Source organism: Pseudophryne corroboree, chromosome 4 (assembly GCF_028390025.1).
Source record: "Pseudophryne corroboree isolate aPseCor3 chromosome 4, aPseCor3.hap2, whole genome shotgun sequence".
NCBI classification, from domain to species: domain Eukaryota; kingdom Metazoa; phylum Chordata; class Amphibia; order Anura; family Myobatrachidae; genus Pseudophryne; species Pseudophryne corroboree.
Genome location: NC_086447.1, coordinates 817,386,686 through 817,530,864, shown reverse-complemented (window position 1 = coordinate 817,530,864; position 144,179 = coordinate 817,386,686). Strand labels below are relative to the sequence as shown.

At 47.1% G+C, this 144,179-nt stretch overlaps 1 protein-coding gene and 1 long non-coding RNA gene across 5 annotated transcripts; one reads left to right on the top strand and one right to left on the bottom strand.

Annotated features, from left to right (window-relative positions):
• Positions 1-23,035: 23,035 nt before the first annotated feature.
• On the top strand, positions 23,036-77,200 carry B3GNT2 (UDP-GlcNAc:betaGal beta-1,3-N-acetylglucosaminyltransferase 2). Of its 4 annotated transcripts, none has more exons than XM_063918478.1 (2): positions 23,036-23,509; positions 72,656-77,200. In XM_063918478.1, exon 2 carries the CDS (start codon positions 72,665-72,667, stop codon positions 73,856-73,858), a length of 1,194 nt encoding a protein of 397 aa, XP_063774548.1. In that variant the 5' UTR covers positions 23,036-23,509; positions 72,656-72,664; the 3' UTR covers positions 73,859-77,200. The 4 variants fall into 4 exon arrangements, with proteins under 4 accessions (XP_063774548.1, XP_063774549.1, XP_063774550.1 ...); XM_063918479.1 differs by lacking the exon at positions 23,036-23,509 and adding an exon at positions 24,624-24,664; XM_063918480.1 differs by lacking the exon at positions 23,036-23,509 and adding an exon at positions 30,259-30,373.
• Positions 77,201-77,997: 797 nt separating this feature from the next.
• Positions 77,998-118,394, bottom strand: LOC134910442 (uncharacterized). Its single transcript, XR_010176199.1, has 3 exons — positions 118,309-118,394; positions 117,332-118,000; positions 77,998-79,233 (listed from the first exon to the last, which is right to left on the bottom strand). It is a non-coding gene; the product is annotated as an uncharacterized LOC134910442 (long non-coding RNA).
• Positions 118,395-144,179: the final 25,785 nt, after the last annotated feature.

Below are 144,179 nucleotides of genomic sequence, written 5' to 3'. Positions count from 1 at the left end.
TTTACGCTTACTGGAAACTTTATCATCTGCTTTTTTATCGTCTGATGATTTCTGTTCCATTTGGTCAGAATAAGGTGCTGCAATGGTCTGGAATGGAATTGCGCATATTCCACCATGTCGAAGGTTGTCACCATCAGACCCAACAGTCGCATAATTGCATGGACTGACATTGTCTGGGCGTGCAACACTTCCTGAGCCATGACCTGCACCTTAACTATCTTTTTCTCTGGTAGGAGAACTTTCTGTAGGTCTGAATCCAATCTGGCCCCCAAATGAACCATCCGCTGTGACGGATTCATGGACGACTTTTCCAAAGTTATGAGCCTCCCATGTCTCTGTAAACAAACTATCGTCTGTTGAAGATGGCTCAACAGTAAATCTTGCGACTGTGCTAAGATTAACAGGTCATCTAGGTATGGGAATATTCTTATCCCCTGTTTGCGCAGACAAGCTGCCATAACCACCATGATCTTGGTAAACACCCTGGGTGCTGTAGCCAGCCCGAAGGGCAGAGCTTGGAACTGAAAATGTTCCTGGAGGATAGCAAACCTGAGGTAACACTGATGCGACAGTGCTATAGGCACATGTAGGTAAGCATCCCGTACATCCAGAGATACCATGTAATCTCCCGGTTCCATAGCCAACATTATGGAGCGTAACGTCTCCATGTGGAACTTTGGGATCCAAATGTATTTGTACAACATTTTCAGATTGAGAATTGGTCGATACGACCCATTTGGTTTCTGAATTAGAAATAGATTGGAGTAAAACCCCTGTCCCCTTTGTGATGGAGGTACTGGGACAATCACACCTGACTGCAGTAATTTTTGGACTGCTTCTTGCAGGGCATTGGCCTTCAACTCTATACGAGACGGGCCGGTGCAAAAAAATCTTTGAGGAGGCTGCCTCCTGAATGGGAACCCATACCCCTGAGATACTACCTTCTGCATCCAAGCATCTGTTGTTGACTGTTGCCATATGTGTGCAAAATGAAGGAGTCGGCCCCCAACCCTGGAATCCTCCAGGTGGAGGCCCGTCTCTTCAGGCTGACGGTTTCTGTTCAGGCTTGGAAGCTGGCTTTTTGCTAGCCCACTGCTTCCTACCCCTGGATTTAAACTGGGGTTGCTTAGGCTCCTCTTTAGCTTTCGTTTTACTTTGCCAACGAAATGAGCGAAATTTGAAACCCTTGGACTTAGGGTTATAAGTAGCCGGAAATCTGACCTTTTTCGATTCAGCCTCTGATTCTAGGATATCCGGTAAAGGTTTTCCAAATAATATATTACTGACAAAAGGCAATGCTTCCAATTCTTTCTTGGATTCCGCATCTGCCTTCCAGGTCCGTAGCCAAACTGCTCTGCGAGCGACTACTGTCAAAGCTGAAGCTTTAGAAGCAACTGTACCTACATCAATTGCTGCTTCTTCCAAATACTGGGCAGATTGTCTTGAACGGCAAAAACGATCCTTTTGCTCCCTAGTAGGAGAAGGGATGTCATTCTCTAGTTCCTCTATCCGTTCGCCCATTGCCTTTGCTACCCAGGCCGAAGCCATAGCAGGTCTTACCACTGCTCCTACTAGAGAAAATATATTTTTCAAAAGGCTTTCTACCCTTCTGTCTGTGACATCATTTAGTGAGGTAGATGACAGTGGTAAAGCAGATTTATGCACGAGTCGCAGAACATGTGCATCTACTTTAGGAGGAACTTCTCTTTTCGAACAATCCACAGCTGGAAATGGATAATAAGAATCCCATCTTTTAGGAATCTTATACTTTTTACTGGGCGCTGCCCAAGACTCATCCATCATTTCCGTCAGCTCATCTGACGCTGGGAATTCGGCTTTCACTGATTTTGTTCGCTTAAATACAGGTGCTTTAGCTTTTAACACTGTCTTGGCTGGCTCTTCCAACGAGAGAACAGCCTTCACAGCATTAATAAGTTCAGCTACATCTTCTGAACTAAAACTCTGCGACTGATCATCATACGGAGTATTCGAATCTATTGTATCATCATCCGATGTATCCTCTTGTGTAGTCTGCCACACCGACGTATCTGTCTTAGTCTTACCTGTCCCTTGGTTGCTTGTAGAGGCTACTGGAACCAAACCATAGGAAGGGAGCTGCATGTATGGGTTCATAGTATAACCTAACCCTTGGGGTGGTGCTACCAGAGTTAACCTGTCCGCTATTGAAGATAGAGTCTTTGCGAACATATTCTATGGTGGCTCTATTGGTGGTTGAACCAACTCCTGTTTTTTACTTTGCTGAAAAGCGAAACAGTTTGCACACAAACCCTCATAAGTGACCAATTGATTCATATCAATTACCCCGGACTTACAAGATAAGCATGTTAGGGCTGTAGGAGTGCTTGATAAATTCTCCTCATCACTTTTGCCGCTCACAGACATGGTAATAATCTGTTATTGACTACACAATTTGTGACTGAAAATCACCCTATATGTCAATATAGAGAGGTGAGATCAATCTGACCACAGTGCACCTGATTTGAGGGTCAGAACAGGACTGACATTACACAGAAAAGTCAGCACACATACTAGCAGTCAGTCACATGTTAAAGCATTAGACATTGCCATATGAGAATACAACCTCCATAACAACTTATACATAAGTAGGAAAATTGTACTTCTGTTTTTTAACTGGTTCTTTTTTCCAACGTAACATGCAGAAAACACAGTAATATACAGGTCTCAAATGCAATAGGTACTAAAAATTAACTATTCATGCTAAGAAGTAGAGAGAATTTTTAGTACTGTATACCCTGCCTCCGGAGAGCGGGATACAGGGAGACTCACCACACTTCCATATCCTAGCAAATATGCTGGTAAGACGCTGAGTGGATTCAGGCGCTACCGATGTACACTACTGCACTTGATAACTGATAACGGACACAGTCGCTCACTGGCGGACACGGACGCTGAGCGGCTTCCACGTGTATGCAGACGCTAAGGCCTGCGACTCGGTCTGGGCGGGATTTATAGTGTACACAACCGCAGCGTCTAAGCTGCGACCGAGTACCCTTGTGGTAGCGTCTGAGCCGGAAGTGAGGTCATTCAGTTCATGAAACGAGAGACGCGCGTAAACTGGCCATGAACTCGGAGGAGGGGCAGCCAGGAGAGTGTCTGAATCCCCCTGTTGACTTAAACTTCCAGGATCGCGGCCTCTACCTAGTCCTGGCGCCTATGATCCCCGAAGCGTAGTGCTGTCGCACTCGAGATGTTCGGCACATCAACACACTGTTTGTAGTCTCCACCAAATCAGTGTAGCTGTGTCCTGACCCCTCTAGTAAGAGGAAGTCCATAGACTCACCGTCTCCCCATGCTCCGGCCACAGCCTGGTTATGTCTGCTGGACCTGCTAGAACATCCGACACAGACGCCCGTCGAGACAACACTAATACCCGAAGGTAAGCGTTGTTGCGACCCGGTGGGGAGTTGTTAGAGCAACTCTTTCTAGTATGCGTTTAAGACGCTGTTAAGAGAAGTCGCTCAAAAACATATAGTAAGTCTATAAAAATAAAATAATAAAAGCTTGAGGCTGCTCTCTTCAGCAGCCCTGTGACCATGCGGCTTCCTGCCGCACCAAACAAAAAACTGGTTTGACTGAGTCAGTGGGCGGGACTATATGGTGAAGGCCCCAAAGCATCCTGGGAGGCCAGAAAGCTTGTGACCGTGTTGGTGCCATTTTCGCTGTCACTCGACATTATCCCAATGTTATCCTGTGGATAATCCTGTGGACCCAGCCAGAGAAAAAGGGGATCTATCTTTTACCGGGTTATCTAACTGGCTAATGCGCAGTGGCGTAACTACTGCCCCTGCAGCCCCCGCGGTGGCTTGGAGGCGCAGGGCTGCAGGGAGTGCCGCCACTGATTTAGCGCAGATTGACATGCGGACGAGCCGTCCGCATGTCAATCTGCTGTCTCCCTCCTTCCCTCTGCTGATGATGTTGCTGCTTCTTGAGGGGAGGAGAGCACGCAGCGTGCGCCTCTCCTGCCCCTCTGTGTCTACTTTCAATTCGGCGCTGGCCCGTGAGCCAATCAGAGCTCGCGGTCCGGCAGCCAAGGCTCCTGATTGGCTGCCGGACAGCGAGCTTTGATTGGCTCACGGATCGGCGCCTAATTGAAAGTAGACACCCGCACCGCCGGAGACTGAGCTGAGGGGCAGGAGAGGCGCACGCTGCACTCTCCTCCCCTAACACTAAACACAGGGCAGCAGCAGCGCGGTAAGGAGGGGGGGGGACACAGGACATATGTAACTGGCACTGGGGGCATATCTGAATCTGGCACTGGGGGTATATCTGGCATTGGGGGGCATTTCTGTATCTGGCATTGGGGGCATTTATGTATCTGGCACTGGGGGCATATTTAGCACTGGGGGCATCTCTGTATCTGGCATTGGGGGGCATTTATGTATCTAGCACTGGGGGCATATCTGAATCTGGCACTGGGGGCATATCTGGCATTGGGGGGCATTTCTGTATCTGGCACTGGGATCATCTCTGTATCTGACACTGGGAGCATATCTGGCACTGGGGGCATATCTGGTACTGTGGGGGCATTTTTATATCTGGTACTGTGGGGGCATTTTTGTATCGGGCGTCTGGCACTGGGGGCATAACTGGCACTGGGGGGACAGGTGTATCTGGCACTGGGGTCATTTCTGTATATGGCACTGGGGGCATCTCTGTATCTGGCACTGGGGGCATATCACTGTGGGGCAATGTGTACCTGGCACTGTGGGGGAATATCTGGCACTGGGGGCATATGTGGCACTGGGAGCACAGCCCTAGCAACAAGCATTACCCCCTGGTTACAAGCACATCACCCAGCTCATGAAACCCCTGGCAACGCGTATGACACCCTGAGCATGACAACCCCTGGCACTGCATGGAACCTGGCAACGAGCAGGTAATTTAAAAGTAATTAGAAGCCTTACTGTAGGTCTTAATGTGTAATGGGCATTGAGGTGTGTGGCATAGTGTATCACGGACATTGCGGTGTGTGGTATAATGTGTCACAGGCATTACGGTGAGTGGTATACTATATCATGGACATTGTGGTATAATGTCTCGGGCATTGCAGTGTGTGGCATAATTTATAATGGGCATTGCGGTGTGTGGCATAATATGTCACAGGCATTACGGTGTGTGGTATAATGTGTCAGGGGCATTACGGTGTGTGGTATAATGTGTCAGGGGCATTACGGTATGTGGCATATTGTGTAATGGGCATTATGGTGTGTGGCATATTGTGTAAGGGCCATTGCAGTGTGTGGCATAATGTGTAAGGGGCATTACTATAAGGAGGAAAAATGACAAATAATGTTAGGGACATGAATCAGGATTATTTTTTTTCCCCTGTGGTGGCCAATGTCTCGGCGTGCAGGTTGCAAAACTGGGGTATAAGGAAGACTTTACCTGCATTGTCACGCCCCTTTCAGTGAAGCCTCACCCATTTTAGTGAGGCCACACACCCTTTTCCGGCGCATGCATTTTCACTTTTATAGTGCCGTTTATGGGGGGGGGGGGGGGGGGGGGGGCGCCAGAGAATTTTTTGGCTTGGGGGAGAAAAATTCCTAGTTACGCCACTGCTAATGCGGGAGGGAAGTGGTTAAATGACAACCTTGTTTATGCATTCCGACACGCCAAACAAGATAGTACATCAGAATGGTGTGATGTTATTTGAAATCATGTATACATTTTGTTTGTAAATACGGAAGCATGGTGAACGTTATCAATTTAAAATTATTATGGCCCTCATTCCGAGTTGTTCGCTCGCTGCTATTTTTAGCAGAATTGCTAATAGGCTAAAATCCAGCGGCTAAAATCCAGCAGTTCTGCGCATGCGTATGCACCGCAGGGCGCACGCGCTACGTATTTTTACACAAACTATGCTCTGCTGATCGTAGTGTGATTGACAGGAAGTGGGTGTTTCTGGGCGGAAACTGGCCGTTTTTAGGGAGTGTGCTAAAAAACGCCGGCGTGCCAGGTAAAAACGCAGGAGTGGCTGGAGAAACGGGGGAGTGGCTGGCCGGACGCTGGGCGTGTTTGTGACGTCAAACCAGGAACTAAACGGACTGAGGTGATCGCAATCTAAGAGTAGGTCTGGAGCTACTCAGAAACTGCAAGGAAATACTTAATAGCAGAATTGCTAATCTTTCGTTAGCAATTCTGCTATGCTAAGATACACTCCCAGAGGGCGGCGGCTTTGCGTTTGCATTTCTTCAGCGAGCGAACAACTCGGAATGAGGGCCTATGGGGGTGATTCCAAGTTGTTCGCTCGCTAGCTGCTTTTAGCAGCATTGCACACGCTAAGCCGCCACCCTCTGGGAGTGTATCTTAGCTTAGCAGAATTTCTTAGCAGTTTCTGAGTAGCTCCAGACTTACTCAGCCATTGCGACCAGCTCAGTCCTTTTCGTTCCTGGTTTGACGTCACACACACGCCCAGCGTTTGCCCAACCACTCCCCCGCTTCTCCAGCCACTCCTGCGTTTTGCAACTCGAACGCCTGCGTTTTTCCGCACACTCCCATAAAACGGCCAGTTTCCGCCCAGAAACACCCACTTCCTGTCAATCACACTCCGATCAGCACAGCGATGAAAAAGCTGCGTTATGCCGTGAGTAAAATACCTAACTTTTGTGTAAAATAACTAAGCGCATGCGCTCTGCGAACCTTGCGCAGTAAGCGACTAATCGCAATATAGTGAAAATCGGCAACGAGCGAACAACTCGGAATGACCCCCTTTATTCGGATATGTAGGACTCATGGAAATTAGTATGTTTAGAAATGTGGTAGTTAAAGTGTAACAATATTATTGACTATCTAGCCGGGTGGTGTTTTTGTTAAAAACTTGGTTGTGTATGTATAAGATGGTATGGAGCCTTCTCAGTTAAAACTAACAGCAAATGGTCCAGCTGTATATCATTTACTCATTAGACAGGAGTAACTTTAATTTATAATCGATTTGAGTTTAAAACACCAAGTTTTGAAAAAAACACTACAACGGCATGTTTCATTTGGTTTAAGTATACATTTTTAATGGAAGTATACATTTTTAATGAATTATGTTTTTTTAAATGAAAGTTAATTATTATGCTACAGTCGGTTGTGAAGTGATGAATTTTAGTCAGTACACCTGATCTAAGGTGAGTGATTGGTTCATCTGGAAAGGGGGTTGGACTGTGACAAGTTTAAATATTGTGTAATTGGAACAAACTGCACAAACTGAAAAAGGAGCAGGAAGGCTCCAAAACGCGTCTTTGTGTGCCGTTCACCCGCCAGCCGATCAGACGTCCATCGGGGAGCCAGGAAAGGAAGAAGAGATTGGGGCTACTACCGCTGCAGGGGTTTTCCCGATACTTACCTTCCTGATAGAACCTGTTTTTTTGTGAGACTCTGAACATATATGCTGACGTTTTTTATGTCGTTTCTCATGTTCCCTGTAATACTATTGGAGGTATCAGGGTTTTTTTAATAAAATATTTTTTTTATGCAACTTCGTATTCAAAAGGATGTCTTTTACCTAAAAGGAGGAGAAAGAAACCTTTGTGTGCACACGAGAGAGGAACAGAATGTAAGTTCACTCTTGATGTTTGAAACTGATGTTTAAAAGAAACCATTACGTGAATGCGGGACTGTACTGATATGTAAGTTCATCTCCATAGCCTGCTGTGTGATATTGCTAAGAATCTATCTGGGAGCGCAAAAGGCTGGTCACCACTTTTTGACTCTATATTATCAGGAATATGCAGAACGTCTCTGATAGCTTCTATGAGAGCCTCTATTCCCTGTGACAGCGTAGTCTCCCCCACCCAGGGCCGGCTCCAGGCCTACTAGCACCCTGTGCGAGAAAATGTAAAAGCGCCCCCCAACCCCTATGCGCGCGGCGAAGGCGCGCGCGCTTCGGGAAAAGTGGGCGTGGCCTCCTGGGAAAGTGGGTGTGGCCTCGTAACTTCATATTATTAAACTATAAATAAATATATTTTTTCACACCCCCTCTATGCACACAATTAGCAGCCTTATGCAGAACAGCCACAGTAGTGTTCCTTACACACAATGTCTCCAGTGTAGTGCCAGCTACACATGACATGCCCCGCAGCAGTGCCAGCAACACATGACATGCCCCGCAGCAGTGCCAGCTACACATGATATGCCCCGCAGCAGTGCCAGCTACACATGACATGCCCCGCAGCAGTGCCAGCTACACATGACATGCCCCTCAACAGTGCCAGCTACACACAATAGACCCCCAGCAGTGCCAGCTACACATGATAGTGTTCACGTTTTAGGGCAGGGTGCTGATCACAAGGAGGGCACATTTTTAAGTAAGGAGGGCAAAATGATGTACATACTGTAATGCTTGGTGCTCCTCCACCCACATGCTGAAGCAGGGACAGTGCGCGCCGAAGGCGCGCAGCAAAAATTTAGGGCCGTTGCTTCGTGGGGAAGGTGCATGACCACAGAGTAGTGGCAATTCGCATTACACCACATAGTAGTGCAGCTAATACACATTGCACCAGGTAGAACCTCCTATACACTTTGCGCCAGGCAGAGCACGTTAGACACTTTGCGCCAGGCAGAGCACGATAGACACTTTGCGCCAGGCAGAGCACGATAGACACTTTGCGCCAGGCAGCGCACGATAGACACTTTGCGCCAGGCAGCGCACGATAGACACATTGCCTAGCCACAGACGCCTAGTAGATACACTACATGATATGCCCCCCAGCAGTGCCAGCTACACGTGACATGCCCCCCAGCAATGCCAGCTACACGTGACATACCCCCCAGCAGTGCCAGCTACACGTGACATGCCCCCCAGCAGTGCCAGATACATAAATGGCCACACAGTGCAGATATGCCCCCAGTGCCAGATACATAAATGCCCCCACAATGCCAGATACATAAATGACCACACAATGCCAGATACATAAGTGCCCCCACAGTGCCAGATGCATCAATGACCCCACAGTGCCAGATACATAAGTGCCAGATACATAAATGCCCCCAGTGCCACAAAACATAAATGCCCCCACAGTGCCAGATAAATAAATGCCCGCCGTGCCACAAAACATAAAAGCCCCCACAGTGCAGATATGCCCCCACAGTGCCAGATACATAAATGCCCCCAGTGCCAGAAACATAAATGCCCCCACAGTGCAGATATGCCCCCACAGTGCCAGAAAAATAATGCCCCCACAGTGCAGATATGCCCCCACAGTGCCAGAAAAATAATGCCCCCACAGTGCAGATATGCCCCCACAGTGCCAGAAAAATAATGCCCCCACAGTGCAGATATGTCCCCACAGTGCCAGAAAAATAATGCCCCCACAGTGCCAGAAAAATAATGCCCCCACAGTGCAGATATGCCCCCACAGTGCCAGAAAAATAATGCCCCCACAGTGCCAGAAACATAATGCCCCCACAGTGCAGATATGCCCCCACAGTGCCAGAAAAATAATGCCCCCACAGTGCAGATATGCCCCCACAGTGCCAGAAAAATAATGCCCCCACAGTGCAGATATGCCTCCACAGTGCCAGAAAAACAATGCCCCCACAGTGCCAGAAAAATAATGCCCCCACAGTGCAGATATGCCCCCACAGTGCCAGAAAAATAATGCCCCCACAGTGCCAGAAAAATAATGCCCCCACAGTGCAGATATGCCCCCACAGTGCCAGAAAAATAATGCCCCCACAGTGCCAGAAAAATAAACGGCCCCACACAGTGCCAGACAGATTTTAACTTACCTGTCTGTCACTGACACTGCGGTGCTGCTGGGAGCCGGGAATACTGCTGTGGGCGGGCCGCGGACGGAGGAACAAAACTGTGTGCGCGCTATGCATGCTGCGCGGCGCCGGCGTCCAACGTCAGACGCCGGCGCCGCACAGCGCGCTGCATAGCGCGCACACAAGCGGCCGGGAGTCGGAGTCGGACACACAGAGGCTGGCTCCAGGCAGGAAAATGGCGGCCGCAGCGTGCGGCGCCCTGTAAGAGTGGCGCCCCGCGCGGCCGCTCTAGTCGAACATGCCTGGAGCCGGCCCTGCCCCCACCTCTGCATCCACCTCCCCCTCCTCCATGTCTGACCCATCATCATCAGAGTCAGACTGCAGGATATGGGCCAAAGGACGTTTTTGCGGACAAATGGCAGGGGACTGAGATGCTGGATTGGGTACTGAGTCTCTGTTCATAAAGTCAGTCATCGATTGTCTTAAGAATTGCATCTATTTCACATTGCGGGACAATTTAGAAGAGATATTGGAAATCATTCCCCTAATGGAATTCAGCAAATCTGGCTCTGCCCCGCTAGCCTGGGAGGGTACACTGCACTGAGTACACTGCAGTGAACCCCCTAGAGAAGAGGAACACTGTGCCTTACATGAAATACACTCTTTGGGGTATATTTACTAAAATTCGTATTTTCCCGTCTGAGGTCAAAGTTCAATCTCGAATGACATCGAAAGTGTAAAGTTGCAACTTTTTGAATTTATTACGACTAATTTACTAAACTGTCGTATTCTGCATTTTCGGATTTACCGATGTCAATGTCATTCGTTTTTTTTGGCAGTGTTTTACGTGAGTGACTTGTAAAACACTGCCGACTTTAATACAATGAATCTCGGCCGGATCTGAGAGATCCGTGCTGGGCTTCATTGTGCACCTTTTAAAAAAATAAAATCAGTGTTAAAATCCCCCAAAAAATTGCGTGGGGTCCCCCCTCCTAAGCCAAACCAGCCTCGGGCTCTTTGAGCCGGTCCTGGTTGAAAATATATGGGGAAAAAAATGTCAGGGGTTCCCCCATATTTAAGCAACCAGCACCGGGCTCTGCGCCTGGTCCTGGTTCCAAAAATACGGGGGACAAAAAGCGTAGGGGTCCCCCGTATTTCTGAAACCAGCACCGGGCTCCACTAGCCAGATACATAATGCCACAGCCGGGGGACACTTTTATCTAGGTCCCTGCGGCCCTGGCATTGCATAACCAACTAGTCACCCCTGGCCGGGGTACCCTGGAGGAGTGGGGACCCCTTCAATCAAGGGGTCCCCCCCCTCCAGCCACCCAAGGGCCAGGGGTGAAGCCCGAGGCTGTCCCCCCCATCCAAGGGCTGCGGATGGTAGGCTGATAGCCTTTTTGACAAAAAATTAATATTGTTTTTAGTAGCAGTACTACAAGTCCCAGCAAGCCTCCCCCGCAAGCTGGTACTTGGAGAACCACAAGTACCAGCATGCGGTGGAAAACCGGGCCCGCTGGTACCTGTAGTACTACTACTAAAAAAATACCCCAATAAAAACATAAGACACACACCTTGAATGTAAAACTTTAATACATACATCCACACCTCCATATACACATACTTACCTATGTTCACACGAGGGTCGGTCCTCTTCTCCATGTAGAATCCATGGTGTACCTATTGAAAAAATTATACTCACAAAATCCAGTGAAGATGGCTCCTCTTTTAATCCATTTGTAATCCAGGTACTTTGCAAAATAACAAAACGGACACCCGACCTCGCACTGAAAGGGGCCCCATGTTTTCACATGGGACCCCTTTCCCCAAATGCCAGGAACCCCCTCTGACTTATGTCTAAGACGGTTCCATCAGCCAATCAGGGAGCGCCACGTTGTGGCACCCTCCTGATTGGCTGTGTGCTCCTGTAGTGTATGACAGGCAGCACACGGCAGTGTTACAATGTAGCGCCTATGCGCTCCATTGTAACCAATGGTGGGAACTTTGTGGTCAGCGGTTGACCGAAAGTAACCTCACCGCTGACCACAAAGTTCCCACCATTGGTTATAATGGAGCGCATAGGCGCTACATTGTAACATTGCCGTGTGCTGCCTGTCATACACTACAGGAGCACACAGCCAATCAGGAGGGTGCCACAACGTGGCGCTCCCTGATTGGCTGATGGAACCGTCTTAGACATAAGTCAGAGGGGGTTCCTGGCATTCGGGGAAAGGGGTCCCATGTGAAAACATGGGGCCCCTTTCAGTGCGAGGTCGGGTGTCCGTTTTGTTATTTTGCAAAGTACCTGGATTACAAATGGATTAAAAGAGGAGCCATCTACACTGGATTTTGTGAGTATAATTTTTTCAACAGGTACACCATGGATTCTACATGGAGAAGAGGACCGACCCTCGTGTGAACATAGGTAAGTATGTGTATATGGAGGTGTGGATGTATGTATTAAAGTTTTACTTTCAAGGTGTGTGTCTTATGTTTCTCTGACGTCCTAGTGGATGCTGGGGACTCCGTCAGGACCATGGGGAATAGCGGCTCCGCAGGAGACAGGGCACAAAATTTTAAAAGTTTGACCACTAGGTGGTGTGTACTGGCTCCTCCCCCTATGACCCTCCTCCAAGCCTCAGTTAGGTTTTTGTGCCCGTCCGAGCAGGGTGCAATCTAGGTGGCTCTCATAAAGAGCTGCTTAGAGTAAAAGTTTTGATAGTTTTATTATTTTCAGTGAGTCCTGCTGGCAACAGGCTCACTGCAACGAGGGACCTAGGGGAGAAGAAGTGAACTCACCTGCGTGCAGGATGGATTTGCTTCTTAGGCTACTGGACACTAGCTCCAGAGGGACGATCACAGGTACAGCCTGGATGGGTCACCGGAGCCGCGCCGCCGACCCCCTTGCAGATGCCGAAGTAAGAAGAGGTCCAGAAACCGGCGGCTGAAGGCTTTTCAGTCTTCATGAGGTAGCGCACAGCACTGCAGCTGTGCGCCATTGCGCTCAGGCATACTTCACACCGGCGGTCACTGAGGGTGCAGGGCGCTGGGGGGGGCGCCCTGGGCAGCAATGTTAATACCTTTCTGGCTAAAAAGAATACATCACATATAGTCCATGAGGCTATATGGATGTATTTTACCCCTGCCAGGTCTCAGAAAAACCGGGAGAAGAGCCCGCCGGAATAGGGGGCGGGGCCTATCTCCTCAGCACACAGCGCCATTTTCCTACACAGCTCCGCTGCTAGGAAGGCTCCCAGGCTCTCCCCTGCACTGCACTACAGAAACAGGGTAAAAAACAGAGAGGGGGGGGCATTTTTTGGCGATATTATATATATTTAAGCAGCTATAAGGAAACAACACTTATATAAGGTTGTTCCTATATAATTATAGCGCTTTGGTGTGTGCTGGCAAACTCTCCCTCTGTCTCCCCAAAGGGCTAGTGGGGTCCTGTCTTCTATCAGAGCATTCCCTGTGTGTCTGCTGTGTGTCGGTACGTGTGTGTCGACATGTATGAGGACGATGTTGGTGTGGAGGCGGAGCAATTGCCGGTAATGGTGATGTCACCCCCTAGGTAATCGACACCGGAATGGATGGCTTTGTTTATGGAATTACGTGATAATGTCAGCACGCTGCAAAAGTCGGTTGACGACATGAGACGACCGGCAAACCAGTTAGTACCTGTACAGGCGTCTCAAACACCATCAGGGGCTGTAAAACGCCCTTTGCCTCAGTCGGTCGACACAGACCCAGACACGGACACCGAATCTAGTGTCGACGGTGAAGAAACGAACGTATTTTCCAGTAGGGCCACACGTTATATGATCACGGCAATGAAGGAGGCTTTGCATATCTCTGATACTGCAAGTACCACAAAAAGGGGTATTATGTGGGGTCTGAAAAAACTACCTGTAGTTTTTCCTGAATCAGAGGAATTGAATGACGTGTGTGATGAAGTGATAAAAAACTGCTAATTTCAAAGAAGTTATTGGCGTTATACCCTTTCCCGCCAGAGGTTAGGGCGCGCTGGGAAACACCCCCTAGGGTGGACAAGGCGCTCACACGTTTATCCAAACAAGTGGCGTTACCGTCTCCTGATACGGCCGCCCTCGAGGATCCAGCTGATAGGAGGCTGGAAAATACTCTAAAAAGTATATACACACATACTGGTGTTATACTGCGACCAGCAATCGCCTCAGCCTGGATGTGCAGTGCTGGGGTGGCTTGATCGGATTGCCTGACTGAAAATATTGATACCCTGGATAGGGACAGTATTTTATTGACTATAGAACAATTAAAGGATGCATTCCTTTATATGCGAGATGCACAGAGGGATATCTGCACTCTGGCATCAAGAGTAAGTGCGATGTCCATATCTGCCAGAAGAAGTCTATGGACACGACAGTGGTCAGGCGATGCGGATTCCAAACGGCATATGGAAGTATTGCCGTATAAAGGGGAGGAATTATTTGGGGTCGGTCTATCGGATTTGGTAGCCACGGCAACAGCCGGGAAGTCCACCTTTTTACCTCAAGTCCCCTCCCAGCAGAAAAAGACGCAGTCTTTTCAGCCGCAGTCCTTTCGTTCCTATAAGAACAAGCGAGCAAAAGGACATTCATATTTGCCCCGAGGCAAAGGAAAGGGTAAGAGACTGCAGCAAGCAGCCCCTTCCCAGGAGCAGAAGTCCTCCCCGGCTTCTGCAAAGGCCTCAGCATGACGCTGGGACCTTACAAGCGGACTCAGGGGCGGTGGGGGGTCGCCTCAAGAATTTCAGCGCACAGTGGGCTCACTCGCAGGTGGACCCCTGGATCCTGCAGGTAGTATCTCAGGGTTACAGGTTGGAATTCGAGAAGTCTCCCCCTCGCCGGTTCCTAAAATCTGCTTTGCCAACGTCTCCCTCAGACAGGGCGACGGTATTGGAAGCCATTCACAAGCTGTATTCTCAGCAGGTGATAATCAAGGTACCCCTTCTACAACAGGGAAAGGGGTATTACTCCACGCTATTTGTGGTACCGAAGCCGGACGGCTCGGTAAGACCTATTCTAAATCTGAAATCTCTGAACCTGTACATACAAAAATTCAAGTTCAAGATGGAGTCACTCAGAGCAGTGATAGCGAATCTGGAAGAAGGGGATTTTATGGTGTCCTTGGACATCAAGGATGCTTACCTTCATGTCCCAATTTGCCCTTCACACCAAGGGTACCTCAGGTTCGTGGTACAAAACTGTCATTATCAGTTTCAGACGCTGCCGTTTGGATTGTCCACGGCACCCAGGGTCTTTACCAAGGTAATGGCCGAAATGATGATCCTTCTTCGAAGAGAAGGCGTATTAATTATCCCTTACTTGGACGATCTCCTGATAAGGGCAAGATCCAGAGAACAGCTGGAGGTCGGAGTAGCACTAACTCAAGTAGTGCTCCAACAGCACGGGTGGATTCTGAATTTTCCAAAATCCCAACTGATCCCGACGACACGTCTGCTGTTCCTAGGGATGATTCTGGACACTGTTCAGAAAAAGGTATTTCTTCCGGAGGAGAAAGCCAGGGAGTTATCCGAACTCGTCAGGAACCTCCTAAAACCAGGGACAGTGTCTGTGCATCAATGCACAAGAGTCCTGGGAAAAATGGTGGCTTCTTACGAAGCGATTCCATTCGGCAGATTCCATGCACGAATTTTTCAGTGGGATCTGCTAGACAAATGGTCCGGATCGCATCTGCAGATGCATCAGCGGATAAAATTGTCGACAAGGACAAGGGTCTCTCTGCTATGGTGGTTGCAGAGTGCTCATCTGTTAGAGGGCCGCAGATTCGGCATGCAGAACTGGGTCCTAGTGACCACGGATGCCAGCCTGAGAGGCTGGGGAGCGGTCACACAAGGAAGAAACTTCCAGGGCGTGTGGTCAAGCCTGGAAACGTCTCTTCACATAAATATACTGGAACTAAGAGCAATCTACAATGCTCTAAGCCTGGCAAAACCTCTGCTTCAGGGTCAGCCGGTGTTGATCCAGTCGGACAACATCACGGCAGTCGCCCACGTAAACAGACAGGGCGGCACAAGAAGCAGGAGGGCAATGGCAGAAGCTGCAAGGATTCTTCGCTGGGCGGAAAATCATGTGATAGCACTGTCAGCAGTGTTCATCCCGGGAGTGGACAACTGGGAAGCAGACTTCCTCAGCAGACACGATCTTCACCCGGGAGAGTGGGGACTTCATCCAGAAGTCTTCCACATGATTGTAGTCCATTGGGAAAGACCAATGGTGGACATGATGGCGTCCCGCCTCAACAAAAAACTGGACAGGTATTGCGCCAGGTCAAGAGACCCTCAGGCAATAGCTGTGGACGCTCTGGTAACACCATGGGTGTACCAGTCAGTGTATGTGTTCCCTCCTCTGCCTCTCATACCCAAGGTACTGAGAATTATACGGCAAAGGGGAGTAAGAACGATACTAGTGGCTCCGGACTGGCCAAGAAGGACTTGGTACCCGGAACTTCAGGAGATGCTCACGGAAGATCCGTGGCCTCTACCTCTAAGAAGGGATCTGCTTCAGCAGGGACCGTGTCTATTCCAAGACTTACCGCGGCTGCGTTTGACGGCATGGCGGTTGAACGCCGGATCCTAAGGGAAAAAGGCATTCCGGAAGAGGTCATCCCTACCCTGGTCAAAGCCAGGAAGGAGGTGACTGCACAACATTATCACCGCATTTGGAGAAAATATGTTGCATGGTGTGAGGCCAGGAAGGCCCCGACAGAGGAATTTCAACTGGGTCGATTCCTATATTTTCTGCAAACAGGATTATCTATGGGCCTCAAATTAGGGTCCATTAAGGTTCAAATTTCGTCCCTGTCGATTTTCTTCCAGAAAGAATTGGCTTCAGTTCCTGAAGTCCAGACTTTTGTAAAAGGAGTACTACATATACAGCCCCCGGTTGTGCCCCCAGTGGCACCGTGGGATCTCAATGTAGTTTTGGATTTTCTCAAATCGGTAGATTTGAAATATCTTACATGGAAAGTAACCATGCTACTGGCCCTGGCTTCAGCCAGGAGAGTGTCGGAATTGGCGGCTTTATCGTATAAAAGCCCATATCTGATTTTCCATTCGGACAGGGCAGAATTGAGGACGCGTCCTCATTTTCTGCCTAAGGTGGTATCAGCGTTTCACCTGAACCAGCCTATTGTGGTGCCTGCGGCTACTAGCGATTTGGAGGATTCCAAGTTGCTGGACGTTGTCAGAGCATTGAAAATATATATTTCAAGGACGGCTGGAGTCAGAAAATCTGACTCGCTGTTTATACTGTATGCACCCAACAAGCTGGGTGCTCCTGCTTCTAAGCAGACGATTGCTCGTTGGATTTGTAGCACAATTCAACTGGCACATTCTGTGGCAGGCCTGCCACAGCCTAAATCTGTCAATGCCCACTCCACAAGGAAGGTGGGCTCATCTTGGGCGGCTGCCCGAGGGGTCTCGGCATTACAACTCTGCCGAGCAGCTACGTGGTCAGGGGAGAACACGTTTGTAAAATTCTACAAATTTGATACCCTGGCTAAGGAGGACCTGGAGTTCTCTCATTCGGTGCTGCAGCGTCATCCGCACTCTCCCGCCCGTTTGGGAGCTTTGGTATAATCCCCATGGTCCTGACGGAGTCCCCAGCATCCACTAGGACGTCAGAGAAAATAAGAATTTACTCACCGGTAATTCTATTTCTCGTAGTCCGTAGTGGATGCTGGGCGCCCATCCCAAGTGCGGATTGTCTGCAATACTTGTACAGGTTGAGTATCCCATATCCAAATATTCCGAAATACGGAATATTCCGAAATACGGACTTTTTTGAGTGAGAGTGAGATAGTGAAACCTTTGTTTTTTGATGACTCTATGTACACAATCTTTGTTTAATACACAAAGTTATTAAAAATATTGTATTAAATGACCTTTAGACTGTGTGTATAAGGTGCATATGAAACATAAATGAATTGTGTGAATGTACACACACTTTGTTTAATGCACAAAGTTATAAAAAATATTGTCTAAAATTACCTTCAGGCTGTGTGTATAAGGTGTATATGTAACATACATGCATTCTGTGCTTATATTTAGGTCACATCACCATGATATCTCATTATGGTATGCAATTATTCCAAAATACGGAAAAATCCGATATCCAAAATACCTCTGGTCCCAAGCATTTTGGATAAGGGAGACTCAACCTGTACATAGTTATTGTTACAAAAAAATCGGGTTGTTTATTGTTGTGAGCCATCTTTTCAGAGGCTCCTACGTTATCATACTGTTAACTGGGTTCAGATCACAAGTTGTACGGTGTGATTGGTGTGGCTGGTATGAGTCTTACCCGGGATTCAAAATCCTTCCTTATTGTGTACGCTCGTCCGGGCACAGTATCCTAACTGAGGCTTGGAGGAGGGTCATAGGGGGAGGAGCCAGTACACACCACCTAGTGGTCAAACTTTTAAAATTTTGTGCCCTGTCTCCTGCGGAGCCGCTATTCCCCATGGTCCTGACGGAGTCCCCAGCATCCACTACGGACTACGAGAAATAGAATTACCGGTGAGTAAATTCTTATTTTTTATTGGGGTATTTTTTTAGTAGTAGTACTACAGGTACCAGCGGGCCCGGTTTTCCACCGCATGCTGGTACTTGTGGTTCTCCAAGTACCAGCTTGCGGGGAGGCTTGCTGGGACTTGTAGTACTGCTACTAAAAACAATATTCATTTTTTGTCAAAAAGGCTATCAGCCTCCCATCCGCAGCCCTTGGATGGGGGGGACAGCCTCGGGCTTCACCCCTGGCCCTTGGGTGGCTGGAGGGGGGGGACCCCTTGATTGAAGGGGTCCCCACTCCTCCAGGGTACCCCGGCCAGGGGTGACTAGTTGGTTATGTAATGCCAGGGCCGCAGGGACCTAGATAAAAGTGTCCCCCGGCTGTGGCATTATGTATCTGGCTAGTGGAGCCCGGTGCTGGTTTCAGAAATACGGGGGACCCCTACGCTTTTTGTCCCCCGTATTTTTGGAACCAGGACCAGGCGCAGAGCCCGGTGCTGGTTGCTTAAATATGGGGGAACCCCTATCATTTTTTCCCACATATTTTTTCAACCAGGGCCGGCTCAAAGAGCCCGAGGCTGGTTTGGTTTAGGAGGGGGGACCCCACGCATTTTTTTTTTTTTAAATAACACTTTCCCACCCCTTCCCACTGAAAAACATGCACGGATCTCATGGATCCGTGCATGCCTATCCAAACACGGGGAAAAAAAGCAGGTCTGTTTTTTTTTTTAGCACTTTTTCACGAATTGTATTTCAGCACGGCAGTGTTTGGCTATTGTCAGCAGTGTTTGTGATTTGCACTTTTTAGTAAATGAACGATTTCTACCAAATTGCAGGCGTATTTGACCGATGGTGTATTGATTCGTAATTTTTTCCTAGGACTTCCAAAATATTACGAATGCCCTCATCACTGCCGAGATTTTTGCTTAGTAAATTCCCGAGATGACACTTTGAAGAAAAAACGTCATCTCGGTCAAAATCGGGACCTTAGTAAATATACCCCTTTTGGAGCCAGCGCACAGCACCCTTACTGCTTATGCCAAGCTTAGCCGGGTCGCAGACTAAGTACCCAGATTGGGGATTTAGGGGGTCATTCCGAGTTGTTCTCCCGCTAGCACTTTTAGCAGCCATGCAAATGCATAGTCGCCGCCCACGGGAGAGTGTATTTTCGCTTTGCAGGAGTGCGAACGCCTGTGCAGCAGTGCGCCTGCAAACACATTTTGTGTAAAAACAAGACCAGCCCTGTAGTTACTTATCCTGCGCGATGTTTGCTGCGACGAGTGACACGGTAATGACGTCAGATACCCGCCCAGAAAATGCCCGGCCACGCCTTCGTTTTTCCAAACACTCCCAGAAAACGGTCAGTTGACACCCAAAAACGCCCTCTTCCTGTCAATCTCCTTGCGATCGGCTGTGCGACTGAAAGCGTCGCTAGAACCTGTGCAAAAGCACGATGCTCTTTGTACCCGTACACCGCGCGTGCGCATTGCGGTGCATGCTCAGTATTGCCATTTTTTTTAACTGATCGCTGAGCTGCAAAAAACGGCAGCTAGCGATCAACTCGGAATGACCCCCTTAGTACACTAGTAAGCGCTCCCCCCTGCTATGACCCCCTGGTACCGCTGAGGTAATCTGGAGTCTCTCTGGAGGAGCTGCGCGTCCGTCAGTCAGCGTCTGTGTCCACTGCAGAGGGAAAAGGATGCTGGTGATTTGCTGGATCCGCTCATAGTGAAGCCCCACCCCTTCAATGGCGCACGATCTTCCCGCACTTTTTTATACTGGCTGAGGAAATTTTAGTGCTTAAAATGGAGTCAGCCCCCCTTTTAAGTTTGTAATGCCAGTCTGGGTACTGTGTACACACTAGGGAGGCCAATCCCGGGATCGGGATCGGCGGGATCCCAGAATTTAGGCCCAAAAACGTCCGGGATACAATCCCGGGATTGGAAGCTCCAATCCCGGGGATTGAGGGATCAGCGTTGAGCGTTCTCAGGACGCTCAGACGCTGGCCGGCTCCCTCCTCTCGGCTCCCCCTGTGCAGCGTGACCTGTGCCTGTGAGGTCACGCTGCGCTGTCAGCAGCCGCAGAGCAGGAAGGTACGGTGGTATTCACCGGCCGCCTCCTCCCGGCTCCCCCTACACTTACCCGCCGCCTCCTCCCGGCTCCCCCTACACTTACCCGCCGCCTCCTCCCGGCTTCCCTGCACTCAACCACCGGCTCCCCTGCACTCCCCCGCCGCCTCCTCCTCACTTTTTTTAATGTCTGCGGGCCAGGTGGGAAGGGGCGGGGAGGGGCGTGGGGGATGGCCGGAAACAATTGAAAGCCAATCCCGGGTATCCCGGGATTGACCATTTTTCAATCCCGATACCCGGGATTGAAAAAATGGCTTGGTATTGGCCTCCCTAGTACACACTTAGAGTACTTAGACTCAATTCGCTCCCTCAGAAGTGGTGCGTCTGCACTGTGTACTAAGTCTGCAGACCCAGCCGCCCCACATAGACGCCGTGCATCTCCATACCCTCATGCCGCCATAGCGGCCGGCGACCCGCTAACCGGGACGCCGGCTTAGTACTCACCACTCTTCTATCTTCTGGCTCTGTTAGGGGTGGCCGTGTGCTGCAGGAATGTACGCTCGCCGTGGTGGGGCTTGCGAATAGTTCCCTCAGGAGCTACTGTCCTGTCAGCGGGGAATGGGACCATTAATTCAATAGGTTGGGCCGTTCCCCCCCTAATTCCTATACGAAGCAGGCAGGCTGGTGCCATCCAGTCCTGCCTGAAAATAACAAACATACAAAATAAATGCAGAAAACTCTTCAGGAACTTCCAGCGACGTGACCGGCTCCTCCGGGCAAATTTTCTAAACTGAGTCTGGTGGGAGGGGCATAGAGGGAGGAGCCAGCATACACTATCAAATTCTTAAAGTGCCCAAGGCTCTTAGTGGACCCGTCTATACCCCCTGGTACTAAATGGATTCCCAGTATCCCCAAGGACGAAAGAGAAAGGGGACTGTACCTGGCGTAATGTGTAAACAGGGACTCCACCTTGCGTAATGTGTAAAAGGGGACTCTACCTGCCATACTGTGTAAAAGGGTATTCTACCTGCCATACTGTGTAAAAGGGGACTCTACCTGGCGTAATGTGTGATAGGAGCTCTACCTGGCGTGATGTGTGAGAGGGGCTCTACCTGGCGTAATGTGTGACAGGGGCTCTACCTTGCGTAATGTGTAAAAGGGTCTCTGCTTGGTGTAATGTGTGTAAGTGGCACTACTGTGCAGTGTTATTTGAATAATGGAGACTACTGTGCAGCGTAATATGAATTGGTATTATTTTGTGGCCACGCCCCTACTCCATGAAGCCACACCCCTATATTTCTGACACGCACCTACAGCACACACTGGCCCTGTTTTAAATATGGGGGGGCTCTGATGTTGTTTCTTGCACACAGCACCACACGTATGGAAACGACAAATCGTGCATATCTACTGATTTGTACGCACAATTGCTCACTCCCGCGGGTCACATGCAAAATTTTCAGTTTGACTGCCCTGCACGGCCAACCAGAAGATATCGCATGTGACCTGCAATTCAGCGTACACATATGAGGTAATTCCAAGTTGATCGCAGCAGGAACATTTTTAGCAGTTGGGCAAAACCATGTGCACTGCATGGGGGGGGGGAGATCTAACATTTGCAGAGAGAGTTAGATTTGGGTGGGCTATTTTGTTTCTGTGCAGGGTAAACACTGGCTGCTTTATTTTTACACTGCAAATTAGATTGCAGATTGAACACACCACACCCAAATCTATCTCTCTCTGCACATGTTATATCTGCCCCTCCTGCAGTGCACATGGTTTTGCCCAACTGCTAACAAAGTTCCTGCTGCGATCAACTTGGAATTACCCCCATAAGACGATCTGCACAAATTGTCGTTGCAATACAGCAAACTGTGCCAATGTTGGCCTGATGTCAGTATATATCGAAATTACATTTTGGGAAAACTAGCTGTTCATCAAACGTACGGATTATTTCTAAAGTGGATAAAAGTGTGACAGAATAAGGGCAAAATAAATAAATGTGTAAAACTAATGCCAGTGTCACATTGTGCAATGCAAACTACTGTAGCTAATAATGGTCATATCACTTATTAATAATATGCAAATGATCCAATACATTTGTTTTGTTTTATATACAAACACCAGAAAAAAAAGAGAAAAGACTCCCTGTCCCATCCGGGTCTGGGACTGAGGGTCGACAGCACAAAGGTCGACACACCTTAGGTCGACGCCAATTGGTCGACACACCTTATGTCGACGCCAATAGGTCGACACGCCTTAGGTCGACATGGACAAAAGGTCGACAGGAACAAGGTCGACATGGAAAAAGGTCGACATGAGTTTTTTATGTTTTTTTGGTGTCATTTTCTTCGTAGAGTGACCGGGAACCCCAATTAGTGCACCGCGTTCGCTCGCCATGCTTCGGGCATGGTGCCTTCGCTCCGCTACCGCTTCGCTCGGCACACTTTACCGTTCCAATCGTAGTCCACGTGGATCGTTAAGTATGAAAAGGTTCAAAAAAAGAAAAAAATTGTGAAAAACTCATGTCGACCTTTTTCCATGTCGACCTAAGGCGTGTCGACCAATTGGCGTCGACCTAAGGTGTGTCGACCTTTGTGCTATCGACCTGGAGTCCGGATACCGTCCCATCCCATGTAATGTGCACACCCCTGTCTGTGTACCTCCCGCGGCAGCAGCGTGTCAGTGCAGGGGGGAGGCTGAGCTTCCTTCCTGTCATTTAGCAGCGATCCAGCCCCTCTCCTCCCAATAGGGCTGGGGAAGGCGGCAGCAGGGAGAGGCGGCGACACCCGCTGGTGACAGACGAGCAGTGGTGGTGCTGCTGGTGGAGACAGAAGGAGCCTGTGAGGCAACTGCTTATTATAGACATATGCTGGGAACTTGCTGCAGGACGGGCTGGGCTCACAGGCAGGATTTGTGCTGAGCAGCCCAGGACCCCGGGCGCCGGATCCTCTGCTGCCGTCACCGCTGGATTGCTGCGCCCCTGGGGACATTTTTAAAGAGCCGGTGGGTGTGGGGGGAGAGTGAGGGATCTCGAGGGGACGTCCCACCCCGGCCAGTGCACTCCAGCTGCGGGGCGATGAGGCAGCGGAAAGGATGATCACACCTTGGCCACATTCACTCCAGGAGAACCGTCCAGCCCGATCCAGTGGGGAAGGTAAATAGAACTGGCCACGTCTGTGCATCGCCCTCTACGAACATTCCCCTTCCCTGCAACAAGGTGCCCAGTCCCTGCCCTCTGCACCCCCCGTCCCCCTGGCATGCCACTGCTTTACCTCTGCATTTGCAGCACTGGCAGTGCTGAGTATCAGGGCAGTGGCTGTTTGCATACTGAGTGCATGAGTAAGGGTGGTCTATTATTATTAGTATTGTTATCTCCTCCTTGCCAGCATAATACTGTCTCACTGCCTGCAAACTAGGGAGAAAGGTGCCTTATTTTCCATAGTGCCTCCTGCACTGGTTACTGAGATTCAGGGACTTTGGTAAAAGCTGGAGAAAGCCGGATGTTTTGTTAAGGATCATGTGCAAATCCTTCTGCCTTAGACGTCTCCCATTGGGTAATATGTGATACAATGTAACCCCTGCATCACTGGGAGCCTGGATCCCTGTTCTCTGCTTGGCCAGCCAGCTCTGGGCTGCGCTGTGTATTTGGCAGCAGGTCGCCTGATTGCCAGGAGCTGTGCAGGAGTATAGCCATGGGAAAGCAGTGGGATCGTGCATCTACTGTATGGGGTGAAAGGGGTTAACTTCCTTTTGCTGCACAGATGATTAGAATGTGTTTTGGTTGAGGAGCCCAATGACATAATGTATCTGCAGTGCTGGGCAATGAATGCTGCTCATCTTCCCTGACCCACATATGCAGAAATCTAGACCTCTCTGTAAGACATGCAGGAAGCCTGGCTGCATGACCCCTACAGCTCCCCGCCTTACATGCTAGTGCAATCATGGTTTCCCACGTGGAGCTGTTACATACTGAAGCAAAATATATCCATGACAGGTTAAATTTGCAACTTGAAACCCACTTCATCTTTTCAGTTCTCTCATCTCTGGGAAGTGTCTACTTAATAGGTTTATCTGTCAGATACTTGATGCTGGGCAGTGGTTACATGGTGGTGTATCTCCGATTGTGTACGTCAGAGGTTCCCAAACACGGTCCTCAAGGCACCCTGGTTTTAAATGTATCCATGCTTGGCCACAGGTGACTTAATTAGCACCTTAGTCAATTTGATTTAACCATCTGTGCTGAGCCATGGGTATACCTGAAACCTGGACTGTTGGGGTGCCTTGAGGACCGCGTTTGGGAACCTCTGGTGTACGTCCTAAGGCTTTATATGATATTATGTGTGTTATTCAGGTTAAGCAGCGCCACAGTGTTCTTTCTGGCTGCTTTGTAGGAGCAGCTGGCGTGTTTTATGTCTGTATGAAAGTGGAGACTTGGCAATCTGGTAGAGAGAAATGTGTACAGCAAGCTGTGCTACTGCCATTTGTATTGAGAGAGATGTCTGCTCAATTAATGGGGTGGGGGGAGACTTTTATCTATCTATCTATCTATCTCTGTAAGCCGGGACACTCCATGAATTACACAGGTTTTGTGACTGGCTGACTTTAAGCCTGCATTTCACCTGGTTTCAATCGGCTAGAGAACCTGTGTAGTTCATGAGTGTCCCGGTTTAAAGGGATAACTAAAGAAATATGAGTTTACCAACAACAAACCTACTTGATGGGTAGTAAATGCTACTTCCCTATTCGTTTTCTGTTTGTGTCATGTCATCCTGTAGTACCTTTCCTTTAGGTGACGCTATGTCCTTATCACTTTTTACCATTCACCCACTTACGTGTTTTTTTTTTTTTTTCTTTTCTTGTAGATTATAAATGTAGTTTGAACAGTACTTTTTATGTATTGCCCTACAGAAAGGCCTAGAGTCCTACTCTAGAAAGAACTGCTTATAATGGCAATAAGGTTCCTTAGTCGCGTGTTTGATAATCATGAATGATGTCTCATTGGAATACCTCTTTGGGAAATGAGCTGCTTATCTCAGGTGTTCAATTAATGTCTACGCCAGAGTGTTGAGTTGACACTTGTATATTACAGTAGCTGAGGTAACTAGGGCACTGTCCACCCAAAGCCATGTATGGAATGGAACGTTTGCTTTTTGTTTAATTTGTGCCTTTTTGGTGTTACTTGCTGTATACTTCATTTCCAATTATGTGTCGGGCCTGCCTTTCAGGGACCCTAGGGAGGCGAGTAATAGTTGTGGGGCCCCTCCTTAGAAACAGGGCGTTTAGCAAATTCACCTGTTGTAAAGCACACCTCATTTCTACTAGTTACACAGAATAATTGTATCTGTGTCATGTAGCTGCACTACACTGGCTTGCACTGGTCACTGTGATACTGAGGGCTTGCCGACGTTTGCATAAGTGATGCAGTTATAATAAGTTACACACTGGGAGACACATATGTCTCCCAGTTAGGGTTACCGCCTCATCTATTTTATTCTGGACACATTAATTACACAGGTTCTGTGGCTGTCTGACTTCAAGACTCCACTTCACCTGGTTTAAATCAGCCACAAAACCTGTGTAATTAATGTGTCCAGAATTAAAGGGATGAGATGGCAACCCTACTCCCACTGTGTGTGTGTACATATAAGCTCTCTCGATATAGCTAGTATGTGTTTGTATATAGAGATAGATCTAGATATATATATAATCCCATTGACGTACTACCATGTTAGATGTTTGCTTGTGTGACCTATCTGAAATTCATCCAAACAATGAAGGCTAAATAATGATAGTTAACTGTCTTCATTCACTGTACTTGTTGGGGATATAATAGAAGGCCCTGCTTTTTCTCTCTTTCTCTCTCCTGTCCTACTGTGTGACTAACCCTTGATCTAATCCACAGGTTCTCAAACTCGGTCCTCAGAACCCCACACGGTGCATGTTTTGCAGGTCTCCTCACAGAATCACAAATGAAATAATTAGCTCCACCTGTGGACCTTTTTAAAATGTGTCAGTGAGTAATTAATACACCTGTGCACCTGCTGGGTTACCTGCAAAACATGCACTGTGTGGGGTCCTGAGGACCGGGTTTGAGAACCACTGATCTAATCTATAAGGGCATAGCAAGTGAAATGAAAATGGAGTTTGACTACTTTCTAGAAGAATTATAGGCCGGAAGCTAACAACGGCTTTTAAAATAACTTCTTTGGTATTGTTTTCACTTTTGTTACTGTATGAAGTTTCGCTTTGAGCGTCTCTGAAACTTGTTTGGAACATTCAGTTGTTGCTTTCTAGCGTGGCACTTGGATCATTGCACCTGAAAGATTGCACACAGCTGGGTCTTGCATACTGTTCTGCAGGCTGTTTCCACTTAACCTCATGTTACACAGTCAATAATTAACCTAATGTTTATCTGGGATCATGTGCGCTCAGAACCAAAAATGTGAAGAGCATTTCGAATGCGATAAGGAATTTGTTTTGTAGGCAGAAAATACCCAACTGTATTATTATTATTATTATTATTATTATTATTATTATTATTATTATTATTATTATTATTCTCCATGCAATCCTGTATTGTGAGTCCTATGTATCTCTGAGATCGCACTGATCTAGTCCTATTACCGTCACACCTACCTCATACTAGGCGCGAGAGATGCGACTGACTTTGGCGTGCAGTTCGCTAGAATCGCTGGATGCGGCCACGCTTGACCTTGCAGATGATACAGAATCAGGCCCAGGGTACATACAGTAACTGACCACTTTGACAGTCATAATGGTAAATAATTGTATGCCAGAGGTACACACTATACAATTATCTGTCAGATAATCCGCCAGATCTAGCTGGTTGGAATGAAAATTTGGTAATGGATGAGAGCAAATGACAATCAACCATTTGCCCCAACACTGGAAAACGGACAAAAACTGTTGGTCATCCAAGTTGGTTTAATTTGTGTTTTAACTAATTTGTATGAATGACAGGTTTTGTTCATTTTCCAGTGTATAGGAGCAAATGGTGGATTGTCATTTGCTCTCATCCATTACCAAATTTTCATTCCAACCAGCCAGATCTGGCAGATTATCTGACAGATAATTGTATAGTGTATACTCCATTCACAAATGAATCCAGTAGACACCACACTGTGCAGTTTCTATAAATGGTTTTGGCACTTTCGCTTAACAGTCCTGCAAGATGGTTTTTGTGGTGTCAGCTATGTTATAAAATTAAAAGAAAATGCTTTACAATTCTTTAATTGACCAATGTGCATATGAATAAAGAGGGTACACACGTAGAGATGTGTGCTTAAATTCTAAGCAATCTGACCAGATTGCTTAGATATTAAGCACATATCACTCCATGTGTATAGCCCATAGCGATAGCTGCCCTGCGCGGCACTATCATTGACTCTAGATTGGCCAGATCACTCACATCGCGCTGTGTGGTGAGCGCCCTGAAATGTGTGCTGAGCAATCTGTGCTAGATCACTCGCAACACATCTCTGGGACACATCTCTCCATGTGTACCCCTTTAAGAGGGATTGGTAACTCTTGCACAGAAATCATTGATCAATTGCTGGTCATACATTGCACATGGATTTGAAACCAACTATGTATTGCATCCTCCCTTCCCCAAATTGCTGCCAAATATTACATAGTAACCTCTTTCAGCCTGTTGCTGCAAGTATTTATTTCATTTGATATTTACAACGCACAAATAATAAGCCACAGATTTTTTTTCTTTCCTGTTAATTGCATGAGTAGTGCCCTTGTCATTTTAAAGTATAAAATCATACCCCTCGTGATAGAAAATGAACTCCAAATACTTAAGTTCATAAAAGCCTTTGCTTGTTTTTCTCTGTGGTACCAAAGACCGAAAACAGTGCTAGCATTCTGTGCTTGCTAATGCATGTGCATGTAAACACACAGAAGTCTGGATCCTGGAAATGGAAGTCCTCGGAGATGAAGTTTTGCATACTCTGAGATCAGCACATGGAAGTCCGACATCACAATCTGTCCCTGTGTGGGCGGTCAGCTATTGGCTTCACTAATCGCACCACTCACTTGGTTTTTGTGCTTGGCTAGTGCAGCTACTAGTGGCGCCAAATTGGAAATAGATCCTGTTTGACAGTAAGGCGCCCTACACATTAGGTGATGTGCCGCCGAGGTGCCCGACGGCCGATACGGCCAACGGGCGACCCGACGGCGGGGGGGCAGTGACGTGGGGAGTGAAGTTTCTTCACTCCCCCCGTCACCCGGCTCCATAGACGTGCAGGCAAATATGGACGATCTCGTCCATATTGGCCTGCATGCACAGCCGACATGTCACCAGCGATGAACGAGCGCGGGGCCGCGCATCGTTCATCGCTGGTGACTCCACACTGCACGATATGAACGTTATCTCGTTCATTAATGAACGAGATCGTTCATATCGTGCAGTGATATCGGCATGTGTGTAGGGCCTATAAGGCCCAACAGGAACTGGCTAGCATTGCTCCTTGACAGCATGTTTTTAGAATGAATTATTTTGCTGTCTGTAGTTACAGTATAATTGAACTTCAAGTCATTTCCTCATTGCTAAAGCAGAATTTCTCAAATTCTAATTTTTCTTTTACACATGTTTCATTGTGGTAGCTATAAGAAGATTCTTGGCCATTTCCATTTTTCCTTGTTTTATTATTTTCAGGCTGTTATTTAAGATTTCGTGCCATGTCATGTGACTGTTACGGCAGATAGATTCATGTGGCACATCATGTAGTGAGCAGAGGGGCTTTGGCACAACTCTCTCGGAGGGGCTGATTCAGTTATTTTAATTGCTCCCTATAGCAGCAATTCGATTGTTCTAATGTTCGGGTGTCCAGCAGCCACGGAGGTCACATTTTTTTTTCTTGTAGCCTCCTGAGGTGCAAGAAAAAATGTGTGCAAACTGGGCACTTTGGGAGTCCAAACGGCTAAACCCGGTCTGTTTGGGCGTGATATGCATTTGCGCCCAGACAACAATTGAACTGTGACAATTGTTTGGGCATCTAAACAGTCCTGTTTAGGCAAGAAAATTAGATGCCCAAAACAATTTAATCCCCCCCCACCCCCCCCGAATGTGTTCTATGCACTTTGACCTCTTATCTTTAGTTTCCTCCCCTTTGGCATCACATGACCTGTTGAAGTGTGTGTGACTGTGACTGAGTGATGGTCATATTGGATGCCCCTCCAGAGTGATATTGAAAAAGAGATCATGACAACAAAGTAGAATGACTAAAGGCCATTCTCAGCACACATCTCTCCCACCGCTCAGCACAGAGCAATCTGTGCTGAGCATGCGGGGGGGAGACGGGGGGGGGGGTGGTCCCAGTGGGTGAAACGAGCGACCTGCTAGATTGGCCTGCACAGGCCAATCTAGCACCAGCGATAGCGATGCGCGGGGCTGCGCATCGCTATTGCTGTGGGGGTACACACAGAGCGATCCTGCTTAAAATCTAAGCAATCTAGTCAGATTGCTTAGATTTTAAGCAGCGATCGCTCCGTGAGTACCCCCCTTTTAGATGTATGCTTAAAAGGTATTTAACTTGCAATTTATAGGAATAATAAACACTATTGGATTGATATCTTAAGTAATATGTACTTTGGGGAACACTTATTCCCCTTTCAGACTTACTTTAAAATCCTGGGTTTTTAAAGTAATCAACCGAGTGGGATATACAGGCGGGTGCTGGGATTCCGGCTGTCGGCATATCAGCAGGTGTCAGGATTTTGGCGTCTGTATTCTGTACCCTGGGATTCCTACAGCTGACAAATTGACTGCATCCCCTTAATGTTGCCTCACTTGTCATCTACCTGTAGCTAGTTTGGCTCATGTCAATCTATGATCATGTAACTGCAAAGTTGGTTAGAAAGAATCCTTTAAGTGCTATGTACATGTTGCTGTAACGGAAGAGACACCTACCATGATATACTGATGGACCTGGTATGACTCGGCTAAAATACAGAATCGTATAATGTGACTTGGGGGCTTCAGAGAAACCTGGTAAGTGGATCTTTAATCTTATGACTATTTTTCTTATTCTTTTTATTCTTTCTTGCCTGGCTGTGGATATGGTGTAACTTAAAGAACATAAATATTTCCCTTTTGTGGTGTAATCAGACCACCAGACCCCTCTCCGCAATCCCATTGATGATTACAGGACGTCAGTTTGCGTAACTTTGTCAATAGGGATGATTTAAAGTTTGAGGGGAGGGTTTAAATTTTGCAGCACAGCCAACACTGTTGTATGGCAATAGGCAGAAGTTTAGTTCTATTTGTATGCAGGGAATAAATTGTATAAAATTGTAGTACAGTTGTACTAATATTAATGTATTTTTTTAGTTAGTCTCCTTTAACACCCTCCTTGCAAATCTAAACCAGTTCTACATTTTCCCCATGCAGCAAAGAATGGTTCAAATTTTTTATGCAGTGGTTTCATTTGCTCATAACCCTAAAGTAGGCCCTCGGAGCCTATTAAGGCTAAAACAATGCGGAAATGGCCATTTCTGCTTGCTTTAAGATTTTTTGCCATTTAACAAAGGCTGTTAGCTATCCCGTTATGGCCAGACTCTTCAAGGACAGGTCCCTATCAATTCTCCTATCAAAACCACTGTCCCTGCAATGGGTTTTTGTTGAATAGTACCATAAAACCTTTCCTTATCGCCGCAATGTGCCGCCAGGACAAGACTGGCCATCTTGCACTTCAGGCAAATGCCAAAAGAGCTGATGGGTCAGTCCGGCCCGAAAAGCCTGGCCAAGCAGCTCAGCCTCCTTGCACTATGCTCAGTCGGCCTGCAGAGAGATGCCACACGCCCTTGTGACTTGCATCACGCCCCGTATGGTGTGGTCACTACCATAGAATGTGCTTGCTTAGATGAATGAAGGGGCTAAATTACTGGCCAAGTATGTCCCGGTATGCCACCGTGGTAAGTATACCCCTAGTGTTTCTTGTGGTATGGAATCTATTACGGTGTACAATTTAGGCTTTAATGGTCTAATATGAAAAATATATTGCAGCTCTTCTATGCAGATCACAATGAGGAGATGAGTGACACAACTTTGCTAAACAATTTGTTTTCGGTGTGGTATTATTTATTGATGAGATGCGGGTATTATCATTTCTATTATCGGAAAATTGTAAATCTTTCATTATGCTGATGGGAATGAAGCGGTGGTTAGTGAGGGTGGGCCAGGCGGCATGCGTCACCCTGGCTTGTTATGCACATCTCATTCGTTCTCCTCAGATGCTGTCTGTTTTACACATTGATGTTATTAGGTGGTCGATTTGGCAATGCAATACAAGGAATAACATGGGTTATAGGGGTTGAGAGAGTGAGCAAAAACAGCTGTCTAAATGTCTTCTATTAAATTTATGTTCTATGTAATTTTTAGGGAATGATTAGAATTAACCTCCAGACTGGATTAATTCTTTTTTGATTCTATAATAAATGGAGAAGGCAGAGAATGTAATGGGAAGGTGTGAGATGGTGAGCAGTTGTTCAGGCCCGTTGCCGTTCTTCCTCATCAGAACTGTGTGCATGTGATCACAGGGCTGCTGAGACACCAGATGGGGGCGTGGCCACGACCAAGCTTTGCATATAGGGCCTAATTCAGACCTGATCGCTGTCGTGTGAAATCGCACGCATATGCCCCGCAATGCAAGCCAAAATGCGAAAATTTAGATCGCTAAGCGTACGCAAGGTGATTGACAGGAAGCAAACGTTTGGGGGTTGTAACTAGTCATTTTCTGGGAGTGTCAGGAATAACGCAGGCGTTCCCAAACGGTTTCAAGGAGGGTGTGTGACGTCAGCTCTGACCCCGATCACCCTGTTTCTATCGCACTGTAGGAGTAAGTCCTGGGCTACGCACAGACTGGAAAAATCATTTGATAGTGAATGAGTTGTGAACGGATTTGCAGATGTCCGCTGTCTGGCAAAGTTTTCGCACGGCATACGCATGCATTCGCACACTTGCGCGGGGTGGGTTTTCACACTCTATGGGCGGCGACTATCTGGTGCAGACCTTTGCAAATTTGCAGAGGAGCGATCAGGTCTGAATTAGACCCATTGTGTGCTGCTAGAAATGTGTCCCGGCTAGATTGCTCCACCTACATGGCAGACCCAGGCTCCCCAGACAGTGCCTGTTCAGTCTGCTCCCACCTCCCAGCACCCATGTTGCAGGTGGTAATGGTAACCTTATTAATACATACAGAGACATGAAAACAAGCCCATTTGCTGGTGAAAGCACCCATTTCTCCACCCAGAGAGCTTTTTAACCTATGTGTCCTCATACATCCAGGGCGGGATGTACTAAACGGAAAATGCGGTAAACCCTCCCGTTTACCGCATTTCCCTAATGTACTAACACCCAGCTGGCAGGTCAGTGCTGCGGAGGGGTTCACCAGCTTTTGCTGGTGATCCCCCATCTAAGCCTATGGGCTTCCCTCCGCAGCACTATGTGCGGTCACCCCGTCACTCTGCATAATAATGCAGGGTGCTGCTGAGCCCCGGTAACTGACAGGTGTGGAGCAGCAGCCGGGAGACATGTGCAGCTCTGTGCGGCAGAGACACCGGCTCCTCTTAACATGACAAATCCGGAGAGCAACGCCGAGGTGCGGCTGGAGGCTTTGAGCTTGGCCCGGCTCAGGTGGAGCTTCCTCCAGGAGAGCGCCTGCATCAGCTCCACGCAACTCTGGCTAATCCACTCCGTGTATGGCAGTTCCTCCTCCTTCGCCTACTGCTGCTGGGGACGCGGATGACTCCCAGGGCCGAAACCCGGAAATCATGCAACCGCCGGGATTCGCGAGGGACAGCTCTTATCGGAAGAGCTGTCCTTCGCAATGCTAATCGCATATGTAAGTACATATGCCATTAGCATCGTGACGATGTCACATAGTACATCCCGCCCACAGCCTCAGTACGCCATGCAGCACGAGATGCCTGGCGTTAGTGAGCCGCCAGGTCCTGTGCAACCTTGCTAACTTCGGACATCTTTATGCAAAAATGCCTATTAGTCGCAGGACGTACGGGGAGACTGTGCTGATTAATTTGATATGACACTTGTACATTCTGTGTGACTGAGTGTGTATACGAAGCAGAACAGAATTTGGGAATAAAGCTGCGGCTGCTACATTGTAACACTTCATGTACAGATGCAGAGACTCACACAGTCACACAGATATACAAGTGTCATATATCAAAGTAATCAGCAGATGCCCAATGTTAGAGGATTATTACGTGACCTGGCGTGCCCAGCGGTGCTGTTTGATGTGACTGCAGCAGCGATGTAAGAGGACACATCTGTATCAGCTCTGTTCTGTTCCAAAAAAAAGCTTTTGAGGACAGACCACTCCTCATGGTGTGCTTGGCCCCCACCCCACCTCCCCAGGCTAAAAGAGTGGGGTTGTTTATAAATGAAAAGCCCTGGCGGCCTTAAGACATGTGAAATCCGTAGATTTGATCCCTAGGTGTGGAGCGCACAGGATACAAGAGGTGACAGGCGAATGACACAGCGTGCAGTGGCTAGGGAAGCTGGGAATGATAAGCGGTTTCCATGGCTTTGAATGTTACAGAAGTAGAAAGCTGTCCCTGGAGTAGTCAGTTTCTATTACATAGGGCCTGATTCATATTTCTAAGTAGCGAAAATTATCAAGCAAATGGTCAAAACCATGTTGCACTGTCGGTGGGGCAGATGTAACATGTGTACAGAGATTTAGGGGTCTATTTACTAAGCCTTGGATGGAGATAAAGTCGCTGGAGATAAAGTACCAGCCAATCAGCTCCTGTCATTTTTCAAACACAGCCTGTGGCATGGCAGTTAGGAGCCGATTGGCTGGTACTTTATCTCCAGCGACTTTATCTCCATCCAAGGCTTAGTAAATAGACCCCTTAGATCTTAATTGAAATCTAAACTGCAGTGTAAAAATAAAACAGGCAGTATTTACCTTGCACAGAAACAATATAACCCATCCAAATCTAACTCTCTCTGCACATGTTACATCTGCCCCACCTGCAGGGCAACGTAGTTTTGCCCAGGTGCTTTACGTACAAGCATGAATCAGGCCCATAGGTCTTATCCAGTTTGGTACATAATATTCTTGAAAAGAAAACACAAGTTATAGGCCCTACACACTCAGCGATGTGCCGCCGAGCTGCCCGACCGCCGATACGGGCGACCCGGCAGCGGGGGGGGGGAGGGAAGTTTCTTCACTCCCCCCCCCCCCCCCCCCCGTCACCCGGCTCCGTAGACTTGCAGGCAAATATGGACGATCTCGTCCATATTGGCCTGCATGCACAGCCGACATGGCCCCAGCGATGAACGAGCGCGGGGCCGCGCATCGTTCATCGCTGGAGCCTCCACACTGCACGATATGAACGTTATCTCATTCATTAATGAACGAGATCGTTCATATCGTGCAGTGATATCGGCATGTGTGTAGGGCCCATTACTGAAGGCTGTATCGTGAAGAACATCACTTTCGTGGATTATTGTTCTTTTAAAGAAACCAAAGAAAACTGCAAAAGTGACCAAATGTGATTCCTTCTGTCATGTTTTTTGAAAGTGCTGTGTTAGCAGAACCTGTGATGTTAATAGGTGTCAGCAGTGTTCAATGGAGTTCAGGCAGGTTAAGGAATGGTTTATTAACCGGTAGTAAACTTGAGTAGAGTAAGCCTAGGTACTAGGTACACTATACCAGAGGTTCCCAAACGCGGTCCTCAAGGCACCCCAACGGTCCAGGTTTTAAATGTATCCATTCTTGGCCACAGGTGATTTAATTAGCACCTAAGTCAATTTGATTTAACCATCTGTGCTGAGCCATGGATATACCTAAATCCTGGACTGTCGGGGTGCTTTGAGGACCGCGTTTGGGAACCTCTGGACTATACAATTATCTGTCAGATAATCTGCCAGATTAGGCTGGTTGGAATGAAAATTTGGTAATGGATAAGAGCAAATGGCAATCGACCATTACCAGATTTTCATTCCAAACGGCTAGCTCTGGCAGATTATCTGCCAGATAATTGTATAGTGTGTACCTAGATTTTACACGGGGTTAATCAGTATGTAGCAGGTGCACAATGCAGTATCTCCAGGATTATGACACCCGGTGAAGTACCAGCCACCAGTATTCTGGCTGTTGGGATCCCGGCGTCTGTATCCTGACAGCCGGGATATCATACTGAATCCAGATAGACCTATTTAGGGATTCAGTATGATATTCCAGCTGTTGGGAACCTGCCGGTGTTTCACTGGGTGTCAGGATTCTGGCGTCGGTCTCCTGACAGCCGGGATCCCGGCAGCCGGCAAACTGAATGCCTCCCATATATAGATATATGCATCGCTATACTGTATATCTATCATTTCCATCGGTGGCAATGGAGTATGTAATTTTTCTAGCGGTGGTGACACAGTAGTTTCCTCCTTACTATAATATACAATTTTCATCCAGGAGACATGCAGGAGCACATCCCTTTAGCCACGCAAAGGAGGTAAACCCATCTAAAGTCCTGGTTAGGGGCTCTGGTTTGAGCGACCAAACCAAAGTTTTCGCATATTTTAACTTGTATCTCAGGAGGCTGTGAGCTGAAATGTGCCACAATGGCTTCAAGTACGCCCGAACATAACTTTAATTGCATTGTTCCAGTGGGCGACATCTAGTGGCAGCCAGGGCGACAATTGAATCGCCCCCTTAGTGATGGTCGGAGGTCACTCATCCAGCAGTACAGGGGCCTTAGTGCCAGACACAAGATGAGACTGCACAGAGCGCTCTCCTCCAACATGCTGTACTTTATTTTGGGCAGCTTTTTTTTTTTTTAACCCTTATTTGACTTGTCTGTTGCCACCTTTTTTAGTATTTCACCTACATTTCCTTGCAAGTGAAGTTACATGTATAGAACTTACATAAATGTCACTCCCATGGAGTATACATGGAATCCCGCAGCAGTATCCCACAAGAAATTGACATCCATTAATCTGATCTTATTCTTGTTGCGAGCTGAAAGCACTAGCATTGTACATGTACATATGCAAAAGTGCTGGGCACTGTATTATTGGATGTTAAATTGTTATTTCTCAGTGAACTGCGGAGTTACAGAAGGTTTGCTTAGTGAAAATAATCTGATGCCATGACATACGAGAGCTATAAACTACAACCTTCTAGGTAACAACCAGAATGGAGACTATGGATGACCATGAATGATTCCAAATCATTAATGGCTATTGTCAATGTTGAATGCTTTTGCCATCGAGGTGGGGAGAACCAGATGGTTTCCTGCCATCGATGGTATAGATTGGAACCACACCATGGTTCGTTCTTCTTCTTCTTCTTCCTTTTCTCTCTCTCTCTCTCTCTCTCTCTCTCTCTCTCTCTCTCTCTCTCTCTCTCTCTCTCTCTCTCTCTCTCTCTCTCTCTCTCTCTCATTTATTTATATATATATATATATATATATATATATATATATATATAATATAGTACTGGGATACGGAGCATAGTTCTGCCCTCAGACACCTGTGAAGCCCCACCCCAAGCTTCTGATTTGCCCACGGGCAAGTCAGTGACAATGCAGGGATGACCATCGGTTTATGAAATCATCAATAGTAATCTGTTGCATAGTATGCAACCATCGATGGACACCTGCCACATCTCCATCGATGGTAACCATCCCTAATGGTGGCAATCCCTAATGGAGACTTATGGAGGCGTTTCAGCAAATCTTGTAGAGACGTTGCTGATGACAGCTAATCGGCTTCTGTCATGGTTGTACCACAGCCTGTGAAATGACAGGAGCTGATTGGTAATAGGTATGGACAACTTCTCATCTTTTATCTCTCTCCAAGATTTGCTAAATATCCCCCTTAATTATCTGCTAATTACATGTCATCTCCTCTCTGTTGTTTAATCTAGAATAACACAGCTGCCATATTTCAGGCATTCTCTGCTCTTAATCGTATAAGTGTATTATTGTTTTATGGTCTGTTTATAGGGCTTGTTTTCCTAGTACAAAGTACAGCCTCTAATTTGAGGTTTTCTTTTCTCATTCCTCTGATTAAATCATTGTGATAACTACAGAACCTTCAATTTATCTCTCAATGGGGATGATTCAATTGTTTTACCCCACTGCAGAATTAGCAATCCTTTTGCTAGCATGCTGGGGGCCGCCCATAGCAGGCAAGGCCGACCAGCATGTTGATCGTCGCCTCCCCCCCCCCCTTCCTTTATCAAGCAGTAATTACGAACGCATCGCAATTTCTGTTTGTTAGCAGAAATAGAGGATGCCTGCGCCTGTAGGAAACCCGCTGCTATGCTCCCAATCGCGGCGGCTGCGTGTGATGATCATGCCCCCATTTGCACCGCCCCCCATTTGCCCACATCTGCCCCCGCAACGCTCCATTTCCTGCGCCCCCGCAGGACGGGGGATGGGCGCTGCGTATGGGCCCGCATCTTTTTCTAATTTTTTGCGGTTGGATTGCACACTGCGATCCAACCTGAATTAGGCCCGTTATCTGTAGTATAATGAATACTACAGGGTATGATAAGAGCCAGTATGTACATGTATATCAATGGACACGATTCAATTCAGTGACCGTTGAATAACGCCGGGAATTGGCTCCCGGCGCTATTCCATACAGTACAGTGGTAAGTCGGACAATGCCCTTTCTCCCGGACTAAACAGGGTGTTTTTTGTCTGGAGAACGGGCATTCTCCGTCTTAAGTGCCTAGCGCGACGCTGTTTTCGCCGTGCTAAGGGCAGAAATCAGCATCACGCCAGCACTTTTATCAGATTTCTGCTTGCACCCTTTGGGGATGCGAGAAAAAAATCCCGTCGTTGGGTGTCACATGGCGCTTTATTAAACAGTGCCGGGAGCTAATTCTCTGTGCTATTCAACTGTCGCTGAATTGAATTGTGCCCATTGTGTGTTTCAAGCCAGTAGAAACTGATCCGCTCTCTGTATCAGATACTCAGAATATTCAATATTTTGCAATACATGTTACTCTGACCAACTTGCCGCCGTCTTCCCCTTCATGACCAGTCCCTACACTAAGCCTGTATTCCATCAGACGTTCACTACAATTATTGTCATACTGTTGTGTTTAGTTTGTAAAAATGTACTGCAGTGTATTTGTCTGATTTTTGTATCCCCGTAATCAGTGCTGGTGCTAGGGTGTTCAGCGCCCCCTTGCAAACAGTAAATTTGCGCTCTCCCTCCTATATGTAATAAAAGGACAGCGTGTGCCAACAAAGGGATGTGGTCTCACAAGGAAGGGGTGTGGTCACACAATAGTAGCCCCAATTCAAATTAGCACAGTCTTAATCGCATAACACAGCACATAGTGCCCCTAAGTCATATTTCACAACATAGTAATGTCACTTAGGCACGTTACGCTACATAGTAGTACCCATTATACACGTTATGCTACACAGTAGTAGTGCCACTTATACACAGTGCACAGAGTAGTGTTCCTTATATACATAACGTAGTGTTCACTCTAGGCTGTTTTAGCAGGGCGCCGCGCCCTGCCCGTTTTTTAACAGGCAAAACCCGCCCTGCCCCCTTTGCGGCGCCCTGCTAGAACAGCCGCCCGCTCCCTGCCCTCCCGGCGTGTATAGATGCCGTGCGCATGCGCACGGCATCCATTCACGCATTGGGAGAGGGCTGGGGGAAGCCCAGCACCGACGGAGGTGCTGGGCACGCCCCCAACAGTGACGTCGCCGGCCACAGACGCTCTCTATAGTAGCGTCTGTGGGCCGCACCGCCCCCTAAAATGACGGCGGCGTGGCCACGCCCCCTAATTTGCGTGGCCGCGCCCCCATTTCGGACGCACATGTGCCCCCCTGAGTCTGGCGCCCTGCCCCTTTTCACTCCTAGAGTGAACACTATAACGTCCACAGTAGTAGTGCCCCTTCCTCATAATGCCCACAGTAGTAGTGCCCCTTCCTCATAATGCCCACAGTAGTAGTGCCCCTTCCTCATAATGCCCACAGTAGTAGTGCCCCTTCCTCATAATGCCCACAGTAGTAGTGTCCCTTCCTCAATGCCCACAGTAGTAGTGTCCCTTCCTCAATGCCCACAGTAGTAGTGCCCCTTCCTCATAATGCCCACAGTAGTAGTGCCCCTTACACATAATTCCACAGTACTCAATTTACTTACCTGAAGTCTCGCTCCAGCCGTCCTCAGACGGCTCCTCACGCTCTGCACCACACACAGCAACACCAGCCTCACTCTCCACCCCCCTCCCCCTGATCCCAGTGGTAAAAACAATCTATTGTTCTCCCACCTCCCAGATCACAGCGGTGGGTGGGTGAGTGAGTAGAGTGCACAGGCAAAAATGGGCCCGGCAGCTCCTTGTTTAGGGGGACCGCTGCCAGTGCCGCTGCATGTCAGCGCAGCAGCGGCCAACAGCAATGGAAAGCAGCAGGCTACAGGAGTGGGGAGAGCGCCTTTTATGCCCTGCCCTGCATTGCTTCGCTGAGCGGGTTGCGCCGGCCCTGCCAGTAACATCTAAACCTTTGTTATGTATTAGGAAGTTGGAAATATTGTATGTCCCATTATTCAGGACTTTCCCAGTACACATAGCCTTACCCGTTCTCTGTCTGTGAGCATGCCCATCGCCATACATAACAGTTCTCATTGCTTGTTTCCTATATGGTGCTTATTACCTATTCTAGCTAAAGAACTGACCCAAATGTGATGGACATGAGTGAATGAAGTGTGCTAGGCTTTGGTTGGGCAAGGAGGTAAGGTTGTGTTGTATTTCTAATTGTGAGACAATCCTATGGCATAAAGCCAGAGAGTTTAGATGGTACATAGCAGGTTGAGAACTATGGCTGGCAGAATTGAGAATACAGCTGGCCATGTTATAGTTCTATAATGGGGTGTGGTATTTTAAGTCTGTACTGTTCAAACTCTTAGGTGCATACACACTGAGCGCTTTACCCCCATGCCCAGCGATGTCAGCGGGGGTGAGCAGCTTTCCATAGCAGGACGCTATGGAAAATCGCTCACCCCGCCGTTCATCTGCTGGTAATACCAGTAGATGAGCGGCGGCCGCCAGCGATGAAGCTGGAGCGCGCATCACCGCTCATCACTTGTGCATACACAGTGGGCGGCTCAACACATCAAAAGTGAGCTGCTTTCAGCTCAAAATCGCTCAGTGTGTATGGGCCTTTAATGTTGGCTGATGTAATGGGTCCCTGTACTGGAGGAAACACCCCACTCTTGAGAAGCCACCAGCTGAACAGCTCTTATTAAAGGGCCCTACACACTATGCGATCCGCAGCCGAGCTGCCCAACGGCGGATACGGCCGACGGGCGACCCGGCCGGGGGGGGCAGTGACTGGGGGAGTGAAGTTTCTCCACTCCCCCCCCCCCCCCGTCACCCGGCTCCATAGTGGTGCAGGCAAATATGGACGAGATCGTTCATATTGGCCTGCATGCACAAGCGACGGGGCACCAACGATGAATGAGCGTGGGGCCGCGCATCGTTCATTGCTGGTGCCTCCACACTGAAAGATATGAACGGTATCTCATTCATTAATGAACAAGATCGTTCATATCTTTCAGTAATATCGCCCAGTGTGTAGGGCCTATTAAAATGCAGGACTGCGCTGAACTTCATGTTTGATACGCCTTGCAACTTTATCTATGCAGTGTTTAAGTTCCCCCTTTTTTTATGATTGTACGACATTGTAAGAGCAATATAAGTAAGTTAAGAGTTTTCACAGTGTTGCACTAGATTACTTTCTTGTACTTTCCCGTGGTCACATGATCTTATGCTCCTTTCAGGTGTGATTGGCGTAAGGGGAGGTACATGTCTTCTTGTAGTCTCCTGAGGTGTCGAGAAGAAATATGCAAACAGTTCATGGTTTGGGCGCCAAAACGGCTATTTTGCAATCTTAACCAGGACTTTAGACTGGTTCAGTCTCTAAACCCTGTCTATCAGCCACAATAATCAATGGGCGCCCGTAACATTTGAATTGCTTTATCAGGCTCCCATTAATTAGCGCAGCGCACAGAACATGTGAATTCTCCCCTATGATTGCATAGCCGATAACCCACTGCATTTGTTAAAGAAACAGTCATTCTTGCAGATTGAGCCCCAATACTATAAAAAAATTCTATAAATTTCCTATTTTTATTTATTGTTTGCTTTAAGAAATATTAATGATTTTACAAATGCTCTGTATGTAATTTATGGAGCCATAAATAAATGCAATTTACTGGAATATCTCCAGAGAGGTAATTACTTTCATTCGAAAAGCTATTACCTTCATTTACGAGTGCTCTGTGAGGTAGGCGTAAATGGGAAGATGGTATATTTTCCATTATTTCATCACCTTTAGTTATTAGCTCATTTCTGCGTTTACCATGTATACGCTAGTGATGCCTGACTTGTGTGTGGAGTGAAATCTGTAAGCCCATAATTGAGAACTAATTCAGTAATACTATTTTGCAATCAACGCAACCAGAGCTCTGTGCTGTGTTCCCTCCTCATTCCTAATATGACTAATATTTAACTACTGCATTCTCAATGAGACTGTACCTTGTAGTTTCTCTGTGATGGCAGCCGGTCTGTTCTACTGAGTATAATTGGGAGACATTTACATTAGATGCTAATACCAGCCTACTGAAAATAACAAGAAGATTGTAGGTAACAATGGACCCTATTCAGGTTGGATTGCAACTTGCGATCCAACCGCAAAAAATACGATGATGTTGCGGGCGCATACGCAAGATGTATGCGGGCGCATATGCAGGTGCCCTACAGTAAATGCGAACGACTCTTCCTGTCAGTCAGACAGCAGAGGTGTGGGAGGGGGTCGGCAGCGCCCCGTTTCCTAGATGGAGACGGTGCATTGCGGGGGTGGTGTCGGGGAAACGGGGGCGTGACGCAGACAGGTTGCGACGACAGGAGGCTTCCCTACTTTATGCGATCGCGCTGAAATTGTGGTGCGACCGCAATTTCAGCGTAGTTGCTTGAGGGGAGGGGGAATTGTTCGCATGCTGGGCGGCCCCCAGCATGTAACTCAAAGGATTGCAAATTCTGCTAAAAAGCAGAATTTGCAGTCCTTACTGAATAGGGTCCAATGTTCCCTCTCTGCTCCATTTTATTTCCGGTCCAGATAAAACTGTAGCTTGACCACACATGGGATAGACAACATATATTAAATACGGGATGTAGTTAATATCCCAGCGGTCAGAATACCGACGCCAGGATCCCGTCCGCCGAGAATGCAGTCAGCTGCGCCAGTGCTATTCCCACTCGTGGGTGTCCACGACACCTATAGAGTGGGAATAGAACCTGTGGCGGGCACAAGATACAATAAATATGTGAGCGAAGTGTAATAGCAACTTACGAGTCATGTGTTATTAGATCAAGTGTAAATGAATCTTGGAGCCACCTACTCTGAAAAAAGAGTAGAACCTAAGCAGCACTTTTCCTCATAGTATTTACAGGTCTGGTAATCTAATGGAATTGGCAGCCACCTACTTTAGTGGTTATCATAGAAACATACGGGGTGTGTTCAGTTCGCACCCCGATTTCAGGCTGAATTAGGTGTATAGTGTTGGGGCTTCTGTAAAATATGGCTACGGCCACGCTGACTCACAGGTGGGAGTTTGCACGGAAAACTCGCCCTATTTGGATTTACCCCATAGAATTTTAGCACAGATAAAACCACTTGACATGTCTAGTCTGTTGCCATGTTTGCCATAATAAAAACATGGTAATACAAAGCCCACCCACCAAAGAAACAGAAGTCAATCATGAATGCAAACTTACCTTGAGTGTTCATGGCAATTATCTTGGAAAGCAGTGTACTACCCGCTCCGTTATAAGTAGTAAGATAGGCCGCGCATTTTATATTGCTCACAGCGAGTGGCTTATGTCTAGCTAGAAATGCAGGTGAAGCAGCTCATACAGCAAAGCAGAGGATGCAAATTAGCATCCATCAAATTTGCACCACACAACTCTGTTTGAATCCGCCAGGTTGTATGTTTAGTTACCTAGGATACTGCAAGCCAACTGGTTACATCTAGAAAGCTTTAGGTTTTCTCTTATTATTCTGCCCTCCAGAGTGATGCAAGGCAGAGACCTTTCTGCAGCATAACCTAAAAAACATAAAATCGACACAATACTTTTAAGTCCTTTTAGAAGGTCAAATAGCTAAGAAAAATGTTCCCATTTATGCCGTTAATTTAAGGTTATTAGCAATTTGAACTATGGGGACATAAATCGTTAAATATTTTGAATGGGGGGGGGGGGGGGCGCAACAGAGAAACATAGGAGCGCTACCTTTGGATCTATTGCATCAGCTTCAGATAAACCGTTTGTTTGAGCCAGTGTGCACACTAATGACATAGCCAAGTGGAAATTGTTGCTACTTAACTCGGTATTTCAGTAAATGCAAGCTCCGACCCAAAGTGTGTTTTCTTAACATGTGGCAAGTAGCTCAGGCCAAGCTTGTTAAATCTGACAGCCTAGCAGCTCCCATAGAAATCTATGGGGTCTGCTGTTGGAAATTGGGGATATATCTGCTGTTACCTCCTTCATACATTTGCGGTACACCCCCCCCCCCCCCCCCCGAAAAATGGGTGTTATCCAGGGCTATGCTTCAATTATTACTTGATAAATTTGTCCCACAGTCTTGCTCTTTATTTATTTATTTATTTATTTAAATAGCTGTATTACTCTGTGCTGCGGGTAACGGTGTATGATTGTGTTTACACACGCTGAACCACTACATTGAATTCAACACGTTCCCCAGCATGGCATAAGCAGAGTGTTCGATCAGAATGTTGCTGATCTATTGTGAATATTCCCTTTCAATAAAGCCTGATTTTCATACATTGTGAAGACAAAGAATGGAGAATAGTTCAGAGCCAGGGAAGTTCTTCATTTCAACAGTACATCATTTTAGACGCAAAATCTCCTTTTATATAAAAAAAAAAACTTCTAAACTTGGATTGGGAAAATCCCTTCAGCTTTTGGAACACATATTTTGATGTCTTATTTGATATTTTACAGCAATTGCCAGTTGTTCCCATACATTACCAGCTTTTCATTCCAACCAGAAAAATTAGACCGATAATCTTATAGTGTGTATCCAATTTAAGGGGTATATTCAATTAGTGATGAATTTTCCGAAGCTTGGAAAATCGGCCCTAATTCGATCTCTGTGTATTCAATAGCGGGTGGTTTTGAATCCATTTTTGGCCATGCCTTTTAATTTTTAAAAAAAAAATATTTTTTTGTTGCATGACCGAAAACGGACCCAAAAACTGTCAAATGCCCGCAAATTCGACAAAACGTGGATTGGTGGCCAATTTGCCGATTCACGTGGTTTTCGCTCATGCCGGATTTTTCGTCCAGTCGAAAAAACGGCACGGACATTGAATAGGTCAATATAAATTCGACCTAAAAACGGGCGAAAAGTGCAGTTGTTTCGACTGGTCAAAAAAACGTCACTAATTGAATACCCCCCCAAAGAATGCTAACCACTTTATCTGCAACACGTATCCCTACTGGCTATCAGTGTAGCTTTTTTCTTTTTTTAGCTGGATAAATGGGATAAAGTGTTTGTTCTTTGTTTTTTGACATGTTCCGTGTACACGGCACACCCCACCACACGTCTAACGAGCGTGATAATAGTGTTTAGGGAAGTGCACCATACTGTGCTGTAAGGTGAGCATGTTTAACTTGAAATGCTGGAAAACTTGAAAAACATGGTGTGCATTTTTACCTATTTAGAAGTAATCTATAATGGAAGTATCCCATGTCTATTGTGCTTGGTAACGAATGCCTATAGCACTGGATAATGTCTGTATTACCCAGCCTACTGTAACTAATGTTTTGCAATTGGAAACATAAATTAACTTTTGAAATACCACAAGAAAGCGATTTGGGGGTTGTGTTTCATATTGCAGTTTCACAGCATCACTTATACCCCTTTTACACCTACGAGCACGGGTCGCAGCCGGGAGCCTGACACGGGAGCTGCCCCCTGCTGCGACCCGTGCTCGGTCCCTTTCCCATTAGCAGTCACAACCCGGCATATGCCGGGTTGGTGACGCTTCTAGCTACACGGCAGGGGCGGCGCAGGGAGATCACATGATCTCCCAGCGCCGCCCATCCATACAGTGTAAACGGGAGCCGTGTCGCATCGACACGGCTCCCGTTTACACTACACCCTACCCGGATCATTCCCGTGTCCTACCCAGGTAAATAGCCGGGTAGGATTCACGGGTCACTTGATCCGGGTTTACCCTTTTCCACTTGCCAAAAACACGGGTAAATGCGCGCCCCCGTGCATTTACCCGTGTTTTTTGAGCTAGTGGAAAAGGGGTATTAATGAAATCGTAAAAGTAATTCTATGTATTGTATGTGCTTAAAAAATGCCTAAAGGTGCAATCAATGCAACCTCTTAAAGTGCATTGTACATTGAATTGAATAAAACCATTATACTTGCTGAGTAAATCAATGCCACTCTTGCTCATACTTGAGGGAAAGTATTGCATGGCAAAGCAACACAGCCACTTATCTATTTCTTGTCCTCCCGGGGTGTGAGCAGAAATCCGACTAAACTACTGTCGCTGCGCTGTTTTCTGCGAATAAAGCTACAGACTGCAGGCACTTAAATCAGAGAGTGCCCGTTTTCCTGACTATAAAACACCCAGTTTATGGAACGAGTACCGGCATTCTCTGACATAACAGCGCACTGAATTGAATAGCTCTGGGACTTCCTTCTCATACAGTAGCTTATCACATCGCGTTTAGTTGAATCCAACTCTGTGAGAGCTACATACCTATTTGTGTCCTTCACAAGTTTCTTTGGCGCGGAATACAGCCCAACGTGGCAAGACTGCTAGGAAGGCTTATAAAGTTATTTAATATTTTGAGAGCTTTTTATTGTGGGTATTACATGCTTAAAGCAGACTATAAATTCTATTCATGGTACAGTTAACATAAGTACCTATTTCCAGCCAATTTTCCCAGGTAGTGAAGCAATGCTCTCCCTTCTCAATGGCCAAGTGGCAGGTTTACTGTCTTTGGACATTGTGCAAATTGCGTGTTAGAGGACGATTCAACTGGTTTTTCCCTAGCAGCTTCCACTAGCAGGCGCCTGATGGAGCAATTCAATTGTTGCTCTGTTCAGACGCACATGTCACAGTGGGACACATTTCTTCTCACAACCTCCTGCCAAAACGGCCCTAACCAGGACTTTAGACTGGTTTAGCTGCTAAACTCAATCTATATGGATTATATGGCATCTGGAACAATTGAATTGTTCCGTTGGGTACCCGTTAATTATACCAGTGCCCAAACCAATTGAATTCCCCCCCTCCCCCTTAGTCTGTATTGGGTACATGGCTGGGTCTAATTGTGATTGAAACTGCTCTTTGAATGACTTTCATTTAACGCACAAAGATGTTGGTGATTGCAGAAACGCGCTATAGCGCATATTTTACCCAAAAATGATGACTGGGGACTCACTTTAAATAATGGGTGGGTACCCAGGGACACGCTCTGTTGGGATTGTGTGCTTGTTATATTGATGACTTTCTGGTGCCTGATTGGTCACTATCTGCCTGGGCGTGTAAGAGAACTCTCTGCTGTAACGCTATTGGTCAAGTATGGTGTTCATTCATCATGTAGCCAGCTGGCCAATGGGTAACGTGCTTGTGGGCGGTAACACTGCTGCTGGAAGTGAAGGGGTGTGTATCGTTGTATCTAGAGTAGAGTGAAGGAGCTGCGGCAGAGCTGTGCACAGTGCCAGGGAATAACTCGCTGGAGTCCCTGGTACCCAGTGAGATCACCAGGGCAGTGCGACCATGAATGTGCAGGACATGAAGCTGGAGTAGGTGAAGCTATCTGGGGTGGTGAAGGGTCTGCCCTGGAAAATACAGCAGGGAGCAGGCCTCATTGGGGGAGAGTCTCGGTCACACCTGCATCTGTGTACCGATCTGCGTTGGTGAGCATCAGGGTGTCCAGGGTGTCAGTCCGCACCTTAACCCCCCTTCCCCCTGCCCCCCTACTCTCAGCACTGCCTGCCCTAATCCCCAGCTCTACCCCAACTGCTGCTTGCACTTAACCTCTCTACCGCATGGTGCATGTAGAGCATGTGGGGTAGCCTGATCCTTTATGGGAAGGTCAAAAGCATAATATGTGATGGGCCCCAAAAACAGTGGAGTAGGACCCCAGTTTCTTAACGTGAGGGTCCCTGGGTAGCACCATTTTTTTTTGCTAAGCTCGATTGGCTGTACTGATAAATTGTGTCCTGTATCAGCTCTGCAGCATTATCTGTTAGCAAAACACAGCTTAAATCTCAATAGTGTGTTCTCGTTCATATTTTGTTTTTCTGTTTTGCTTTTTCACCAACATTTTTCATTTTGATTCCCCATGCAAGTTTATGGATTAGAATGCTATTGGTATCATGTTGGCGTAGTAATGTCATTGAATGGTATTAGGTTCTAATCCTGTGGCTGAACTGAGTGGCCATAACCTGTTTTGAACTCTGTGATTTTAAAGCCACCTGCCTTGTAAGGATTCTCAGCATACAACTGGGTTGTCACAGCGTATTCTGAGAATACTTTTTTCCCTTTTCTTGTTTTTCTGCTGCGTGTTGTTGTAGAAAAAAAAATAGGTTTCAAAATTAATGCAAACAGTAGGTACGGAGAGAATAGGTACGCAGGTTATATACGGCCGATGCCACAGTTACACATGATATAGTACTGTAGGTCACAGCTGATGGATCATGTGTCTGCGCGTACACAATACATACACATAAGGTTATTCCACATCAACTTATCCCAAAAAAAATTTATTTTTAGGTTTCCCGTGTTTTTTATTTTATTTTTTTATTACGAAGGGGGTGATTCAGTTGTTTGTAGCTCCCTTTTATACTACATGGGAGATATTCAATTGTCTGCATGACCAGCCCGAGGCTGAACAGACTTATCGCATATTTCTGCTCGTATCCTCCTGAGCGCTGTGGGTCTGGGTGTGAGTGCTAGGCGTCCCATAACTTGGCATGGGAGAAGCTGTGTGACATGGCTAAACCTGCCCATTCTTGCACGAGTAAGGGGCTTGTTGCACAAACAGTTGAATAACTTCCGTGCAGTTTAAATGGGATTGAAGAATTGAATAGACCCCATTTGAGTTATACAGATGATACATCTTGCCTCAATACGCCATGTAGCGGGAGATTTCTGGCATGAAAGAGATGAGCAGGTGAAAAGGTAGGGAAAATCTTTATTGTAAGGTAAAGCATAATTTAGGCAGCAGCAATTCAATTGTTCTGCAATTTGGGCACCCAGTAGCTGCGGAGGACATCATTTTTTTTCTCGCAGCCTCCTGTGATGCAAGAAAACGTGTGTTAACTGGGAACTTTTTGGGCGTCCAAACGGGACGTATATGGTATGCAGAGACATGAGTTAAAATGTATATGTATACTGGCATTTCTATTTATGGGCACAGCCAGAATGCATTAATAAAATGGGATCATTACTTTATTTACTATGGGCCCTATGTGCGAATGAGCATCCATAGCGAATATAGGATTTAACATGATCATGCATGCATGGTGTGTCCATAATACCTGTAAACAGTCTTCTATACTGAGAATACATTCTTTCCATAGATCAATCATACCTAATTTTATGTGAAACGGAGTACTCCACTAATTAACGTGCAGCAATGGTATATTTGAATGTCTTATCTAGTAACTAACTGCCATAGACTGCGGGTTTATAAAACTGCACTGGTACCTCCTATCAAACTACTAGATTATGACTCATTAAAAAAATATATATAAATAGATTCAGAGGACAGGATGTAATGAAGTCCGAGTTCGGCGGCCGTGCGGGAATGCGGCTGAACTCGGGTGTTTTTTTTTTTAAAGGGGCAATCATATACAAGTCTAAATTTTTAATATGCTGAACGTTGCACTTTCGTGTATCAGGAGGAAAAAAACAAAAAAGCATTCTTGGTGGGATGTAATGAAGTCAGAGTTTGGAAACCATGCATGATGCTGGCCGAACTCTGCCCCTTTAAAAAAAATGTCTGAGTTCGGCAAACATCACGCATGGCTTCCAAACTCTGACTTCATTATATCCCACCAAGAAGGTTTTTTGTTTTTTCCTCCTGATACAAGAAATTGCAACATTCAGCATATTAAAAAAACAAACAAAAACAAACCTGTGTATAATTTTTAATTCAAGGGCGCCGATTCAATTGTGGCACATGGCCCCTGCTGCCCAGCAGAACAAATGGGCGCCTATCAGAGCTACTCAGTTGTTGCTCCAATCAGAAGCCCATTAGCATTTTATGTGTCCAACATCTCCAGGTTTAGCCGCTCAAAGCGGTTAAACCCGTGTAACTTTCTGGTTTGGGCTTTAAAGTTTAGGCATGTTAAATGTGTGAAAACTACAAACTTTTCTCACATCTTTTTTACATCAAACTCCGGAGGCTACATAAAAAAATATGTACCGTGGCTAATGGGCATCTGAACGGAACAACAATTGAATAGCTCTGATAGACGCCTATTCATTTAGACGGCCAGCATGCAGCGTGTGCCACAATTGAATCGGCCCCAGGGTGTTTGTGGTTGTAGAATTTTTTTTTTTTTCTGGTAGAATACTGTTGTATTCTCATCTTATTTGAGCTTATTTTTTATATTTTGCGATCAGTAGCCATTAAAGCTATAATAACTGGTGTTTCACAAATTTAAACGCTATAGGTGTGTACACACGGTGAGATAAATCTGTAAGATTTTGACCATATAGTCAAAATCTTAAGGAAAGTTAGCGCAGATCTCAATGTGTTAGGTAGCTTGCGATACCGATTCGATCCCGATGCGCACTCCCGCGGGGTCGGTATCGCAAGGCTAGATAGACTGTGCAGACAGGTCAATCTTGACTAGTGTAATATCTAGTACAAAGTATAGGTAAAATTGGCACTTAGTCAAGATCGTACATAGACAAAATCTCAAGCACAGATACTGTAGTCAAAATCTGTGCTATCTGGGCTCTCTGGGAGTTCAAGGGAAATCATAGTCAAAATCGGGCATAGCAAGGATCTCGGTGTGTATGCACCTTAACACATAAATACATTTATGAAATTGGATTGTATTATAGGGAGTTCAATTGTTTCAGGCATTTATTTTTCCTATTTTAAATGGGACTGTTTAGATGCCCAAACAATTGTCAGTATTCAGTTGTGTTTGGGCCCCCTGCATATTGCGCATGTCACGCCCAAATACACAGGGTTTAGCCGTGTAAAATTGCAAACTACTGTTTGGACGCCCAAAGTGCTGAATTTGCACATATTTTTTTCTCGCTCCCAAGGAGGCTGCGAGAAATATGTCTTCAGTGGCTGCTGTGCACCAGAACAGCAGCGCAATTGAATTGTGGCCGCGAACAAAACAATTGGCGGGAATTCAATTGTTTGTTTGTTACTTCGGCCACTGCTAGATGGAGCAATTCAGTTGTTGCTCCATTCGGGCGCACTGAACTGCAGGGAGACTCACTTCAGCTCGCAGTCCCCAGTGATGGTGAGCTGAAATGTACGAAAAGTGATCAGTTTGGACGCCCAAACGGCACTTTCGTGATCGCGCACATTAATTAATCGGGTATTGCTGCTTTACCTTTGCAAACTCGACACTAGTGGGCACGATAAATAGCATCAATTGAATATCTCCCCTGCGATCTCCCGTCACTTTAGACGGGCGATCGGGCGGCGATATCAGTTGAATTCCAGTGTTGATTGTGGCATTTCCAACAACAAATATGAGGTTTTTAGTCTCCTGCTGATTACACTGTTTTGACATAATAGTAAAATTACTTTATACTGTGGTAAGTGTAGAAAATGGTTTCAGAAACATGGAGAAATAGCAAAGAAAAACACTGGGATTGCAACTAGTTAAAGGTATTGTCAGTAATGAATTAAATAGTTGTAAAAATCATCATAAAGCAGTCAGATCCCAATCAAATACAGGAGACGCTCTAGAATCAGTGTAATATCTTTTAGTTTTATTGTTCTTTCTGCTTATCTTGCTGTACTTACTGTTTGTTTTTGTTTGTTTTTTTGTTATGTCTTTAGGTATCGGGTGCACCTGTTTGTACCTGCTACATTTACAAACAAAAAGATGTAAAACATAAACAAGAAGACTTGGTTTCAGTGATGGGATTGCAGTGTTCTGGGTAAAGACAGATCAGCTGACATACAGGTGCATGACCTGGTGATAGCACAGCAATTTTGAAAGGAAGTAACAGAAATGCCGTTCTCTTTCCCACACCTGACTATTTAAAGCGGTCATGCGCCAGAAGTATTTCAGTGGGGTAGTAGCTTTTGCATCTCTCTAAAGGGCCGTATTCACGGCCCGATTTGGTTAGAGATGTGTGCTGAGCGGTTCGCTCAGCACACATCTCTCCCCCCGCTCAGCACTGCGCAACGGGTGCTGAGCGTGCGGGGGGAGACGCTCATTTCACCCAGCAGGTGAAATGAGCGACCTGATAGATTAAGCCTGCATGCAGGCCAATCTAGCACCAGCGATAGCGATGCAGGGGGCCGCGCATCGCTATCGCTGTGGGGGTACACACGGAGTGATCACTGCTTAAAATCTAAGCAATCTAGTCAGATTGCTTAGATTTTAAGCAGCGATCGCTTCGTGAGTACCCGCTTTAGCCTTATCGTTGTCTCAGTGAAGGACATTTGCATACGATGTGCACCACAAAATGCCTCCATTGTTTCCTGGTCCGCCTAGACGGTCTGACCTATGAGGTGAGCGCCAAGTCTCCGCTCTTAGAGATACCTTCACAAGCTACCAGTGCATTGTGCGAAGGTGCTAGGAAATGTGGAGTGGCATACTGTGTAAAAGTAAATTTTATTACCACCACCTTCATATAATACAAACCTTCCCCTAGAACACTGCGTAGATTAGCTTCCTTTTATGGCTTAAATTACTGCCTTTTGTTATGTGTGGTAGTTGTTTGTGAACTTTTTATCACATTGGCATGCACATGAAAATGAGCTTGTCTGACGAATTGCAACATGGAGGGGCAAAACGTGTCCTATTAAAAGTGTAGGGTGAAGCTGGAAAAGATCATTGCATTGCAAAACTAGTCTTTTGCAGAGTGGTAATGGCCATACAGCCCTCTGCACGTCTCTCCATTCTGTTTAGTCTGATTATAGAAATTCCTTAACTGCAGCATTTGGGTGTGAGAATGCGCAAACAATTGAATAGCATTGGGTCACTTTAGACAGGAGTCATGGGTGCGATAAACAATTGAATCTGCCCCCAGGAGTCCGATCGCTACCCTGGCTGGCTAGAAAAACCTCTCTATTTAACATAGTGAAAGTTCTGTTTCTGTACAAACTGTTATGATCCAATAACCCAGTGGCTCAGATGTTGCCATGCAATAACATTAGCCAGAGGTAGTTTTTCCTGATAGATTAGTTGCACCTTTCCAAAGATCACTAGACACGGTAGTGACAAATTACTAGCTGGAAAAATGCAGCAGTCAGAGGCCCCATTGTAACAGTGGTTCTCTAGACATCGATCTACAGTATTCTAAACTCTGGTTTGTGTCTGCTGCCATAGTTGTTTTTTTTAGTAAGAGATGCTACAACAGACTTTATCATTGCTGAAGTGGAAAGTCAGGGATAGTCTGATGAGCACAATTTGTTTTTCACTGTCCCTATAGAAACAGTTTTTAGGGTCATCTACTACAAACCAATCAGCCATAACATTGAAACCACCGGCCTAATATTGTCGTGACTGGGTGTATTTGGTCTTCAACAATGGTTAGGTAGGTGGTACATGTCATGAATGCCAGGAACCAAGGTTTGCCAGCAGAACATTGCGCAGGACATCACACTGCCTCTGCCAGTTTGCCTTCTTTTTAAAGTGCATTCTGGTGCCATCTTTTCCCCAGGTAAACAACGCACACGTACCCAGCCATCCACCTAAAATAACATGATTCATCTGCCCAGGTCTTCCATTGCTCCATGGTCCAACTTCGACACTCACACGCCCATTTTAGGCTCTTTCAGTGATGGAGAGAGGTTAGCGTGGGCACTGTGACTGGTCTGTGGATATGCAGCCCGATGCACTGTGTCCTGATACCTTACTATCGTAACCAGCATTCACTTTTTCAGCAGTTTGTGCTACATTAGCTCTTCTATGGGATCAGACCAGATGGGTTAGCCTTCACTCCCCACGTGCATTCAATAAGCTTTGGGCACCCTGACACTGTTGCCTGTTCACTAGTTTTCCTGCCTTGGACCACTCTGGGTAGACACTAACCACTGTACGCCGGGAACACCTCACACGATCTGCTGTTTTGGAGCTATTCTGACCCAGTCGTCTAGCCATCACAATTTGGCCCTTGTCAAAGTTGCTGAGATCCTTAAGCATGCCCATTTTCCCTACTTCCAACACACCAACATCAAGAACTGCCTATTCTCTTGCTGCCTATATCCCACTACGTGACAGGTGCAAGATCACTTCATTTGCTGTCGGTGGTTTTAATGTTATGGCTAATCTGGGTGCATGGTTTTGTCTTCTACTTGTTTTTTGTACAGTTGTTACGCTGATGCAGGAAGTCCAAACATTCTAATACTAAGGCTGGGTAGACATCCGACAATGGAGCCGATTCAATTGTCTTGGGCGTCTACAAATCCCGTCTAAATGGGACTCTTTAGACGCCCAAACAATTTTCACAATTCAGTTGTGTTTGGGCGCCCATGCACATGTCACGCCCAAACAGACCAAGTTCAGCTGTCAAAAACTGCTAAACCCGTCTAAACTCCATATTTTGGGCGTCCAAAGTCCTGCTTGGATGCCCCAAAGTGCCCAGGTTCAGTATATTTTTTTTCTTACACCTCAGCAGGCTGCAAGAAAAAATGTGTCCTGTGCGCCCAAATCGCAGAACAATTGAATTGCTGCTGCTGGGCGTCCTCTAGTGGCGGTTGCGGGAAAATAATTTTTTTTTTTAATTGGCCTCAAAATGGTGTCCAATCCCACAGATTGGAGCAACGTATCGTACACCTATTCTTATGTGTACCCATGATTGCTTGCTCCCGCCCGCAGACATCTGGGTCCTTAATTCGGATGTTCTGCACATCGGATGTGACGACCCGACAGCAGACAGCATGCTCCTGGATGTGAACCGTTATCAGTATATCATTCGGTGTGAACATGCTACCAATGTCACTACATCGGTCGGCCACATGTACCTAGCCTTACTTGTAGCTCCACAAATGGTAAACATATATTCAAATAGCCATGTAAACATAGGAAGACCAATATTGGTAAATTTGAAAATTATTTTGGTGATGCTGGTCGGTTTTTAAAATGCAGTTACAACAGTCTTGGGTGTCTGATTGTTTATGTTATGACCATAATATGTTTGTTTTATAATGACTTGTGACATTTTTATTTTGCCCTCCTTAGCTAATATTCAGCTGTCTTGACAGTATCTATTGAGGCGAACAGTCTATGCTGTATGGGATGAATTCAATTGTATTATGGGTGTCGCTAATTAATGGAAGCTCAATGGAGCAATTCAGTTGTTCTGCGCGCCCAAACCACCACCTCAGGAGGCTGCGAGCAGAAATGTGGTTTCTTGCAGCACTTGTGCCCGAATGGATCAACAATTGAATTGCTCAATCTGGCACCCATTAGTGACAGGCGCCGGGGTAAACCATTAAATCGCCCTCTATATGTTGATGGCTATATAAAAAAATTAAGGGAAATGTTTTGTTCTGATATGTAACAGATGCATTAAACTTGTTCTTCGTTATCACACTTTGACGCTAGCAGGGCAGTTTGTTTTACTAAAGGCCAGTACTCACTTGCCGATGCGGGAGAGATGTGTGCTGAGCGAACCGCTCAGCACACATCTCTCCCGCCGCTCAGCACAGCGCAATGTGTGCTGAGCATGTGGGGTGAGACAGGGGGGGGGGGGGGGTGGGCGTGAAATCAGCGACCTGCTAGATTGGCCTTCACGGCAGGCCAATCTAGCACCAGCGATAGCGATGCACGGGGCTGCGCATCGCTATCTGTAGGGGGTACACACGGAGCGACCAGGCTTAAAATCTAAGCAATCTAGTCAGATTGCTTAGATTTTAAGCAGCGATCGCTCCGTGAGTACCCACCTTTAGGCTGTGGGAGTGACTAGCATATAAATACAGTTGTGTTCAGTAAGCTACGTAGCGGCTAAACTTGTCTAAAGTCCTGCTTGTGTGTCCACAACCTCAGGAGGCTGCGAGTTGAAATGTCATACGTGTGGCTGTCGAGCGTCTACACAAAGCAACAACTGAATTGCTCCTAGTGGTAGCGGGTAAAAACAATTGAATCTGTCTCCTAGAGTATTATTACTTGGGAAATATTAGTGGTTTGTAAGGACCAAGAGGCTGATGAAGATCTATTTGCAAAATAGATGTAAATTACTCATAAGCTGGGTACACACTGAATGATATGTCATCTGATCCGGTGGATCGGACCAACACATCTCTCAATTCAGCACATATCAGGCAGTGTGTACGCCCAATATGTGCGTGGTTGCTAGGTTGGATGTGCTACACATCAAACTTGATGATATCACTAGCGACACCATGTATGCTAATGAAGATCGAAGCAGTGATCGTTTCGTCATTCATATACATCGCTCAATGTGTACCCAGGTTCCGATATGTTGGCAGGGTAAACATCGCATCAGTGTGTGACTGCCTTTTAAAAGTGCATGTATTTCCATCCATATGCAAAGCAGTACACTACTGTAGATGTGTCTGGCTGTTTATTTGCACCTGTCCTCCAGCAGTCGGTCTGATTACAGCTTTGCTGCAGGTCTGCATGTGTCGCACTCTTACTGTAGTTTTCCTATTTAGTGAAATGCAGGTACACTTATGCCCCCAGCAGTGCCAGATACACATACAGTATGCCCCCAATAGTGCCAGATACACATACTGCCCCCACAGTGCCAGATACGCATGTGTCCTCAGTAGGGCTTCTCACCACCGCCGCCGCCTGCCGGGCTCTGCTTCCGCTACCGGTCTCTGCTGCTGCTGCTCCTATGTCAGGGTGGAGGAGAGTATAGCACGTGTCCTCCTGCCTCTCAGTCCGATCCCTGGTGGCGGGTATGTCAAATCAGGCGCCGGTTTGTGAGCCAATCAGAGCTTGCGGTCCGGCAGCCAGTCAGGAGTGGCTGCTGCTGGTCCGCGAGCTCTGATTGGCTGACGAACTGGAGCCTGATTTGAAAAAGCAGAGGGCTGACGGACGACCTTAGGAGTCCAGTGCGCAGCGCAGCCCCTCCTAAGGAACGTGTCTCGAGATGGCCCTGAGTGTAACACTAGGCTTTTGCTTCATTTGCCTGTATGGTAAATACTAACTAGTTGCATGGATCTAAAAGGTCATACTCTAAAGGCCAATTTATTTATGTTGGCATAGCTGCATACTTGAATCTTCACACCGTGTGCCATGCAGACAGGACTTTTCCTCTGGGATTGTTGGCAGATAGATCCTAAGCAGTATTTTGCATTTTAGATTTAGATGTGGTTGAGCTGGCCAGTGAGGAGCGTTACTAGACTGTAGTGGTTTGCTTTAAGGGTATGCAATGTGGATATCAATCATTATGTAGACACTACAGATGCCAAGGCCCTAGCACTGCACAAGTATGCAGATAAAGTTAAAATACTTTAAACAGTGATGCTAGGGAAACTATCGCTTTTACAGAAAATGTAGTTAGATTAGCAACACCGTTAAAATGCTGTAATTGGAATTTTCCGTTGCCCCCATACTAGTGCTGGCAATGGGGCTCCGATATCTGCAGTGTCCACATACAGTAATGATGGTCACACTGCCCCATGTATTCCGTTAGAACACATCAAAGCTACCATTAATGATGACTTTGGGATGTCCTCATGCATGGAACAGTTTATATTTGCTTAAGTAAACTGAAGTGCAGCATCTTTAAGTCTCTGGGGTTCTATTTCTGACCCTTCACATTTTATCACCATTTCTCATATTGCCGCATATCTTAGCAACAAGGACCTAATTCAGACTTGATTGTAGAAGCAAATTTGTTTTCTAATGGGCAAAACCATGTGCAGTGCAGGTGGGGCAGATGTAACATGCGCAGAGAGAGTTAGATTTGGGTGTGGTGTGATCAAACTGAAATCTAAATTGCAGTGTAAAAATAAAGCAGCCATTATTTACCCTGCACAGAGACAAAATAACCCACCAAAATCTAAAGGTGGGTACACATTGATAAATATATCTGCAGATCAATTGATCGAACGGATCGGGCAGTGTGCTGTGCATACACACTGCCTGATCCGTCGGGGACTGACGTCATGAACTCGGCGGGCGTGTACACACGCCCTCCCAGTTCAGCTGTCAATGGCCGCCGTCCCCCCGCAGCATGTGTACGGGTGGTCGGCTGGTCACCCATACACACACAGTGATGCGCCAATATATCGGTAGATATATTGTCCGTCGGCTGTGCTGCGGGGCCGACGCGATATGTCTGTGAACGACGGAGTTCACAGACCTATCGGCCATACACACTGGCCGACGGACCCGCAATATATCGGCAGTTCAATAGAACAGCCAATATATCGGCCAGTGTGTACCCACCTTAACTCTCTCTGCACGTTATATCTGTCCCACCTGCAGTGCACATGGTTTTGCACATTAGAGAACAAATTTGCTGCTGCGATTAGGTCTGAATTAGGCCCTAAGACAGTGGTTTCCAAACTTTTTTGAATCACGGCGCCCTAGAATATTAGAATTTTTTTTCACGGCACCCCTAGGCCAAAAATTTCTTATTGAGAAATTTAGAAAGAAATATTACATTAAGTAGATCACGTTTATAGGTCATCCTTAGGGTCAGTTGTGTGGTGAGGGACAGGATTTGCATCTGTTTAGCCACATATTTTATGACTGGCAGCCACCAGCACTACGTTTGCCTATTTTCTCTAACGTCCTAGTGGATGCTGGGAACTCCGTAAGGACCATGGGGAATAGCGGGCTCCGAAGGAGGCTGGGCACTCTAGAAAGATTTAGGACTACCTGGTGTGCACTGGCTCCTCCCACTATGACCCTCCTCCAAGCCTCAGTTAGATTTCGTGCCCGGCCGAGGTTGGATGCACACTAGGGGCTCTCCTGAGCCCTTAGAAAGAAAGTATAGTTTTAGGTTTTTTATTTTCAGGGAGACCTGCTGGCAACAGGCTCACTGCAGCGAGGGACTAAGGGGAGAAGAAGCGAACTCGCCTGCTTGCAGCCGGATTGGGCTTCTTAGGCTACTGGACACCATTAGCTCCAGAGGGATCGACCGCAGGCCCAGTCCTTGGTGTTCGGTCCCGGAGCCGCGCCGCCGTCCCCCTTACAGAGCCAGAAGCAAGAAGAGGTCCGGAAAAACGGCGGCAGAAGACATCAGTCTTCACCAAGGTAGCGCACAGCACTGCAGCTGTGCGCCATTGCTCCTCATGCACACTTCACACTCCGGTCACTGAGGGTGCAGGGCGCTTGGGGGGGGGGGGGGCGCCCTGAGCTGCAATAAAAACACCTTGGCTGGCAAAAATACCACAATTTCTCTATCGTCCTAAGTGGATGCTGGGGTTCCTGAAAGGACCATGGGGAATAGCGGCTCCGCAGGAGACAGGGCACAAAAAAGTAAAGCTTTTACCAGATCAGGTGGTGTGCACTGGCTCCTCCCCCTATGACCCTCCTCCAGACTCCAGTTAGATTTTGTGCCCGAACGAGAAGGGTGCAATCTAGGTGGCTCTCCTAAAGAGCTGCTTAGAGAAAGTTTAGCTTAGGTTTTTTACTTTACAGTGAGTCCTGCTGGCAACAGGATCACTGCAACGAGGGACTTAGGGGAGAAGTAGTGAACTCACCTGCGTGCAGAGTGGATTTGCTGCTTGGCTACTGGACACTAGCTCCAGAGGGACGATCACAGGTACAGCCTGGATGGTCACCGGAGCCGCGCCGCCGGCCCCCTTGCAGACGCTGAAGAGAGAAGAGGTCCAAAATCGGCGGCTGAAGACTCCTGAGTCTTCATAAAGGTAGCGCACAGCACTGCAGCTGTGCGCCATTTTCCTCTCAGCACACTTCACACAACAGTCACTGAGGGTGCAGAGCGCTGGGGGGGGCGCTCTGAGAGGCAAATAAAAACCTTATTAGAGGCAAAAAATACCTCACATATAGCCCACAGAGGCTATATGGAGATATTTAACCCCTGCCTAACTTCAAAAATAGCGGGAGACGAGCCCGCCGAAAAAGGGGCGGGGCCTATCTCCTCAGCACACAGCGCCATTTTCTCTCACAGAAAAGCTGGAGAGAAGGCTCCCAGGCTCTCCCCTGCACTGCACTACAGAAACAGGGTTAAAACAGAGAGGGGGGGCACTGATTTTGGCGATATTGTATATATATAAAAGATGCTATAAGGGAGAAACACTTATATAAGGTTGTCCCTATATAATTATAGCGTTTTTGGTGTGTGCTGGCAGACTCTCCCTCTGTCTCCCCAAAGGGCTAGTGGGTCCTGTCCTCTGTCAGAGCATTCCCGGTGTGTGTGCTGTGTGTCGGTACGTGTGTGTCGACATGTATGAGGACGATGTTGGTGAGGAGGCGGAGAAATTGCCTGTAATGGTGATGTCACTCTCTAGGGAGTCGACACCGGAATGGATGGCTTATTTAGAGAATTACGTGAGAATGTCAACACGCTGCAAGGTCGGTTGACGACATGAGACGGCCGACAATCTATTAGGACCGGTCCAGGCGTCTCAGAAACACCGTCAGGGGTTTTAAAAAACGCCCATTTACCTCAGTCGGTCGACACAGACACAGACACGGACACTGAATACAGTGTCGACGGTGAATAAACAAACGTATTTCTCATTAGGGCCACACGTTAAGGGCAATGAAGGAGGTGTTACGTGTTTCTGATACTACAAGTACCACAAGAAAGGGTATTATGTGGGAGTGAAAAAACTACCTGTAGTTTTTCCTGAATCAGATAAAATAAAATGAAGTGTGTGATGATGCGTAGGGTTACCCCGATAGCAAATATTGGCGTTATACCCTTTCCCGCCAGAAATTAGGGTACGTTGGGAAACACCCCTTAGGGTGATAAGGCGCTCACACGCTTATCAAGTGGCGTTACCGTCTCCAGATACGGCCGCCCTCAAGGAGCCAGCTGATAGGAAGCTGGAAAAATATCCTAAAAAGTATATACACACATACGGTGGTTATACTGCGACCAGCGATCGCCATCAGCCTGGAGATGCAGTGCTGGGTTGGCTTGGTCGGATTCCCTGACTGAAAATATTTTATTCATGTAGAGCATTTAATAGGATGCATTCTATATATATGTATGTGAGATGCACAGAGGGATATTTGCTCTCTGGCATCAAGATAAGTGCGTTGTCCATATCTCCCAGAAGATGTCAGGGACACGACAGTGGTCAGGTGATACAGATCCCATACGGCAGATGGAAGTATTGCTGTATAAAGGGAAGGAGTTATTTGGGGGTCGGTCCATCGGACCTGGGGACCACAGCAACAGCTGGGAAATCCAACCTTTTTTACCCCAAGTTACATCTCAGCTAAAAAAGACACCGTCTTTTCAGCCTCAATCTTTCCTTTCCCATGAGGGCATGCAGGCAAAAGGCCAGTCATATCTGCCCAGACATAGAGGTAAGGGAAGTAGACTGCAGCAGGCAGCCCTTTCCCAGGAAAAGAAGCCCTCCACCGCGTCTGCCAAGTCCTCAGCATGACGCTGGGGCCGTGCAAGCGGACTCAAGGTGGGGGGGTAGTCTCAAGAGTCTCAGGGCGCAGTGGGATCACTCGCAAGTTGACCCCTAGATCGTACGAGTATTATCCCAGGGGTAAAGATTGGAGAGTCGAGACATCTTCTCCTCGCAGGTTCCTGAAGTCTGCTTTACCAACGGCTCCCTCCGACAGGGAGGCAGCATTGGAAACAATTCACAAGCTGTATATCCAGCAGGTGATAATCAAAGTACCCCTCCTACGACAAGGAAAAGGGTATTATTTTTCCACACTATATTGTGGTACTGAAGCCAGACGGCTTGGTGACACATAGTCTAAATCTAAAATGTTTTGAACACTTACATAAAAGGTTCAAATCGAGATAAAGTCACTCAGAGCAGTGATAGCGAACCGGAAAAAAGGGGACTATATGGTGTCCCTGGACATCAAGGATTACCTCCATGTCCAAATTTTGTCCTTCTCATCAAGGGTACCTCTGGTTCGTGGTACAGAACTGTCAATATCAGTTTCAGACGATGCCGTTTGAATTATCCACGGCACCCCGGGCCTTTTTACCAAGGTAATGGCCGAAAAGATGTTTCTTCAAAGAAAAAAGGCATCTAAATTATCCCTTACTTGCACGACCTAAAAAGGGCAAGTTCCAGAGAACAGTTGGAGGTCGGAAGAGCACTATCTAAAGTAGTTCTTCGACGGCACGACTGGATTCTAAATATTCCAAGAATCGCAGCTGTTTTCCGACGATACGTCTGCTGTTCCTAGGGATGATTCTGGACACGGTTCAGAAAAAGGTTTTTCTTCCCGAGGAAAAAGCCAAGGAGTTATCCGACCTGTCAGGAACCTCCTAAAACCAGGAAAGGTGTCTGTACATCAATGCACAAGAGTCCTGGGAAAAATGGTGGCTTTTTACGAAGCAATTCCATTCGGCAGATTCCATGCAAGAATTTTCCAAAGGGATCTGTTGGACAAATGGTCAGGGTCGCATCCTCAGATGCACCTGCGAATAACCCTGTCGCCAAGGACAAGGGTATATCTTCTGTGGTGGTTGCAAAAGGCTCATCTATTGGAGGGCCGCAGATTCGGCATACAGGATTTGATCCTGGTGACCACGGACGCCAGCCTGAGAGGTTGGGGAGCAGTCACACAAGGAGGAAACTTCCAGGGGGTATGGACGAACCTGGAAAAGTCTCTTCACATAAACATTCTGGTACTAAGAGCAATCTAAAATGCTCTAAGCCAGGCGGAACCACTCCTGCAAGGAAAACCGGTGTTGATTCAGTCGGACAACATCACGGCGGTCGCCCATGTAAACAGACAGGGCGGCACAAGAAGCAGGAGTGCAATGGCAGAAGCTGCCAAGATTCTTCGCTGGGCGGAGAATCACGTAATAGCACTGTCAGCAGTGTTCTTCCCGGGCGTGGACAACTGGGAAGCAGACTTCCTCAGCAGACACGATATTCACCCGGGAGAGGGGGGTCTTCATCCAGAAGTCTTCCACATGCTAATAAACTGTTGGGAAAGACCAATGGTAGACATGATGGCGTCTCGCCTCAACAAGAAACTGGACAAGTATTGCGCCAGGTCAAGAGATCCACAGGCAATAGCTGTGGACGCACTGGTAACACCTTGGGTGTACAAATCAGTATATGTGTTTCCTCCTCTGCCTCTCATACCAAAGGTATTGAAGATTATACGGTGAGGAGGAGTAAGAACAATACTAGTGGCTCCGGATTGGCCAAGAAGGACTTGGTACCCGGAACTTCAAGAGTTGGTCACGGACGACCCGTGCCCTCTACTTCTGAGAAGGGACCTGCTACAACAGGGTCCCTGTCTCTTTCAAGACTTACCGAGGCTGCGTTTGACGGCATGGCGGTTGAACGCCAGATCCTAAAAGGGAAAGGCATTCCAGAAGAAGTCATTCCTACCTTGATTAAGGCAAGGAAGGAAGTCACCGCGAAACATTATCACCGCATTTGGCGAAAATATGTCGCGTGGTGCGAGGATCGGAGTGTTCCGACGGAGGAATTTCAACTGGGTCGTTTCCTACATTTCCTACAATCAGGATTGTCTATGGGTCTCAAATTGAGATCTATTAAGGTTCAAATTTCGGCCCTGTCAATATTCTTCCAAAAAGAATTGGCCTCAGTTCCTGAGGTACAGACTTTTGTTAAAGGAGTACTGCATATACAGCCTCCTGTGGTGCCTCCGGTGGCACCGTGGGATCTAAATGTAGTTTTAGATTTCCTCAAATCCCATTGGTTTGAACCATTGAAAAAGGTGGATTTTAAATATCTCACATGGAAAGTGACTATGTTACTGGCCCTGGCTTCCGCCAGGAGAGTATCTGAATTGGCGGCTTTATCTTATAAAAGCCCTTATCTAATCTTCCATTCGGATAGGGCAGAACTGAGGACTCGTCCGCATTTTCTCCCTAAGGTGGTATCAGCGTTTCACCTGAAGCAACCTATTGTGGTGCCTGCGGCCACTGGCGACTTGGAGGACTCCAAGTTGTTGGACGTTGTCAGAGCCTTAAAAATATACATTTCAAGGACGGCTGAAGTCAGAAAATCTGACTCGCTGTTGATACTATATGCACCCAACAAGTTGGGTGCCCCTGCTTCTAAGCAGACGATTGCTCGTTGGATTTGTAACACAATTCAACTTGCTCATTCTGTGGCAGGCCTGCCACAGCCTAAATCTGTTAAGGCCCATTCCACAAGGAAGGTGGGCTCATCTTGGGCGGCTGCCCGAGGGGTCTCGGCATTACAATTCTGCCGAGCAGCTACGTGGTCGGGGGAAAACACGTTTGTAAAATTCTACAAATTTGATACCCTGGCAAAAGAGGACTTGGAATTCTCTCATTCGGTGCTGCAGAGTCATCCGCACTCTCCCGCCCGTTTGGGAGCTTTGGTATAATCCCCATGGTCCTTTCAGGAACCCCAGCATCCACTTAGGACGATAGAGAAAATAAGAATTTACTTACCGATAATTCTATTTCTCGGAGTCCGTAGTGGATGCTGGGCGCCCATCCCAAGTGCGGATTATCTGCAATACTGTACATAGTTATTGTTAACAAATTCGGGTTATATTGTTAAGGAGCCATCTTTAAGAGGCTCTTTCTGTTATCATACTGTTAACTGGGTTTAGATCACAAGTTGTACGGTGTGATTGGTGTGGCTGGTATGAGTCTTACCCGGGATTCAAATTGCCTCCCTTATTGTGTACGCTCGTCCGGGCACAGTACCTAACTGGAGTCTGGAGGAGGGTCATAGGGGGAGGAGCCAGTGCACACCACCTGATCTGGTAAAAGCTTTACTTTTTTGTGCCCTGTCTCCTGCGGAGCCGCTATTCCCCATGGTCCTTTCAGGAACCCCAGCATCCACTACGGACTCCGAGAAATAGAATTATCGGTAAGTAAATTCTTATTATATAGCCCTAGAGGCTATATATGTGGTAAATACCCCTGCCAGAATCCAGAAAAAAGCGGGAGAATAGGCAGTGGAAAAGGGGCGGAGCTATCTCCCTCAGACACACTGGCGCCATTTCTCCTTCACAGATCCGCTGGAAGGAAGCTCCCTGGCTCTCCCCTGCAGTCTACACTTCAGAACAGGGTAAAAACAGAGAGGGGGGGGGCACTAAATTTGGGCGCATTACATATATAATATAAAAAGCAGCTATAGGGGACATAACTCAGTTAGTCCCTGCATTATATAGCGCTCTGGTGTGTGCTGGCATACTCTCACTCTGTCCCCCCAAAGGGCTTTTGTGGGTCCTGTCCTCATTCGGAGCATTCCTTGTGTGTGTGCGGTGTGTCGGTACGGCTGTGTCGACATGTTTGATGAGGATAATGATGTGGAGGCGGAGCAGATGCCTTTAGAAGGGATGTCACCCCCTGCGGGGCTGACACCTGAGTGGATGGGCTTATGGAAAGTAATGAGCGCACGTATAGACTCCCTATATAAGAAAATCGACGACATGCCAAATGTGGGACAGCCGTCTTCTCAGCTCGTGCCTGCCCAGGCGTCGCATGGGTCGTCGGGGGCTTTAAAACGCCCGCTACCTCAAGCAGACCCAGATGTCGACACTGATACTGACGCCAGTGTCGACGACGATGAGTCAAACCTGATGCCCACTAAGGCCATTCACTGTATGATTGAGGCAATGAAAGAGGTGTTAAACATTTCTGATATAACTACTGGTACCACTAAAAAGGGTATTATGTTTGGAGAGAAAAAACTACCCGTAGTTTTTCCCCCATCAGATGAATTAAATGAAGTGTGTGAAGAAGCGTGGGCTTTCCCTGATAAAAAATTGGTAATTCCTAAGAAGGTACTAATGGCGTTCCCTTTCCCGCCAGAGGATAGCTCACGTTGGGAAACACCCCCTAGAGTGGATAAAGCGCTCACACGTTTGTCTAAAAAGGTGGCACTACCGTCTCAAGATACGGCCGCCCTCAAGGAACCTGCTGATAGAAAGCAGGAGGCGATACTGAAGTCTGTATATACACACACAGGCATTATACTTAGGCCAGCTATTGTGTCAGCTTGGATGTGCAGTGCTGCCGCTGCTTGGTCAGATAAACTGTCAGAAAATATTGACACATTAGACAGAGACACGATCCTGTTAACCATAGACCATATAAAAGACTCAGTCTTATATATGAGAGATGCACAGAGGGAAATCTGCCGACTGGCATCTAAAGTAAGTGCATTGTCCATTTCTGCTAGGAGAGGCTTATGGACTCGCCAGTGGACAGGAGATGCAGATTCTAAAAAGCACATGGAAGTGTTGCCTTTATAAGGGTGAGGAATTATTTGGGGATGGTCTCTCGGACCTAGTTTCCACAGCAACGTCTGGGAAGTCAGCATTTTTACCCCATGTCCCCTCACAGCCTAAGAAGGCGCCGTTTTATCAGGTTCAGTCCTTTCGGACCCAGAAAAACAGGCGTGGAAAAGGCGGGTCTTTTCTGTCTAGAGGCAGAGGTAAGGGAAAAAGGCTGCAACAAACAGCAGGTTCCCAGGAGCAAAAGTCCTCCCCCGCTTCTTCTTCCAAGTCCGCCGCATGACGGTGGGGCTCCACAGGCGGAGCCAGGTACGGTGGGGGGTCGCCTCAAAAATTTCAGCGATCAGTGGGTTCGCTCACAGGTGGATCCCTGGATCCTGCAAATAGTATCTCAGGGGTACAAGCTGGAATTCGAGGCGTCCCCACCCCACCGGTTCCTAAAATCTGCCTTGCCAATTGCTCCCTCAGACAGGGAGGCGGTGCTAACGGCAATTCACAAGCTGTATTCTCAGCAGGTGATAATCAAGGTACCCCTACTTCAACAAGGCCGGGGTTATTATTCCACACTATTTGTGGTACCGAAACCGGACGGTTCGGTGAGACCCATTCTAAATTTGAAATCCTTGAACACATACATAAAGAAATTCAAGTTCAAGATGGAATCGCTCAGGGCGGTTATTGCAAGCCTGGACGAGGGGGATTACATGGTATCCCTGGACATCAAGGATGCTTACTTGCATGTCCCCATTTACCATCCTCACCAGGAGTACCTCAGATTTGTGGTACAGGATTGCCATTACCAATTCCAGACGCTGCCGTTTGGACTGTCCACGGCACCGATGGTATTTACCAAGGTTATGGCGGAAATGATGATACTCCTTCGAAGAAAGGGAGTTTTAATTATCCCGTACTTGGACGATCTCCTAATAAAAGCGAGGTCCAAGGAACAGTTGTTGGTGGGAGTAGCACTATCTCAGGAGGTGCTGCACCAGCACGGCTGGATTCTGAATATCCCAAAGTCACAGCTGGTTCCGACGACACGGCTACTGTTCCTGGGTATGATTCTGGATACAGTCCAGAAAAAGGTGTTTCTCCCGGAGGAGAAAGCCAGGGAGTTGTCATCTCTAGTCAGAGACCTCCTGAAACCAAAACAGGCATCAGTGCATCGCTGCACGCGGGTCCTGGGTAAGATGGTGGCTTCTTACGAAGCAATTCCCTTCGGCAGGTTCCATGCCAGAATCTTTCAGTGGGACCTGTTGGACCAGTGGTCCGGATCGCATCTTCAGATGCATCGCTTGATAACCCTGTCTCCAAGAACCAGGGTGTCGCTACTGTGGTGGCTGCAGAGTGCCCATCTTCTAGAGGGCCGCAGGTTCGGCATACAGAACTGGGTCCTGGTGACCACGGATGCCAGCCTTCGAGGCTGGGGGGCAGTCACACAGGGAAGAAACTTCCAAGGACTATGGTCGAGTCAGGAGACTTCCCTTCACATAAATATTCTGGAATTAAGGGCCATCTACAATGCCCTAAGTCAAGCAAAATCCCTGCTCCTACACCAGCCGGTGCTGATCCAGTCAGACAACATCACGGCAGTCGCCCATGTAAATCGACAGGGCGGCACAAGAAGCAGGATGGCGATGGCGGAAGCCACAAGAATTCTCCGATGGGCGGAGAATCATGTACTAGCACTGTCAGCAGTGTTCATTCCGGGAGTGGACAACTGGGAAGCAGACTTCCTCAGCAGACACGACCTCCACCCGGGAGAGTGGGGACTTCATCCAGAAGTCTTCCAGATGCTGGTAAACCGTTGGGAAAAACCACAGGTGGACATGATGGCATCCCGCCTCAACAAAAAGTTAAAAAGATATTGCGCCAGGTCAAGGGACCCTCAGGCGATAGCTGTGGACGCTCTAGTGACACCGTGGGTGTACCAGTCGGTTTATGTGTTCCCTCCTCTGCCTCTCATACCAAAGGTATTGAGGATAATAAGAAAGCGAGGAGTAAACACCATTCTCGTGGTTCCGGATTGGCCAAGACGAGCGTGGTACCCGGAACTTCAAGAGATGCTCTCAGAGGACCCCTGGCCTCTACCGCTCAGACAGCACCTGCTACAACAGGGGCCCTGTCTGTTCCAAGACTTACCGCGGCTGCGTTTGACGGCATGGCGGTTGAACACCGGATCCTAAAGGAAAAGGGTATTCCGGAAGAAGTCATTCCTACGCTTATTAAGGCCAGGAAAGATGTTACGGCAAAGCATTATCACCGCATATGGCGGAAATATGTTGCATGGTGCGAGGCCAAAAAGGCCCCAACAGAGGAATTTCAACTAGGTCGATTTCTGCATTTCCTGCAAGCAGGAGTGAATATGGGCCTAAAACTAGGCTCCATTAAAGTACAGATCTCGGCTCTGTCGATTTTCTTTCAAAAAGAACTAGCTTCAGTACCTGAAGTTCAGACATTTGTGAAAGGAGTGCTGCATATTCAGCCCCCATTTGTGCCTCCTGTGGCACCTTGGGATCTCAACGTGATGTTGAGTTTCTTAAAATCACATTGGTTTGAGCCACTAAAAACCGTGGATCTGAAATATCTCACGTGGAAAGTGGTCATGTTATTGGCCTTGGCTTCAGCCAGGCGAGTGTCAGAATTGGCGGCTTTATCATGTAAAAGCCCTTATCTAATTTTCCATATGGATAGGGCAGAATTGAGGACTCGTCCCCAGTTTCTCCCTAAGGTGGTGTCAGCGTTTCACCTGAACCAGCCTATTGTGGTGCCTGCGGCTACTAAGGACTTGGAGGACTCCAAGTTGCTAGACGTTGTCAGGGCCCTGAAAATATATGTTTCCAGGACGGCTGGAGTCAGAAAATCTGACTCGCTGTTTATCCTGTATGCACCCAACAAGCTGGGTGCTCCTGCTTCTAAGCAGTCTATTGCTCGCTGGATTTGTAGTACAATACAGCTTGCACATTCTGTGGCAGGCATGCCACAGCCAAAATCTGTAAATGCCCATTCCACAAGGAAAGTGGGCTCATCTTGGGCGGCTGCCCGAGGGGTCTCGGCTTTACAACTTTGCCGAGCAGCTACTTGGTCAGGGGCAAACACGTTTGCAAAATTCTACAAATTTGATACCCTGGCTGAGGAGGACCTGGAGTTCTCTCATTCGGTGCTACAGAGTCATCCGCACTCTCCCGCCCGTTTGGGAGCTTTGGTATAATCCCCATGGTCCTTACGGAGTTCCCAGCATCCACTAGGACGTTAGAGAAAATAAGAATTTACTCACCGGTAATTCTATTTCTCGTAGTCCGTAGTGGATGCTGGGCGCCCATCCCAAGTGCGGATTGTCTGCAATACTTGTAAATAGTCATTGTTAACAAAAGGGTTATTGTTGAGCCATCTGTTGAGAGGCTCAGTTGTTTTCATACTGTCAAACTGGATATAGTATCACGAGTTGTACGGTGTGATTGGTGTGGCTGGTAAGAGTCTTACCCGGGATTCTAAATCCTTCCTTATTATGTCTGCTCGTCCGGGCACGGTGTCCTAACTGAGGCTTGGAGGAGGGTCATAGTGGGAGGAGCCAGTGCACACCAGGTAGTCCTAAATCTTTCTGGAGTGCCCAGCCTCCTTCGGAGCCCACTATTCCCCATGGTCCTTACGGAGTTCCCAGCATCCACTACGGACTACGAGAAATAGAATTACCGGTGAGTAAATTCTTATTATATTGACCATGAATAATTTGAATTTGTCCTGGACCACCAACCCAGGGCACCCCTGCAAGTGTCCCGAGGCACCCCAGGGAGCCACGGCACACAGTTTGGGAACCTCTGCCCTAAGACATGATGTTCCATTCCTATTTATCAATAATGCTCAACCAGGAGAGTCCATCCGATAAAAACCTGTCCAGGCAAAGATTCTGTTTTAAGGAGCTAGATTATGCTGTCACTTTACTGCCTGTTCTGACTTGGCCTATTTAGTGGATGGCTGCATATGTACAGAAAATAATTAGTAATGGGGCGTAGAGGGAAAAAGCTAACATTCTAATGACCTCTTCAGCTGAGCTATGAGGCTCAAACTTGGAGTTTGGTAAAATGGCCTAGATCAGGGGTGGCCAACCAGTCAGAGGCAAAGAGCCAGAAAAGATCCATAGTAAAGGGCAAGAGCCACTATCATGCGCGCGCCTACTGCGCGTGCACAAAAATAGGGGTGTGGCCTAGTTTTAACAAAGCCACACCCCATTTTTGTGCGCGCACCTTTCGGTATGACATTTGTAGGAGTATGACCTTGTGTCATAAACCCATTTTTAGTCGTGTGCCACATACATATAATGCCCCACTACAGTGCCACATACATATAAAAATGCCAAAAAATGGGTGCCTCCACAGTGCCAGATACACATGTCCACACAGTGCCAGATAAATATATGCCCCCAGTGCCAGATACACATGCCCCCAGTGCCAGATACACATGCCCCCAGTGCCAGATACACATGCCCCCACAGTACCAGATACACATGCCCCCACAGTGCCAGATACACGTCTCCACAGTGCCAGCTATGCATGTCCTTACAGTGCCAGCTATGCCCCCAGTGCCAGATACACATGTCCTCACAGTGCCAGCTATGCCCCCAGTGCCAGATACACATGTCCTCACAGTGCCAGCTATGCCCCCAGTGCCAGATAGACATGTCCTAACAGTGCCAGATATGCCCCCCAGTGCCAGATAGACATGTCCTAACAGTGCCAGATATGCCCCCCAGTGCCAGATAGACATGTCCTAACAGTGCCAGATATGCCCCCCAGTGCCAGATATGCCCCCAGTGCCAGAAAGACATGTCCTAACAGTGCCAGATATGCCCCCCAGTGCCAGATATGCCCCCCAGTGCCAGATATGCCCCCCAGTGCCAGATACACATGTCCTTACAGTGCCAGATACATGTCCTTACAGTGCCAGATATACCCCCAGTGCAGACACGCATGCCCCCACAGTGCCAGCTATGCCCCCAGTGCAGATCCACATGCCCCCACAGTGCCCCCCCCCCCCAAGTGCTGCTCACCCGCCATGCTGCTGCTGTGAGGGGAGGAGAGCGCAGCGCGCGCCTCTCCTGTTCCTCTGACTCCGACGGCGGCGTCTATCTTAAATTCAGCGCCGGTACGTTAGCCAATCAGAGCACGCGGTCCGGCAGCCAATCAGGAGCCTAGCTGCTGGACCGCAAGCTCTAATTGGCTCATGGGCCGGCACTGAATTGAAGATAGACACCGCCACAGGAGTCAGAGGAACAGCAGAGGCGCGCGCTGCGCACTCCTGCCTTCTCCTCACACGGCGGAGAGACTGTAGATTAACACACAGCAACTTCTAAGCCTTAGAAGTTACTGTATGTGTCGGGCAGCAGTGGCCTGGAGCAGATCGAGCCGCATGCGGAGGATGAAAGAGCCGCGGGTTGGCCACCGCTGGCCTAGATTGTAATCTGTTAAAAATTTCAGAGCGCTGCGGTATTCTGTGTTAAGATTCTTTTCAGTACCCTTGTTACTAATATGCCCAAACCTCATGGATAAAGCCTTAATTCACCTTCTAAAATGTGGGGCTCAAACCTGTTAAATGCGAATGGGGCGAGTTGCCATTGCATTGGTGTATAAATGGCAGCAACTGCACTGCAACTCTGCTCTCTCGCAGCTCTGTCTCACCCTAGACTCGCAGAAAATTGTATGCAATCCCATGGGACCGCAAACAGAAATTTGTGAGTCCAGAGGTACAATAAATGCAGCATACAGCCGCACTTACTCGCACCGCGAGGGGACTCTCATACATTGCATAATGGACCTAATTCAGATCTGATCGTAGATGTGCAAAATTTAGCACATCTATGATCCGTTTCTCTGACATGCGGGGGGGGGGGACGCCCAGCACAGGGCTTGTCAGGCCCAACACCCCCGCCCCCCCTGCAAGGGTGCAAAAGCATCGCACAGCGGCGATGCTTTCACACCCGGTGAGTAGCTCCATGCCAGCGCAGCTCCTGCATGCTGGCAGGCGACTACCCGCCAGGTCGCAGCGGCTGCATGTGACTTCACGCAGTCACTGCGGCCCGCAACAGTCCAGATACACCTATGGCATTCTAACGCCTTTGGCACGCCCCCTCCCGCCCCGCGACCGCCTCAGCCTGTCAATCAGGCAGAGGAGATTGCAGCCCTGAGCTGCTTTTAGCATCTCACTGGACTCCCAGGGAGCGCACGCTGCAGCAATCCAGTCTGAATTACCCCCAATGTGCAGAGTTTCTTCATTCACAACTTGTTTAAATAACTGGGCACATACAATATATATTTGCGCAAATTAAATTCTAGAGAGGTACATTATCTGTGTGTTTTACCCCTTGCATTGTTCTATAACATTATGCTGTGATAAAAGAGACCCTTTTTACAGCATACTAGAGGAGTATAAATAGCTCCTTGTACTGATGTAATAAATTCCATGCATGTTTGACACTATTCTTGGCCTGGTTCCCTCACCTAACTGCTATGAAGCAGATTAGGGCCTCTGGTCTGATCAGCGTAAATCCAAATGTTTATTGCAAATCTCTTGACCTAAAGCAATATTGCTCTACCTTGATGTTTTCACACAGTCCATGTAAAATGTGATCATGATAGATTCTCATGAAGAGCTAAAGTACTACAGTACTAGTAGTTACCTAATGTTCTGTTTTTGTTTTCTCCCCCCTCTCTCTTGGCAGATATGAGAAATGAGTGTTGGAAGGAGAAGACTGAAACTGGTGGGAATCTTAATGATGCTAAATTTTTTAATTTATGTCATCGTTGAGGTGTCAAAGAGCGACGGCCAAGAAAAAACTGCAAAAGGACAGCTTCTGCTACCCCATGGCAAATTCTGGAAGAAGCGTTCGGCTAGCGCTGCCTATTGGAATAGAGAACAGCAGAAACTGGATAGATTGTACAATCCAATACTGAATTTGCTCAACAATGTTACAGTGGAGGAGTTGGTGGCTTCAAACTCGAGCCTTCTAAACTCGTGTGAAATGGATACAATTTTGCAGTCCGAAATAAAGGACTTTGCCAACTTACCTGACCGATTCAAAGACTTCCTGTTTTATTTAAGATGTAAGAATTACTCACTGGTGTTTGACCAGCCAGATAAGTGTAAAGATAAGCCTTTCTTGCTCCTGGCCATTAAGTCCCTAACGCCACAATTTGATAGAAGGCAAGCCATACGGGAGTCCTGGGGGAAAGAACTGAAAATAAATAATATGACTGTTGTAAGGGTGTTCCTTCTTGGAGAGACTCCGACTGAGGATAATCACCCCAATCTTTCCGGCCTGGTTAAATATGAAAGCGAGACATATAATGACATCCTCCTTTGGAATTATAGGGACACATTCTTTAATTTGACTCTGAAAGAAGTTCTCTTCCTGAAGTGGGTAAGTCATTCTTGTCCGGATGTCCAGTTTATCTTTAAAGGAGATGACGATGTTTTTGTGAATACCCATCAGATCCTGGATTACTTGAAGATGCTGTCTGCGGAAAAAGCCAAAACTTTATTTATTGGGGATGTAATCAAGGATGCTGGACCTCATAGAGACAAGAAACTGAAATACTACATTCCCGAGACCATATACGAAGGATCCTACCCACCATATGCGGGGGGTGGGGGCTTCCTATACTCTGGTAATCTGGCATTAAGACTTTACAATGCAACTTCTAGGGTCCTCCTATTTCCTATAGATGATGTCTATACTGGAATGTGCCTTCAGAAACTTGGGCTCGCTCCAGAGAAACACAAAGGCTTCAAGACATTTGATATAGAGGAAAAACACAAAAATAACATTTGTTCATATTCAAACTTAATTTTAGTCCATCCTAGAAAACCTCAAGAAATGATTAAGATTTGGTCCCAGTTGCAAGACTCTAGTTTAAACTGTTAGGAGGGGGGGGACGTGGATGAGGTCCATGCCTTGCAGAATGATTTATATTTTTGCACTGCTATTGTTGTGAGGACTTGTGCCATTAGCACATGTCACATTGAATGTTCCCAAAGGCTGTGTGTGAAACCAGTCTTTGCTGGCGTGAAGACTGTAGATAGATGCATCTTGTTTTCATGTGTGTCAGCTTTTTTGGCTCTGTTTTTGTAATATCTCTTTTTGTTTCAGTTGGTTTTTGTTCTTGACGTAGTCCACCTTTTAAACGATGTCTTGAATTCATTGTATAAGCATATTTTTCAGACGCTTTTAAACGCGCACATTTAAAAAAAAACATGCACTTCACATCCATTTTAATGGGATCAAAGGCTTTTCGGGTCTTTCCTGGTCTGATTGCTGTGAAGCAGTAGGATTTGAAGTTTGAATAAGACTCCGTCTCATGAAGTATGGAAGTCATTGCTACGGAATAACTATAACCTACTGCTTTATTTAAAGGGGCACGTATGTTCCTTCATATGCACAACTAGGGTCTTGTTAAAACAAGTGATTACTACGCTCCGTGTATCAATGCTTATGAATTTGCATTTGTTCATATCAATGTTTTTCCTGTTACATCAAGAACTGTTACTCTAAACACAAATTGTATTTATTTTTGGGGGAGATAAAGTTGCAGTCTGGCGCATCTTACTACGTCATTTATTTTTTGAAGGAATTCTATTTTCAGGTATATAATAGGACCCTAATGAGTCAGGGGGTATTAGGGTATTACTTTGCAATGTGCATGCTGTCCCCAAAGGTGTAGGTAGTGTGGGGTTAAGGGGGGTTTCTATCACACTTGTAGCATGATTACTTGATCCAGTTCTTCACCAGTGGCCTTTATAAGTGTACTTGTCATAATATTTAGTGGGAGTGTTAGAACATATCAATATAATCTAGTGCCCTGCACGCCCTGGGTGTAAAATAGCAGGCAAAACACTTTTTTGCCTCTATAGCCAAAATATCTTGTGTTGTTGTGTTAAACTTTAAGCAATCCACGTTATTCCTGAGACTTCTGTTTTGTTTTTTTCCCTATAATCGTATTTAAAAGCCTTTTTACATATACTTTCTAAAAATGTGATGTCTTTTACTTAAGAATGACAAGAACTTGTTTGAACGAAAAAAGTGAAGGTGTTGCCTGTAGCAACCACACAGATTCTAGCTAGCATTTATCTAGTGCATTCTGAAAAAAATGCTAGCTAGAATCTGATTGGTTGCCATATGACACACCTCCACGTTTTCCTTTTTAGAAGATATACTAAATCTATCCCTAAGTAATGTAACCTCTGATCATCTACGTTTTACGAGACAACAAAATGTTTAAATCTTTTAGTATAGATTTTACTGTGGTCAGTACTTCCCCAAATAAAGCGAATACATAAATCAAATCTGTAAATTTTTTCGATTAATCAAGTAAAAAAAAGAAAACGTACAGTCCCCCGAATTACATTATATTTACCAATGATCCATTGAATCCCTCTAAGAATTTTATTTGTGGTTTATTAATTCCCAGATGCTTAAAGGAACATACCGCGTTGTGTAGTAGAGCCGTCAATACAATGTAATAGACTACGCATCTTGGGCCTCTAGCCCACATATTCACTGCAGTACACTGTTTGCCACAATTCCATGCCTCGTACACACCTATAAAGCTGACTGCTTTTACGTTCCATTGCGGAGAGGCGAATACAAGAAGTTTTGAAAGAAATGGAATTGTTCATAGAACTCTCTGCAGCTTGTTACACGCACTGCGAGCTATGTGTGATCTGCAGAGCTTCAGGCATCTAACCTCAGAACTAGCACAGTTTCAAGGTCGAAGAAATCTCACTCACCATACGTCCAGTGAGATTGAGAGGTTGTACTTGTTCTAATGTCTGCTAAGACATTTACGTAAGCTATTCGCAGTTCTGTTGGAGTTTTATTTGAGATGTATCATTTACGTTATGGAATATCGCCTTTTTATGTTCTGTTCCATTTCTTCTGTGTTTTATGCATTTACAATATATGCAAAGCAATGGTCCATCTATTTTGATATCTTAGAAAGTGCTGTTATTAATTGGGTCCAAATAAAATTTATATGAAAATAATCTGGTTTACCTGTATGTGGTGAACATTACGTTTACGGGGGCATTGTGAATTGGAAAAACGTGGTCTAGCCACTTTATTGGAGCTAAAGGTGTCTGGACAGCAGCTGCAACCAACGATATAGTTATATAATAGAATACTATGGTTCTACGGGCTATTGGGTCAGACCATACTGAGGCATCCTGTGCCATGCGATGCACCTGCTGCATTCACATTAGCACCCGGAGTTGCCTTTTTAAGTACCAGATACATGTAATTATTTGCCGCATGAAAAACGCACCTAATGGAAGTGGCTTATCCAAAAATGGACGTCCTTTAAGGAAAAAAAAAAATAAGTGTCTACGTCACATTTTTGTATTTAAAAGAAGTGGCAAATTTGTCTGTAGAATAAATGTATTGGTTCATAGAATCATGAGTGGCAGGGCTTGCTGCACAGACGCATTATTTGTTATCTATGTGACCAGGTTTTATGTTATACCATATGAAAATTTAAATTTCTTATCAAGTAAAAAAAAATGCATTTTTAACAAATATATCTATTTTTCTATCCAAACCAAATTGCTGTTTTTTTGCTGAAGGCTTCCATGGTAGTCCAAAGTGTTTCCTAAAACATAAGCTATAAAATAAATGTACAACGTAGAGGGGTTTGTTTTGTGTTTTTTGTTTTTATGTTGGCTGGTCCTTTTTGGCAAAAAATATTTTTTGTCTTTCTTTTTTAAAAGTTCCAAATTATATCCTTTTGTGTGTAGCCGATCATTTTCCGTCAAAATATTTATTAATTTTTTTTATCTTTTTTCCTTGTGTGGTTTTTTTTTTTTTTTTTTAATTAGAACTACTGAACTCATTCAAACCGCATGGTTTAGGGGTGTATATTTGTTTGTTTTTTCTATATTTTTTTAATTTATCACATTTTAACTTTATTGCACTTTCCTAGAAGTTTTATAATGAAGTTATAACTCTGATTCTGAAACTTGAAGGATTTACGTTGGTCCCGCTGCCTCCCCCTGTTCCCCTGATTTATTAAAATAATAAAGTTTTTAAATGTCTCCAATGTCATTCTAGTTAGAAGTGCCTGTAATTTATTTATTGAAATGTTAAAAACCAAAACTGTTTCCTAAATTTGTGTATGCAACATTATTTGTACACAGTGTTTTCAGTTGAATATTTAACAAAACATTAATTGGCTGTAAGTTGGAACCTAGTTAATAAAGCTAATTATTATTATTATTATTATTATTATTATTATTATTATTATTTTTCCTTTTTTTCCTCTTATACCGAAAACATACTTTGTCTTGTATTTTCTGTCCTTTGTGTCCGGAAGCAGATCATTTTTTTTTTTTTTTTTTTTTTTCCTGTGTAGTATGTTTTGCAATATATGTACTTTTTGTGTGTGTGTTTTTAATATCATTAACTAATTTAATTAATCAGTCATTGGACGCTCTGTGCCAACATTTCTTCTATTACTGTTACAATTTCTTGCAATGGTGAGTTCATGGATTGACTTGTATATCACCTGACTGAGGAGTAACTAATGAGCCCCCTCTCTCCCCACTGGCGGGAGAGAATGCAGACTACATGGTAGTAATGTTAAAGCATTTTAACCATGTTGGTATTATAACTTTAAACACTTGGTAAGATTAAAATCTTTTTAATGCCGGCAGCCACTAAATGGCATCGAATAGATAATCTAATGTAGCGCCGTTCAAGCGCGATCGGCTGCCAGAGTCTACATTTCAGCTTGCCCTCGCTGGGGGTGGAGAGCTGAAATGTGTGAAAAGTGATCCGTTTGAGCGCCCAAACTGCACTTTTCCCAATCGTGCCCATTAGTTTAGTCTGGTTTAGCTGCTTTACGCAAATGTAAGTATATTTTTTACATAGTGATTAGCTTGTTTGGAGCAGTTTTTCACAAAAACTGCTCCAAAAGCCGTTTAATACATTCAAGTGAAACTAATACAGTAATGTGAAAAGGGTGGTTTTTTTTTTTTTTTTTTGGTAAAAAAAAGTTAAATGTATGCCCCAAAATGAGGATAATTTTATAATTGCAATATTTTTTATTCAGGTACAAGTGAGAAAAGATAAGCAGTCAGGGGACTTACAAATGTTCTATATCTTAGATGTTACAGCAAGTTACAATGAATGCTGACTTTCTTAATGGTTAAGCATAAAATGATATCTAGGCATGCAACTATCTAAACAACTGGCTCTGTTAAACTTGCTCAAGTATTTGAGAACTTTGCAAGGTTTCATGACCTAGCTCTGTTGATTCGGGATACGGTCGTTAGGTAGACAGTCGTTAGGTCGACCACTATTGGTCGACATGCAGTAGGTCGACAGGGTTGCTGGGTCGACATGAAGAAAGGTCGACATGAGTTTTCAGCCCAAAATTTTTTTTCCAGCTATTTCATTCGTTGCGATCCACGTGGACTACAATTGGGGACGGTAACCTGTATTTGTCCCCGAAGCATGACGAGTGAAGCGAGCCTTCCGAGGGGACACGGTGCACTATTTAAGGTTCCCAGTCACTCTACAAAGAAAACGACACCAAAAAAATGAAAAAAAAAACAACAACCTCCTGTCGATCCTTTTCCATGTCGACCTATAGACTGTGTCGACCTAGCAACCCTGTCGACCTTCTGCATGTCAACCTAATGACTGTCGACCTAAGTGTGGTCGACCCAATGACCCATACCTGTTGATCATTCTCTGTTAAACGAATTTCATTGTCCAGGTCTCCTCAAGTCAACACTGTTTCAAGACCTCTCCCCCTAAATCTTCCTCAACACATACACACAGACTAGACTGTCAACAGAAGTGCTGATTAGTTCAAAAGTACAATGCATCTGGAAAGTATTCACAGCGCTTCACTTTTTCCACAGTTTGTTATGTTACAGCCTTATTCCAAAATGGAATAAATTCATTTTTTCCTTCAAAATTCTACACACAATACCCTATAATGACGTGACATTTTTATTTATTTTTTAGATTTTTGCAAATTTATTAAAAATAAAAAAACTAAGACATCACATGTATTCACAGCCTTTGCTCAATACTTTGTTGATGCACCTTTGGCAGCAATTACAGTCTCAAGTCTTTTTGAATATGATGCCACAACCTTGGCACACCTATCTTTAGGCCGTTTCGCCCATTCCTCTTTGCAGCACTTCTCTAGCTCCATCAGGTTGGATGGGAAACGTCGGTGCACAGCCATTTTCAGGTCACTCCAGAGATGTTCAATCGGATTCAAGTCTGGGCCCTGGCTGGGAAAAAAAAGTGAAGCGCTGTGAATACTTTCTTACACATAATGGAGATTCATTCCATAATACAAGTGAGATCTTAATGTTGTCGTAAGGTATTAAAATTAAACAAATTATTTCTGCTGCGCGGTACACTGGGCTCCACAAAGAATAACATTGGGGTGTAGAGTAGGATCTTGATCTGAGGCACCAACAGGCTCAAAGCTTTGACTGTTCCCAAGATGCACAGCGCCGCCTCCTCTATAACCCCGCCTCGTGCACAGGAGCTCGGTTTTGTAGTTTGTGCCTTGCAGTAAGCAGGCAGTCAACAGGGCTAAAGAAAAAGCTATTTCAGAAGAAAAGAAAATCTGAAGACCTCAAGGGCTGCAGCAGTGTCTGGATGTCAGTCAGACATCCCCTGCTGCTGCTCCATCACTCCCCCAGCGGCGCTGTATACTCCCGCACCCTGGTTGCCGGGTACTTACAGCGGAGGCTCCGGTGTTGTTCTGGTTAGTCACAGACTCGCCACTGTCCTCCCGGATCGCGTGGACGCATACAGGGGGAGGTAAGGGGGTCTCTTTGGCCCGCTGTAATCTCGATCTGGCGCGGGAGGCGGGCCGCGTGCGCTGGCATGGACACTGTAAGGGACAGGGGCTCCACTAGCCACCAGGATACTGGGCACAGGTTGGTTTTCTTCATAAAACTGTGACAGCCTGCAGCGCCTGGGGAAGCCAGCATGAGGGATAAGGCCTGACCTGTAGCCCCTCCCACAGAGTGCCATTTAGGCAAATGTTCCCGCCCTGGAGCTGCATCTCACTCCCTGTCAGCCGCCATTACACAGAGCTGCGCTGTTCCTGGGACTGCTTGGGCAAATCCTCCTCTGTTAAGCCGCCTGCACGTCGTGCATTTTACAGGACACTTAAGTATTCTACCTGTCAGTGGACAGTGTTAGTTAGAGTGCATACAGTCAGGGTTGTGTGGTACAAATACCCTGTGATATACATCCAGTATTTGCTGAGTTTTGCTATATCTACTGTTTTTATTTATATAGCTATACTGGAGTATTACTTTTGTATTGCTAGTCCAGTGCAGTCTTATTGTATGATATAACTTCTGCATTGTACATTTGTGTGTGTGTGTGTGTATGTTGTTGCTGCTGCTGAGTGACTGTCATTTCATGTATTTCACTCAGCCTGCTACCCCTATATTCTGTAACCCGAGGGGGCTAAGTGCGTCAGGTTTATTAGACTATATAGGTGTTTCACAAGATATACTTACAGTGTATTTTTCTCTGTGATTTCTGGTCACCATATATCTCTTGGGTTCCCAGTTTGTGCTGATAACACTACACTGGGAATTCTTGCTAGACATAGTGCTGCTAATAGTGTACTAAGTTGCCTGATATTGAGCTTCTCATTATGTCAGCTGCAAGGGGCAACGGAACTGGGGCTTATCCCACATTGAGTGGGGGTGACGCTGCAGACACATTTGAGGAAAACATGGCAGCAGAGAGATCAGGTTCTAGGGGTCCTTTGCCCCCCAGTGGGTTTGTAGCAACGGGGGTCCACAATGAGCCGCCCTGGGCTACTTTCGGCACGTTATTAAATACGCTGGTAACTAAACTTACGCCCCCTGTGGGACCGCCTATGCCAGTTCAGCAGTTTATGGTCCCTACAGTCAATCCGCCATGGGCAGATCAGATCTCATCTTAGTTACAGCACTTGAACCAATCACTGACTAAAAAGAAGTCTCTCTCGCCCACCTAAGACTAAGGCGTCTTCTAAACGGGTCGCTACTTCCTCACAATCCACCACTGTACCAGACACTTCCTCTGATGAGAATGGCGCATACACTGACCCCACAGACACTGACTCTGATGCTTCAGATGGGGAGGGAAGGTCACAGGTGGATGTCCCTGATTTGATTGAGGCTATCAGGCTAATTCTTCAAATTTCTGATGAACCGGAACCTGAGCCTGTGTCTAAAAATCCGGACAGATTTAAACGTAAGAAAGTGGTTAAATAAATTTTGCCTCATTCTCAACACCTGGCTGACATACGTCAGGAATCCTGGGAAACTCCAGTAACAAAGTTCATGCCGCATAAGAAATGTTGGCTCGCTATCCACTCTCTGCGGAGCTATGTAAAAATTGGGAAACTCCTCCGCCTGTAGCTTCCCATGTTGCAAGAATGGTAGTATCCTTAGCTCTGCCAGTGACTACCGTCAACTCTCTGAAGGAACCGATGGATAGACGTGTGGAGGGTTGTTTAAAGGCGATTTACACCCTAAAAGGGGCTGTGCATAGGCCAACCATTGCAGCGACATGGGCTGCTGAAGTTGTTGAAGCATGGGCTGAGGAGCTGGAGGCGGAGCTACCTTTCAACGCTTCTGATCATGCTAGACAATGTCTCTCATATATTACCACGGCTTTTCATTATCTTAAGGAGGCGGCTACCGATGCCGGGGTGCTGGCGGCCAAGGCTGCGACTACGTCCATCTTAGCTCGACATATCCTTTGGTTGAGATCCTTGTCTTTCAAGGGAGACATTCTTTTCGGAGAAGACCTCAATAAGCGCGTGGCTGACTAAGCTTCTGCTAAAACAGCTTGCCTACCTAGTACGGCACCTTCGCTGCTGAAGGATAAAAGTACCTTCTCTCGCTCCTTTCGTCCTCCAGGAAAGGCAAAAGGTCAGGGCCTGGGCTGCCTGTCGGCCTGCTTCCAAAACCGACAAGCCTGCCGCATGACAGGGCGGGCCTCCCTCTGGGGGATCCCAGGGTGGGGGCCGACTTCTATGGTTTACCCAGGAATGGTTGAAGACCACTTCCGATGCCTGGGTACGGGAAGTCGTCACTCGAGGTTACGCCATATCCTTCAAGAATCATCCACCTCATCGATTTTGCCTGACAGACGTCCCTTTGGATCCAGTGAAGGGAAAAACTCTTCATTCGGTGGTGCAGTCCCTCCTGGACACAGGAGTGGTAGTACAGGTGCCTCTGGCTCAGAGAGGCAAGGGGTACTATTCACCGCTGTTTCTAGTCCCGAAAATGAACGGGTCCTCACGGCCCATTCTCAATCTCAAGTCTTTGAACAAGTATGTGAGGGTCTCCAAGTTTCGTATGGAAACTCTACGCTCTCTTGTTCTGGCCTTGGAGTCTGGGGGACTATATGGTCTCCCTGGACATACAGGATGCCTACCTGCATATTCCTATTGCAATGTAACATCAGCAGTACCTGAAGTTTGCGGTGGGCATCCTTCATTACCAGTTTCGGGCGTTACCCTTTGGTTTGGCCACGGCTCCGCGGGTATTCACCAAAGTCATGGCGGTAATGACAGCTGTGCTACGCCGTCAGGGGATCAGGATCCTCCTGTATCTAGACGACTTACTGATCCTGGCAAACTCCCCAGAAATTCTCCTACGTCATTTTGGATGTGACAATCCAGTTTATGCAAACTCACGGGTGGCTCGTCAACTGGAAGAAATCTTCCCTGGTCCCTGCTCAGAGGATGGTACACCTGGGGGCATTGTTGGACACTCACAACCAGCGGTTGTTCTTGTCTCAGGAGAAGAGCCTGAAACTTCAGGAAAAGATTCGATGCTTCCTATTTCATCCGCAAGTGTCTATTACATTCAGCAATGCAAGTGCTAGGTCTCATGGTGTCAGCCTTCGACATGGTGGAAAGACTTGGACAACTTCAACTCCAAAATTTTAAGATGAACTCTCTGAATTTGTTAGAATAATGCAGGGAGAACAATGCGTTCATATTGACAATGTACAGTACATCAAGAATGCATATTTACATGTTCTATTTTAGATGGTCTCCAGTGCCTCCTTGGATATGCAGTCTGTCCTCCAACAATTTTAGCATTTGCTAATCCATGACAGCAATAGCACTCCTTTGAGAGCAACAAGTATGATAGTTACTCATTATTTGGATGACATGTTCATCAAGGCAGGGTCCTCATCCCTAAACATATGAGTTCTCCCTCATCTTTGCTGCAATCACGCTAAACAACCCCTTTTGGCACGCTAGGTCACGTGAGAATCTCCTGACGTTGGGTGTCTTTGGCTTATTTTTTTGCTAAGTCACAACGCGGCTAAGATGTATGAGGAGACTGAGGGCCTAATTCAGACCTGTTCGCTCACTAGGGTTTTTTTGCAGTCCTAAGTTCGCATAGTTGCTGCTCAGAGGGGAATGTATTTTTGCTTTGCAACTGTGCAAACGCATGTGTAAAACAGATTTTGTGCAGTCTCTGAGTAGCCCAGGACTTAGACGCTGCGAACACTTTAGCCTGTCCGGGACCGGAATTGAGGTCAGGAACCCTCCCTGCTAACGCTTGAAAACGCCTGCGTTTTTCCAAACACTCCCAGAAAACGGTCAGTTACCACCCACAAACGCCTTCTTCCTGTCAATCTCATTGCGAACGCCCGTGCGAATGGATCCTTCGCACAAACCCATCGTTGAGCGGCGATCTGCTTTGTACCCGTGTGACGCATGTGACTTTGTGGTGCATGCGCGGTTTAGACCTGATCGCCGGCTGTACAAAAATGCAGCCTAGTGATCAGGTCTGAATTAGCCCCTGAGTCTCTGAATCTGTACATGAAGTGCTACAATGTAGCAGCGACGCTTTTTTCCAATACAAGTTCTGTTCTGCTTCGTGTAGATTCAGTCACACACAGTATACAAGTGTCACGTATCAAATGAATCCGCACAGTCTCCTTGTATGTCCTAGTCACATTGTGTTGTGACTAAGATGCATTTTCAACAAAAACAAGACACCCACAGAGACATCCTTTCCACAGCTTGTTTATCCTACCTGTGAAAGTACCTGGCGAGGCAGTCTTCTTTGGCGCATTACGTAGGTTATATAGAGCAGGGTTAAGTACCTGGAGAAGGGATGCTCAAAATACAGAAATTTTAAATGATGCATAAGTGATACCCACAGAATCATCAGACCCAGGAATTGTACATTTTGGGCCTAATTCAGCAAGGATCGCAAATCGGCAAAATGAGCAAAAAAAAACGTAAAAACGCAAATTCTGCAACTTAAATAGCAAAAACTGAGAAAAAAAATTCTGAGACTTAGCAAAAACTGCGTATGCACTACGAAAAGTAGGCGTGTAGGGGGCGTACTAAAGGGCTGGACTCGCAAAAACTATGATCAGGGGCGTATGCTGATGGTCAGTGGGTGGTGCAGTCGCAATTTTTACAACAGATCGCACATTTCTGATGTGCAGTTTCTGAGTGACTACAGGTCTACCTTAAAAATTGCACAAGCTGACCTCAGTTGTAGACTGCATGTATATTGCATTCATTGCTTCATTACACCCAGCTGAAGAAGCTCACACCTCAGACCACAAATCACTTAATTCAGCTGTATTGGAACTTAGAATCATGTAAGGTATTGTTTAACTCTGTAAAACATGTTGATTGTGAAAATATATGTTACTAACCGATTTGTGTTTACACTTACTAACAACTGAGGTTTGACAACCACACTATTTGATAGACGCAAATGTAAAATAACCTTTACAAGCATTTTGCTTAGTAGTATCTACTGAATGACATTTAGCTTCCTAACATTTTTTTTTAAACAACCAACAGTTTTTTGTTAAACAAAACATACCCACATACTTTTTTTTTATTTTTTAAATTTTATTTGTGCGCTACACACACAAACATATGTTGAAGAACAGCAACACCATCTTTTTATTTTCAAGTTATGCAAATTCTGCTCCATTTGTATACTTATTGAAACAAATATTTACACATAATTTCTTAAAGTAAGGTATGTAAATAAAAGCAAAGAAACAATATGTAATGTTTGACCACTTCACAAATAAAAATGTTACTGTTTCTGAATTAAAATATTTTGACTCAAAGTGTGTTTGTTAAAACATTTACCAATAATTGCTGTTGTGTAGGGTTTTAGAGGCTAGAAGTCACACTCTCTAGTTGAATATATTTGAACACAATTATGGGCATTAGTCAATGTTTGATAAAAAAAAAACCCCCACTATGGTGTGTTTAAGATGATAATTGCTAAATTACCACAAGATCATTTGACCAATTACGTGATGATGATTGAATTGATTTACAATTGTTGAGTAGTTTCTTTAATTTGGGTGCAGGAAAGTAGGTTGTGCAATTTTTAAGGAAAAAACACTGTTAGCAAAAAATGCAACATCAGAAACATGTACGCAAAAAATTGCGTACATTTGTAATATGTATGCAAACATTGTGATTATTAGGATGGTTTTTGCAATATTTGCACATTTCACAAGGCCACCTTCTTTTTGTTAAATTAAATTAGTGTTGCAGTTTTTCAGTTTGGGTGTGCTTTCGCAATTTTGCTTTTGCTTGCAATTTTTGCTAATTAGTAATTTTTGCAATCCTTACTGAATTTGCCCCTTTATCCACAATTGCATCAGGCAAGGCATCCACCTTCAGAGCAAAACATAAGTTACAGTGGCCGGGATAAGCAGTACATGGAGCTGCGATATATGATGGGGAACTAAAAAATACAGAAAGCAGGAATCTAACTAACCTGTCCTATACCCACAGAATCATTTGATTTAATGTAGTTCTCATCGTACCTGCAAGTGTAGCAGACGAGCCAGCCATCTTGAGTTGGACTACATAGGTTACAATGGGCAATACATGGAGAAATGTGCCATAATGGGAAACTACAAAAAAAAGTGTTATGCTAGACTTACCATTGTTAACACTTTTTCTGCGAAGTACACAGGGTTCCACAGGGAAACATCAGGGTGTAGAGTGGATCTTCATACAGAGGAATAACAGGCTAAAGCTTTAGCTGTCCCAGGATGCATAGGGGTCTCCTCTATAACTCCAGGCACTGAGAGCTCAGCTTCGATAACTTGTCCAATGCAGGAGCAGGCAAGAGAAAAGGCAGATGATAGTCACATAGAACCACATACTCATGACAGGAAAAGGTACCAGCGGCTAATGCCATAGAACCCAAAGAAGCTAGGTGCATTAGGGTGAGCGCCCTGTGGAACCCTGTGTACTTTGCAGAAAAAGTGTTAACATTGGTAAGTGTACCATAACTCTCCTTTTCTGCAGTAGGGTACACAGTTTTCCACAGGGAAACATTGGGGATGTCCTAAAGTAGTTCCTCAAGGGAGGGGACTTGCCTTAGCGGGTATGAGAACCCGGCGTCCAAAGGAAGCATCCTGGGATAATAAACGCGTCACGATGGGCCAGCCAAGAAGGTCCAACAGACCGAGTAAAATGGGCCTTAATTGCAGCAGGAGCTGGGAGTCCAGCCTGCGCATAAGCTTGTGCAATCACCAATCTAATCCATCTGGACAAGGTTTGCTTGTTCGCTGGCCAGCCACGCTTGTGGAAACTGGGCAAAGGGGACATCCGACCGCCTAATAGAGACGGTCCTCTCCACATAGACATGGAGAGCCCTTACCACATCCAAAGAACGTTCTTTGGCTGACAAGTACGAAGATATAAAGGCTGGGACCACAATCTCTTGGTTAAGGTGAAATTATGACACCATCTCAGGTAAATAACTGGGGCTAGTTCGCAGAACTGCCTGGTCCAAGTGAAAGATCAGAAAGGATGGACGACAGGACAATGCGCCTAAATCCGACACCCTTCTTGCAGAGGCAATAGCCAGCAAGAACAGGACCTTGGACGTGAGCCATTTAAGGTCCACTGACTCAAGAGATTCAAAGGGAGACTCTTGTAGAGCATTCAGCACAACAGACATCCCATGGAGCCACAGGAGGGGCACAGGGAGGCTGAATACGTAAAGCACGCTGAGTGAATGTATGAAGATCAGGTATAGAGGCAAGCATGCGCTGAAACCACACCGACAAGGCAGATATGTGAACCTTGAGGGAGGCCAGACGAAGACCTAAGTCCAGGCCTCTTTGTAGGAAAAAGGAGGAAAGAAATTGACTATACTGACTCTTGGAGCACGACCAACACAACAAATATTAAATACTTATTTCAGGGTTTAATCAGCATATGGTTGGTCTTCTCAGAGAAACCTAAAAAGCGGAATCTCTGAATTCTTAGTCTTGTGCGACACCACACCCCTCCTACAGTAGTTTCACTCTTTGTAGGCAAGCCAGAATTCTGTAAGTCTTAAATCTACCAGCGTCATAGTTCTTATCAGCACACCAGGTGAAATAAGTATGCCAAACCCTGTAATAAATCTGGGCAGAGGTTGGTTTGCGGGACTTCAGCATAGTTTGAATGACCGCCTCATTAAATCCTTTGGCCCTCCTCAGGAGTGATGCTTCAAGAGCCACGCCATCAAAGCCAGTCTGGCCAGGTCCGGATAAAGATAAGGGTCCTGTACGAGGAGGTCTTGACACTGAAAAAGTAGAAGGGAATGCCCTGTTAACAGACCCTGCAGGTCTGAGAACCAATGCCGTCTGGGCCACGGCGGAGTGCCTAGGATTAGCATTCCTCCTTCTTGTTTGAACTTCCGCAGTACCCTGGGCAAGAGTGACACCGAATGGCAGCCGAAAGTTCCACGGAATTGCTAGTGCGTCCACGAACGCTGCCTGTGGAACCCTGGTCTGTGATCCAAAAAGACCGGAACCTTGTGATTGTGTCGAGACGCAATCAGGTCTACATCTGGTAGGCCCCATCTTTCCACCAGGAGTTGAAAGACTTCTGGATGAAGGCTCCATTCTCTGGAGTGAACGTCCTGGCGACTGAGGAAGTCCACTTCTCAATTTAGGATGCCTGGAATGAACACTGCCAAAATGGCTGGCAGATGGCTTTCCGCCGAGCAAAGGATTTTTGACACTTCCATCATTGCCATTCGGCTTCAAGTGCTGCCTTGATGGTTTATGTATACCACCGTGGTGGTGTTGTCCGACTGTACCTGAACAGGCCTGTTAAACACTGCCCTCCGCTCCAGAATGTTGATTGGGAGGAGTGATTTCCAGTGACCCTGAAATGAGTGTTGTTCCAACACCGCTCCCCATCCCCATAGACTGGCGTTCGTTGTCAGTAGGACCCAGTTGGGGATCCAGAGAGGACGGCCCCTGCACAATTGCTGTTCCTAGAGCCACCAGGACAGCGACAGATGAAACTCTGGAGTCAATGAGACCACCTGGTACCTGATCCAATGAGGTAGGCTGTCCCATTTTGACAGGATCAACCGCTGTAGGAGACAAGAGTGTAATTGAGCATACTCCACCACGTCGAAAGACTACACCATCAGACCAAGGACTTGCATCGCCGAGTGTATCGACACTCGAAGGGTGACAAATGAAGTTTCTTATCCTGTCCTAAAGTTTCAGGACTTTGTCTGGAGACAGGAACAGTCTCTGATTGTGTGTGTCCAAGAGTGCCTCTAGGTGCACCATGCTCTGAGCCGGGACCAGCGAGGACTTTTTCCAATTTATTAGCCATCCATAGGCTTGCAGAAAATCCACCGTCAAGTGCAAATGACTGCAGAGGACTTCATGGGAATGTGCAAGAATCAGCAGGTCATCCAAGTACGGGAGGATTCTGATTCCCTGGCGACGGAAATGGGAAGTCATCACGGCCATGACCTTGGTGAAGAGCTGAGGAGCCGTAGCCAGTCCAAATGGCAGAGCCTGGAATTGAAGGTTGCCAATAGCAAACCACAGGAAATGCTGATGCAATATGGCAATAGGAATATGAAGCCATGCATCGTGTATATCCAGGGATACCATATAGTCTCCGGGTTCGATGGCCAATTGAGCGCAGTGTTTCCATATGAAACCTGGATCCTCTCACAAACTTGTTCAGAAATTTGAGGTTGAGTATAGGCTGGATAGACCCATTGGATTTTGGGAGATAGTCTCAGATACGACTGACACTTTGCTTTCCTTCGAGGCCGAAAGGAATGAAAAGTGGTACCTTTTGCCTTCTATGCAGAAGGATTAGAAATTCAGAGAAAAGCTGTCTTAGCAGCTGCCAATTCAGACACAATTTCTCTGACGTCTTAGTGGATGCTGGGGACTCCGTCAGGACCATGGGGATTAGCGGCTCCGCAGGAGACAGGGCACAAAAATAAAGCTTTAGGATCAGGTGGTGTGCACTGGCTCCTCCCCCTATGACCCTCCTCCAAGCCTCAGTTAGGTTTTTGTGCCCGTCCGAGCAGGGTGCAATCTAGGTGGCTCTCCTAAAGAGCTGCTTAGAAAAAGTTTTTAGGTTTTTTATTTTACAGTGAGTCCTGCTGGCAACAGGCTCACTGCAACGAGGGACTTAGGGGAGAAGAAGTGAACTCACCTGCGTGCAGGATGGATTGGCTTCTTAGGCTACTGGACACCATTAGCTCCAGAGGGATCGAACACAGGCCCAGCCATGGAGTCCGGTCCCGGAGCCGCGCCGCCGACCCCCTTGCAGATGCCGAAAAGTGAAGAGGTCCAGAAACCGGCGGCAGAAGACTTTTCAGTCTTCATGAGGTAGCGCACAGCACTGCAGCTGTGCGCCATTGTTGTCACACACTTCACACCAGCGGTCACGGAGGGTGCAGGGCGCTGCGGGGGGCGCCCTGGGCAGCAATGAGAATACCTTGTTCTGGCTAAAAAAATACATCACATATAGCCCCTGGGGCTATATGGATGTATTTCACCCCTGCCAGGTCTCACAAACACCGGAGAAGAGCCCGCCGAAATAGGGGGCGGGGCCGATCTCCTCAGCACACAGCGCCATTTTCCTGCTCAGCTCCGCTGCGAGGAAGGCTCCCAGGACTCTCCCCTGCACTGCACTACAGAAACAGGGTAAAACAGAGAGGGGGGGGGCACTTTTTTGGAGTTTTTTGATATATTAAGCTGCTATAAGGGAGACAACACTTCTATAGGGTTGTTCCTATATATTTATAGCGCTTGGGTGTGTGCTGGCAAACTCTCCCTCTGTCTCCCCAAAGGGCTAGTGGGGTCCTGTCTTCGATAAGAGCATTCCCTGTGTGTCTGCTGTGTGTCGGTACGTGTGTGTCGACATGTATGAGGACGATGTTGGTGTGGAGGCGGAGCAATTGCCGGTAATGGTGATGTCACCCCCTAGGGAGTCGACACCGGAATGGATGGCTTTGTTTATGGAATTACGTGATAATGTCAGCACATTACAAAAATCAGTTGACGACATGAGACGGCCGGCAAACCAGCTAGTACATGTACAGGCGTCTCAGACACCGTCAGGGGCTGTAAAACGCCCTTTACCTCAGTCGGTCGACACAGACCCAGACACCGAATCTAGTGTCGACGGTGAAGAAACAAACGTATTTTCCAGTAGGGCCACACGTTATATGATCACGGCAATGAAGGAGGCTTTGCATATCTCTGATACTGCATGTACCACAAAAAGGGGTATTATGTGGGGTCTGAAAAAACTACCTGTAGTTTTTCCTGAATCAGACGAATTGAATGAAGTGTGTGATGAAGCGTGGGTTAACCCCGATAGAAAACTGCTAATTTCAAAGAAGTTATTGGCATTATATCCTTTCCCGCCAGAGGTTAGGGCGCGCTGGGAAACACCCCCTAGGGTGGATAAGGCGCTCACACGCTTATCAAAACAAGTGGCGGTACCGTCTCCTGAAACGGCCGCCCTCAAGGATCCAGCGGATAGGAGGCTGGAAACTACCCTGAAAAGTATATACACTCATACTGGTGTTATACTGCGACCAGCCATCGCCTCTGCATGGATGTGCAGTGCTGGGGTGGTTTGGTCGGATTCCCTGACTGAAAATATTGATACCCTAGATAGGGACAGTATTTTATTGACTTTAGAGCAATTAAAGGATGCTTTTCTTTATATGCGAGATGCTCAGAGGGATATTTGCACTCTGGCATCGAGAGTAAGTGCGATGTCCATATCTGCCAGAAGAAGTTTATGGACGCGACAATGGTCAGGTGATGCGGATTCCAAACGGCATATGGAAGTATTGCCGTATAAGGGGGAGGAATTATTTGGGGTCGGTCTATCGGATTTGGTGGCCACGGCAACAGCCGGGAAATCCACCTTTTTACCTCCGGTCCCCTCCCAACAGAAAAAGACACCGTCTTTTCAGCCGCAGTCCTTTCGTTCCTATAGGAACAAGCGGGCGAAAGGACAGTCATATTTGCCCCGAGGCAAAGGAAAGGGTAAGAGAGTGCACCAAGCAGCTTCTTCCCAGGAGCAGAAGCCCTCCCCGGCTTCTGCAAAGCCCTCAGCATGACGTTGGGGCTTTACAAGCGGACTCAGGGGCGGTGGGGGGTCGACTCAAGAATTTCAGCGCACAGTGGGCTCACTCACAGGTGGACCCCTGGATCCTGCAGATAGTATCTCAGGGTTACAGGTTGGAATTCGAGAAGTCTCCCCCTCGCCGGTTCCTAAAGTCTGCTCTGGCAACGTCTCCCTCAGACAGGGCGACGGTATTGGAAGCCATTCACAAGCTGTATTCTCAGCAGGTGATAGTCAAGGTACCCCTCCTACAACAGGGAAAGGGGTATTATTCCACACTATTTGTGGTACCGAAGCCGGACGGCTCGGTAAGACCTATTCTAAATCTGAAATCTTTGAACCTGTACATACAAAAATTCAAGTTCAAGATGGAGTCACTCAGAGCAGTGATAGCGAATCTGGAAGAAGGGGACTTTATGGTGTCCCTGGACATCAAGGATGCTTACCTGCATGTCCCAATTTGCCCTTCACATCAAGGGTACCTCAGGTTCGTGGTGCAAAACTGTCATTATCAGTTTCAGACGCTGCCGTTTGGATTGTCCACGGCACCTCGGGTCTTTACCAAGGTAATGGCCGAAATGATGTTTCTTCTGCGAAGAAAAGGCGTATTAATTATCCCTTACTTGGACGATCTCCTGATAAGGGCAAGGTCCAGGGAACAGCTGGGGGACGTAGTAGCACTAACCCAAGTAGTGCTGCAACAGCACGGGTGGATTCTGAATTTTCCAAAATCTCAATTGACCCCGACGACACGTCTGCTGTTCCTGGGAATGATTCTGGACACGGTTCAGAAAAAGGTGTTTCTTCCGGAGGAGAAAGCCAGGGAGTTATCTGAACTTGTCAGGAACCTCCTAAAACCAGGGAAAGTGTCTGTGCATCAATGCACAAGAGTCCTGGGAAAGATGGTGGCTTCTTACGAAGCGATTCCATTCGGCAGATTCCACGCACAAACTTTTCAGTGGGATCTGCTGGACAAATGGTCCGGATCGCATCTGCAGATGCATCAGCGGATAACCTTATCGCCACGGACAAGGGTGTCTCTTCTGTGGTGGTGGCAGAGTGCTCATCTGTTAGAGGGCCGCAGATTCGGCATACAGGACTGGGTCCTGGTGACCACGGATGCCAGTCTGAGAGGCTGGGGAGCGGTCACACAGGGAAGAAACTTCCAGGGAGTATGGTCAAGCCTGGAGATGTCTCTTCACATAAATATACTGGAGCTAAGAGCGATTTACAATGCTCTAAGCCTGGCAAAACCCCTGCTTCAGGGTCAGCCGGTGTTGATCCAGTCGGACAACATCACGGCAGTCGCCCACGTAAACAGACAGGGCGGCACAAGAAGCAGGAGAGCAATGGCAGAAGCTGCAAGGATTCTTCGCTGGGCGGAAGATCATGTGATAGCACTGTCAGCAGTGTTCATTCCGGGAGTGGACAACTGGGAAGCAGACTTCCTCAGCAGACACGATCTACACCCGGGAGAGTGGGGACTTCATCCAGAAGTCTTCCACATGATTGTGAACCGTTGGGAAAAACCAAAGGTGGATATGATGGCGTCTCGCCTCAACAAAAAACTGGACAGGTATTGCGCCAGGTCAAGAGACCCTCAGGCAATAGCTGTGGACGCTCTGGTAACACCGTGGGTGTTCCAGTCAGTGTATGTGTTTCCTCCTCTGCCTCTCATACCAAAAGTACTGAGAATTATACGGCAAAGGGGAGTAAGAACGATACTCGTGGCTCCGGATTGGCCAAGAAGAACTTGGTACCCGGAACTTCAGGAGATGCTCACGGAAGATCCGTGGCCTCTACCTCTAAGACGGGACCTGCTTCAGCAGGGACCGTGTCTATTCCAAGACTTACCGCGGCTGCGTTTGACGGCATGGCGGTTGAACGCCGAATTCTAAGGGAAAAAGGCATTCCGGAAGAGGTCATTCCTACACTGGTAAAAGCCAGGAAGGAGGTGACTGCACAACATTATCACCGCATTTGGAGAAAATATGTTGCGTGGTGTGAGGCCAGGAATGCCCCCACGGAGGAATTTCAATTGGGTCGATTCCTACATTTCCTGCAAACAGGATTGTCTATGGGCCTCAAATTGGGGTCCATTAAGGTTCAAATTTCGGCCCTGTCGATTTTCTTCCAGAAAGAATTGGCTTCAGTTCCTGAAGTCCAGACTTTTGTAAAAGGAGTACTACATATACAGCCCCCGGTTGTGCCCCCAGTGGCTCCGTGGGACCTTAATGTAGTTTTGGATTTTCTCAAATCCCATTGGTTTGAGCCACTCAAATCGGTGGATTTGAAATATCTTACAGGGAAAGTAACCATGCTACTGGCCCTGGCTTCAGCCAGGAGAGTGTCAGAATTGGCGGCTTTATCGTATAAAAGCCCATATCTGATTTTCCATTCGGACAGGGCAGAACTGCGGACGCGTCCTCAGTTTCTGCCTAAGGTGGTGTCAGCGTTTCACCTGAACCAGCCTATTGTGGTGCCTGCGGCTACTAGCGATTTGGAGGATTCCAAGTTGCTGGACGTTGTCAGGGCATTGAAAATATATATTTCAAGGACGGCTGGAGTCAGAAAATCTGACTCGCTGTTTATACTGTATGCACCCAACAAGCTGGGTGCTCCTGCTTCTAAGCAGACGATTGCTCGTTGGATTTGTAGCACAATTCAACTTGCACATTCTGTGGCAGGCCTGCCACAGCCTAAATCTGTCAAGGCCCATTCCACAAGGAAGGTGGGCTCATCCTGGGCGGCTGCCCGAGGGGTCTCGGCATTACAACTCTGCCGAGCAGCTACGTGGTCGGGGGAGAACACGTTTGTAAAATTCTACAAATTTGATACCCTGGCTAAAGAGGACCTGGAGTTCTCTCATTCGGTGCTGCAGAGTCATCCGCACTCTCCCGCCCGTTTGGGAGCTTTGGTATAATCCCCATGGTCCTGACGGAGTCCCCAGCATCCACTAGGACGTCAGAGAAAATAAGATTTTACTTACCGATAAATCTATTTCTCGTAGTCCGTAGTGGATGCTGGGCGCCCATCCCAAGTGCGGATTGTCTGCAATACTTGTACATAGTTATTGTTACAAAAAAATCGGGTTGTTATTGTTGTGAGCCGTCTGTTCAGAGGCTCCTACGTTTGTCATACTGTTAACTGGGTTCAGATCACAAGTTGTACGGTGTGATTGGTGTGGCTGGTATGAGTCTTACCCGGGATTCAAAATCCTTCCTTATTGTGTACGCTCGTCCGGGCACAGTATCCTAACTGAGGCTTGGAGGAGGGTCATAGGGGGAGGAGCCAGTGCACACCACCTGATCCTAAAGCTTTATTTTTGTGCCCTGTCTCCTGCGGAGCCGCTAATCCCCATGGTCCTGACGGAGTCCCCAGCATCCACTACGGACTACGAGAAATAGATTTATCGGTAAGTAAAATCTTATTTTTATTTAGGTCTTCCCCAAACAAAATGTCCCCAGTGAAGGGGAGTACCTCCAAAGTCTTTTTGGAGTCAAGGTCCACTTTCCACTACCTCAACCACAGTATGCGGTGAGCCAGGACAGACGTAGTCGACGTCTTGGCTACCAATTCTTCCGCCCCAGAGGACAACTCTTGATTATAATAAGAAGCAGTGGTAATGTGAGACAGGTATTGTCTGGCATTGTCAGAAATATCCTCGGGCAGCTCTTCCTCTAACGCCTGAACCCACGTCTCAATACCTTTTGCTGCCCAAGATGCAGCAATAGTGGGTGTATGACCAGCCCCTGCAAGGGAGTATATAGATTTCAGGCATCCCTCCACATGCTTATCTGTTAGCTCCTTCAGCGAGGTGACAGTGGTGACAGGCAGAGTGGGCGACACCATAAGGCAGGTGACATGAGAATCCACCGGTGGTGGAGTCTCCAATTTGTCACACAACTCTGTAGGGAGAGGATAGGGAGCCAAGGCCCGTTTAGGAATAGGGAATTTCTTCCCTGGATTAGGCCAGGGTTCCCGCCTGATGTCCACTAGATGATCAGAATGGGGTAATACCATTTTAACCACCACCTGTTGTTTAAACGTATAAGTTTTCTTTGCCATACTAGTGGAATCCTCATCAGTGATTTGCAGGATATGCTTAAGAGCAACCACCAAGGCAGGGACTTCAATTTGTAAGGGAGAATCCTCATCAGTAACACGGGATTCAGTGTCTGACATGCTCCCCCTCCTCTTCAGATGAAACATCAGAGAAACTTCTAGATTGTGAGGAAGAAGCAGCCGGCTTAGAGGGCCCAGGAACTTGGGAGGGCCCTGGGGTAGATTTCTGTCTAACCAGAGACTGATTTAGTTTACGCAGTTGGTTAGACAAAATTTCAGCCCAAGGCGGGTTAACCATAGGGATAATTTGTGATGGTAATGGCACAGGTGCTCCCATAGGGGGCGCAAGGCATTCCATCAAAGTACCCAGCAGGGTGGTGAACGCAGCTCAGGGTTGCTCCTGAGTAGGTGCAGGAGCTGCAGACTGCCTGGGAGGTGCATGACAAGTAATGCACAGACCATCATACAACACTCCCCTCTCTGATAAATCCATGGAGCATGCTCTGCATGATGCAGGAGCTTCCACAGATTTACTGTCCTTTTTGTTAGACATTATTATATATGCAACAACTGGGCTATAATAGTACGATTAAGTCGCCAGACAGAACAATGGGATTCATTCCGAGTTGATCGGTTTCTGCCGGTGTTCGCAGTGCAGCGATCAGGCTAAAAATTGGCATTTCTGCGCATGCGTATGCACCGCAATGCGCAGGCGCGTTGTACGGGTACAATGAGCATCGTGGGTTTGCACAGAGTGTATCGAACATTCCAGTCGCATGGCTGAATGCAGGAAGATTGACATGAAGTGGGCGTTTCTGGGTGTCAAGTGACCGTTTTCAGGGAGTGCTTAGAAAAACGCAGGTGTGGCTGGTCGTTCGCTGGGCGGGTGTGTGACGTCACAAGCCGTCCCTCCATCGTTAGAATCAATGCACACGAAGAGTAACTACAGGGCTGGTCTTGTTTTGCACAAAACTATTTTGCAGGCACTGTGCTGCACAGGCGTTCGCACTTTTGCAAAGCGAAAATACACTCCCCAGTGGGCGGCGACAATGCGTTTGCTAAAAACTGCTAGCGAGCGATGAACTCTGAATGACCCCCAATACCTGTGGCTAAAACCTGGTATGATGTGACTGTAACACAGTAGAATATACTAATATAGATAATTACTGTGTAAGACTATATATATATATTTATTTATTTTTTTAAAGTAACATTTTCATTGTAGAGATGAGATATAATACAGAAATTTTCAGCGGAATAGCGCAACAGGATTCCTAGTACATTGACAGACATTTCAGAAATTACAATATTTGTAAAGGCGATATCTGATATAGAAAAATTTCTGAAAACATAGTCATCTGTGGACAGTTAAACTATATTATAAGACCCACACGCAGCTAGCCCAGGATACACAATATAGTGACAGTTATATCTGGGAAACACTGAGAGTGAAACCACACCGCAGATACAGGCACACATTCACAGGCCATGCAGAAATTATCACAATAAAGCTGCACTGGACTAGTATATGTGTGTGTGTATATATATATATATAGAGAGAGAGAGAGAGAGAGAGAGAGAGAGAGAGAGAGAGAGAGAGAGAGAGAGAGAGAGAGAGAGAGAGAGAGAGAGAGAGAGAGAGAGAGAGAGAGAGAGAGAGAGAGAGAGAGAGAGAGAATAAAGCAATGTTCTTGTAGAGAGGGATGCAACCACTCCCAGTAATGAAGGAACAGGCGGCACTCCAAGGTTCTTGTGAAAAAAGTTTGTATTCAAAGCAATAAATCAACTAAGTGGCATATTGTGGCCAACGTTTCAGCGCCGCGCAGGACGCTTTTTTGTTTCTCAACTAATGCTGTCTCAAGACATGTAGGATACTCAAGTGATTGTAAAGTCTCAGCGCTGTATACAGGCGGCTTTACAAGGGAGACCTTACCCTGCAATCCCGGAGACCTGCTGCAACTATGCTGTGAAGATGGCGCCCAGCGTCTCAGTCAGGGAGTGAGGGAGAGTGTGAGGCAGCTCCAGGGTGGGAAATCTGCGTGGAGATGGCACCCTGGGCTGGGGGAGCGGTTACAGGACAAGCGCCGCCCCTATGCTGGACTTCCACCCCAGGTACTACTGAGCCTTATTAAATAGGGCATTAGTACACCCGATCTGTGCTTCAATGCCCTGGTGGTCTAGTGGGGTCTCTGCCCAGTGACCGTGTCCACGCCAGCGCCGTGGTCCATCTCCCCAGACCACGGAAGGAACGCAATTTAAGGGCAGGTTCCGCCTGGGGGACCCTCTTACCTTCTCCCCGTGAACCATCCACATGAACCAGGAGAGCAGTCTGCGACTGTGCCTAAGCCGTGACATCTCCATCGCAAGTACCCAGGAACCAGGCCAGCGAGAGTATGCAACGCTGCTTGGGAGGTGATGGAGCTGCAGTGCTGAATGTCACTCTGACATACAGCGCTGACAGCCCAGCCAGAAAAGTAAGGAAATCTTAGAAAAGCTTTTCAGGGCTGCCCAGTGCAGCCCTCCTGTTAGGTAACCAACTCGAAACTGTTTTCTCAGTGCCTGGAGACGGGGTTATAGAGGAGGCCTCTATGCATCCTGAGACAGCTAAAGCTTTAGCCTGTTGGTGCCTCTGAATCAAGATCCACTCTACACCCCGATGTTTCCCTGTGGAAACCTGTGTACCCTCCAGCAGAAAAGAATGATACTAATTCTAGTATTAATAAGTGACATGAAATGCAAGGAACACACTACATCATTAGCGCCACATGCTTTTCATGCTACCTATTGCAACAGGGTGGGATAAAAACAATGTAAATAGATAAACTGAGTAAAGAAAAGAAAAAACAGAGGTAACTGAAGAAGCAGTGAATGTAAAGAGAACTAGTGACATCACTGAGGCACTTTGAGTGCATTTGTGTACGTTATTTATGGTATTCAATATTTTTAGTGCGCTTCCTCCCAGCCATGCTCCCTCACAGTCACAGCCTCTCCCTCACAGTGCACTCCCTCTGACCCTCTCCCTCCCAGCCAAGCTCTCTCGCAGTGCACTCCCCTATGGCCCGCACCCTCACAACACGCTCCCTCACAGACCGCTCTTTCACAGCCTAACATGTATTGGGAGAGCAGCTATTTATAGCTTGTCGCTCTAACTGATGTAACTGTCCACCTCGGCCACCTGCTGTGGTTTCAGCAGCTTCTAAGTCATGTGACCACCTGCTGGCTCACCACTCCATTACTCACTCCTCCTTCTTTCCCACTGTTTATTTTCCCCTTGCGGGTTCTGGAGCCCCAACACAGTAAGTCAGCAGCAGCAATAAGAATATTAACACTATATATACAGGCAACTTCTCCACTTTATCTTTCTCCAAGGCTTGATAAATCTTCCCCAAAAGTAATGTGCCATTGTTCTTAAACCCAAAGCAGTTTGCCATTGTTCTTAAACCCAAAGCAGTTTGCCATTGTTCTTTCTCAAGAAAGATGTGTTTCTTTATGTTGCATATATGACAATCATATTTTGGGACCCAGTTATGGTTCCAAGTCAGGTTGCTCTAGATACTTCTTTCACTTAGATGTATGTACAAAGGGTTCCACTTATCTAAAGGGGCCTACACACTGGGCGATATCTTGAAAGATATGAACGATATCAGTCATAAATGAACGATAAATCGTTCATATCTTTCAGTGTGGATGTATCAACGATGCGCGTGCCCACAATCATTGATACATGACAGTCAATTTGGACGATATAGATGTACTGTATGTACTCTCATATCGTCCAAATTGACCATCGATATCGCCCAGTGTGTATGCAGAATCGGTCATCAATATTATAGTTGGTTGATAATATCGTTAGTCGAAAACATCGCCTAGTGTGTAGGCGCCTTTACTGTTGTTGGTTGGAGAAAGTATGTGTCAGTGTTCTAAATCATACAGTACTTGCCTACTTTTCCTAGATGTCTGGAAGACTTGTGAAGTTACCCAGACTCCCAAAAGAGTAGATGTGACCTCCCAGACAAGTGGGCGGTCCAGCGAGAAGTCACAGCTTTGTACAGTGGGAGGCATAGATGGATTCAGGGGGCGCACTCGGGCCCATGCCCCCCCCTGTCGTTTCTGACTTCTTTTTTTCAAAAGGAGAACAGCAGCAGCATTACTGCTATTTCCGTCAGTCAGATTTGATAAAAGAGCCGGCAGGCACTAGGACCCGCCACGGCTCTAACAGCAAGTCTGTGTGGTAACCAAAGGGGAGGCTGGAGCTACAGCTCCAGCCTCCCCATGCTCACACCGCAACCTACCTCTCCCACTGCCAGCCAGCCAGAGTCCAGCCCAGGCGCAGGGTTCAAATTACAGCATCGAGTAAGACTGTTACTAATGACGGCGCAGAAGGCTTCATTAGCCCTCACTGCACAGTTTCCCAGCGCTTCCTCCTCCACTTCCTTCACCACCATGCTAGGTGCAGTTACACTCAGCCTTGGCTTTGAGAAGGCGGCCCGTGTGATTGTGACAGGGCTGTCCTGCAGATGTCTTATGCTGCTTGTTGGAGATCCAGCTGGCTGCTTCTGCTAATCAAAGATGGGCAGTTCGTGTCCTGCAGTCTGAATCTCAGTACAGTGCCGAAAACAAGGTATGCTGCCCATGCCACCACCAACTAAATACATTAATAATTATATTGTGCTGGGGTGCCTTCCAGGCTCCCATACCTAATGTAACAGGTGACCAACATTTCAAGGCCCAATCATCCTTTTCATCAGGGTGAAACATTGGCAATAAACCAGGATGCGCGCCTACAGCCAATCATTACCTGATGGCGTATTCTGTGAGGCCACGCCCCCTGTGATACCACACCCATTATCTGGGAGCACACGTGCCTTAGGTGCATGTAAATATAACTATTACCGTTACCCTATCATGGTGCCCCCCCTATCATTTTCTTCTGGATCCGCCACTGGTGGGAGGCAAGACCAAGGGGCTACAATTCATGAAAGTAAAACGTAATTATACTGTAGATATGGCAAGTTTCAATTGTATTTAATTTACCAAATGCATTAAAAGTATATTTGTTTAGCGCTCATGATTTTTATTTAATTTTATTTTTTTTACAATTTTTCCACAGATAGGGGGGAATTCAAATGTTTGAAAAGTCGGTTGGGTGTCTGTTTTTTCCTGTCTATTAGATAGGAAAAAACAAACACCCAGTTGACTTTTCAAACATTTGAATTCCCCCCATAATGTCTGCAATCTTATATATTTCTGACATCATTGTTTCTTCTGTCACTTGCATTAATGTGGATTTGTTCAGAGGGCAAAGTAATCTAGTGATGGTACAATACCGCAGTCACCTTTTTTTGAACCTTGATCTATTTTGATTTCACTGGGACATCAGATTGTAAAGGATTGCGTAAAATAAATACCAGTAGTTTTAACATGGGTGGTATTTATTTGCCACATTAAAGGCCACAATGCGTGCCAAACTAATCGCTGATTCAGAATGACACAAATCTGCTAGTAAGAGGTAAAGCAGTGCATTTGCATTATCCAGATGTAAAAAAAGAAAAGAAAATAAGATTTTAAACCTGCCGGTAAATCTTTTTCTCCTAGTCCGTAGAGGATGCTGGGGCTCCGTAAGGACCATGGGGTATAGACGGGCTCCGCAGGAGGCATGGGCACCTAAAAGAACTTTCTAGTATGGTGTGCACTGGCTCCTCCCTCTATGCCCCTCCTCCAGACCTCAGTTAGAGAACTGTGCCCAGAGGAGATGGACAATACGAGGAAAGGATTTGTTAATCTAAGGGCAAGATTCATACCAGCCCACACCAATCATACCATATAACCTGGAATACACATAACTAGTTAACAGTATGAACAAACGACAGTATCGGTCCAAGACCGATTCTAACTGTAACATAACCCTTATGTAAGCAATAACTATATACAAGTCTTGCAGATTTTCCGCACTGGGACGGGCGCCTAGCATCCTCTACGGACTAGGAGAAAAAGATTTACCGGTAGGTTTAAAATCTTATTTTCTCTTACGTCCTAGAGGATGCTGGGGACTCCGTAAGGACCATGGGGTTTATACCAAAGCTCCCAATTGGGCGGGAGAGTGCGGATGACTCTGAAGCACCGACTGAACAAATGCTAGGTCCTCATCAGCCAGGGTATCAAACATGTAGAATTTAGCAAAAGTGTTTGAACCCGACCAAGTCGCTGCTCGGCAAAGCTGTAATGCCGAGACATCCCGGGCAGCCGCCCAAAAAGAGCCCACCTTCCTAGTGGAACGGGCCTTTACTGAATGCGGTAACGGCAATCCAGCCGTAACATAAGCCTGCTGTATCGTGTTACAGATCCAGCGCGCAATAGTCTGCTTCGAAGCAGGTGTGCCAATCTTGTTGGCAGCATACAGGACAAACAATGCTTCTGTTTTCCGAATTCTAGCCGTCCTGGCTACATAATCTTTAAGGCCCTGACTACATCCAGGGACCTGGAATCCTCCAAGTCACTCGTAGCCACAGGCACCACTATAGGTTGTTTCATATGAAATGAAGACACCACCTTAGGTAAAAATTGAGGACGAGTTCTCACTTCTGCTCTATCCACATGAAAAATCAAGTAAGGGCTCTTGTGAGACATGGCCGCCAATTCAGACACACGCCTTGCAGATGCCAAGGCTAACAACATGACCACCTTCCAGGTGAGAACTTCAACTCCACCGTTTGAAGGGGTTCAAACCAGTGTGATTTAAGGAACTGTAACACCACGTTCAGGTCCCATGGTGCCCCTGGGGGCACAAAAGGAGGCAGGATGTGTAGCACTCCCTTTACAAAAATCTGTACTTCTGGAAGAGAAGCCAATTCCTTCTGAAAGAATATCGACAGGGCCGAAATCTGTACTTTAACAGATCCTAACTTTAGGCCCATATCCACTCCTGTCTGTAGGAAGTAGAGAAAAACGACCCAGATGGAAATCTTCCGTAGGAGCATTCTTGGTTTCACACCAAGAGGCATATTTCCGCCAGATACGGTGATAATGTTTTGCTGTCACCTCCTTCCTAGCCTTTATTAGAGTAGGTATGAACTCCTCCGGAATACCCTTCTCAGCTAGGATCCGGCGTTCAACCGCCATGCCGTCAAACGGAACCGCGGTAAGTCTTAGAACAGACAGGGCCCCTGCTGTAACAGGTCCTCTCTCAGCGGAAGAGGCCCAGGATCTTCTGTGAGCATCTCCTGAAGATCTGAGCACCAGGCCCTTCGAGGCCAGTCTGGAACAATGAGAATTGTCTGTACTCTTTTTCGTCTTATGATCCTCAACACTTTTGTGATGAGAGGAAGAAGAGGAAACACATAGACCAACTGGAATACCCATGGTGTTACCAGAGCGTCTACTGCTATTGCCTGAGGGTCCCGGGACCTGGCAGAATACCTCCGTAGCTTCTTGTTGAGGCGTGACGCCATCATGTCTATTTGAGGCACTCCCCCGAGACTCGTTATCTCTGCAAAGACTTCTTGATGAAGTCTTCACTCTCCTGGATGGAGATCGTGTCTGCTGAGGAAGTCTGCTCCGGAATGAAGACTGCTGACAGAGCGCTTACGTGATTTTCCGCCCAGCGAAGAATCCTGGTGGCTTTGAGCAGAACCGTCTTAACAGCAGTGTAGGCCCCTGGGCACAGCAATGCTCTGGGGCCCCTACAAATCCTCCAGCAGTAAGGGTGGGGGGTGCTGGCAGCGGCAGCTTTGATGTCCCACGGGCGGTAGGGGCTGTTCTATCTGTCGCTCAGCATGTAGGACCTGGAGAAATAATTTCTGCTAATTACTCCTTTACTGCACAGATGGGGCAGGAAGGAGAACACTAAACTGTAGAAGGGGACATTGGGCTGAATGAAAGGGCCCTGGTACATGACTTCCAGGGTAGTAGGGTATGTTTAATACGTAGGGGAGGGGTCGATAGTAAAGTGGGCTTAATATTAATAATTTTCTGGTGGGAGGGCAGCTTGCTTGACTGCAGATATCTCAAGTTCCTGAAAATAGATTTCTTAGCTTTGAGTGGGATAAAAATCTAGAGAGTCCCACCTTTCAGTAGGTGCTGGGGATTTGGGGATCAGAGTTCAGGAGCCAGAGTAATCCATCAATGAAAATGTAAAACTGCATATTGGGCATGTGGAGCTGGAGCAGGGACCAGCTGCTGGAAGGCTGATATCTCTGGTTCTGGGCATAGTATAGACAAGCTGCCAGTGTGCACCAAAATGGGAGAGTCCCAGCTTTTGGAATATACCCTCATAAAAACTCTAAGTCAGACGGAACCCGAGATATCTGGCTGGGAAGAACAATTATCAGGCTAGGATGGGGACCACTGCTTTGAAGTCGGATATCTCCGGTTCCCCAGGGCCGATTTTCAAAAATCTGGTACCCCTGAAAAGAGGGGACCCTCAGCTATCAGCCTAGGGCCCTTTTACTCCTGGGGCCCTTGGGCAAGAGCCCATTGAGCCCATATGAAAAGACGGCCATGGCTTTGAGCCACTGCTGTGACATTGTTCGATTTAATCAGAACCGGTAGGTTGCGAAGAATACCCTCCGCTTGTTGAAGGCCATTGTATATGGCCCTTAGTTCCAACACGTTGATGTGTAGACAGGACTCCTGGTCTGACCACAGTCCCTGAAAATTTCTTCCTAGGGTTACTGCTCCCCATCCTCGGAGGCTCGCGTCCGTGGTTACCAGGATCCAGTCCTGAATGCCGAACCTGCGACCCTCTAGAAGGTGAGCACTTTGCAGCCACCATAGAAGAGACACCCTGGCCCTGGGGGACAGTGTTATTTTTTGATAATTGTAGATGTGACCCGGACTATTTGTCCAGAAGATCCCATTGAAACGTCCTTGCATTGAACCTGCCGAATGGAATGGCCTCGTAAGTTGCCACCATTTTCCCCAGAACCCGAGTGCATTGATGAACTGACACTCTTTTCGGCTTTAGCAGGTCTCGGACCATGTTCTGGAGGTCCTGGACTTTTTCCCACGTGAGGAAAACTTTATTTTGTTCCATGTCCAGTATCATGCCTAGGAACGTCAGTCGAGTTGTCGGAACCAACTGTGACTTTGGCAGATTGAGAATCCAACTCTGTTGCTGAAGCACTCTCTGAGAGAGTGACACGTTCTCCAGTAGTTGTCTTGACCTCGCTTTTATCAGGAGATCGTCCAAGTATGAGATAATCGTGACTCCTTGCTTGCGCAGGATCACCATCATTTTCTGAAACTGATAATGACCATCCTGTACCGCGAATCTCAGGTACTCCTGATGAGAGGGATATATGGGGACATGAAGGTAAGCATCCTTTATGTCCAGTGACACCATAAAATCCCCCCCTTCCAGGCAGGCTATCACCGCTCGGAGCGATTCCATCTTGAATTTGAATCTTTTCAAGTACAGGTCTAGGGATTTTAGATTTAAAATGGGCCTGACTGAACCATCCGGCTTCGGGACCACAAATAGGGTTGAATAATACCCTTTTCCCTGTTGGCTCAGGGGAACTCTGATAATCACTCGCTGTTGACACAGCGTTTGAATTGCAGCCAGCACTACTTCCCGTTCTGGGGTAGAAGCTGGTAAGGCCGACTTGAAAATTCGACGTGGGGCACCTCTTCGAATTCCAGCTTGTAACCCTGGGAGACTATTTCTATCACCCAAGGGTCCACGTCTGCTGAACCCAGACTTGGCTGAATAGTCGAAGGCGTGCTCTCACCTGTGCGGACTCCCGCAGGGGAGCCCCAGCGTCATGCGGTGGACTTAGCGGAAGCCGGGGAGGACTTCTGCTCTTGGGAACCAGCCGCAGCAGGTGTCCTCTTGCCTCTACCCTTATCTCTGGTGAGGAAAGAGGAGCCCCGACCTCTTCTGGATCTATGCGCCCGAAAGGACTGCATCTGATATTGTGGAGGTTTCTTTTGCTGTTGGGGAACAAAAGGTAAAAAGGTAGACTTACCCGCGGTAGCTGTGGAGACCAGGTCCGCGAGGCCGTCCCCAAACAATACATCACCTTTGTAAGGTAAAACCTCCATATGCCTTTTTGATTCTGCATCCCCCGTCCATTGGCGGATCCATAAGGCTCTTCTTGCCGAAATAGCGATGGCATTGGCTCTCGAACCCAGTAATCCAATGTCTCTTTGAGCGTCCCTCATAAATAAGACTGCGTCCTTAATATGAGCTAATGTTAACATAATTGTATCCCTATCAAGGGTATCAAGGTCAGCTGACAGGGTATCTGTCCACACTGCTACTGCACTACATACCCATGCCGACGCAATTGCCGATCTAAGCAAAGTACCAGTATGTGTGTAAATAGACTTCAATGTAGTCTCCTGCCTGCGGTCCGCAGGGTCCTTGAGGGCCGCTGTGTCAGGGGACGGTAGCGCCTCTTGGAAAGGCGTGTTAAGGCTTTGTCCACTGTGAGAGAGGATTCCCAACGTACCCTGTCCTGTGTAGGGAAAGGGTATGCCATAAGAACCCTTTTGGGAATCTGCAGCTTCTTATCTGGAGTTTCCCATGCTTTTTCACATAACTCATTAATTTCATAGGAAGGAGGAAAATTCATAACCTGTTTCCTTCCCTTAAACATGTGTATCCTCGTGTCGGGCACCGAGGGCTCATCAGTGATATGTAAAACATCTTTTATTGCAATAATCATGCACTGAATACTTTTTCTCACCCTGGGGTGCAATCTTGCTTCATCATGTCGACACTGGAATCAGAGTCCGTGTCGGTATCTGTGTCCCCTATTTGTGAGAAGGGACGTTTCTGAGACCCCGACGGGTCCTGTGAGTCGGTGCCATCCGTAGATTGAACACCTGTCGACACCCTGGACTCTGCTCTGCCTTTTATGTAGTGAAGCTACACTTACATTTAACATATGCCACATATCCATCCAATCCTGAGTCGGCACCGCCGACTGTGACACACCACTCATCTGTTCCACCTCCTCTTTGGATAAGCCTTCCGCTTCAAACATGCCGACACACACGTACCGACACCCCACACATACTGGGATATAATTATAAGGGGACAATTCCCTAAAGAAGGCCCTTTGGAGAGACAGAGAGAGAGTATGCCAGCACACACCAGCGCCAAACTGACCCAGGAAAACCCAGACAGCGCTTTTATATATATATAAATTGATTTCCCCCACTCACTGCGCCAATTATGTGCCCCCCTCTCTTTTTTTCAGCCATCTGAGCTCTTCAGCAGGGGAGAGTCCGGGGAGCCAGCGTTCTCTGCAGCTTCTGTGGAGAAAATGGCGCTGATTAGTGCTGAGGGATCAAGCTCCGCCCCCTCCAGCGGCGGGCTTCGGTCCCGTTCTGTATCTGAAAATAATGGCGAGGAATCGTTTATTTACTGCCTCAGCAGCCTAATAACATCCTTTTGTGCCAAAACGAGGTTTATTGCTGCCCAGGGCGCCCCCCCCTGCACCCTGCACCCATCAGTGCCATGTGTGTGTGTGTTATGTGGGAGAAATGGCGCGCAGCTTACTGCTGCGCGCTTACCTCAGGAAGATCTGAAGTCTTCTGCCGCCTGACGTCTTCTTTCTTTTCTAATACTCACCCGGCTTCTTTTTTCCGGCATCTGTGAGGAGGATGGTGGCGCGGCTCCGGGACGAACCCCAGGGTGAGACCTGTGTTCCGACTCCCTCTGGAGCTAATGGTGTCCAGTAGCCTAAGAAGCAGAGCCCTTAAACTCTTAAGAAGCGGGTCTACTTCTCTCCCCTCAGTCCCACGATGCAGGGAGTCTGTTGCCAGCAGAGCTCCCTGAAAATAAAAAACCTAACAAAATTCTTTTCACAGAAAACTCAGGAGAGCTCCCTGTAATGCACCCTATCTCCTCTTGGCACAAGATCTAACTGAGGTCTGGAGGAGGGGCATAGAGGGAGGAGCCAGTGCACACCATACTAGAAAGTTCTTTTAGGTGCCCATGTCTCCTGCGGAGCCCGTCTATACCCCATGGTCCTTACGGAGTCCCCAGCATCCTCTAGGACGCAAGAGAAAACCAGTTTTGCAGATGGTGCTATCACAGCTGATCTCACTCTGTTTACATTCCTGATATTGTGAAATTGTTGACTGTTAAGGCCTAGACTCGCCTAATAAATAAAGGCTTGCCCCCGCTACTTTGCTCTGTTTATCCAAACAGCAACTTTCATTTATAGATACCTTATTTTGGTGAGGAGGTTGGATGAGCGAGAGGTCCTCCTATCTGCATATTCACCCAATTCTGTTGTTTTCTTTTAGAAAGCTGTGTAGAATAATCCAGAATGTCTGTAAAGGTTGTCTAATACCTTTGGTGGATTCTAACATGGTTATCAACTCAAGAATAGATCTTTCCACCTGTACGTCTGTCCATAGCTCCTCCCATTTATAAGAACCATCTAGATCCTTTCGGCATATTTATCCTCGCTGTGCAGGACATATTCTGGAATTGATCTGATCATATCTGATAAGTGCACCTTACAAAAACTCCATTACGTGGAAATTTGTTGATGTTATACCTGACGCCTTTCTTGGGATTCATAACCCCGAGTGCACTTTGATCAGGCCCTGGTTGCTAAAATTATCTTCTTTATATCTTGGTATCTAAGCAAGCATTACTTCTGTATTACTTTCTTTATACTCCCTTTAGGACACTTCTATCACAAAATTTTGATATGCCCTGAAAGCAGTTATAAGGGGGCAAATAAATGTAAATTGCCTCTAAACTTAAAAAATGAGATGCTCAGACCCCACAAAATGTAGATTCTCAAATTCATTCCTTAGAAACCATGCATTCAAAGAATCCTTATGGGGAGATGTACAACGTCTTGGTGAGTGATAAAGTGTAAAGAGATAAAGTTCCAGCCAATCAGCTCCTAACTGCCATGTTACAGTCTGTGTTTGAAAAATGTCAGGTTGCCGTTGCTGATTGGTTGGTAGTTTATTTCTTTCCATTTTATCCCTCTCATGGGCTTAGGACATATGCCCAATGACCTACCAAAATGAGAGCCAACCAGTGGCCTATTTATAATGGGTGCAGTGTGTTTGGTGCACACTGGCCCTGGGGTCCAGGGGGGCACACACCACACACCCTGCACCCATTATTTCAATACTTGCCCTCCGGAGTCCCACGTTGGCAGCAGCAGTGCTGCAGGAATCACTAGGAAAATGGCGCCACCAACATTTTCCCAGCATTTTGAGCATGCACCATTTTCCCGAAGACCTGCTCCTGCCGCTCCTGCGCACTAAACTGTAGGACAGCGCTAAAGTCCCCTAGTGACCGTTGCGCCCAGAATATACAGCGCTGCCAACAAGACAGGAGGGAGGCTAGTCAGATCCTGCACATGGGCCTTCTCCTCTCTGGATATGCCCCTGGAACCGATCCTAGTGTTTATGAAAGCCACGCTTTAGCTACATGATCTGGAGGACTGCCGTGGTAAGGATAATCAATATGTCTGTATGTGAGGACACCTGTTGCAAAACCCCAAAAACATGTCCCCTTATTTTCAATCCACAATCATTTTTTTCTGGATGGATGCCAACATCAAACACAACAATGCCCCTTTGCATAAGCACAAAGCTTCGGGTTTAGACGGTTATACAAATAATTTATATGTTACTATACATTTCTAAGGGAACTGCCCTTATTCTGTTGGCGGTGTTTGAAGTGGGATCTTTCTGTGGGTCCTTTCCTAAGCAGATGCTAGAAGCCAAGATCATCACTATCCCAAAGTCAGGTAAAGACCCAGCCCTGGCTCAGCATGACTACCTGATAGTGTTGTTTAACACTGACAATAAAATTGTAGCTAAAATGCATGGATGAATCATGGAGTTTGGTGAATTGGGAGACTCAGCTAACAAAATTATGGATCTAATTAAGAGATGTTCAGCTGCCGGGATTTGCACTCAGACACCCACTGGAGGCATCTCAGATGGTAGATGCTAGAATCAAGTGGGCTAAAGGACCTCCGACATCAGGAGGAGGAGCCACGACACCAGGGGGAGGGAGCTAGGCCAGCGGGATAGTTCTACTATCCACACAACCAACTACTCCCTTTTGTAACCTGGTGGCGAGTGAAGTGGAGAAAGCCACCGTGCCCGAAGTGTGGCGAGTGAAGCGAGCCCTCGAGGGTACATTTAGGGTATCCTGTTCGGCCATGGCTTCTCCCCCTGGAGATGTGGCTCCTCCCCCTGGTGACATCAGTCACTGGCACACTGCACACTGGCTCCTGGGGTCCATGGGGGCACACACCACACACCCTGCACCCATTATTTCAATACTTGCCCTCCGGAGTCCCACGTTGGCAGCAGCAGTGCTGCAGGAATCACTAGGAAAATGGCGCCACCAACATTTTACCAGCATTTCGAGCATGCACCATTTTCCCGAAGACCTGCGCCTGCGCACTAAACTGTAGGACAGCGCATAAGTCCCCTAGTGACCGTTGTGCCCAGAATATACAGCGCTGCCAGCAAGAGAGGAGGGGGGACAGTCAGATCCTGCACATGGGCCTTCTCCTCTCTGGATATGCCCCTGGAACCGATCCTAGTGTTTATGAAAGAGGACTGCCGTGGTAAGGATAATCAATATGTCTGTATGTGAGGACACCTGTTGCAAAACCCCAAAAACATGTTATTGTGGTTAGGTAACAGAGCATCCCGTTTCATGGCTGGGATGTGGAGGGGCAGAACGGTTAGGAATAGTATTAAAACTTTATTTAATTCTAGGGACACTAAACTGACAATCCACTTGATATCTCTAACTCACTGGGAGTCTATTGCGCAATCTTTATCATTTGGAAAATGACTCTGATAACCCTCAAACCACTTCAGTATTTTGATTACTTTCTTATTTGATCTCCTTATTTTCAATCCGCAATCATTTTTTTATGGATGGATGCCAACATCAAACACAACAATGCCCCTTTGCATAAGCACAAAGCTTCGGGTTTAGACGGTTATACAAATAATTTATATGTTACTATACATTTCTAAGGGAACTGCCCTTATTCTGTTGGCGGTGTTTGAAGTGAGATCTTTCCGTGGGTCCTTTCCTAAGGAGATGCTAGAAGACCAGATCATCACTATCCCAAAGTCAGGTAAAGACCCAGCCCTGGCTCAGCATGACTACCTGATAGTGTTGTTTAACACTGACAATAAAATTGTAGCTAAAATGCATGGATGAAACATGGAGGTTGATGAATTGAGAGACTCAGCTAACAAAATTATTGACCTAATTAAGAGATGTGCAGCTGCCGGGATTTGCACTCAGACACCCACTGGAGGCATCTCAGATGGTAGATACTAGAATCAAGTGGGCTAAAGGACCTCCGACTTCAGGGGGAGGAGCCACGACACCAGGGGGAGGGAGCTAGGCCAGCGGGATAGTTCTACTATCCACACAACCAACTACTCCCTTTTGTAACCTGGTGGCGAGTGAAGTGGAGAAAGCCACCGTGCCCGAAGTGTGGCGAGTGAAGTGAGCCCTCGAGGGTACATTTAGGGTATCCTGCTCGGCCATGGCTTCTCCTCCTGGAGATGTGGCTCCTCCCCCTGGTGACATCAGAGGTCCTTTCTCCAACTCAATTCTAGACATAACCCATCTCAGATCCTCCACTTGTGTATGAGACGCAACTATCGGATTCACATTGGTCGATAATTTGCTTTCCATGTATCCCTATTGCCGCACAGATTCGTCAACGAACCTAAGACCCTGGAGCCCTCTTAACTGCATACGGTTTCAACACACCTATGTTTTAGTGGTATCTGGACTCCAGGTCGACATCAAAAAGGTCGACACACCTTAGGTCGACACCTGCAATAGGTCGACATGGACAAAAGGTCGACATGAACAAGGTCAGCATGGAAAAAGGTCAACATGAGTTTTTCAAATTTTTTCAATTTTTTTATGTTTTTCATACTTTACGATCCACGTGGACTACAATTGGGAACTGTAACCTTTGTCCATGTCGACCTATTTCAGGTGTCGACCTAAGGTGTGTCGACCAATTGGTGTCAACCTAAGGTGTGTAGACCTTTTTGGTGTCGACCTGGAGTCCCATACCCTGTTTTAGTAGCCACCCCTCCGTTACCACACACAAACGGTGCCACACAATCACTTTGCAAATAAATCCTCACTGAGACCGGTATTGCAAGACCATCGCTCCACTGTGTAAAATATTGACATTACATCCACCTCTGAATCAGGCCTCGTGTTCCATCCCAAGCTCTCATAATTATTTTGGTCTATTTCTAGACTGATCCTAGTTTCCTGACTCAACAAATTCTGCAACTTTTTTATAGGTGAATTTGGAAACACAAGAAACAAAGATTGGCCATAAAATATATACTGTGACTGGGGGGCATGGCTTTTGTGGCAAGCCCCCCTTGTACATCAGTCTGGGGACACAGGGGTAGATTTATGATCCTTCCTTATGGGCTAATGCGCTATCTGCACATGTTTTGTGCCGCAGATAGCGCATCCCCTGATATATGAACCTGGCGATGCGCTATTGAAGGCTGGGGCGGTATGCAACCACTGCCATTTCAGCATCTCTATCTGTTAGATAGAGCACAGATCAGCTTCCTAATTTATGAACGTTCGGTGTGTCCAAACGTTAATCACTCCTACCTTCTCCCTTTTCGCCTCCCAGATCTGGCGCTGCGGGTCTCCAAGCAGTTCCTTTTTTTTGTGTGTGTGTGTGTTCTGTCAATAAACTTTATTGTTTTCCTACATTTGGCTAAGTCTGGCAAAACAAACTGCGCATGCGCCAGCATTACTCCCCCAAGGTACACTGGGAGTGAATGTAAGGCGCAGAAACTGACAACTGCGGCCGAGGGAGATGGACGTTATTGGAGGACGCGTATCACCAGAAGGGTAAGATAACGCACTCCCATAACAAAGACACCAGGCTCAGTAAATACACCGGAAAAGAGGACCCGCTTCACCACGATAATGCGGTGAAGCGGGTCCCTGCATGTAAGGAACGAAAACTGCATTTTAATAAATCTACCCCCCGGTGCTGTGAGAGTAGCCGAGTACTGCATCATAATGTCACACTGCACCCCCCGGCTCCCTGTTACTGCAGAGGACAATCAGGTGCAGCCCACACCCCTTTGTGATGCTTGTGAGCTTAGCTTCCCCTCTGCCTCAGTTACCTTCCAGGAATGCCCTCTAGAATTCACAGACCCTGTGTCTAATGCTACCCAGTGGCGTGCGGTGAGGTCAGTGGCTGGTGAGGCACTGCAGCCATAATGTCTGCCGAGTCCCAGCGATGACCCCTACCGCCGTCGAGCCAATGTCCGCTACCACCCCCGAGCCGATGCCCGCTAGGTTATGGCTAAAACCCAGTTGGAGAAAGAAGCTCTGACATCACCAGGGCCGAACAGGGTACCCGAAATGTACCCTTGTGGGCTTGCTTCATTCGCCACGCTTTGGGCACGTTGGCTTGCTCCGCTCGCCACCAGGTTACTAAAGGTAGTAGTGGGTGGCGTGCATAGTGAAAGAACTGTCCCGCCAGCCTAGCTCCTCCTGACATCAGAGGTTCTTTAGCCCACTTGGTTCTAGCATCTACCATACCCGCTACCGTCACTGTCCCTGCGTGTGACAAAGGCACACGTGCTCCCGGAAAACTGGGTGTGGTCTTGCAATGAGGGTGTGGCCACACAACAAATCCACAATGGGAATGCTGTATTCGTATGACGAAGGAGAGGGTGATGCCTTGGAAATGCAGAGGGTGACAGGAGAGAGATGGTGATAGGGAGACAGTGACGCAGGGTAGATGCAGTGGGTTACAGTGAGAGGGTGACGGAGAGAGGCAGTGGGTGACAGGCAGAGGGTGACACCAGGGAGAGGATGATGCCAGGGAAAGGGTGACCGCACTCTCTCCCTGTCACCAGCTCCCTGGCATCACCCTCTACCTGTCACCTACTGCTGTCACATAGGGAGCAGTCGGGGTGTATCAGGGACACATAGGGAGCAGTCGGGGTGTATCAGGGACACATAGGGAGCAGTCGGGGTGTATCAGGGACACATAGGGAGCAGTCGGGGTACATCAGGGACACATAGGGAGCAGTCGGGGTACATCAGGGACACATAGGGAGCAGTCGGGGTGCATCAGGGACACATAGGGAGCAGTCGGGGTGCATCAGGGACACATAGGGGGCAGTCGTGGCGTATCAGGGACACATAGGGAGCAGTCGGGGCGTATCAGGGACACATAGGGAGCAGTCGGGGTGTATCAGGGACACATAGGGAGCAGTCGGGGTGCATCAGGGACACATAGGGAGCAGTCGGGGTGTATCAGGGACACATAGGGAGCAGTCGGGGTGTATCAGGGACACATAGGGAGCAGTCGGGGTGCATCAGGGACACATAGGGAGCAGTCGGGGTGCATCAGGGACACATAGGGAGCAGTCGGGGAGCATCAGGGACACATAGGGTGCAGTCGGGGTGTATCAGGGACACATAGGGAACAGTCGGGGTGTATCAGGGACACATAGGGGGCAGTCGTGGTGCATCAGAGACACATAGGGTAGCAGTCGGGGTGTATCAGGGACACATAGGGGGCAGTCGGGGTGCATCAGGGACACATAGGGGGCAGTCGTGGTGCATCAGAGACACATAGGGAGCAGTCGGGGTGTATCAGGGACACATAGGGAGCAGTCGGGGTGTATCAGGGACACATAGGGAGCAGTCGGGGTGTATCAGGGACACATAGGGAGCAGTCGGGGTGCATCAGGGACACATAGGGAGCACTCGGGGTGCATCAGAGACACATAGGGAGCAGACGGGGTGCATCAGGGACACATAGGGGGCAGTCGCGGTGCATCGGGGACACATAGGGAGCAGACGGGGTGCATCAGGGACACATAGGGAGCAGTCGGGGTGAATCAGGGACACATAGGGAGCAGTCGGGGTGTATCAGGGACACATAGGGAGCAGTCGGGGTGTATCAGGGACACATAGGGAGCAGTCGGGGTGTATCAGGGACACATAGGGAGCAGTCGGGGTGTATCAGGGACACATAGGGAGCAGTCGGGGTGCATCAGGGACACATAGGGAGCAGTCGGGGTGCATCAGGGACACATAGGGAGCAGTCGGGGTGTATCGGGGACACAGGGAGCAGTCGGGTTGCATCAGGGACACATAGGGAGCAGTCGGGGTGTATCAGGGACACATAGGGAGCAGTCGGGGTGTATCAGGGACACATAGGGGGCAGTCGGGGTGTATCAGGGACACATAGGGAGCAGTCGGGTTGCATCAGGGACACATAGGGAGCAGTCGGGGTGTATCAGGGACACATAGGGAGCAGTCGGGGTGTATCAGGAACACATAGGGAGCAGTCGGGGTGCATCGGGGACACATAGGGAGCAGTCGGGGTGTATCGGGGACACATAGGGAGCAGTCGGGGTGCATCAGGGACACATAGGGAGCAGTCGGGGTGTATCAGGGACACATAGGGAGCAGTCGGGGTGTATCAGGGACACATAGGGAGCAGTCGGGGTGTATCAGGGACACATAGGGAGCAGTCGGGGTGCATCAGGGACACATAGGGAGCACTCGGGGTGCATCAGAGACACATAGGGAGCAGACGGGGTGCATCAGGGACACATAGGGGGCAGTCGCGGTGCATCGGGGACACATAGGGAGCAGACGGGGTGCATCAGGGACACATAGGGAGCAGTCGGGGTGAATCAGGGACACATAGGGAGCAGTCGGGGTGTATCAGGGACACATAGGGAGCAGTCGGGGTGTATCAGGGACACATAGGGAGCAGTCGGGGTGTATCAGGGACACATAGGGAGCAGTCGGGGTGTATCAGGGACACATAGGGAGCAGTCGGGGTGCATCAGGGACACATAGGGAGCAGTCGGGGTGCATCAGGGACACATAGGGAGCAGTCGGGGTGTATCGGGGACACAGGGAGCAGTCGGGTTGCATCAGGGACACATAGGGAGCAGTCGGGGTGTATCAGGGACACATAGGGAGCAGTCGGGGTGTATCAGGGACACATAGGGGGCAGTCGGGGTGTATCAGGGACACATAGGGAGCAGTCGGGTTGCATCAGGGACACATAGGGAGCAGTCGGGGTGTATCAGGGACACATAGGGAGCAGTCGGGGTGTATCAGGGACACATAGGGAGCAGTCGGGGTGCATCGGGGACACATAGGGAGCAGTCGGGGTGTATCGGGGACACATAGGGAGCAGTCGGGGTGTATCAGGGACACATAGGGAGCAGTCGGGGTGTATCGGGGACACATAGGGAGCAGTCGGGGTGTATCGGGGACACATAGGGAGCAGTCGGGTTGCATCAGGGACACATAGGGAGCAGTCGGGGTGCATCAGGGACACATAGGGAGCAGTCGGGGTGTATCAGGGACACATAGGGAGCAGTCGGGGTGCATCAGGGACACATAGGGAGCAGTCGGGGTGCATCAGGGACACATAGGGAGCAGTCGGGGTGCATCAGGGACACATAGGGAGCAGTCGGGGTGTATCGGGGACACATAGGGAGCAGTCGGGGTGCATCGGGGACACATAGGGAGCAGTCGGGGTGCATCAGGGACACATAGGGAGCAGTCGGGGTGCATCAGGGACACATAGGGAGCAGTCGGGGTGCATCAGGGACACATAGGGAGCAGTCGGGGTGCATCAGGGACACATAGGGAGCAGTCGGGGTGCATCAGGGACACATAGGGAGCAGTCGGGTTGCATCAGGGACACATAGGGAGCAGTCGGGTTGCATCAGGGACACATAGGGAGCAGTCGGGGTGCATCAGGGACACATAGGGAGCAGTCGGAGTGTTTCAGGGACACATAGGGGGCACTCGGGGTGTATCAGGGACACATAGGGAGCAGTCGGGTTGCATCAGGGACACATAGGGTGCAGTCGGGTTGCATCAGGGACACATAGGGAGCAGTCGGGTTGCATCAGGGACACATAGGGAGCAGTCGGGGTGTATCAGGGACACATAGGGAGCAGTCGGGTTGCATCAGGGACACATAGGGAGCAGTCGGGTTGCATCAGGGACACATAGGGAGCAGTCGGGGTGCATCAGGGACACATAGGGAGCAGTCGGAGTGTTTCAGGGACACATAGGGGGCACTCGGGGTGTTTCAGGGACACATAGGGAGCAGTCGGGGTGTATCAGGGACACATAGGGGGCAGTCGGGGTGTATCAGGGACACATAGGGAGCAGTCGGGTTGCATCAGGGACACATAGGGTGCAGTCGGGTTGCATCAGGGACACATAGGGGGCAGTCGTGGTGTATCAGGGACACATAGGGAGCAGTCGGGGTGCATCAGGGACACATAGGGAGCAGTCGGGGTGCATCAGGGACACATAGGGAGCAGTCGGGGTGCATCAGGGACACATAGGGAGCAGTCGGGGTGCATCAGGGACACATAGGGAGCAGTCGGGGTGTATCGGGGACACATAGGGAGCAGTCGGGGTGTATCAGGGACACATAGGGAGCAGTCGGGGTGTATCAGGGACACATAGGGAGCAGTCGGGGTGCATCAGGGACACATAGGGGGCAGTCGGGGTGCATCAGGGACACATAGGGAGCAGTCGGGGTGTATCAGGGACACATAGGGGGCAGTCGGGGTGTATCAGGGACACATAGGGAGCAGTCGGGTTGCATCAGGGACACATAGGGTGCAGTCGGGTTGCATCAGGGACACATAGGGAGCAGTCGGGGTGTATCAGGGACACATAGGGAGCAGTCAGGGTGTATCAGGGCAATAGGGAGCAGTCAGGGGCATAGGGAGCCGTCAGATGTGCAGCATAATGTAGGGCATGGGGCTGTACTAGAGAAGCTGCTCTGGGTGTACTGTACATCAGGCAAGTAGAGACAGTGACAATGACTTACCTGAAGTAGTAGCAGCAGCAGTGCCAGTCTCGGTGCCCCCGGCCTCCTGTGTCCATTGATGGGGCTCCTGGAATGTTCACTCCCCGTGGCAGATCCTGTGAAGGGCGGAATCACTGACTTCCGCACCAACCAGATGATAGGTGTCTGAGCCGGAGGAGTTTTTGTAGAGAGGCGGCCACTTGTCCCTGCGAAGGGGTCAGCAAGCCACCTGCAAGTACATGGTAAGCTTAGCTGGCCCCAGCGATGTGCTCTGGCGCCGGCTTATAGAAAGTCAATGGCACCATGAGCCGTCATCCTCATAGTAAAGTTCCGCCTCTGGCTCCGGCTGGCGGGTCCCAGGCTGCATGATAAGTAATATACTAAATGCCACCGGCACCCGGCCTCCTCCTCGGGCTCCAGCAGCTCCGTCACCGCTTACACGGTTTGTGGTCCAAGGCGGGGGCGGCGGAGTGAGCGAGCGACGCTGGAGGTGCTGGTGGGAACAACCACGGACATGTGGCTCTAACGGCAGATCTGACATCGGGCGAGCAGAGAATGGGTCCCCCTCACGGCGAGCGCACTGCACAGTCAACAGTCACTTCCTTAATTTTTTTGTTCCACTCAGTGCCGCCCTTCAAGTGCTGGCACCCATAGGCAGCTGCCTAAAGCTGCCTAATGGTAGCGCCGGCCCTGTGTGCGTAGATAAAAATAAAAAGTAAATCCCACAAAACATCACTACCCCTCCCCCCCACACACACACACATTACATTACACCATCCCCAAATAACTTCAATATACTATAATACTAGATAGTACACAACCCCATGATGGTGATACAACCCCCACACAATATTATTTACCAACCCACTCCCCTAAAGATAATATTAATACCAAACCCCTATATAATATTAATATATACCCCAAACCATATATATATATATATATATATATATATATATATATATATATAAAACACCCATCATCCCACAGATCCTTACCTTTGATTGTGGTAGGTTGCAGTCTCTATATATTCCCTCATTGGTTCATCCCACAGAGCTGGCTTGGGAGAAATCATATCTTCACAAATAGATCGGGGAAAGGGGCGTGGCCTCCGCCGTGAGGGGGCGGAGCCTCAAGAGGGGAGGAAGAATGTATGCATGCTGCAGTAGAGATTGGTTGCTGGTGCAGGGGGAGGGAGTGGCCATGCAAAGAGGGTAGGGGGGAGCAGTCATCTGGTACTGCTGCTGCTGCTGCAGACATGTCAGACTGTAACATGTCTGCATTCTCGGCCAGGCAGCAGCTGAAAGGGGTGGGGGCGTGCTTTCATATGAGCTGAAAGCACGCCCCATTCTAAAGCTGCACTTCTGTAAGGTGCCGCTTCTGCTGGGTTTTTTTAACGGGCTTTCTCTGACGTCCTAGTGGATGCTGGGAACTCCGAAAGGACCATGGGGAATAGCGGCTCCGCAGGAGACTGGGCACAAAAGTAAAAGCTTTAGGACTACCTGGTGTGCACTGGCTCCTCCCCCTATGACCCTCCTCCAAGCCTCAGTTAGATTTTTGTGCCCGAACGAGAAGGGTGCACACTAGGTGGCTCTCCTGAGCTGCTTAGTGAAAAAGTTTAAGTATAGGTTTTTTATTTTCAGTGAATCCTGCTGGCAACAGGTTCACTGCACCGAGGGACTAAGGGGAGAAGAAGCGAACTCACCTGCGTGCAGAGTGGATTGGGCTTCTTAGGCTACTGGACATTAGCTCCAGAGGGACGATCACAGGCCCAGCCATGGATGGGTCCCAGAGCCGCGCCGCCGGCCCCTTACAGAGCCAGAAGACAGAAGAGGTCCGGGAAATCGGCGGCAGAAGACGTCCTGTCTTCAATAAGGTAGCGCACAGCACCGCAGCTGTGCGCCATTGCTCTCAGCACACTTCACACTCCGGTCACTGAGGGTGCAGGGCGCTGGGGGGGGGGGCGCCCTGAGACGCAATAAAAACACCTTAGATGGCAAAAAATACATCACATATAGCTCCTGGGCTATATGGATGCATTTAACCCCTGCCAGTTTTTCCTTAAAAAAGCGGGAGAAAGGCCGCCGAGAAGGGGGCGGAGCCTATCTCCTCAGCACACAAGCGCCATTTTCCCTCACAGCTCCGCTGGAAGGACGTCTCCCTGACTCTCCCCTGCAGTCCTACACTACAGAAACAGGGTAAAACAAGAGAGGGGGGGCACTAATTTGGCAGATAAATCAATACAGCAGCTATATAAGGGAAAAACACTTATATAAGGTTATCCCTGTATATATATAGCGCTCTGGTGTGTGCTGGCAAACTCTCCCTCTGTCTCCCCAAAGGGCTAGTGGGGTCCTGTCCTCTATCAGAGCATTCCCTGTGTGTGTGCTGTGTGTCGGTACGTTGTGTCGACATGTATGAGGAGGAAAATGGTATGGAGGCGGAGCAATTGCCTGTAATAGTGATGTCACCCCCTAGGGAGTCGACACCTGACTGGATGGTCTTATGGAAGGAATTACGTGATAGCGTCAGCACTTTACAAAAGACTGTTGACGACATGAGACAGCCGGCAAATCAGTTATTACCTGTACAGGCGTCTCAAACACCGTCAGGGGCTCTAAAGCGCCCGTTACCTCAGATGGTCGACACAGACCCAGACACGGACACTGACTCCAGTGTCGACGGTGAGGAAACAAACGTATTTTCCAGTAGGGCCACACGTTACATGATCACGGCAATGAAGGAGGTTTTGAACATTTCTGATACTACAAGTACCACAAAAAAGGGTATTATGTGGGGTGTGAAAAAACTACCCGTAGTTTTTCCTGAATCAGATGAATTAAATGAGGTGTGTGATGAAGCGTGGGTTTCCCCCGATAAAAAACTGCTAATTTCTAAAAAATTATTGGCATTATACCCTTTCCCGCCAGAGGTTAGGGCGCGTTGGGAAACACCCCATAGGGTAGATAAGGCGCTCACATGCTTATCAAAACAAGTGGCGTTACCGTCTCCTGATACGGCCGCCCTCAAGGAACCAGCTGATAGGAAGCTGGAAAATATCCTAAAAATAAGAATTTACTTACCGATAATTCTATTTCTCGGAGTCCGTAGTGGATGCTGGGGTTCCTGAAAGGACCATGGGGAATAGCGGCTCCGCAGGAGACAGGGCACAAAAAGTAAAGCTTTAGGATCAGGTGGTGTGCACTGGCTCCTCCCCCTATGACCCTCCTCCAAGCCTCAGTTAGGATACTGTGCCCGGACGAGCGTACACAATAAGGAAGGATTTTGAATCCCGGGTAAGACTCCTACCAGCCACACCAATCACACTGTACAACCTGTGATCTGAACCCAGTTAACAGTATGATAACAGCGGAGCCTCTGAAAAGATGGCTCACAACAATAATAACCCGATTTTTGTAACTATGTACAAGTATTGCAGATAATCCGCACTTGGGATGGGCGCCCAGCATCCACTACGGACTCCGAGAAATAGAATTATCGGTAAGTAAATTCTTATTTTCTCTATCGTCCTAGTGGATGCTGGGGTTCCTGAAAGGACCATGGGGATTATACCAAAGCTCCCAAACGGGCGGGAGAGTGCGGATGACTCTGCAGCACCGAATGAGAGAACTCCAGGTCCTCCTTAGCCAGGGTATCAAATTTGTAGGATTTTACAAACGTGTTTGCCCCTGACTAAATAGCCGCTCGGCAAAGTTGTAAAGCCGAGACCCCCTCGGGCAGCCGCCCAAGATGAGCCCCCTTCCTTGTGGAATGGGCATTTACATATTTTGGCTGTGGCAGGCCTGCCACAGAATGTGCAAGCTGAATTGTATTACACATTCAACTAGCAATAGTCTGCTTAGAAGCAAGAGCACCCAGATTGTTGGGTGCATACAGGATAACAGCAAGTCAGTTTTCCTGACTCCAGCCGTCCTGGAACCTATATTTTCAGGGCCCTGACAACATCTAGCAACTTGGAGTCCTCCAAGTCCCTAGTAGGTGCAAGGCACCACAATAAACTGGTTCAGGTGAAACACTGACACCACCTTAGGGAGAGAACTGGGGACGAGTCCGCAGCTCTGCCCTGTCCAAATGGACAAACAGATATGGGCTTTTTTGAGAAAAAAACCACCAATTTGACACTCGCCTGGTCCAGGCCAGGGCCAAGAGCATGGTCACTTTTCATGTGAGATGCTTCAAAACCACAGATTTGACTGGTTTTAAACCAATGTGATTTGAGGAATCCCAGAACTACGTTGAGATCCCACAGTGCCACTGGAGGCACAAAAGGGGTTGTATATGCAATACTCCCTTGACAAACTTCTGGACTTCAGGAACTGAAGCCAATTCTTTCTGGATTTGAACCTTAATGGACCCCAATTTGAGGCCCATAGACACTCCTGTTTGCAGGAAATGTAGGAATCGACCGAGTTGAAATTTCTTCGTGGGGCCTTTCTGGTCTCGCACCACGCAACATATTTTTTCCACATGTGGTGATAATGTTGTGCGGTCACCTCCTTTCTGGCTTTGACCAGGGTAGGAATGACCTCTTCCGGAATGCCTTTTTCCCTTAGGATCCGGCGTTCCACCGCCATGCCGTCAAACGCAGCTGCGGTAAGTCTTGGAACAGACATGGTACTTGCTGAAACAAGTCCCTTCTTAGCGGCAGAGGCCATAAGTCCTCTGTGAGCATCTCTTGAAGTTCCGGGTACCAAGTCCTTCTTGGCCAATCCGGAGCCATGAGTATAGTTCTTACTCCTCTACGTCTTATAATTCTCAGTACCTTAGGTATGATAAGCAGAGGATGGAACACATACAACGACTGGTACACCCACGGTGTTACCAGAACGTCCACAGCTATTGCCTGAGGGTCTCTTAACCTGGCGCAATACCTGTCCCGTTTTTTGTTCAGACGGGACGCCATCATGTCCACCTTTGGTATTTCCCAACGGTTTACAATCATGTGGAAAACTTCCCGATGAAGTTTCCACTCTGCCGGGTGGAGGTCGTGCCTGCTGAGGAAGTCTGCTTCCCAGTTTCCATTCCCGGAATGAAACACTGCTGACAGTGCTATCACATGATTTTCCGCCCAGCGAAAAGTCCTTGCAGTTTTTGCCATTGCCCTCCTGCTTCTTGTGCCGCCCTGTCTATTTACGTGGGCGACTGCCGTGATGTTTTTCCCACTGGATCAATACCGGCTGACCTTGAAGCAGAGGTCTTGCTAAGCTTAGAGCATTATAAATTTAGCCTTAGCTCCAGTATATTTATGTGGAGAAAAGTCTCCAGACTTGATCACACTCCCTGGAAATTTTTTTCTTTGTGTGACTGCTCCCCAGCCTCTCGGGCTGGCCTCTGTGGTCACCAGCATCCAATCCTGAATGCCGAATCTGCGGCCCTCTAGAAGATGAGCACTCTGTAACCACCACAGGAGAGACACCCTTGTCCTTGGATATAGGGTTATCCGCTGATGCATCTGAAGATGCGATCCGGACCATTTGTCCAGTAGATCCCACTGAAAAGTTCTTGCGTGAAATCTGCCGAATGGAATTGCTTCGTAGGAAGTCACCATTTTTACCATGGCCCTTGTGCAATGATGCACTGATTTTAGGAGGTTCCTGACTAGGTCGGATAACTCCCTGGCTTTCTCTTCCGAGAGAAACACCTTTTTCTGGACTGTGTCCAGAATCATCCCGAAGCACAGGAGACTTGTCGTCGGGATCAGCTGCGATTTTGGAATATTTAGAATCCACCCGTGCTGTTGTAGCAGTATCCGAGATAGTGCTACTCCGACCTCCAACTGTTCCCTGGACTTTGCCCTTATCAGGAGATCGTCCAAGTAAGGGATAATTAAGACGCCTTTTCTTCGAAGAAGAATCATCATTTCGGCCATTACCTTGGTAAAGACCCGGGGTGCCGTGGACAATCCAAACGGCAGCGTCTGAAACTGATAGTGACAGTTCTGTACCACGAACCTGAGGTACCCTTAGTAATAAGGGCAATTTTGGGACATGGAGGTAAGCATCCCTGATGTCTCGGGACACCATATAGTCCCCTTCTTCCTGGTTCGTTATCACTGCTCTGAGTGACTCCATCTTGATTTGAACCTTTGTAAGTGTTCAAATTTTTTTAGATTTAGAATAGGTCTCACCTAGCCTTCTGGCTTCAGTACCACAATATAGTGTGGAATAATACCCCTTTTCTTGTTGTAGGAGGGGTAATTTAATTATCACCTGCTGGGAATACAGCTTGTGAATTGTTTCCCATACTGCCTCCTTGTCGGAGGGAGACCTTGGTAAAGCAGACTTCAGGAGCCTGCGAAGGGGAAACGTCTCGACATTCCAATCTGTACCCCTGGGATACTACTTGTAGGATCCAGGGGTTCTGTACGGTCTCAGCGTCATGCTGAGAGCTTGTCAGAAGCGGTGGAACGCTTCTGTTCCTGGGAATGGGCTGCCTGCTGCAGTCTTCTTCCCTTTCCTCTATCCCTGGGCAGATATGACTCTTATAGGGACGAAAGGACTGAGGCTGAAAAGACGGTGTCTTTTTCTGCAGAGATGTGACTTAGGGTAAAAACGGTGGATTTTCCAGCAGTTGCCTTGGCCACCAGGTCCGATGGACCGACCCCAAATAACTCCTCTTCCTTTATACGGCAATACACCTTTGTGCCGTTTGGAATCTGCATCACCTGACCACTGTCGTGTCCATAAACATCTTCTGGCAGATATGGACATCGCACTTACTCTTGATGCCAGAGTGCAAATATCCTCTGTGCATCTCGCATATATAGAAATGCATCCTTTAAATGCTCTATAGTCAATAAAATACTGTCCCTGTCAAGGGTATCAATATTTTTAGTCAGGGAATCCGACCAAGCCACCCCAGCTCTGCACATCCAGGCTGAGGCGATCGCTGGTCGCAGTATAACACCAGTATGTGTGTATATACTTTTTATGATATTTTCCAGCCTCCTGTCAGCTGGCTCCTTGAGGACGGCCCTATCTATAGACGGTACCGCCACTTGTTTTGATAAGCGTGTGAGCGCCTTATCCACCCTAAGGGGTGTTTCCCAACGCGCCCTAACATCTGGCGGGAAAGGGTATACCGCCAATAATTTTCTATCGGGGGGAACCCACGCATCATCACACACTTCATTTAATTTATCTGATTCAGGAAAAACTACGGTAGTTTTTTCACATCCCACATAATACCCTCTTTTGTGGTACTTGTAGTATCAGAAATATGTAACACCTCCTTCATTGCCCTTAACGTGTGGCCCTAATAAGGAATACGTTTGTTTATTCACCGTCGACACTGGATTCAGTGTCCGTGTCTGTGTCTGTGTCGACCGACTAAAGTAAACGGGCGTTTTAAAACCCCTGACGGTGTTTTTGAGACGTCTGGACCGGTACTAATTGTTTGTCGGTCGTCTCATGTCGTCAACCGACCTTGCAGCGTGTTGACATTATCACGTAATTCCCTAAATAAGCCATCCATTCCGGTGTCGACTCCCTAGAGAGTGACATCACCATTACAGGCAATTGCTCCGCCTCCTCACCAACATCGTCCTCATACATGTCGACACACACGTACCGACACACAGCACACACACAGGGAATGCTCTGATAGAGGACAGGACCCACTAGCCCTTTGGAGAGACAGAGGGAGAGTTTGCCAGCACACACCAAAAACGCTATAATTATATAGGGACAACCTTATATAAGTGTTTTCCCTTATAGCATCTTTTTTATATATTTCTTACGCCAAATTAGTGCCCCCCCTCTCTGTTTTAACCCTGTTTCTGTAGTGCAGTGCAGGGGAGAGCCTGGGAGCCTTCCCTCCAGCCTTTCTGTGAGGGAAAATGGCGCTGTGTGCTGAGGAGATAGGCCCCGCCCCTTTTTCGGCGGCCTCGTCTCCCGCTCTTTAACGGATTATGGCAGGGGTTAAATATCTCCATATAGCCCCCGGAGGCTATATGTGAGGTATTTTTTGCCAAAAATAGGTTTACATTTGCCTCCCAGGGCGCCCCCCTCCCAGCGCCCTGCACCCTCAGTGACTGCCGTGTGAAGTGTGCTGAGAGGAAATGGCGCACAGCTGCAGTGCTGTGCGCTACCTTAAGAAGACTGAGGAGTCTTCTGCCGCCGATTCTGGACCTTCTTCTCGTTTCAGCATCTGCAAGGGGGCCGGCGGCGAGGCTCCGGTGACCATCCAGGCTGTACCTGTGATCGTCCCTCTGGAGCTAATGTCCAGTAGCCAAAGAAGCCAATCCATCCTGCACGCAGGTGAGTTCACTTCTTCTCCCCTAAGTCCCTCGTTGCAGTGATCCTGTTGCCAGCAGGACTCACTGTAAAATAAAAAACCTAAGCTAAACTTTTCTAAGCAACTCTTTAGGAGAGCCACCTAGATTGCACCCTTCTCGGCCGGGCACAAAAATCTAACTGAGGCTTGGAGGAGGGTCATAGGGGGAGGAGCCAGTGCACACCACCTGATCCTAAAGCTTTACTTTTTGTGCCCTGTCTCCTGCGGAGCCGCTATTCCCCATGGTCCTTTCAGGAACCCCAGCATCCACTAGGACGATAGAGAAAAGTATATACACACATACTGGTATTATACTGCGACCAGCAATCGCCTCAGCCTGGATGTGCAGTGCTGGGGTGGCTTGGTCGGATTCCCTGACTGAAAATATTGATACCCTGGACAGGGACAGTATATTATTGACTATAGAGCATTTAAAGGATGCATTTATATATATGCGAGATGCACAGAGGGATATTTGCACTCTGGCATCAAGAGTAAGTGCGCTGTCCATTTCTGCCAGAAGAGGGTTATGGACGCGACAGTGGTCAGGTGATGCGGATTCCAAACGGCATATGGAAGTATTGCCGTATAGAGGGGAGGAGTTATTTGGGGTAGGTCTATCGGACCTGGTGGCCACGGCAACGGCTGGGAAATCCACCTTTTTACCCCAGGTCACCTCTCAGCAGAAAAAGACACCGTCTTTTCAGGCTCAGTCCTTTCGTCCCCATAAGGGCAAGCGGGCAAAAGGCCACTCATATCTGCCCCGGGGCAGAGGAAGGGGAAAAAGACTGCAGCAGGCAGCCTCTTCCCAGGAACAGAAGCCCTCCCCCGTTTCTGCTAAGTCCTCAGCATGACGCTGGGGCCTTACAAGCGGACTCAGGCACGGTGGGGGCTCGTCTCAAGAATTTCAGCGCGCAGTGGGCTCACTCGCAAGTGGACCCCTGGATCCTGCAGGTAGTATCTCAGGGGTACAAATTGGAATTCGAGACGTCTCCCCCTCGCCGGTTCCTGAAGTCTGCTTTACCAACGTCTCCCTCCGACAGGGAGGCGGTATTGGAAGCCATTCACAAGCTGTATTCCCAGCAGGTGATAATCAAGGTACCCCTCCTACAACAGGGAAAGGGGTATTATTCCACGCTGTTTGTGGTACCGAAGCCGGACGGCTCGGTGAGACCTATTTTAAATCTGAAATCCTTGAACACTTACATACAAAGGTTCAAATTCAAGATGGAGTCACTCAGAGCAGTGATAGCGAACCTGGAAGAAGGGGACTATATGGTGTCTCTGGACATCAAGGATGCTTACCTCCATGTCCCAATTTGCCCTTCTCACCAAGGGTACCTCAGGTTTGTGGTACAGAGCTGTCACTATCAGTTTCAGACGCTGCCGTTTGGATTGTCCACGGCACCCCGGGTCTTTACCAAGGTAATGGCCGAAATGATGATTCTTCTTCGAAGAAAAGGCGTCTTAATTATCCCTTACTTGGACGATCTCCTGATAAGGGCAAGGTCCAGGGAACAGTTAGAGGTCGGAGTAGCACTATCTCAAGTAGTACTACGACAGCACGGGTGGATTCTAAATATTCCAAAATCGCAGCTGATTCCGACGACATGTCTGCTGTTCCTAGGGATGATTCTGGACACAGTCCAGAAAAAGGTGTTTCTCCCGGAGGAGAAAGCCAGGGAGTTATCCGAGCTAGTCAGGAACCTCCTAAAACCAGGCCAAGTGTCAGTGCATCAATGCACAAGGGTCCTGGGAAAAATGGTGGCTTCTTACGAAGCGATTCCATTCGGCAGATTCCACGCAAGAACTTTTCAGTGGGATCTGCTGGACAAATGGTCCGGATCGCATCTTCAGATGCATCAGCGGATAACCCTGTCTCCAAGGACAAGGGTGTCTCTCCTGTGGTGGTTGCAGAGTGCTCATCTTCTAGAGGGCCGCAGATTCGGCATTCAGGACTGGGTCCTGGTGACCACGGATGCCAGCCTGAGAGGCTGGGGAGCAGTCACACAGGGAAGAAATTTCCAGGGCTTGTGGTCAAGCATGGAAACGTCATTTCACATAAATATCCTGGAACTAAGGGCCATTTACAATGCCCTAAGTCAAGCAAGGCCTCTGCTTCAGGGTCAGCCGGTGTTGATCCAGTCGGACAACATCACGGCAGTCGCCCACGTAAACAGACAGGGCGGCACAAGAAGCAGGAGGGCAATGGCAGAAGTTGCAAGGATTCTTCGCTGGGCGGAAAATCATGTGATAGCACTGTCAGCAGTATTCATTCCGGGAGTGGACAACTGGGAAGCAGACTTCCTCAGCAGACACGACCTCCACCCGGGGGAGTGGGGACTTCACCCAGAAGTCTTCCACATGATTGTGAACCGTTGGGAAAACCAAAGGTGGACATGATGGCGTCCCGCCTCAACAAAAAACTAGACAGATATTGTGCCAGGTCAAGGGACCCTCAGGCAATAGCTGTGGACGCTCTGGTAACACCGTGGGTGTACCAGTCAGTGTATGTGTTCCCTCCTCTGCCTCTCATACCCAAAGTACTGAGAATCATAAGAAGGAGAGGAGTAAGGACTATACTCGTGGCTCCGGATTGGCCAAGAAGGACTTGGTACCCGGAACTTCAAGAGATGCTCACGGAGGACCCGTGGCCTCTACCTCTAAGAAAGGACCTGCTTCAGCAGGGACCCTGTCTGTTCCAAGACTTACCGCGGCTGCGTTTGACGGCATGGCGGTTGAACGCCGGATCCTGAAGGAAAAAGGCATTCCGGATGAAGTCATCCCTACCCTGATCAAAGCCAGGAAGGATGTAACTGTGCAACATTATCACCGTATTTGGTGTAAATATGTTGCGTGGTGTGAGGCCAGGAAGGCCCCTACAGAGGAATTTCAACTGGGTCGTTTCCTGCATTTCCTGCAAACAGGACTGTCTATGGGCCTAAAATTAGGGTCCATTAAGGTTCAAATTTCGGCCCTGTCGATTTTCTTCCAGAAAGAACTCGCTTCAGTTCCTGAAGTTCAGACGTTTGTCAAGGGGGTACTGCATATACAGCCTCCTTTTGTGCCTCCAGTGGCACCTTGGGATCTCAATGTAGTTTTGGGGTTCCTAAAATCACATTGGTTTGAACCACTCACCACTGTGGACTTAAAATATCTCACATGGAAAGTGGTAATGCTGTTAGCCCTGGCTTCAGCCAGGCGTGTCTCAGAATTGGCGGCTTTATCCTATAAAAGCCCTTACCTAATTTTTCATACGGACAGGGCAGAATTGAGGACTCGTCCTCAATTTCTCCCTAAGGTGGTTTCAGCGTTTCACTTAAACCAGCCTATTGTGGTGCCTGCGGCTACTAGGGACTTGGAGGACTCCAAGTTGCTGGACGTAGTCAGGGCCCTGAAAATTTATGTTTCCAGGACAGCTGGAGTCAGAAAATCTGACTCGCTGTTTATCCTGTATGCACCCAACAAGCTGGGTGCTCCTGCTTCTAAGCAGACTATTGCTCGTTGGATTTGTAGTACAATTCAGCTTGCACATTCTGTGGCAGGCCTGCCACAGCCAAAATCTGTAAAAGCCCATTCCACAAGGAAAGTGGGCTCATCTTGGGCGGCTGCCCGAGGGGTCTCGGCTTTACAACTTTGCCGAGCAGCTACTTGGTCAGGGGCAAACACGTTTGCTAAATTCTACAAATTTGATACCCTGGCTGAGGAGGACCTGGAGTTCTCTCATTCGGTGCTGCAGAGTCATCCGCACTCTCCCGCCCGTTTGGGAGCTTTGGTATAATCCCCATGGTCCTTTCGGAGTTCCCAGCATCCACTAGGACGTCAGAGAAAATAAGAATTTACTTACCGATAATTCTATTTCTCATAGTCCGTAGTGGATGCTGGGCGCCCATCCCAAGTGCGGATTGTCTGCAATACTTGTACATAGTTATTGTTACAAAAATCGGGTTATTATTGTTGTGAGCCATCTTTTCAGAGGCTCCTCTGTTATCATGCTGTTAACTGGGTTCAGATCACAAGTTGTACGGTGTGATTGGTGTGGCTGGTATGAGTCTTACCCGGGATTCAAAATCCTTCCTTATTGTGTACGCTCGTCCGGGCACAGTATCCTAACTGAGGCTTGGAGGAGGGTCATAGGGGGAGGAGCCAGTGCACACCAGGTAGTCCTAAAGCTTATACTTTTGTGCCCAGTCTCCTGCGGAGCCGCTATTCCCCATGGTCCTTTCAGAGTTCCCAGCATCCACTACGGACTATGAGAAATAGAATTATCGGTAAGTAAATTCTTATTTTCACTGCCCAGTGCATGGCCCCGCCCCCTTCTTCCTGCTCTCTCACAGTGACAGCCGGAGGCACCGATAGCGGTGCCTCTGAAACACATTTAACACAGGGTTTTTTCAAGGAAAAAATTATTAAAATAACATCAGCGCTAAAGCAGATTCTTATGACACAGAATATGTGTCCTAAGTATCTCTTTGTATTATTGTATTCATTAATGACAGGGGAGGCACTGCCTCCCCTGACTGCACGTCCCTGATGCTACCCATACACCTAAAGATTTATTGTCAGATCTGGAGAGTTGGAATGAAAACCTGGTAATGGATGAGCGCAAATGACAGTTGGCCATTTGCTCCTAAATGCTGTAAAACTGACAAAAACGGACGTGGATTTAACCAATTTGTCTGATTGACCACTTTTGTCTGTTTCCCAGTGTTTGGGAACAAATGGTCAATTGTCATTTGCTCTCACTCATTACCAGATTTTCATTCCTATAAGCCAGATCTGACAATAAGTCTGTAGGTGTATGACCAGCTTAATTCTGATATGGTGGTCACCATAGGAGCACGGCTGATGTGAAAGTTACTGTTAGGTCACAAAGAGAGTCCTTAACCAGGATTGTTGGTTTATAAGTAAACAGCATTACAAGAGATAATGCAGGAACACAGTGGTAATGCAGGGGTTAACAGCAGTGGCGCGGAGAGTGGGAGAGCGGATATTCTTGGCCCAGACCTTTTGGAGGGGCCCGGTAGGGGGCCAGGGTCCCACTGACCCCCTTTCCCCGTTGCAGAAAGCAAGCAAACAGGGAGAGAGGGCTGACTGCTACTGCTTCAGCAGGTTCTCTCCCTCAGCGCAGCACAAGCTGCCACAATCATTCTCTCTCCTATGTGCGGTGGGGAGGTGATCGCACCTGCTCTACAGCTTGGCCTAAGGGGCAATAGTGAAACATAGAAACATAAAATTTGACGGCAGATAAGAACCACTTGCCCCATCAAGTCTGCCCTAAACACATATACATGCACACACTTATACACTAGAGTTAATTTTTTTGCCAGGAACTAAATAACCTACCGTGGAAATAAAATTGGTACAGTTTAAGTGCGCACAATTAAGTTTCCCTAATGAATCATAAGATAGATGGTCACACCACAGACCCTAAACAATATATTAAGAAATTAATTATCCAAAACTCATAGGTGTTTCAGAAAATACAGAAATAGTGAAGAACATACATACAAAGGCAAATTTGTACTCCTGTGGTTTTTCAGTGTTCTTGATGTTAAATGTTCCAGTATCACTTTATCAATGTTAACATGTAAAGAAAAAGAAAATACAAAGAGGAAAATCCTTGTGTGATACTGTTTGGGTAAATGCACACTACAACCACAATTTTTAATTGAAAAGCCACTTCAAATAAATGGATGAAAAATGTGATGGGGTTACCCCTTATTCCAGACACTCTTCAGACAGGCTTCAGGACAACTCTGTGAATGTCCTTGAGTGGTCCAGCCAGAGCCCAGACTTGAATCCGATTGAACATCTCTGGAGAGACCTGAAAATGGCTGCTCATACGCTTCCCATCCAACCTGATGGAGCTTGAGAGGTGCTGCAAAGAGGAATGGGTGAAACTGCCCAAAGATAGGTGTGCCAAGCTTGTGACATCATATTCAAAAAGACTTCAGAATCGGAATCAGCTTTATTGGTCAGGTGTACTCACGTACACTAGGAATTTTTTGCGATATCATACAATGCATTGCCATGCAGCAACATGAAGGGGAAATTGAGGCTGTAATTGCTGCCAAAGGTGCATCAACAAAGTATTGAGCAAAGGCTGTGAATACTTCTGTACATGTGATTTCTTAGTTTTGTGGGTTTTTTAATACATTTGCAAAAATCTCAGAAAAACATTTTGGGTATTGGGGGTAATTCCAAGTTGATCGCAGCAGGAAATTTTTTAGCAGTTGGGCAAAACCATATGCACTGCAGGGGAGGCAGATATAACATTTGCAGAGAGAGTTAGATTAAGGTGGGTTATTTTATTTATGTGCATGGTAAATACTGGCTGCTTTATTTTCACACTGCAAATTAGATTGCAGATTGAACTCACCACACCCAAATCTATCTCTCTCTGCACATGTTATATCTGCCTCCCCTGCAGTGCACACGGTTTTGCCCAATTGCTAACAGAATTCCTGCTACGATCAACTTGGAATTACCCCCATTGTGTATAGAATTTTGAGGGGGAAAATGAATTTATTCCATTTTGGAATAAGGCTATAACGTAACAAAATGTGAAAAAAGTGAAGCGCTGTGAATACTTTCCGGATGCACTGTAGAACAGCTTATCATCACCCCAATAAGAGAGTGTATTAACTTTCACCCAAATGAGACAGTTCCAGGGATGCCCCCTCAGCAAATCACTCACAAATATAAACTCATGTGTAGGCAAAAATAACTCTTAATCGTGTATTCACACTTCCCTGCAAACAATGAGTTCGGGGGATACGCCCTTTACAGGTCATTCACAGACACAGACTTGTAGAATGGCGTGAAAGGTGGGTCTTTAGGCTTCATAAGCTCCGTGTTCCTATATTCTCTCTTTAGCACTTCTTTTTGGGTGGGGTTCCCGCCGTTTGGAGATCACATATGGATGGTGGCTGTTAGAAAAAACGGGGCCCCATTTTTCATGCCAAAGTCCTCTCCTTACTGGTTAGATCCCCTCCTGTGGAACAGACTCCCAAATGGGTTACTTTTCACGCTATTCAGCTAGCCCCCTTCCCCAGCGAGGTGCTAGCTGAAATGCAGACACCGGCAGCCATCGCGCCCAAACGGAGTTACAATTGAATAGCTCTGTTTGGGCACCATCTAGTGGCTGCCGATGGACAAACAATTGAATTCCGCCCTATGTGCCAAACTTGACTATACAGCTAGCCTAGGTCCTTCTCTGTGGCCGACATCTCTCTCACTGCTGCTGGGTCCGCCCCGTAAACATCTACTGCTGTTGTTAATGCGATTCCACTCTGTGCCTGCGCATGGGAAACCTTATTGCCGACCTTCACATTGGCGAAAAAGGTAAGGAAAATCCTCACTGGGAGAGCCCTTTATTGCGTGGGCTGTGCCAGTTTAGACTTTCATACAAATATAGCAGTAATTTACCTGCGATACAGGTTGAGTATCCCATATCCAAATATTCCAAAATACGGAATATTCTGAAATACTGAATTTTTTGAGTGAGAGTGCGATAGAGAAACCTTTGTTTTCCGATGGCTCAATGTACACAAACTTTGTTTAATGCATAAAGTTATTAAAAATATTGGCTAAAATGACCTTCAGGCTGTGTGTATAAGGTGTATATGAAACATAGATGCATTCTGTGCTTAGACTTGGGTCCCATCGCCATGATATCTCATTATGGTATGCAATTATTCCAAAATACGGAAAAATCTGATATCCAAAATACTTCTGGTCCCAAGCATTTTGGATAAGGGATACTCAACCTGTATAATCTTCAACCACCATTAACATTTAGGAAAATAGACCCCAATGTGTCAGTTCAAAAACACAGACACAGAAGGTCCTGTGACTGGACTGGGCTGGGCTGTAGGGCTATACTGTATATTTCATTTCTACGTCCCATGACTCAGAGTTCTCCCGCATCTTCCTCTTTTTATTATAGGATCTTCATTTCAGCAAAATAGCAAATTTACTTCTTGTTTTTGGTACAGTACAAATAACAAAAAAGTGTCAGAATTTGACAACTATTATTTATAACCATTGCCAACACAACTGTCTAGAAATCATTTATCTCCTGAGATAATGAAAGAAGAAAAGAGAATTAGATTGTCTGACAACTCATTTTGCCAAGTTTCGTTTTTCCACCCTATCTTTGACACTTTGTGATGCAATTTCCTCTTTACAGGAGAAAGACTGCACAGTGACAGATGAGATGCTATTCTTATTTCACCTGCAGTATTATTTCTATTACTGTTGTGTAATGTTACCAGTCATCCAATTACTTTTATCTGTGAGGGGAGGAAGGATTCGGAAACCTAGTGTGGCAACACAGAGGCCAGAATCCCCAGCAGAGGATGAAAAAGTAGCCTAAAAAAATAGCTTTAATTAAACTAGCGTTATTTACATTTATTAATATTTACTCATATAACACTATTCTATTCCATCACGCTTTACAGTTGGGGGAAAAAGTAATAAAACAAGACTGGGGAATAACAGACAGGTAAAGAGGTAAGAGGGCCCTGCTCCATGTTTATTTATTATTTATTTATTTATTTATTATTTATTTATTCTGATAAAGCTAAATATTTACCTTATAACATACACTATATATGGGTAAGAGACTCAGTATGCAATTGGCGTATGGGGTACCGTAACTTAGCGTTGCAGACGCTTAGCCGTGGTCGAGACGCACATGCGGCACGCTCGCTCACAACTAACGCTTGGTGTCGAGCACGCTATGGGCGGCCGACTACCGCAATGCTACGCTACTAGCGTAGCGGACGCTCGTGACCACGAGGGGAACACGAGCGGCCCAGACGCTCACGGGATGACACTCAGTAAACCTTGTATGCAACACACTGAAAGATTGAGTTTATACTGTAAACCTTACTACTGAAATACTGTAGCGATATAACGCTGCTTAACCTTGTTAATACAAAAGCTACTTGAGCGATTGAGACGCTCCGATTACCCTCAGAAATGTAATAAACACACAATACCTTGCTAAGGCTCCAAAACCTTTACTAACAATATTTAGCTATGTAAAAAGGGGAAAACAGTTAACAGTTCATACACTACAGACTAACATCAATATCTAAGCAGAATAACTACACATAAATATACAATAGTGTCACAATCGCAAACAATAACATACAATGAGAAAGAGTAAAAGAGAGAACGTGGCAAAATACAAACTGAGAACAAGTTGGTCACAGAGAAGAACTTACACACTGGGAATGATCGCTGCGCAGTCCTGGTACCAGCTCTCTAGTTAGTCAATGATGAAAACCGTTGTGGAGAGAGACTGAGCTGGCCAGGCTGGCTGTTCTTATATACACTGCGTACAGTACACTACAAAGGGACCTATAATCTCATTGTTCATTGGACACAGGAATGTCTCCCCGCATTATAACAAAAGGTCATAGGTTAGTTTGAACAGGTGGGCTGTGACTATATCGAACTGCTCAGGTGGGAGGGAATCTCAGGATTCCCGCCGCATGGATAATGAACCGCAAATATAGTAAATGTCCAGAAACTACTAATAGACATAACTATACACAGGAGCGATTAATCTTTACCTAACCAGCACCGGATTGTTTCTAATAAAATGTTCTTTAGTTAGGTACCAAACACCACTGCTCAAACCCTGTCTGACCCTTCGTATCATGCAAAGAGGAATTCCTCTGTCCAGCGACCAGTTACAATAAACAAACTTACAGTTATTATTAAGGGGAACATTATCTATAAAACATACTATTTGGATTTACTATGTAACGATTGAGTCGCCCGCTAGACGCACACAAACTCTACCGTAAATGCACATACCACGCGCCTGAGCGCACGCCTGTGGAGGTGCCGTCACGCAACTGCGAATATGCGCACGCACGGGAGAAAATGTGCACGTGCAGCGGGCAAGCGCATGGGGTGAATATATGGCAACGTGTAGCATGATATTTTTCGACTTTGACAATTCATTCACAGTTTCTTATATAGCGCAGCATATTCCCTTTAGTTTACAATCTAAAGGGAATGCATATCTCCTTAAGCACTTGCCTGGCATGGTCGCATCATGCCAGGCAAGTGGTTAACTAAAATAATTTTGAATACACATTCTACAACTAATGCACTCTAAAAAAAACCAACATTTTCTGAGCGTATTTTCAGAAAATTATTAGTCAGTTAAGTGGTTAATATGTTAACAAATATTTTCTTTTTATGAATAACTTATAATTGTTATATCACAACTAGGGGTGCATCTAGAGAGGAAGAGGTACGAGTGCAGACTCTGTCTGGCCCCGCCTCCTCTCTTGTCAGCAGCACTGTAGACTCCGGGCACTAGGGTCACTAGGGGACCCTAGCATTGTCCCTGAGTCTGGTGCGCATGTGCAGATCTCCGGGAAAATGGCCGCAACAATTTCCTAGTGATTTCTGCAGTGCTGCTGCTGCCGACGTGGGACTCCAGAGGGTAAGTATTGAATAAAATGGGTGCAGAGTATGTGGTGTGGACTTCCCTGGACCTCAGGGGCTTGTGTTCACCTCATACACTGCACCCATAATAAATATGCCAGTGATCACAATATAACAGTAAGATATAAAGGTGAAGTAATATAAAGAACTGTATACAGTTTGCTGTCACAGTTCACACTTATCTACTCTTTTTATCTCCCCTCCAGGAGTTTCCTGTAGGGTACATGCAAGGACATCGGTGGGGGGTAAGGCAACTGAAATCTTGGAGCAAATGCGCAATCTGCATTATCACACTACGGGACAAGCACATGATGTGCAATTTGCAGAGAATCTCGTCATTATGTCTCCCTCCCCTTCCCCTGTCTCTCGGGACTACAGATGGACTCCCTAGAAGTTTGGGTGTTTCCTGGACATTCCAGGATAGTAGGAACTCATGCACTTATGACTATTAGACTTCCCTATTTAGTAATAAGTAGTACAACACACATGCAGTACCAACCAACAGAGGCGGATTGGCCATAGGTTTCACAGGGAAGATTCTCGGTGGGCCGGCGCACCCGTGGGGCCTGTTTTATTTGAGACATGTGGTCCTTTTTATAGACATAATGAATAAGATGCTAAATAATTTGCATATATGAAAATTTCTTTGCCACTTAGCCTGTGATTGCAGATGATCTAGTGTATGCTCTGTCTGCCTGATTGGCTGACATATAAGATTGCGTGAATAGTGATTGGGATACGGTTGGTGTAATAAGCAAGAAAATATACATTTCTAAAGAATGATATAGTTTCCTAAATTCTGAAGGTATATCATATAATGTGCTCATAATATTTAATTTTATTTCTTTTTAACTTCCCCCTTGGTGCTGGACATGCCCACTATCTGGAAAGTTTTGGGGGAGGGTGCTGCTGCCATGGCCCATGGCTAGACCTTACAACTCTGGTGCTGCCCATGTGGGGCCACTAGTACAAATTTTTCCAGGGCCGCTTTTTGTTCCCAATCCGCCCCTGCCAACCAAGGTTATTTTTAGGGATGAGCAGGTTCAGTTCTCAGAGAACCAAACCGTACCGGACTTCACCATTCAAGCCCGGATCCGAAAACCAGAATGAGGCAAAACGTCATCATCCCGCTGTCGGATTCTCGCTGGGTTTGGACTCCATATAAGGAGCCGCGCGTCCCCGACATTTTCACTCCGGCAATGGAGAGTGTATAGAGAGGACGTGTCTCCGTTCTCTCAGTGTCTGTGTCTTGTGCTGTATTTGACCAGTCACAGTGGTTGTGTCCTCTTGCTGCCATATGTCCAGTGCTGCTGTGTTGTGCTGCATCAGTTCAGTGGTGGTGTATTGTGCTGCATCAGTCCAGTGGTAGTGTCCTGTGCATCAGCCATCAATCATTCCAGTGACCAGGCAGTCACAGTGGTTGTGTCCTCTTGCTGCCATATGTCCAATGCTGCTGTGTTGTGCTACATCAGTGTATTGTGCTGCATCAGTCCAGTCATTCCAGTGACCAGGCAGTCACAGTGGTATACTATGCTGCCATATGTCCAGTGCTGCCGTATAATAATAATAATAATAATAATAATAATAATATTAATAATAACAACAAGTCCCTTACAGTGTTGCTGTGTTGTCCTGCATCAGACCAGTGGTAGTGTCCTGTGCATCAGCCATCAGTCATTCCAGTGACTAGGCAGTCACAGTGGTATCCTCTGCTGTCATATGTCCAGTGCTCCTGTGCCGCGTTTTGTGTTATAGAACTCCAGAAAATTAATGGAGTGCTGAAGCTGCTGCCACTAGCCATGACATAGACGATGAAATGCCATCAAAGTCGTCTGCCAAGGGCGATGCCCAATGTGATAGTAGAGTGCATGTAAAATCCAAAAAGCCAAAGTTCAGTAAAAAGACCCAAAAAAATAGATTGAAATGGTCTGAGGAGAAACGTAAACTTGCCAATATGCAATTTACGACAAGGAGTGGCAAGGAACGGCTAAAGCCCTGGCCTATGTTCATGACTAGTGGTTCAGCTTCACATGATGATGGAAGACCTCAACCTCCATTTTGCCATTTAATTCCAGTGATTTTGCAGTATAATTCCAGTGATTTTGCAGTATAATTCCAGTGATTTTGCCATTTAATTCCAGTGATTTTGCAGTATAATTCTATCTCCAGAAGGATATAAATACATTAGAGAGTATACTAAGAAGGGCAACTAAAATGGTGCATGGCCTACATCACAAAACTTACCCGGAAAGGCTAAAAGATCTTAACATATATTGTTTGGAGGAGAGAAGGGAAAGGGGGATCATGATAGAAACTTTCAAATACATCAAGGGTCTTAACAAAGTTCAGGAGGGAAACATTCTTCAAAGGAAAAGAAGTAATAGAACTCGAGGGCATACATTGAGACTGGAGGGGGGGAGGTTCAGGGGAAATTTAAGGAAAAATTACTTCACAGAAAGGGTAGTGGATAAGTGGAATAGCCTCCCATCAGAGGTGGTAGAGGCTAAGACTGTAGGGCAATTTAAACATGCTTGGGACAGGCATATGAATATCCTTACAAAGAATTAAGGTTAAAAAAGGGTTGAGATTGCCTAAAGGATAAAATAAAAAAGGGGCAGACTAGATGGGCCAAGTGGTTCTTATCTGCCGTCAAATTCTATGTTTCTAATTCCAGTGATTTGGACGTTTGGTTTTGGATCTGGATGATTTTTGAAAAAAAAAACATAGAAATGACTAAAATCACAGAATTTGGGGGTAATTTTGATCCTAAGGTATTATTAACCTCAATAACATTCATTTCCACTCATTTTCAGTCTATTCTGAACGCCTCACACGTCACAATATTGTTATTATGCCTAAAGGTTGCACTGAGGTAGCTGTATGACTAAGCTAAGCGACACAAGTGTGCAGCACAAACACCTGGCCCATCTAGGATTGGCACTGCAGTGGCAGTCAGGATGGCAGATTTAAAAAATAGGCCACAAACAGCACATCATGTAAAGAAGTAAAAGAGGTGCAATGAGGTAGCTGTATGGCTAAGCTAAGCGGCACAAGTGTACGCACAAACACCTGTCCCATCTAGGAGTGGCACTGCAGTGGCATACAGGATGGCATTTAAAAAAAAAACTAGCCCCCAAACAGCACATCATGCAAAGAAGTAAAAGAGGTGCAATGAGGTAGCTGTATGGCTAAGCTAATTGACACAAGTGTACGGCACAAACACCTGGCCCATCTAGGAGTGGCACTGCAGTGGCAGACAGGATGGCACTTAAAAAAAAACTAGCCCCCAAACAGCGCATCATGCAAAGAAGTAAAAGAGGTGCAATAAGGTAACTGTATGGATAAGCTAAGCAACACAAGTGTGCAGCCCAAACGCCTGGGCCATCTAAGAGTGGCACTGCAGTTGCAGACAGGATGGCACTTAAAAATACTAGGCCACAAACAGCACATCATGCAAAGAAGTAAAAGAGGTGCAATGAGGTAGCTGTATGACTAAGCTAAGTGACTCAAGTGTGCAGCACAAACAAAATGGGACGTGCTGGAATTTGCCCAGATGTAAAACACGCACAATATTGGTGGCATGGGAGAGCGTACCCCTAAACCACACACACAGCAAAGCCGATAATAATAACTCTTTTATTTGGAGCTATTATAAAAATATGCAGCACAGGCGAGCATACCCCTACACCACACAGGGAAAGCCCTGTAAAAATTATTTGGATAATAATATAAGTAATGTATAAAACCCTTTTATTTGGAGTAAACAATATACAGCACAGGACGCCACCACTGGACTTATGGCAGCACAAGTCACCACCACTGGACTGATGCAGCACAAGACAGCACCACTGGACTGGACTTACATGGCAGTACCCCTGGACCTATATGGCAGTACCCCTGGATTGCACGGCAGTGTCAGACAGGATGGCACTTTTAAAAACTAGTCCCCAAACAGCACATGATGCAAAGAAGAAAAAAAGGTGTAAGATGGAATTGTCCTTGGGCCATCCCACCCACCTGTATGTTGTATAAACAGGACATGCACACTTTAACAAACCAATCATTTCAGTGACAGGGTCTGCCACATGACTGTGGCTGAAATGACTGGTTTGTTTGGGCCACCACCAAAAAAGAAACAATCAATCTCTCCTTGCACAAACTGGCTCTACAGAGGCAAGATGTCGAACTCATCCTCCGATTCTTCACCCCTTTCAGTGTGTACATCCTCCACCTCACAGAGTATTAATTCGTCCCCACTGGAATCCACAATCACAGGTCCCTGTGTACTTTCTGGAGGCAATTGCTGGTAAAGGTCTTCCCAGAAGAATTTATAATTCATTTTGATGAAAATCTTCTTCTCCACATTTTGTAGAAGTAACCTTCTACGCCGATTACTTTCAAGGTTACCGGCTGCACTAAACACTCTTTCGGAGTACACACTGGAGGGCGGGCAACTTAGGTAAAATAAAGGCAGTTTGTGCAAGGGCATCCAAATTGACTCTTTTTCCTGCCAGTAAACGTACGGACTGTCTGACATGCCTACTTGGATGCTGTCACTCATATACTCCACCACCATTCTTTCAATGGTGACAGAATCATATGCAGTGACAGTGGACATGTCAGTAATCGTTGGCAGGTCGTTCAGTCCGGACCAGATGTCAGCACTCACTCCTGACTGCCCTGCCTCACCGCCAGCGGGTAGACTAGAAAATCTTATCCTTTTCCTCGCAGCCCCAGTTGCGGGAGAAAATGAAGGAGGAGCTGTTGACGGGTCATGTTCCGCTTGAGTTGACAATTTTCTCACCAGCAGGTCTTTGAACCTCTGCAGAATTGTGTCTACCGGAAAGAGAGATACAACGTAGGCTTTAAACCTAGGATCGAGCATGGTGGCCAAAATGTAGTGCTCTGATTTCAACAGATTGACCACCCTTGAATCTTGGCACCATCCACAAGTCCCACATACTTTGCGGAATCGCTCCGCATTAGCTCCTCCTTCAATTTCTCCTGCTGCATCTGCAAAAGCCTGATGAGGGGAATGACCTGACTCAAGCTGGCAGTGTCTGAACTGACTTCACGTGTGGCAAGTTCGAAGGGTTGGAGAACCTTGCACAAGACGGAAATCATTCTCCACTGCGCTTGAGTCAGATGCATTCCCCCCTCCTTTGCCTATATCATAGGTGGATGTATTGGGTTGAATTGCCTTTTGCTGCTCCTCCATCCTCTGAAGCATATAGAGTGTTGAATTCTACCTGATTACCACCTCTTGCTTCAAGTGATGGCAGGGCAGGTTCAGGAGTGTTTGATGGCGTTCCAGTCTTCGGCACACGGTGGCTGAATGCCGAAAGTGGCCCACAATTTTTCAGGCCACCGACAGCATCTCCTGCACGCCCCTGTCATTTTAAAAAAAATTCTGCACCACCAGATTAATTGTATGTTCAAAACATGGGACGTGCTGGAATTTGCCCAGATGTAATGCATGCACAATATTGGTGGCATTGGCCCTCATTCCGAGTTGTTCGCTCGCTAGCTGCTTTTAGCAGCATTGCAAACGCTAGGCCGCCACCCTCTGGGAGTGTATCTTAGCTTAGCAGAATAGCGAACGAAAGATTAGCAGAACTGCTACTAAATAATTCCTTGCAGTTTCTGAGTAGCTCCAGACCTACTCCTAGATTGCGATCACCTCGGTCCGTTTAGTTCCTGGTTTGACGTCACAAACACGCCCTGCGTTCGGCCAGCCACTCCCCCGTTTCTACAGCCACTCCTGCGTTTTTACTAGGGATGAGCGGGTTCGGTTCCTCGGAATCCGAACCCGCCCGAACTTCATGTTTTTTTACACGGGGCCGAGCGACTCGGATCTTCCCGCCTTGCTCGGTTAACCCGAGCGCGCCCGAACGTCATCATCCCGCTGTCGGATTCTCGCGAGGCTCGGATTCTATCGCGAGACTCGGATTCTATATAAGGAGCCGCGCGTCGCCGCCATTTTCACACGTGCATTGAGATTCATAGGGAGAGGAAGTGGCTGGCGTCCTCTCCGTTTATAGAGAAGAGAGTGAGACAGTAGAGAGAGACACAGTAGTAATTTTGGGGAGCATTAGGAGGAGTACTAGTTACTTGCTGAAGTGATAGATAGTGTGACTGTATATTATCTGACTTGTGGGGGAGACACTGACAGTGGGGAGCAGTTAGAGTCTGAGAGCAGGACTCAGGAGTACATATAACGTACAGTGCACACTTTTGCTGCCAGAGTGCCACACTGCCATTGTGACCACACTGACCACCAGTATAATATATATTGTGATTGTCTGCTTAGGAGTACTACTTGCAAGTTGCTGATAGTGTGACCAGTGACCTGACCACCAGTCACCACCAGTTTAATATATATATATATATATATATATATAATTGTATATAATTGTATATAATATATATATAATATTGTATACCACCTACCCGTGGTTTTTTTTTTTCTTTCTTCTTTATACATACTACTATAGTAGCTTACTGTAGCAGTCTGCGGTGCTGCTGAGCTGACTGTGTCCAGCAGGTCCGTCATCAGTCATTACATAATAAATATATATACCTGTCCGGCTGCAGTACTAGTGATATTATATATATATATATTGATTTCATCTCATTATCATCCAGTCTATATTAGCAGCAGACACAGTACGGTAGTCCACGGCTGTAGCTACCTCTGTGTCGGCAGTCGCTGGTCCATCCATAATTGTATACCACCTACCCGTGGTTTTTTTTTTCCTTCTTCTTTATACATACTACTATAGTAGCTTACTGTAGCAGTCTGCGGTGCTGCTGAGCTGACTGTGTCCAGCAGGTCCGTCATCAGTCATTACATAATAAATATATATACCTGTCCGGCTGCAGTACTAGTGATATTATATATATATATATTGATTTCATCTCATTATCATCCAGTCTATATTAGCAGCCTCCACAAAGTACACAGGGAGCTGAGATGGTGGATTCCAGTGGGGACGAATTGATAATCTGTGAGGAGCGGGATGTACACGGTGATATATCGGAGGATGATGATGAGGTGGACATCTTACCTCTGTAGAGCCAGTTTGTGCAAGGAGAGATTAATTGCTTCTTTTTCGGTGGGGGTCCAAACCAACCCGTCATTTCAATCACAGTCGTGTGGCAGACCCTGTCACTGAAATGATGGGTTGGTTAAAGTGTGCATGTCCTGTTTATACAACATAAGGGTGGGTGGGAGGGCCCAAGGACAATTCCATCTTGCACCTCTTTTTTCTTTCATTTTTATTTGCGTCATGTGCTGTTTGGGGAGTGTTTTTTGGAAGGGCCATCCTGCGTGACACTGCAGTGCCACTCCTAGATGGGCCAGGTGTTTGTGTCGGCCACTAGGGTCGCTTATCTTACTCACACAGCTACCTCATTGCGCCTCTTTTTTTCTTCTTTGCGTCGTGCTGTTTGGGGAGTGTTTTTTGGAAGGGCCATCCTGCGTGACACTGCAGTGCCACTCCTAGATGGGCCAGGTGTTTGTGTCGGCCACTAGGGTCGCTTAGCTTACTCACACAGCTACCTCATTGCGCCTCTTTTTTTCTTCTTTGCGTCATGTGCTGTTTGGGGAGTGTTTTTTGGAAGGGCCATCCTGCGTGACACTGCAGTGACACTCCTAGATGGGCCAGGTGTTTGTGTCGGCCACTAGGGTCGCTTAGCTTACTCACACAGCTACCTCATTGCGCCTCTTTTTTTCTTCTTTGCGTCATGTGCTGTTTGGGGAGTGTTTTTTGGAAGGGCCATCCTGCGTGACACTGCAGTGCCACTCCTAGATGGGCCAGGTGTTTGTGTCGGCCACTAGGGTCGCTTAGCTTACTCACGCAGCTACCTCATTGCGCCTCTTTTTTTCTTCTTTGCGTCATGTGCTGTTTGGGGAGTGTTTTTTGGAAGGGCCATCCTGCGTGACACTGCAGTGACACTCCTAGATGGGCCAGGTGTTTGTGTCGGCCACTAGGGTCGCTTAGCTTAGTCATCCAGCGACCTCGGTGCAAATTTTAGGACTAAAAATAATATTGTGAGGTGTGAGGTATTCAGAATAGACTGAAAATGAGTGGAAATT

What these genes read in the sequence shown, in the direction of transcription:
- B3GNT2 (XM_063918478.1), top strand. Translation starts at nt 72,665, where the DNA reads ATGAGTGTTGGAAGGAGAAGACTGAAACTGGTGGGAATCTTAATGATG.